Source organism: Phocoena phocoena, chromosome 5, assembly GCF_963924675.1.
Source record: "Phocoena phocoena chromosome 5, mPhoPho1.1, whole genome shotgun sequence".
Classification (NCBI taxonomy): domain Eukaryota; kingdom Metazoa; phylum Chordata; class Mammalia; order Artiodactyla; family Phocoenidae; genus Phocoena; species Phocoena phocoena.
This window is the reverse complement of record NC_089223.1, coordinates 75,444,867-75,589,045: the sequence shown is the minus strand read 5'-3', so window position 1 is coordinate 75,589,045 and position 144,179 is coordinate 75,444,867. Positions and strand designations below refer to the sequence as shown.

At 37.5% G+C, this 144,179-nt stretch overlaps 2 protein-coding genes across 3 annotated transcripts in view; one reads left to right on the top strand and one right to left on the bottom strand.

The window, feature by feature from the left end:
- The window catches only part of TMEM156 (transmembrane protein 156), a 49,436-nt gene extending 3,325 nt beyond the window's left edge, over positions 1 to 46,111 (bottom strand). Inside the window, exons 1-5 of the mRNA XM_065877249.1 lie at positions 46,024 to 46,111; positions 22,205 to 22,477; positions 20,980 to 21,240; positions 17,661 to 17,780; positions 15,395 to 15,478 (exon numbers count right to left, since the gene is read on the bottom strand). Of these exons, the coding sequence (XP_065733321.1) occupies positions 15,395 to 15,478; positions 17,661 to 17,780; positions 20,980 to 21,240; positions 22,205 to 22,477; positions 46,024 to 46,111 (826 nt within the window). The remainder of the gene's footprint in view (positions 1 to 15,394; positions 15,479 to 17,660; positions 17,781 to 20,979; positions 21,241 to 22,204; positions 22,478 to 46,023) is intronic.
- A 34,533-nt stretch (positions 46,112 to 80,644) lies between these two features.
- Positions 80,645 to 143,924, top strand: KLHL5 (kelch like family member 5). Of its 2 annotated transcripts, XM_065877342.1 has the most exons (11): positions 80,645 to 81,159; positions 101,386 to 101,565; positions 104,373 to 104,509; positions 105,050 to 105,246; positions 115,115 to 115,327; positions 124,340 to 124,526; positions 126,853 to 127,077; positions 131,542 to 131,704; positions 137,055 to 137,267; positions 138,783 to 138,954; positions 143,868 to 143,924. In XM_065877342.1, the coding sequence occupies exons 1-11, from the start codon at positions 80,777 to 80,779 to the stop codon at positions 143,922 to 143,924; spliced, it is 2,127 nt and encodes a 708-aa protein (XP_065733414.1). In that variant the 5' UTR covers positions 80,645 to 80,776. The 2 variants fall into 2 exon arrangements, with proteins under 2 accessions (XP_065733414.1, XP_065733415.1); XM_065877343.1 differs by lacking the exon at positions 101,386 to 101,565.
- Positions 143,925 to 144,179: the final 255 nt, after the last annotated feature.

The window sequence follows — 144,179 nt, the reverse complement described above, 5'->3', positions numbered from 1 at the left end:
TTTTATTGATTTGAGTCCTCTCCCTCCTTTTCTGGTTGAGTCTGGCTAAAGGTTTATCAATTTTGTTTATCTTCTTAAATAACCAACTTTTAGTTTTATTGATCTTTGCTATTTTCTTTGTTTCTATGTCATTTATTTCTGCTCTGATCTTTATGATTTCTTTACTTCTACTAACTTTGGGTTTTGTTTGTTCTTCTTTCTCTAGTTCCTTTAGGTTTAAAGTTAAATTGTTTACTTGAGATCTTTCTTGTTTCTTGAGGTAGGCTTGTATAGCTATAAACTTCCCTCTTAGAACTGCTTTTGCTGCATCCCATAGGTTTTGGATTGTCGTGTTTTCATTGTCATTTGTCTCTAGGTATTTTTTGATTTCCTCTTTGATTTCTTCAGTGATCTCTTGGTTATTTAGTAACGTATTGTTTAGCCTCCATGTGTTTGTGTTTTTTACATTTTTTTCCTTGTAATTCATTTCTAATCTCATAGTGTTGTGGTCAGAAAAGATGCTTGATATGATTTCAATTTTCTTAGATTTACTGAGGCTTGATTTGTGACCCAAGATGTGATCTATCCTGGAGAATGTTCTGTGCACACTTGAGAAGAAAGTGTAATCTGCTGTGTTTGGATGGAATGTCCTATAAATATCAATTAAACCTATCTGGTCTATTGTGTCATTGAGTATTGCTACTCCAGCTTTCTTTTGATTTCCATTGGCATGGAATATCTTTTCCCATCCCCTCACTTTCAGTCTGAATGTGTCCCTAGGTCTGAAGTGGGTCTCTTGTAGACAGCATATATATGGGTCTTGTTTTTGTATCCATGCAGCAAGCCTGTGTCTTTTGGTTGGAGCATTTAATCCATTCACTTTTAAGGTAATTATTGATATGTATGTTCCTATGACCATATTCTTAATTGTTTTGGGTTTGTTTTTGTAGGTCCTTTTCTTCTCTTGTGTTTCCCACTTAGAGAAGTTCCTTTAGCATTTCTTGTAGAGCTGGTTTGGTGATGCTGAATTCTCTTAGCTTTTGCTTATCTGTAAAGCTTTTGATTTCTCCATCGAATCTGAATGAGATCCTTACCAGGTAGAGTAATCTTGGTTGTAGGTTCTTCCCTTTCATCACTTTAAGTATATCATGCCACTCCCTTCTGGCTTGTAGAGTTTCTGCTGAGAAATCAGCTGTTAACCTTATGGGAGTTCCCTTGTATGTTATTTGTTGTTTTTCCCTTGCTGCTTTCAATAATTTTTCTTTGTCTTTAATTTTTGCCAGTTTGATTACTATGTGTCTCGGCGTGTTTCTCCTTGGGTTTATCCTGTATGGGACTCGCTGTGCTTCCTGGACTTGGGTGGCTATTTCGTTTCCCATGTTAGGGAAGTTTTCAACTATAATCACTTCAAATATTTTCTCTGGTCCTTTCTCTCTCTCTTCTCCTTCTGGGACCCCTATAATGTGAATGTTGTTATGTTTAATGTTTTCCCAGAGGTCTCTTAGGCTGTCTTCATTTCCTTTCATTCTTTTGTCTTTATTCTGTTCCGCAGCTGTGAATTCCACCATTCTGTCTTCCAGGTCACTTATCCATTCTTCTGCCTCAGTTATTCTGCTATTGATTCCTTCTAGTGTAATTTTCATTTCAGTTTTTGTATTGTTCATCTCTGTTTGTTTGTTCTTTAATTCTTCTAGGTCTTTGTTAAACATTTCTTGCATCTTCTCAATCTTTGCCTCCATTCTTTATGAGGTCCTGGATCATCTTCACTATCATTATTCTGAATTCTTTTTCTGGAAGGTTGCCTATCTCCACGTCATTTAGTTGTTTTTCTGGGGTTTTATCTAGTTCCTTCATCTGGTACATAGCCCTCTGCCTTTTCATCTTGTCTATCTTTCTGTGAATGTGGTTTTTGTTTCACAGGCTGCAGGACTGTAGTTCTTCTTGTTTCTGCTGTCTGCCCTCTCAACTCTGAAACTTTTGACCCATTTCTCTCAACTCTGTATCTATCCTTTAGTTGTTTTTCTGGGGTTTTATCTTGTTCCTTCATCTGGTACATAGCCCTCTGCCTTTTCATCTTGTCTATCTTTCTGTGAATGTGTTTTTTGTTTCACAGGCTGCAGGATTGTAGTTCTTCTTGCTTCTGCTGTCTGCCCTCTCAACTCTGAAACTTTTGACCCATTTCTTTCAACTCTGTATCTATCCTTTCAATTCCTCCTCTCCCATCTCCTTCTGAGCACAAGACCTGCAGTATAGTTAAGGTGGAGCAAAGTCAAGAAAAAATTTAATGTACAATGTCAAGTAGCGAGAAAAGAATTTTAGTTTGGAAAGTACAAACATTTCCTTCTTTGCATGTTGTTGAAATATGTCCCTAAGAATAATATTAATAAATAACATCTTTGATTTCAGGGACAATTTTACCAAAAAGCAAGATTACAAATTAGATGAACTCTAACCTGTCTTCCTTTGCTATGACTCTGTGACTTTATAAAACTCTTCTAATATTATCTTCAACTGACTTCAAATAGAAGGTAAAACTTGATGTCCATGGCTGAGTGGTATCTCTTTTATTCCACTGGGGTTCTGGGTCTTGCTTTTCTAGTCTTTATATTGAAACTTGAGTTCTACATAATACACGTGGTTTTTTGCTTCACAGATGTCTCTACTTTTTATACAAAGCCCTGAACATGGGTGGAAATGAGGTGACCTCTAATTTAAAGAGAAATTTGTGTAGTTGCTTCTTAAGAATAGATATCAGAAAGGAAGATTTAAGTATAATCAAGAATATGATGCTTTTTTTCCTAGAAGATTATTAAACACTGGTGTAGTTTACCAAAAGGGAAATCCTGTCAAAGCTTCTGTCAGAATGTTATTCCTTTAATTAGAAAAAAATGTTTGATAAGAAAAACTTATTTTTTGGATTTAATTTTCTGTATAAGGAATATTCACCTGATTAAAAAATTTTAAACTATGAAGGGATATTCAGTGAATATTCCTTTTTACCCCATCTCCCAGGCAATCACTTCCCACCATATCACATAGTTCTTTCCCTTCTAGATATTTAGATAGATAGATGATAAATTTATACTTTAATATATGTGTTATTAAAATGTTGTTTTTGTTCTTCTTTACACAATTGGTAGAATACCATACATATATATCATGAATGATATATCTTAGTGATCTTTCCACATAAGTGCTTCCTCTTTCCTTTTTACAACTTCCTGGTATTCCACAGTATGGATGTAACACCATGTCTTTGAACAGCCTCGATGGTGTCTGCTTAGATGGTGTCTAATCATTTTTGATCTTACAAATACACAAGCAATAAACATTGTATAGAGGCCATTTCTCTCCTATGTGAGTAAATCTATAGGATAAATTCCTAGAAATAGAATTGCTGGCTCAAAGGGCTTATACATTTGTAACTTTGATAGTTATTGCCAAATTACCTATCATGGAAGTTGCACCAATTTTGCCTCTCAGTTTACCTTAGTAAAGTATGAGAGTACCTGTTGCCCCTTGCCATAGAGTGTAATGTCAAACTTCTGGATTTTTGCCAATCTGATAGATGAAAGTGGCATCTCAGTGTAGCTTCAACTTGCTTTCCCACCTGAATGAAGCTCCATGAGAGCAGAAATCTTTATTTTGTTTGGTTCACTGCTGTGTCTCCTATACCCAAGTGACCAATATTATTGGCACATAGTAAACAACAACAAAAAAAAATTTTTTTAAGAATTTGGTCTGAGTGAGACCAAACAACCTTTCATGTATTTAAGAACTATTTGTATTTCCTTTTTCTGTAAACAGTCCATTCTTGTCCTTTACCCATTTGCCTACTAGGTTATGGTCTTTTCTTCATCAATTATTAGAAGCTCCTTATATACTAGGAAAGGTTGCTTATCTGTGATGAACTACAAATAACTTTCCCTCAATTGCTTTTGCTGTGTACATTCTTTTTCATAGGGTCAAATTTATTAGTGTTTTAGCTGAGTTTTGTGTCATGATTAGTCCTGCATTAGTTGTAAATGAATTCTACCATTGTTTCTTCTATTACTTTTGTGGTTTCATGTTTTCATTAAAATCACTGATCTGTATGGAATTTACTCCAGTATTAGTGTGGGCTCTGGATTAAGTAAATTTTTTTTCCTAGATGATTATTCAGTTGTTCCAACATCATTCATTCAGTATTTCTTTGTTTTCCTACTGATTTGATATGCCATTTTCATCATTTACTAAAGTCCTGAACTTTCTAATGTTTCATTGGATATTTTTATCTAGTCTGTACCAGTACCATAATGGAATGGATACTTCTGTTTATTCTTCTATGTCCATTTTTTTCCTGTCTACTATTGACAGTTTATTTTTCATTGGGATATGGAAACGAACTTGTTTATTTATTGATTTAGGGAAAATTGGCATCTTTTTATACTTACTTTCAAGAACATTATATACTATTCCTTTTCTTCAAGTCATTTTTATGTCTCTCAGGAGCATTTTTCTGAAGTTTTCTTCAGAAAGATCATGCACATTTCTTATGAAGTTTATTCCTAATTACTTTATTTTCTGCAGCTGTTTTAAATGCAGTATATCTTCTAACTGGTTGTTGTTTAAATATATAAATGTTGTTTGACTTTTTATATTAATTTTGTACCCTACCCCTTACTGAACTTTTCAAAGATGTTTTCAGGGAATTAGATTTTTTGGGTACATATCATCTGCAAAATAAGTGATCATTTTACTTATCCTTTCCAACTTGTGAACCTTGTGGTTTTGCCTCTTATCTAATTGTGTTGACTAGTACTTCTAGGATAACTGTAGATAAAGTGGCAATAGTGAACATTCTTGAACATTTCTGGCTTTAGCTAAGCATGCTTTCAGTATTTCCCTACTAAGCATGATTCTGAGTTTTTGTTTGAGACAGATATATTTTATCATATTATTTATCTTATTTTTATTAGGTGTTTTTATGAAGAATGGGTATTGTATTTTGTCAAATATATTTTTTTCATTTTTAACAACTTTATTGATATCTTTGACATATAAAAATAGTAATTATATAAGGTGTACGTACACCTTGATATTATGCTATATGCATACATTGTGAAAAGATCACCACGATAAAGCTAAATAACTTATCCATCACCTCCACATAGTTACCATTGTGTGTGTGTTGAGAAAATTTAATTTAAAATCTATCCTTTTAGCAGATTTCAAGTATACAATACAGATTAAATAACACTTACACAAAATACCCAATTGTTTATACTTAGCATTATATCTTCCTTACTTTGTCTAAATTTTACACATTTTGCTTTTTGTGTGTGGTTTATGGATTTTTAATTTAGATTTTACTATATGAATTATGCTTTCTGTAATTTAGTCTTAGGTGTTTTGATCGTTAGGTAAATTGTTTTTAATTTTACTAGTTTTACTAAAGGTTTACAAAATCCCTACAGCTATTGCTGTGAAATGACCTAAGCCAATCTAACCATGCACAACCCTTAGGTTCTTACCAGTAGATAAAATCAACCACCAAAAAGTTTGAGCATGGGTAGTCTCACCAGGAGAAATTTTTCCTCACATACGGGCATTTATTAGGTATTTGTTAGCCAGTAGAGAGAGGGCAAGGACACAGCTTGGGAACCCTGCTGTATAGGCTTAATGTGAGTCCATGCTCCCTGTCACTTGGGCTTCACAGCTCACGTGGGGAGGACAGGACAGGCTCCAGAGGTAGGACTTGGTTAGGCTTGCAGTTGGCATCATGCAGCCAGGGACCTGTGCAAGGAGTTGGATGATTCCTAAAGTAGAGGTTACAGTGTTGGCTGGGTTCTCATACCCCATTAGTGCAGCCATGGAGCATTTTTCTACAATATTTTATCCAGCTAACAAATCTTGAATGCCTCTAATTTCAACAATGAACATACAATTCGGACTTTGATTACCACTAATTTTACGAATGAAAACTCATTTCTAATATTCATCATTCTACTTAGCAAAGTCTCTGGTTGATAGCTCAGACCCTTGTGGTGTGCTTAATATTTAACTGTAACATCATATTATCTATGCTGAAATGTTTTAAATCAATTGAATATAGCATAACAGCTATATTTGTCTTTTAAAAATTAGAAGTAAATTTGTAGAATAAATAATGAGAAAAGTAGGTCTTCTAAGTCTTCTTCTTTTGTGCATATAATCAAATACATTTTTATCATCTATAGAAATGATCCAACAATCGTTCCCTTAGATCTGTTAATATGATGATTGATATTAATAGATCTCCTAATGCTGAACTGTTCTTGTATTCGTGGAATAAGCCCCACTTGATCATAGGAGTGTGTGTATGTATGTATACATATTTTTTTAAACTGTGCTACTGGATTCTTTTGCTAATATTTGTTGAGGATTTTTGCATAGATAGACATAAGTAAGATTGATACTTTCATTTTAGACAATCTTCCTTGGGCTTGAATATAAATGTTTATTTCATAAATAGACGTAGGAAACATCCTTTTTTTCTATGGTCTATAACAGTTAAAATACCACTGGAAATATCTGTTGTTTAGAAATTGTTAAAATTCCGCTGTGTACTGCTCTTCCTGTTATTTTTTGAGAGATAACCGACAAATTTTCTATTTCTTCTATGACAATGGTTTTGTTTAGATTTTCTGTTCTTCTGATGTGAGGTTTTGTAAGTTTTCTCAGAAAAGTATCCGTCTTAACTAGACATTTTAAAAATTAAGGTAGCAACTACTCTTTAAGGGAATTAGATGCCTTTTTGAGTCCATGTCCAGCAGACACAGAGGGCCCTTTCGTTCCTATAGAAATGCTAAAATCACCACCAAAGTCCACATTTTTTCCTATGGAGCCTTTAGCTGTAAAGAGTAAATGACAAAGCTTTCCTGACTGATTAGAGCAAAGGTGGGAAAACAAGACCAGTCTTTCCATTTTTATTTTATTGTCAGTAAGGACCAACAGCACCTATGAGACTAGATCTATCAGCCTTATCTGTGTCACACTGAAAGTTCCCAGGCGTCTGTGATTTTTGTCCTCTGAAATCTGTGCTTCTCAAGGGTGGCTGTAGCAAGCAGGATCTCAAACAGCCCCCAGATTCCCACCCCTGGTGTACATGGCCACCCTCGTGACTCCCTTCCCTTGAACATGGGCAGGGCGGTAAATAGCATCTCATTCCGGTGGCTAGGTTACACTAAGATGAAGAGCTGTTGCAGGCGTAATTAACATCCCAAATCCGTTGATTTTAAGAGAGACTATCCTGGGTTGGTCTGACTTAAAGAGGTGAAAGCTTTTAATAGAGAGACTGGGCCCTCCCTGGGGTCAGAGAGCATCCCTCCCTGGGCTCAGAAAGCATGCCGCCATGTCTGCATTGTCTATGGAAAGGGTCATGTAGCAGGGGTCTGCAGCTGGCCTCTAGGACCTGAGAGTGGCCTCTGACTGAGAGCCAGTTAAGAAACCAGGGCCTTCAGTCTACAGCCTTAAAGAAAGGAATTCTGCCAACAACCTGAACCAGCTTGGAAGGAGAGCCTCCAGATGAGAACACAGGCCAGCTCACATCTTGATTTCAAGCTTGTGAGTCCCTGAGATGCAGCAAAGTTGTTCCCAAATTTTTCACCCAAAGAAACTGTGAGATAATGAACATGTGTTGTTTTAAGCCCCTAAGGTTGTGGTAATTTGTTACACAACAATAGAAAATGAATAAAGTGATCAACAGAGCCTTGGCTTGAAAATCCCCAGAGGTAGTAATTTAAAATGCAGGTTCTAGGACCCTGCCCCAGATCTACTGAATTACAATCTCCTTTCATAAAGGCCCAGGAGCCTTTGATGGTTAATTCTGATGCACATTAAAGCTTCAGAATGAATTTACCATGCGAATAATTGTTTAGACATCCTTGACAAAGCATCTTTTTTTAAACTTTTTATCTTGTATTGGAGTATAGTTGATTAACAATGTTGTGTTAGTTTTGGGTGTACAGCAAAGTGATTCAGTTATACATATACATGTATCTATTCTTTTTCAAATTCTTTTCCCGTTTAGGTTATTACAGAATATTGAGCAGAGTTCCCCGTGCTATGCAGTAGGTCCTTGCTGGTTATCTATTTTAAATATAGCAGTGTGTACATGTCAATCCCAAACTCCCTAACTATCCCTTCCCACAACCCCTCCTCCCTGACAAAACATCTTATAACCTTCCAGAATTTGAGATTTGGAGATAATTCTTTTTAAAGGTTAAAATCTCAAAAGAGCCTATCCATGAAACCAAATAATTATCAAAGAAAATTAACAGAGCTCTTTTTGTTGGAAAGCCAAACTGCTCATCAGTTGCTTATTCATTAGGTTTGCTGATGTTCTATAGTATGGTATAACCCATAATTCAGAAAGCCATTATCTGTCAAAATGACAGCTAGTCCGAAGTAACTCTCTAGTGGTACGTTATCTTCTATTTCTCCTAGTATCCAAAGTCATGTAAGTTACATGCTAATAGTAAAACTTCTGAAAAATTGATAAAAAGGCAAAAAGGTGGGATATCCTGTCATTTTTATACCTTCTTTAGAATAGCTGAAACAGGTGGAATTTTTTTCTAGTTTTACACTGAGATATAGGGTTTCTTTCAAATCATATTAATTCAGCAACACTAGTTAAGTCAGCAGAAGCAGTCAGAAGTATTTTAAAACCTCACAGAAGTCTTTTCATGAATTTGTCAAATCTCTAAACCAAATATTTCTTTGACTTTTTCCAAGAGCCTTAGCAGAGCCTAAAAAATTAAAAAGAACCCCAGTCTGAGTTTTGACCTGGTTGAGTCTAGTGATCAAAATGGATTTCCAACAGTAGAAACTTTGATTAAAAATAAAACTCCATGCCTTAGGTTCTTGAATAAAGCCCCTATCATTCCATCCATGACAGTGTCCAAGCTGACCTCTGATATTTCTTTCTCTCCTTTTTAAAAAAGGTTATCACTTCTCAAAATGCTTTATATCTATGTCATCTGGTATCTAACCTCAATTCATCTTTCCAAAGTAATTCTTGATTCCCACTTAGTAATGGAAACTTATGAGGTATTTTCTTCACTTTGTTCCTGATGATTTTCATGTCAAAGACAAGGTACATCTCCCACACTGAAGACACACCTAAAACTTCCCCATCCTAGTCAGTCTGTCTTGGCTGCTAAGGGAATTTGCCCCATCAATGTTTGATATTCATTATCTCCAAAAATACTTGTTCAGCTAAATTTTACTTGGTTATTAAATTGGAAAGCCAATAAACAAAAGAAGAACAAAACAGATTTATGTATCCATACTATGACCCTCTGTGACCTCTACTTTCCCAATAGTGAATTTATCCAATTTTGCATAAATTTGCATAATTTATCCTTATTTGTCTGCCCACTTGTGTACAGAGATTGTATTTTTTTTTTCTTTTTTTTTTTTGTGGTACGCAGGCCTTTCACTGTTGTGGCCTCTCCCGTTGCGGAGCACAGGCTCCGGACGCGCAGGCTCAGCGGCCATGGCTCACGGGCCCAGCCGCTCCGCGGCATGTGGGATCCTCCCGGACCAGGGCACAAACCCGCGTCCCCTGCATCGGCAGGCGGACTCTCAAGCACTGCGCCACCAGGGAAGCCCCAGAGATTGTATTTTTATGCATGGTTTTACTCCCCAGAACCCACCTTGGAGCATGACACATAATAGGTACTCAATAAATACATGTTGAATGACTGAAAGAACGTTATTTAACTTCTTTGTGCCTCATGTTTCTTAATAAAATGGTGTGGGTTCAAGAAGAACAAAAAGTCAACTCTGGGGTACCACTCAGGAATTTGGAGATAAGGAAAATAAGAGTGCCCTGTGAGAAAGCACCACCAAGTGCAAAACAAAGTATTTTTACTGGCATCTTTTTAAGCCCACTGGAGGGCCCTGCTCAGAATTTAGTAGGACCTGTGTGTGAACTCAGCAGAGAAGGGCTATGGATAGCTAAACTCGGAAGCAATGACCTTGGGCGCTTCCTTCTCTCCTTCACACTTCAGCCATGACTCTTTGTGGAGACAATGACTGTGGAGATTCAGCCATGACTCTTTGTGGAGACAATGGCAATAAATGTCTAAACTGTTACCCACAAAGTACTTGGTTTCCTCATAAGAGCCTCTCCAAAAAGGAAGGAATTCAAGTTAATCGTCACAGATTTCTTCAGTCAAGACAGATGTGGACATTTTCAGATGGTTTGGTGATTCTTATTCAGTTCTCTAATCAGACTTCAAAAAAACTTTTGTCTTAATTATTTCTTCTTACTGTCATAGGAATGCAGAATTTCAATATTGCTATGCATCATTCCGACCTTTCCATCACATAAAAACACAGGCACTTTTGTGCAAGTCCAAGATAGCTAGTAGCCTTTTAGGGTTAATAGAACCAATTATGGTGGCTTAAAATAGATTTCCATTATTCAAGAGGCCAACTCCCTACTATGTTCAAAGATCCATCTGTTATTTTTAACAGTGATCCTAAAACTACTCAGCTATTCCAAATCTGGCCAGTGTGAAAATCAAATGAGGATGGAAAAATAAATGACTGCAGAATTATCTAGAAATAGCAATTAAAGAGGGAAAAAAACCCTCCTTGAACAGACAGCTGCCAATATTCTGAGCCATTGACTCAGTTTCCAATTCACTCACACTTCAGGTATCCTTAATACTCCAAGGAATAAAACTGATGAAGTGTTTAACCATTCTCCTTTTGTTATTTTGGGTAGGCATTATCAAAAGTTATACTCTGGGGGCGGTGGAAAGTATTTGAAAGGTCTTCGTAAGACAGCAGCAGTCATTCTTTCAACATAGACAGTGTAGAGTTGTATTTATTTAAGAAATATTTATTGGGTACCTATTATGAACTCATATGCACTGTGCCATGAGCTGGGGATGCAGTGATAAGTATTATCAGGTAGTGTCCCAGATCTCAAGGAGCTAACTGGCTCATTGGAGAGACATCAATCAAATAATAACAGAAATGTAAAAGAGCAACAGTGATAATTGCCACAAAGAGAGAAGTGTGATGTTATGAGGGTGTAATTTACCTGGTCCACCAGCTCTGAGACAACTTCCCTGAGGAAGTGTTAGTTAAGTCAAAATCAGAGGACAGGGTTGGACTTAACTAGATAAAGGCAGGGTGGGAAAAGGGGAGGATTGCAAGGGAGGTGGCAAGTGAGGCCAAATGGTTCAGGCAGGGGGAGTCTGTGCGAAGATGGAGAAGATGTTTATCTGCATGTTTTATCATCAGTTTTTTCAGACCTGGCACAAATGGCTGTCACATAAAGTCATTCAATGAATGAATAGAATAAATCATCCTATTTTGCCTATAGATTCTTCACACTTTATGAATTTCCTCCTGCATGTAGAGTCACCCTCTGAATCTTGATCTATTCTGTAACCAAGCAGATGGCTATAACCTTTACTGTTTTATGGACCCCAATCTCTATTTTGAGTCTTAAATATTATAGTTAAGCAAGTAAAAATTAAATTTTCATGTTATCTTGCTTGGTTGCTAGACATCTGGCACCAGTAATTTATCTTCTCTTTGGCAGAAAATTGAAACCTGCTTAGTCTTTATTATGTTGGTCTTAAACGTGTTGCAAATTATAATTTTCCATTTCCACTAGTTTTATTTTGGAGTGATATATATTACTGGGTCATCCACTTCCCTTTGGCATTTAGCAATTCTCTTTCACAATGAATTTCCATTTTCTTTGCTTTGTGGTCCCTAAGAGCCCACCCACATTAAGTGTCAATGCTGAAATGTTACTTTGAGGATGACTCACATTGTCTCACACAAGCTTCTGATACCTTACAGAGAAAATGTCTCATCTCAGTTCCCAGCACTAAATGTAAAGTAGCGAGAAAAGTTTTGATCTGTGGCTTGAACCAGCAGGAGTAAACTCCCCAGTTCATCTTGCCATTAAGTGATGTGCTGGAAAGTGCAGCCATTGGACAGAACTGAGTTTGAATCCTAACCCTGCTGGGATCTGGCAGTGGGTCAGTTACTTTAAACTCCCTTAGCTTCAGTTTTCTCACCAGGAAAAAAAGTGAGGCTCTTATGAAATGAAATCAAATGATGTGTGTGGAAGTACTGTGCACGTGGAAGGTGCTGAATGAGTTTGTATAGCTTAATTAGCTTCCCTTCTCCTAAGGAACTAGGAATTGAATCTCCTGAAGGGTGGTGTCAGCTCCATGGAGGCGGGGACTGCGCTGTGGTACAGCCACTGTATCGGCAATGCTTAGCACAATTTCTGGCCCATAGTCAGTGTTCAACAGATTTTGGTTGAATATTCGAAGGTGAAGAACTTCAAGTTTTAAAGATCTCACCATTTTTGATGGACAAAGTAGAGAGATGACAGGACTCCCTTGGCTGACCCATGCAGTGGAAGCTCGAATCCTAGGAACCTAGTGTCATGCTAATAGATATTTATTTGTTGGCTGACCAGCATGTGGACATCTCAGGGGTACTCTCAAGTACGCAGGAAGCCAGAGGGGCATATATCTCCTCTCCCTGCCTCCCGGTACCCAGAGTACCAATCTGTGGCCTGCATTCAGTCAACCAGATACCCCTCCTTAGGGCTTGCAATCCTGGACAGTGCTGCAAAGTTGCAAGGTGGTCAAAGGGAAGCTCTAGCAGCCCAGAGGGAGCATCCAGTGGTGGTGACACCAGCAGAGGCATTCTCACCAGACCATTCCTATGGGGCTGTATTTTTGGCTGCTTGGCCTCTCTTGCCTCCTGCATAAGCTCAGCTTGCCTAATGTTCCTGTTGCTTGCATGGGTTACCTACTGGTTTTCCAATAAATTTCCTTTCTGCCAAGTCAGCCAAGTTGGTTTCTATTGTCTGCATCCAATAATTCGAGTCTTAGTACACTGCTCCTGCCCCTGGCCTTGGTCTCCCAATGTGGTCAACTCATTAAGCACTGTTTCTAGGGATGCATTTCAAAGTTACTTTTGCATCGTTCTCAAAATCTCTTCTTCAAGACTTTTTTAAAGTATTCTTTGATATCCTTAGCAATTCTACAAAGTGAATTTTATGTTCTTCAATGAAATGGAATTATGTTCCCTCTGAACACTCTTTGTTTCTCCATTTGTTTTCACATTTCCCAGCCCCCAAGATTCATTTGTCGTTCATCTTCTCTTTTTACTCATTTCCCCTTAAGGTTTGTGCGATTTACTAAGCTTTTATTGTGCATGAACTACATGCCAGATATTATGCTAGGGACAGGGATCCAAAGATGATAAAAGCTTGGGATTTGATTCTGTATGATATCTCTTTCTACAGCGATGAGGCTCATTTACTCTATCGGTGTTTAACCTGCGCCAGTAAATGCCAAGCCCCGTGCAGTGCCAGGGTGTTGGTAATCTCTCCTTATTTCTCTCTTATCTTTTTGAGGGTGTGAGTTATCTATAGCTCTGTGTGTATGTGTGTCACAATACTTACTTTGCAATACATGAACAACTAGAGAGACATTCTGGAATGTACAGCCAGAGCTGACAGCAAGCTGCTCGGCTGAATGTGACTATATTCACTGCTCTCTTTGAAATACATTTTTTTTTTCGCTCGTGTTACTGCTTCTCCCGAGAACCACGCTGGCACATTTTTTTCCCTTAGATTCTCACTGCTGCCTATAATCCATCATTACAAAGAGAGGCCTTAAAAACAGCACTCGGGGGAGACATTGTTTCCTTCCCATTTCGCTCTCAGAAAGAGCAACTTATAACGGGAGGGGAAAATTGTATTTAGGTTAAAGGAATATATATAACAAGAAAGCATCTGCTTCTACCCCTCTTTAAGATGCTAAGCTTCAAAAGGCCTCTTGGTTTTAAAAAAGGCCATCACCTCTTGGCCTGCTCCAAACATTAATATTATATGCCTGGTAATAAAGCCAGAGGATTTTTTTGTGAGAGCCATTAAAGGGAAAGGATGGCCGAGACAGATTTCTCTGGTGAATGAAAATCACAGGCTCATAAATAGAACCTGTGAGGTTAGTCGTGTGGTTAGCTAGTACTTCAAATTTGCGATTCCCCCGATTATATTGGTTGATGGGAACTGCTGATCTTTTCTCAGACGAGGCTGTGATGCTCAAATTTATGACTTAAAAAGAGAAAGTACCAGAATTCCTAAGGCAACCAAAAGCCCAGCAGCACCAGGTTAAAACACGCCTGGTACATGAACATCAGAGTACTGATAAGAGGGGAGAACAGAGTAAATGCAATTTTCTCCCCATAAAAGTTAATTTTGCCATTTGAAACCGCCCTATGATATTTATGTCATTCATCAAACAAAATTATCACTGACCCCACAAAATGTTCATCAACTTTCTTCACATTTAGCTGGTGTCAAATGACTACTTAGCTAATGCTTATTATTAGCCATAGGTTAATAATTTTACTGCTAATTATGAGACTAGAAAGTCTAAGTTTTTTTCAATTGAGCTCTTTAGGTGCACCCAACCCAATTTTTCCTCACGCTAGGCGTGTGAGTATCTCCTAGTTTAAATAACTAAGGAAGGTCTCAGCACGGTTCCCAGTGAAATGCTGTGCAAATCTCCACATGGTTACAGATGTAGCTATGGTGGGCGCTCGGGGTTTGTTCGGTTTCCTTACATTTTTGAAAACCGTTTACATACCAGACTTGAAGCTCCTTATCTAACTTGTCACAGAGTACGAAGGCGCCCGCTCCCTGGCTGTGTGCAAGGAGCTGTGGTAACATTAGTCATAATTCTGTGGTTTTCAAAGAGTCAAGGACATTATTTCTCCCTGATGAAAAAGAGGCCTTTGCCCACATTGCATTCTCTCTCTCTTTCTTTTTAATGCGGTTTGACAACTTGAATTCAGAAGATTTCACAATTAGAAGAACGAGATCGAACCACAGCATCTGTGCTCACAGCCCCCTTAGCTGCTCTAATTAGGATTCCCTTATTCCATTTCTAGTTCTCAGGAGAGGACAGGGGACTTTTTAGTTGGGGCTATTAGACGTTCTCTTTGTACAATGACACCCTCTGCTAAGCGAAGGCTCCAGCGAAAGCCATGCCCACTCTGCAGTTATTTCTTGCAATTCCAAGGAATAATGGTATCTTGTCTCATTTAAAAATAAACCTGAGGCTTATTCCTTATTGCTTTCTCTCCTCTGCCTACTCACATGAATTTCTTCTTGCCAATTAAACCAACTTTCCATTATTTAAGGAGGTAGTTTTGATCATAACTGTCGCCTGATAATAAGACATATTAAACTAGATTTCATTTGCTCACAGCTCCTTTCTTCCAGCTACAAGACTAATTTAAATGAGCTCCGATCACTCGATCTTATGTTTACTCAATAGTGAGTGGTGAAGTGTTGGAATTTCATAAGTGGTACTCTGCATGTCGCAGAACTCACCTGAAATGACCTGCACGTTCAATGTTCGCAGTTTCTCAGAATCACTTCCCCTTAAGAGGACAGATGTAGGTTTGTATTTATGACCTATTCCAAGAAAACAAATTAAATATTTAGATGATAAGCAAGCACATTCTTAATATATATTCCCCATGTTGGTTCCAAGGATTACCAAGGAAAATGGGCCATTCACAGCAGAGCCTGGAGTAACAAGACATTAACAGCCTTTTCTTATTATTTTCCATTAACAAATAGGTACTTTCTAAAACCAGTGGCTTCTCCACTGCCATAAATGTCATTATGCATCTCTTCTTAAATGCAGAATATTATTTACATTATTACAAACAATAAATAAATACAGAATATTTGATGTATATTTAATAATATTTAATGTCATAAATGGCGTGGTATTTTTCACTACTTCATATGCTTGGATTTGCAAGGCAGCTTTTGAAAGCCAGTAAGCCTGTCATTTAGGTAGATGTTCATAAAAACTTAATGTCACTCCCCACTCTCGGTCTCTTTCTAGGCATTTTTTTCTATCTGGCTTCTATTCTCTCTTTCCTAATATGTAGTCATTTATAGAAAAACAGATCAAGAAACTCAAAACTATGCACTAATTGCAAATGATATACGTTTATTTAAAATAATATAATTTTCAAAACTAGAAAGACCCTGGGTCTTAATTCTGTCATTTTATTAGCTGTATTACTTTGGACAAAACACTTAATCTCTCTGAGGCTCAGGGGTTTTTTTCATCTATAAAAAATGAAAGGAATAGCACATACCCTGTTTATAAACTTTGAGAATCTAGTAAAAATCTCATGAAAATGTTTATTCTACAAATATACAATACTGATGATGTTATTAACCAGTGCATTTAGGACTGTATATACTAAGGTACCAATGACAAGACTTGATATGAAACTGCTCTCAGAAATATCTCCAACAAACACTTAGCCAAAAAAATTAATGAAACTTTCACTCAACCCTACAGGCAACCACTCTTTCTGCCTACTGAAAGGACTAACACAGCCTTGCCTGGTAAAGAACACAAGAGCCTTGGGAAATATTACACCAGCACAATGCTACTATCCTTTATTGAGAACTACTAGGCACAGGGCCCTGTGTTACACTTCTTATGTAATCTCTTTAGTTCAATCCTTACCTCAGCCCTGTGGGAATGGTGATTATTCTTGTTTTACAGAGGAGGAAAGGGACACTCAAATATGGCAAGTAACTTGCACAAAGTCACATAACTAGTAAGTGGTAGCACTAGGATTCTAACCTAAGTCCACCTGACTCCAAAGCCTAGTTTTTTGTTTGTTTGTTTGTTTGTTTGCGGTACGCGGGCCTCTCACTGTTGTGGCCTCTCCTGTTGCGGAGCACAGGTTCCAGACGCGCAGGATCAGCAACCAGGCTCACGGGCCCAGCCGCTCCGCGGCATGTGGGATCTTCCCGGACCGGGGCACGAACCTGTGTCCCCTGCTTCGGCAGGCAGACTCTCAACCACTGCGCCACCAGGGAAGTCCCAAAGCCTAGTCTTATAATGACACATTTTATCCTGTCTTTAAGAGACCAACTACTCATATTATAAACTGTCCATCAGATCTGATATTCAGCCAGTATGTACATGGGTGCACACCAGAAGGGTCATGTATACATGCTCACACACCAGTAGGGCCAGTATATACATGGGTACACACCATAAGACCACGATAGTAGTTGACAGTCAATGTCCATTCTGATAGGTGGATGCCCATGTTATACTAGTTAATTCTTTTTTAATATCATCCCTACTTCCTGATTTCCAACTACACATTTTAGTGCTTCACAGTCAAAAATCTACTGTCCCCCCACACTTATTAAAGATTGACTCCTGCTCATCACCTAGAGCCTAGAGCTCAAGACCTCCAACTCCGAAATTCTTTATCACCACTCCTTATTCTTCTTCCCCTCTTCTGCCTTCACTTCCACCAAGCTCTGCTCAACCTCCAGTCCACCAACTCCTTCCAGTTCACGCAGCCTTTCTTCCCCTTCTATTCACTTGTCTGGGCTGGAGAAAGACACATGAAAATCCCTGAGTGCTGACACTATGTCTTACTTATGCTTATGTTCCTTGGGTTACGTAGAATCACCACTTACACACAGTAGGTGCTCAGTTAGTGGTAAATTGAACTAGAAAAAGAAGTCGAACCTACAGATAAGACTAGGAGTACCTTGATACTAGATGAATTCTCCCAAGATGGATTTATTTTTCAATACTTACCCTGCCACTTCTGCACTCTCCTGTGGGCTTCAAGTATTTTGTGGATAATGAAGATGAGCAAAAATATAAAAACTAATAGAACCAGAACATACCAAGTGATCTTCATGGAACAAATAAAATCTGCAAAAAACAATGTACTATAAAAATACAGTAAAATGATGCAGCAGATAAGAGGCAATATGGTGATATAGCTGGCTTCTACTATATATTCTGCCCATAACTGAAAAGTTGAATATATAACCATCACTGTTACAATGTCACTTGCTTTCCTGAGTTCTTTCCTAACGTATTAAATGAAGAAACATGACCAAGTGGTTTCCAGGGATCCATTTAGTTTCAAAATTCTAGGATTAATTTCACTTCCAAGTTATATTGATGTTAGTTTTGCTATCATTGCTATCACTAGGTTAAGACCACAGCAAGCAGAGTGCCAGAATCAGAGCCATTTGTGATTAACAATTTGGCCCTGGACCAAGCAACCAAAAACTGTATCCTCAAATCAACAAAGATGCAGTGTGTAAGATGAGGATGGGGAAGAAAGGGAAAGGCAAAGAAAGAGGTTGGATTGAGGCATATAAGAGACCAGGGTAGATGATTAATCAGACCTTCTTTCCACAGGGGCTCACATGGCAATGATCAGATCAAGTGCATGCATTAGTGAAACATACAGTTACCCTCGCCTGAATTTAATAAGGATACAGGTAAAAAATCGCTCATTCAAATGACAGTGAGGCAATATGGAAGTAGAGTCACCATCAGCAATAGCTTAGCACGATATTCTTTCGTCCCATAAACACACACTGGCCAGCAGACCCAGGAATCAGTGACTTAAAGGAGGTTGACTTCATTATGTCCAAAACACAATTGTCTACTGATTTTCTAAGCCACCCTACGTACTCTCTTCCTTGTATGCAAAACACAGCTAGTACTTATTCAACTTAGCAGGATATATAATTTCTTAATACCCTTAGATGACTGCTGTTTGGGGGCTCATGATCTGGGTACCCCTTTTACAGGTCCCCCACTCCATAAGCAGATGTACATTAAATAGGCAGTGAACATTTATTTAGAGAAGACACTGAATGGAGAAGGTAGAGATTGACTGGAATGGCAGCACTCGGCCTTCCTAACATCATTCCATACTACTTAGACTTGCATACCTCACTCAGCAAAATAAAAGCATGCAGTTAACTGGCATAGAAAATGTGCAGTGCCAGCAAGAGTCAAGGTGGGCCCAATACCAAGGTATCATGGGGCACTGATCAAGCTATGAAAAAAGGACCATGCATTCACCAAATTTATATTACAATAGCAGAATGTACACAGTTCGGGCCAAGCCAGCCAGAACACCCACCAAAGCACCAGTGAGAACACAGATGAGTGTATCTCCCTACATCCTATGCTGTCCCCCTACTCCCCGTCCCTGTAGCTGTCTTGGAGAGGATCAAGGGGAAATGGACAGGAGTCTGAAAAAAATCTAAAGAGGTAGATTAAATTATTTTTTCTGAGTAAATTTACCAGACTGGACTAAATTTAGTCCCCGCCCCCCCGCTGCCCTCCAGTAGATAGGACTTTTAAGGGAGATCAAATTAGTCTTTGGACAGCAGAGTAAAATATGAATAAATTTTTAATCTTCTACACATGGCAAAATAGGTATACTTTTCCCCAAATATAAGACTATATATTTGCACTACTATGTATAAAATAGATAACTAATTAGAACCTACTGTATAGCACAGGGAACTCTACTCAGTGCTCTGTGGTAACGTAAATGGGAAGGAAATCCAAAAAAGAGGGGATATGTGTACATGTATAGCTGATTCACTTTGCTGTACAGCAGAAACTAGCACAACATTATAAAGCAACCATACTCCAATAAAAATTAGGTTAAAAAAGCTACATATTTGTACACCTCTCTTATCTTTCTGATTTATGGCCCCATAAAAGCTGTCAATTACTACTTCACTTTGGAATTTATGATTTTTTCCATTAACACAAAAATTAATTCTCAAAATAAGGAATATGGTAATGCTTATTTTTCCTTCATGTTTTAGAAAACATAAAAAGCAATTAGATAGATACATAAATGGACATTGAAACAAATATAAGTTTTAAATATCTATAATCCAAACCTCTTTACCTTTCAGATTTCATCATAGTCTCCTTCTCTATGTGGTCTTTTCAAAACCTCCAACCTCATTCCTGAGCCAGAGGGAATTAACCCCTCTGTTCAGCTTCTCAGATCCTCTCCCATACCCCCTACACATACACACACCTTGAAATACCCCCCTAACTGCAGAGACTGTAGGGCCTTGGGCAAACTAACTCACAGGAGAAATTTATTTCAAGTCTTATATTTCACTTTAAAAATGCATGCATATTATATATTTGCGTTTGCTTTAAAATAAATATAACATTTTAAAATAATTACCTCTAATAGAATTACAGCTTTAGAAACTCATTCTAAGGCAATCTGAAAGGCTTCCCTATGTCTGGAACCTCAGAAAACACAGCAAGTTACTCTGCCATAGCACCTGTCCCACTGATTGCACTGACTCCGTTGTTTTACATACATCTATCTCTGTGTCTCCAGTGCCTGGCACACTGATTGGCATACAGCAGGCACTCATTAAATGGTTATATCATAAAATGCTCTTCAAGAGTAGAGTTTATGGGTCAAGTGAGGGTACCCTGCTTAGTAGTGAGGATCAACTGTGTTAATTTAGAATAGGGTGACTAGAGTGTTAATCAACCTTAAGCAGAATTAAGATACATGTGAGTTTTATATTTCAGACTCCTACCTTTCCCTCAGAGTCATCCAGTGCCTCAAAATGCTTAATCTGTACCCCACCTAACTTCACAGCAATATATCAAAAATCCCTTTAATTCAGGTCTGTTTCTCAGCTCTAAGAGAGGACATGTTAAATCAATTCAAAATTTAATAGCACGTCACAATATATATGTATATTTACATTTAAAAAGAAATATCATCCTTTAATACACAAGTGTGATAGTGTTACCTCAAGCACAGCTAATAGGCATTCCCAGAAGTTATTCTGGGGCAGAGGGTCTTTCTAATGCCCCTCAGATCACAACCCATAGACGTCTCCTCCACCTCTGAGTACAGCTGGGTTCCACAAAAAGCACATTTTGAAAGAAAAATAAACAGATAAAGGGCTAACATTCTTTCCAGTGTTGCTATTTCATCAATAAAATTCTTCAACTATTCAACTTTCAATGCAGTTAATGTGATAGTCCTTACTTAACTTTGTGTCTATATTCCATTCTCCTTTTCCCTCCAATTTCCTTAAAAACTTACATTTTACATCCATTTCTAGGTGCAAAGAAATATTTATACAATTAGTCGGGTGTTCCATAATTCTACAAGTATGGTTTATATCTGTTTCCTTGGCTGGATCTTCCTCCTCGATTGCTGACCTTCTAGTGTGTGTTTTTAGATTACAGGTAATGTTACATTCCTCCAAGTGGTCAACCACAGGAGTTACAGTGAAGTTAAAATGTTGACAAGGTGAATGAAAGTCATTTGCCTTCACTTCCGTTGATCCTCTCATGATAAGAACTAGAAAGAGATTAAGAAAATGTTATTCACAAAAAATAGTAGTACATAGTAAGAAAACACATACAACTCAAAACTAAATCCCCTCCTTCCTATACAACAAAAAAGAGTAGAAAGAAGAAGTTACCAGCACTAAAAATAACAATTACAGTGCTTACATTTTTTAAGAGAGTGAAAACTAGGTGAGTTTGAAATAAAATTGGAGCATCTCAAAGAAAAAGCAAACATTTTCCTGATGACTTGTGGGACAGATTTTATTTTCCAAAAGGGCCACAACAATATTTCCCATCCCACATTATACTAGTTTGCTAGGGTTGTCATAACAAAGTACCACAAAATGGGTGGCTTAAACAACAGAAATTTATTGTCTCACGGTTCTGGAGGCTACACTTTCAAGATTAAGGTGTTGACAAGGTTCCTTCCTTCTGAGGGCTGTGAGGAACAATGTGTCCCATGCTTCCCTTCTAGCTTCTGGTGGTTTGCTGGCAGTCTTTAGTGTTCCTTGTCTTATAGAAGCATCACCCTGATCTCTGCTTTCATCTTCACATGGCATTCTCCCTATGTGTGCATGTCTATATCCAAATTTTTTTTATTTACAAGGATGCATCAAGGATTCAATGACTCCTTGGGGAATCAAGTGTGATTTTATATGAGAACCTGCAAGTTTACTTAGAATTTTTTCAGTACTTTTGAAGAGAGCTTGCTAAATAATACTTTAACCATTAAATGTACATGGATTAGTGGCATTTTGATGTATTTTAAGCACAGATATTTTGATAAAGTAAACCAAGAACAAGTTATTATCCTATCTCAAAGCCTGTAAGTAAGTCACTCATTAAGCACCACACGGCTGAGTGTTCCAGGGCCACTAGACTTAACATTGGGATGTATTATTAATACTTTTTTTTAACAGAATGAGGTTATTTATCCTTGATAATTTTAATTCTCACTTTTCTTTTGCATTTACCTTTCGATGTTTGTTCCTGAGAAATAAAATCCATGTTTCCTTTGGACTCACAAGCCAAACATGAGGAGCACATTTTAAATTCACTTGTGATGTCTTGGCAAATCCTGGTGAAGTTTTGAAAACTGGAGTGATTTAGAAAGATTCCCATAATAATAGTCTGAGTTTCTTTTATTGGTTGCAGAAAAGTCACGAAAGAAAAATTTAAAGAGGAGAATGAATAGGTGAAATTAGGTTGTAAACATACTTCCAGGCATGATAGCTCCAACGTGTTTCCTATAAAGGAAAAAACAAAACAAAACAAAACAAAAAACAACTTTCTTTACTGTAAAATTTTGAGTTTTTGGCATTCAAATGAATACACAATAAGCTCCCAGTTTTTCTTAGGCAGATTCAGTACATTTCAGTTTATCACTGACAAGACTTTGTCTTCACATGAATTAACAATATCTAGTCCATTTAAATATTTTTTTAAAAATTTGTCAACATTCCCTGTTAATTTTCAGAGAAGAGAAGTCCTGCTGAGAAGTTCTTTGAAACCCTAGCATTGTAACCATTCTCTTTTCTAGGAAAATTTTAATGGACAAACCTTAGTTTCCTCTGAATCCATCTGTTCCCAAATAGAGGTTCAAGTGAATTGCATGGAGTTGAACAGGGAATGGAAAACTTGGACAGTATCTCTGTATTAGTTTCTGAGGGCTGCTGTAACAAACTACTACAATCTTGGTGGCTTAAAATGAGAAATTTATTCTTTTACAGTCCTGAAGGCCAGAAGTTCAATGCCAGTGTTACTGGTCTGAAATCGAAGCATTCCCAAGACCACACTCCCTCTGAAGACCTTGCACCTCTTCCAAATTTTGGGGACTGTTGGCATTCCTTGGCTTGTGAGCACATCACTCCAATCCCTGCTTCCATGGTCACATTACTTTCTCCTCTGTATCTCCATCTTCTACTCTTCTGTCTGTGTCAAATCTCCCTCTGCCTCTCTCTTATAAGGACACTTGTGATTAGATTTAGGTCCCACTGGGATAAGGCTCAGGATAATCTCCCCATCTCAAGATTCTTAAATTAATCACGTGTATAGAGACCCTTTTTCCCTATAAGGTAACATTTATAGGTTCCCAGGGATTAACACCTGATATATTTGGGTGACCATTATTCAACCTACTTGAAATTTAATAGGATAACATCATAATTTTTATTTTGGTGTGAAGACAAGTATCAGATTTGGAAATAATGGCATAATAGAAGGAAGACTGAGTTCAAAGCAAAAGACAAAGACTTTAGTGCTAAAGCTGTTATTAGCCAAGATACCTGAATAATTTACTTTGTCTCCACAAGTCTCATTTTCTCATTAGCAAAATAGAGATAATAACAAGATCCTGCTAACCTTGTGGGGTTATAGTAGCATCAAGTGATATATATGAAAATATTTTTGAAAATTGTACAAATGTATATTATTAAAATGCAAACCCATATTCCAAAGTAAAAATTTTAAATTCATCCTTTATTTAAGATGAGATTATGTAAGATTTAATCTACATGAGTAATTAAAGCTCACTATATGAAAATTGGGAATCCCTATGTAGCAGTAATGATAAACTAAGGAATAGGTAACCTCTCTTTCAGATATTCTCAATTTGACAGTCATTTACTAGCATGAGAAAAAAGCTGACACGCTCAGTTCCACATTTATGTGGCTTTCTTTACCATTTCTCATAATCACATGGGGCAAAATATATTTTTAAAATTTTCTAAATAATGTGGAGCACAATGAAAGAATTTCTTCATTTTTAAGAATGATTACTCCTAGTCATACATCTTGATTCAAACGTAAAAGAAAATCAAGCTATTGATTTATATTAAAGCACATTTTTTACTTGTTGAATTTGTACTTTGATAGTAATTTCATAATTGTTTCGTTACTGATGATATTTTTATTACTTAACAAATTAAAGGTACATTTACCAGCCCTCTACATTTGAAATTGCTTCTGTAATAATTCACGTGTAATTTCCAGCTATAAATACATTTCATACTTGAGTTGCTATAAAAGTTTTGGGAGGTAGAGATTGTGTTTTAGTCAAATACACAATTTTGTAATGTCTCAATATATTTGTAAACAAAGTTGTAATCAAATTAAAACTATTTTTTAAAAAATTGTCTTCAATAATAATGTCTCAAAAAGAAGATAGGAATGTATCATTTGATAGAAATCTATAATCTGTAGATTTTTTGTATTACTAAACACCTGAAAAAATTATTTCTTGCCATCTTTCCATTTTCCTCACTGGCATTTTTCATCTTATGAAATTTTCAACTTCTTGAATTTATATTCTTATGTTATGACCTAGAAGGAAGATAGAGAAATTTTTACTGTCATAGAGAAATGTTTACTGTCAATATTGCAGTCTTCTTATCCAATAAGTGACAAACTTGGCTTTCTAGAATTGTTGAGATATATCCGTTGTATTTGGCTATGAGGTCATTTTATGATGGTTTTTAAATCTTAGTTTTAAATAATTCAATTAGGAAAGAAAGAAATACAGGACATATCCTTCCCCAGTATAATTTTAAGAAATAAATGAATTCTACTCAATCATTTTTGTTATCAGGTGGGCTGTATTCTCATCTTCATAAACAAGGATATATGAATTTAACTACTGCCATTAATATTGCTGAGAGTCAGACATCTAAATTCTCACTCCCAGAGATAGAAATGCATTCCAGAATTACTCCAGTACTAAGACTGCAATCTTTCAAGATAAGGATATAGAATACTAACTAGAATTAGGAAAATAAGTTACAGTATAGGACAAATGCCCAAGTCAATGATTTTTTCTTTTTAAAGAAAAGCAAAGAGTAAGGTTAAACTGTCTTTATTTTCTTTTTTAACTTTTATTGTAAACATATATCATATACAAGCCTATGTAAAATGTATTGTTCCAGTTAAAGAATAATAAAAATAAACGAACACCCATGTATCTATCACACAGGTTAAGAAATAGAATATTAGCAACATCTCTAAAGCACCCTATCCCTCCCTGCCCCTACATACTCCTTCTTTCACAGAGGTTAAGCACCACATTGAATTTTGTTGCATTAGCATACTGTATACATATATATGGACTATATTGTAGGTATTCATCTATGACTTGATTTTTTTGCAGAATATGTTTTAGTCGTGTTGCTACACATGGCTGTAGTTAATTATTTGCGGTACGTTTTGAATGAATATACTACAATTTATGTATCTATTCTTCTGACAGTGAGCATTTGGGTTGTTTCTATTTTTGCTGTTCTGGATAATATTGCTGTGTACCATAACTCTTATACATTGTTGGTAGGAATGTAAAATAGTACAACCACTTTGGAAAACATTTTTATTTTCTTTAAGTTAAACATGTACTTAGCACGTGACCCAACAATTCTACTCCTAGTAGTTTACAAAAGAGAAATAAAAACATATGTCCACACAAATACCTGTACATGAATTTTCATGGCACCTTTAAAATTTATAATAGCTAAGAACTGGAAACAATCCAGAAGTCCAACAACTAGTGGATATATAAACAACTCCTGACATATCCATAGAATGAAATACTACTCAGCAACAAAAAGGAAGAAAATGCTGATACAAACAACAACACGGATGAATCTCAAATGCATTATCCCAAAGGAAAGAAGCCAAACACAAGTGACTATATACTAATGTGATTCCATTCATATGAAGTTCTAGAAAATGGAAAAATTTATTGATAGTGGGAGAAGGGTTCTTCTGCAAAGGAGAAAGAGGGACATTTTGGAGGTATTGGAAAGTTGTATATCTTGATTGTGTTGATAGTTACATTGCTGTAAACATTTGTCAAACCTCAAACTTTATACTTAAAAATGGCAGCATTTTATTATATATAAATTATATCTCAATAAAGCTTATTTTAAAATAGCGCTACTATGAATATTCATGAACATGTCTCCTGGTACACAAATACAGAAGCTTCTCTAGCATACATATTGAATGAAATTGCTGGGTATTCAGTATGCACACCTTTGATTTTACTAGAAAATGCCAAATCATTGTACAAAGCAGTTGGACCAATTTAATCTCCCACCTGCAGTGTGTAAAGGTTTCCCATTGACGCATATCTTGGCCAGCACTTTTCAAGTTTTGACAATTCAGTGAATGTTAAATAGAACCTCATCATGGTTTAAAAGTGTATCTTCCTGGTTTTCCCTACTTTTTCTATTTTTCGATTTTTCTGGTAGGTTGTTTGTCTTTTTCTTATTAATGTTTAGGAGTTTTTAACTTTCCTTTTAAAAATTTTAAGGAGTTCTTTACATTTTCTATTAAGATATCTTCTCACAGTTTGTACCTTGTCCATTCATTTTCTTCATGATCTTTTAGTTAAAGGAAGCTCTTAACTTGAATGTATTGAATTTATCAATCATTTTCTTTACAATTTGTGCTTAGTGTCTTGTTTAAGAAATCCTTCTCCTGGACTTCCCTGGTGGCACAGTGGTTAGGAATCGCCTGCTAATGCAGGGGAGATGGGTTCAAGCCCTAGTCCGGGAAGATCCCACATGCCGCAGAGGAGCTAAGCCCATGTGCCACAACTATTGAGCCTGCACTCTAGCGCCCATGACCCACAGCTACTGAGCCTGCGTGCCACAACTACAGAAGCCCGCGCACCTAGAGCCCGTGCTCTGCAACTAGAGAAGCCACTGAGGTAAGAAGTCTGCACACCACAACAAAGAGTATCCCCCACTCGCCACAACTAGAGAAAAACCCGCGCGAAGCAACGAAGACCCAACGCAGCCAAAAATAAAATAAATAAGTAAATAAATTTATAAAAAAAAAGAATCCTTCTCCTTTAAAAAGATCTTCACCCACATGGTCTTCTAAAAGTTTTGAAGTGTTGCCTTTTATGTTTAAGTTCTTAATCTATCTGATACTGTGTACAGTATGAAGTAGGAAACCAGATTAATTTCTCCCACGTGTGATAATCAATTGTACTACCAATTATTAAGTAGTCTATCTTTTCCCCACTATCTGTAATGACATCTCTATAATCTATCAAAGTATCCATGTATGTATGACTGTGTTTCCGGGTTCTCAATTTTGTTCCATCAGTCCATTTTTCTATCTTGGCAAAGATATCTTACTGACTTAATTACTTTTGCTCTGTAAAGCTCTTATATCTGACAGGAAAAATCCCCTCACCTTGTTCATTTTCTTTAGGAACATCTTAGCGATTCTTGACCCTTTGCTCTTTCCAATACATTTTAGAATCAGCTTACTAAGTTCAGTGAAGAACCCAGTTGTGATTCTGACTTGAATCTCAAAATCAGTTGGAGAAAAAAGATATGCTACTGAGTTTCTCCTATCACTCCTTTCTTCCTTTTTTTCTCTCTATTTTTATAGGTATTCTTTGATATTTTTTAATAAAGCTTCCAAATTTTCACCATTATGGTCCCATATATCTTTTGTTAGATTTCCTCCTGGCTACCTTATTTTTTGTTGCTATTGCCAATAGTATCTTTCAAGAAATATGTTTTCTGTTTATTAGTGGTACATGGAAATACAGTTGACTCTTGGATATCAATTTTATTTTTTACCGCTTGTAAACTTCCTTATTAATTTTAATTTTTCCTATAAATCTTTTGAGTTTTCTATGCAGCTATGCATGTTGACTGCAGATAATGACACCTTTATATCTTGCTTTTCAATCCTTATACCTTTTATTTCTTTTGCTTGTCTTAAGGCACTGACTAGGACTTCCAGTACCATGATAAATAGAGGTGTTGAGAGCAGACATCTTTGCTTGCTCCTGCATGCTTATGATGTTCAACGCTGAGAGTGATGTAGAATCATTTTTAGATATCCCGTTTCACTTTAAGGAAGGTCTCTTCTATTCCTAGTTTGCTAAGAGTTTTTAATTATAAGGGCTGTTGAATATAATTGAATGCTCTTTCAACAACTATTGAGATGCTTATATAGTCTTTCTTCTTTAATCAGTTAATACAGTGAATTACATTATTAGATTTTCTAATGCTAACTCAATCTTGCATTCCAGGAATAAATCTAATTTGATCATTTTTGTACATTGCTGCAATCAGATTCTTAATGTTTTGTTTAAATGTTTTTTACCTATATTTATAAATGAGATTGGCCTGTAAAGTTTTCCTTTTTGTCTTTGTTGGGTTTGGATACTAAGATATACTAGCCTTAGAAATAAATTGGAGGGCTTCCCTGGTGGCGCAGTGGTTGAGAATCCGCCTGCCGATGCAGGGGACACGGGTTTGTGCCCCGGTCCAGGAAGGTCCCACATGCCGCGGAGCGGCTGGGCCCGTGAGCCATGGCCGCTGAGCCTGCGTGTCTGGAGCCTGTGCTCCTCAACGGGAGAGGCCACAACAGTGAGAGGCCCGCGTACCGCAAAAAAAAAAAAAAAAAAAAAAAAAAAAAAAAAAAAAATTGGAAAATGTTCCCCTTTTTCTATTTTCTAAAAAGGTTTATTATAAAATTGCATTTATGCATTGCACGGGGAGATCAGCTCAGTGCTTTGTGACCACCTAGAGGGGTGGGATAGGGACGGTGGGAGGGAGATGCAAGAGGGAGGGGATATATGTATACGTATAGCTGATTCACTTTGTTATACAGCAAAAGCTAACACAACAATGTAAAGCAATTATACTCCAATAAAGATGTTAAAATAAATAAATAAAAATAAAATTGCATTTATCTGTTCAATCCATTTCTTGAAAGTTTGACAGAACTTGCATATAAAACCATCTGAACCTAGTGCTTTTTCAGGAAAATTAAACCACTGGTTCAATTTTATTTATTGCTGTATGATTCTTGGGTTTTCCATTTCTTCCCAAGTAAGTTTTGGTAAGTTATATTTTTCTAGAAATGTGTCTTTATATTTTAACTTTATTGACTTAAAGTTATTCATAATAATCTCATTATATTTTAAATTTCTATGTCCCTTTTTCATTCCTAACATTTGTTACTTGTGCCTTCTCTCTTTTGATTATTCAGTTTTAGTAGGCAGAATAATGGCCTCCCTAAGATGTCCGTATCCTAATTCCCAGAACCTGTGAATATGTTATATTATATGGCAAAGAGGAATTAAAGCAAAAGATGGAATTCAAATTGCTAATGAACTGTTCTTAAAATAAGGAAATGATCCTGGATTATCTGGGTGGGCATAATGTAATCATACACGTGTCAGATGGGAGAAAAACTCAACAGGCTTTGAAGATGGAAGGAAGCCACAAGCCAAGGAAAGCAGGCAGCTTCCAGAAGCTGGAAAAGACAAGAAAATAAATGTATTCTTTCCTAGAGCCTCTGAAATGAATGTAACCCTACTAACACCTTGATTTTAGCTCAGTGAAAACTCTGTGGGACTTCTTACAGGCTGTAAGATAATATATTTGTGCTGTTTGAAGCTACTGTTTGCAGTCATTTTTACAGTGGCCATAAGAAACTAATACATCAGTCATTCCAGAAGTGTGTCCATTTAATTAGTCTTTCCAAAGAACCAACTTTTGACTTTATTGATCCTTTCTATTGTATCTTTTAATTTCATTGACTTTTGCTTTCGTCTTTATTATTTCCTGCCTTCTACTTTCCTTGGGTTTATCTCACTGTCTTTCTTCTGACATCTTACATATAAGTACTTAAAGCTATAAATTTTCATCTAAATATCTGCCATTTTTATAATATCCCACATTTTAATAGATATTATTTTATTATCATTAATTTTTACCATTTTCTAATTTTCATTATGATTTCTTCTCATCCATGGCTTATTTTTACATTTCCAAATACAGTGTTTGTTTTTAGTTTGCTTTTTGTTACTAGATTCTAGCTTAATTGCATTTAGTCAGATATATATTAAAGATTGTTTGAAATTTATTGAAGCTTACTTACTTTCATAACCTAGTATGTGGTGAATTTGTATTAATGTTTCATAAGTGTGCCAAAATAATATGTATTTCCAGATGTTGAGTTAAGTATTCTAAATATGTCATTAGATAAAACAAGTTATATAAATTATTTGAATCATCTGTATTCTTATTATCTGTCTGATTATATTTTATACTGGAGGATCATGTTTAAAATCTCCCACTCTAATAATGAATTTATAAATGTCTCTTTTAAGCTATCTCATTAGGGGCATACAAATTTAGAACTGATAGATATTTTTGTGAAGTGAACGCTTTTCCATACATACTGATCTTCTTTATTGCTAATAATGACTTTGATCTTAAAATCTTATATTAAGACAGTGATACATGCTTTCTTCAGTTACTATTTGTACCTTATATTTTTCTCATCCTTTTATTTTATTTTACTATTATTATTTTTTTTGCGATACATGGGCCTCTCACCGTTGTGGCCTCTCCCGTTGCAGAGCACAGGCTCCGGACGCGCAGGCTCAGCAGCCATGGCTCACGGGCCCAGTCACTCCGCAGCATGTGGGATCTTCCCGGACTGGGGCACGAACCCGTGTCCCTTGCATCAGCAAGCGGACTCTCAGCCACTGCGCCACCAGGGAAGCCTCATCCTTTTATTTTTATCTTTCTCATATTCTAATGCTTTAGATGCGTCTCGTTTAAATGTCATATTGCTGAAATTTTAAAAGTTTAACCTGATAATTTTTTGTGTCTTTACCTGGATAGATTTACCTACTTACATTTACTGAGATCATTGATATATTTGGATTTAACTCCGTCATATTATTTAGTGCTTTCTATTTTTACCACTTTCCCTATTACCTTTCTTGTTATCTATTGATTTAATGATTTTTTAAATTCCATTGTTTTTCCCTTTAGTTATTTGCAGGTTAGACACTATATTTCTATTATTTTAGTAATTTTTAACAGGCATCCTTAACAAGTCTAAAGCCAATCATTAATGTTACCCTCTTTCAAACAATATAAGGATCTTAGAATACTTTAACTCTGATCACATCCTTCCTGACTTAAATGCTATTTTTAAACAACATTTTAGTTCTACCTTGTTTTTTCATTAACACACAAATTAGTAGTTAATTTTGTTTTATACAGTAATATTTTCAAGATTTATTTGGATTTACTCATATGTTTATAATTGTTGTTGAGGGTTCTTTTCCTGCCACCTCTTCTTTCACCTCTGTCTTTTCTCTTGGGATTATATTCTTTCTCCTGAAATTAATTCTCTAGCAGTTCCTTTACTGAGGATCTGCTGATTATACACTCCCTGTTTTTGTTCATCTGAAGATATATATCTCACCAATTCTAGATTGACAATAATTTTCCCCAGCACTTAGCAGACATTATTCCATTGCCTTCTGATTTTCATTGTTGCTTTCAAGAAGTGAGTTCTCAGCCTAACTATTGTTCCTTTAAAGACAATCTGCCTTTATCTCTGGTTATTTTTAAGATCTCTTTAGGTTTCATGTTCTACAGAATTTCTTTTTATTTATTCTATCTAGAATTTATTGGGTTTCCTGAATTTGAGGATTTGAGTCCTTCATTGCTTCTGTAAAATTATCAGTCACATCTCTACAAACATTTTCCCCATTCTGTCTCTTCTCTCCTTTCATAGGTTTAATTAGAAACATCTCCCTTTGTTCTCCCATGGAGAGCTATTTCTAATTCAACTCTGTTTCACATTTTCTATTTCTTTGGTTCTCTGAAATGTGTTCTAAGTAATTTCCTTACATCTACAATCCACTTCATTAATTCATTATTCAGTTGCATCTAATCTATTTATTGCATTCCTTGTGTTTCTACTTCAAATTATTATATTTTCATAATTAGAATTTCTAGTAGGGTTCTTTTTCAAATCTGCCTGGTTATATTTAATAATCTTGTTTCTTAATCATACATTTTGATACCATTTTTAATGTATTGAAACAAATTACTTATTTTATATCTCATAATTCTGATATCTGAATTCTTTAAAGATCCAATTATATTTGTTGTTTCTGTTGACTCTTGTCAACTGGAGTCTTAATATATTTTATGATTTTTGATAGTAGCACACGTTCCTTAGAATTTTATTCAGGAATATCTGAGGTCTGGTTTGAAGGTATTTTCCTCCAGAGAGGATTGTGTTTGCCTCTACTTGATGTCTAATGACACCATTAATCCAAAATCACTTTAAATTAAATTTTTGGATTGGGCTTTTCACACCTCATAGACAATGACCCTCAGTATCCAAATTATGACCATCTTGTGTTCACAGACTCTCAAAGGGATTTTTTCCTTACAAAATTTACTTACAAACCAACAGATTATTTTCCTTGATTACTCTTTCATGGAGCATATCATCTTTTGAGTCCCAGACTTACATGTCCTGCCCATGCATGGCCCAATGAAACTGAGACTCTAGCCACCAGGAATTGGTAGATACTCCTGAGGTGACCAATTTCTTCACTCTTGCTTATCCACCTAGATTTGTAATTTCTAGTCATTTTCCATCTTTAAGGAGTTTTTTTATTTTCTTATCAGTTCAACTATGTATTTTTAAAGTTTTTAATATGTTTAATCTTGTATTTTTAGATATTTTGTGCCAGAAGTGTTTTTTAAAGTATGACTGCAAGAACAGAAGTCTCATCTATCTGTTGAACTTCAAAAGTAAGTGATAATTTATAATAAAATCTTCATTGTTTGGCCCACAACAGGAGCTCCAGAAACTACTTTATGTCATATTTTCCCAATGCCTAGGTTATTCCTCTGTTAATCAGTTGTCAGAGAACTCTAAGGAAGCATAGATTATTTCAGACAATATATATATATTCTAAGTATTATTGGTCCAATATATTAGATATAAACCAGAGAAGATAAATTTTACCATGAGTTATAGTGAGTACAACTCCTCTGGAGAAGCATTTGGTAATTTCTTATAAAATTAAATATACTCAGTTATTTCACTACTAGATGGTTATCCAATGAAATGAAAATATATATTTATTCAAAGATCTGTAGAAGAATGTTCATAACCGCATTTTTATAATAGCCAAAAACTGGAAACAACCCAGTGGTTGAAAGGACAATTGTAGTGTATTTGGACAATGGGCTACTTGGCAATAAACAGAAGGGAACTACTGATATACTCAATAACATGGATTAATCTCAGAAACATTATACTAAGCTGAAGAAGCCAGACCAAAAGTAGATACTTTGTGATTATTCCATTTATACAAAGTATAAGGGACTTCACTGGTGATCCAGTGGTTAAGACTCCATGCTCCCAGTGTAGGGGGCCTGGGTTCAATCCTCTGGTCAGGGCAGTAGATCCCGCATGCCACAACTAAGACCTGGTGCAGCCAAATAAATAAATAAATGTATTTTTTAAAAAATACGAAGTATAAGAAGGGACAAAACTAAACTATGGTGAGCTAGGCCAGAAAGTTGCCTTGGGGTTGGAAGGAGAGTTGGTCGGAAAGAGCAGAAGGAATCTTCCTGAGAGTGATGACAAGCTGTACCTTGTATGGGGTGATAGATAGGTGCATACAACTGTGAAACTTCATGAAACTGAACACTTAGGACCTTTCCATTTTATTATATGTAAATTATGTCTTTTAAAAAAAAAGTCAAACCGAACAAAATGTAGCCAATTGTTTCTAAAGATCTTTCATCATTACTGGATATTCTGTAGCTAAATTCAGCAATTTAAAAATATTAGCTGCCAGAGGTGTAGACAAGATGGCAGAGTAGGAAGATCTTGAGCTCACATCCTCCCATGGGCACACGAAAATAACAGATATTTATAGGTCAACTATCAATGAGAACAACCTGAAGACTAGCAGAAAAGATTTTTCACAACTAAAGATATAGAGAAGAAAGCACAATTAGATGGGAAGGAGGAGCAGAGACGTGGCACAGTCAAGACCATGCCTCCAGGTAGGTGGCCCACAAATGGGAGCATAATCACAACTGCAAAGGTTCTCTCCAAGGAGCAAGGGGTTTGAGCCCCACTTTGGGCTCCCTAGCCCAGGGGTTCTGCACCAGAAACATGAGCCCCCAGAACACTTGGTTTTGAAGGCCAGAGAGGTTTACATATGGGAGAGTCAGAGGGCTGTAGGAAACAGGGACTCCACTGAAAATTTCACACCCCCCAAGTCTCAGCATAGAAGTAGGCTTGAAAGAAGCCTGGGTCAGGCTGATCCTGGAGAGCCTCCCAGCGACGTGGGAAGCACCTGAGATTCTTGCTTGTGGACGTAGATGCTGGTGGCAGCCATTCTTGGGAGCTCATTCTACCACAAGAACATAGGTGCTGGAAAGTGCCATTTTGGAGTCCTCCCTCCAGCCTATTAGCATCAGGGGCTTACCCACCCACTAGCAGGCCAGCCACTAGCACCGGGCCCCCACAGGCCCCACAGCCAGCTGCACCAGGACCTGGCTCCACCAGCTGGCCAGCAGCCACCACACAAGCAGAGCCTGGCAGCCAACCAGCCAGGGGCCAGCCCCGCCTACCAGAGTGCAAACAATAGTTGGCCCCAAAACAACAGAAGGGCCCACACAGCCAAGTAGAAAGTACCCGTAGAGCATATCACTCCAGTGACCATGAAGGAGTGTTCTGTTGGGCCCCATGAGACTTCTCCTACATAAGGCCACTTCTCCAAGATTGGGAAATGTAAATGGCCTAACAAATACAACTAAATAAACACAGAGAACTGGGCAAAATCCGGAGACAGAGGAATATGTTCCAAACAAAGGAAAAAGACAAAATCCCAGAAGAACTAAGTGAAGTTGAGATAAGCAATCTACCCAATAAAGAATTCAGGGCAATGATCATAAAGATGCTCAATGAACTCAGATGAATAAATGAACACAGTGAGAGGTTTAACAAAGAGAAAATATAAAGAAGAACCTAAAAGCTAAAGAATACAATAACTGAAATAAAAAACACACTAGAAGGAATCAACAATAGATTAGATGATACGGAGAAAAAGATTAGCAAACTAGGAGACAAAGTAGTGGAAATCATCCAAGTTGAACAGAAAAAGGAATTTTTTTCAACTTCAAGCATACTAATATTTGCATTATAGGGATCCCAGGAGAAGAGAAAGAGAGAAATGTACAGATAATTTATTTGAAGACATAATAGCTAAAAAATTTCCTAACCTGGGAAAGGAAATAGACATCCAGGTTCAAGAAGTACAGAAAGTCCCAAATAAGATGAACCCAAAGTGGTCCACACCAAGACACATTATAATTAAAATGGTGAAAATTAAAGAGAATCTTAAAATCAGCAAGGCAAAAGCAACTAGTTACGTATAAGGAAACTCCCATAAAACTCTCAACTCAGCAGAAACTTTGCAGGCCAGAAGGGATATATTCAAAATGATGAAAGGAAAAAAACCTACAACCAAGAACACTCTATCCTGCAAGGCTATCATTCAGATTTGTAGGAAATATAAAGAGTTTTACAGATAAGCAGAAGCTAAGAGTTCAGAACCACTAAACTGGCTTTACAAGAAATATTAAATGGACTTCTCTAAGTGGAAAAAAAAGACCACAGCTAGAAATATGAAGTTACAAAGGGAAAAATCCCATTGGTGAAAGCAAACAGTAGATCAACCACTTATATTATGATGGTTAAAAAACAAAAGTAGTAAAATCATCTACATCTACAATAAGTAGTTAAGGGATACACAGAACAAAAAAATGTAAAATATGATGTCAAAGGCATTAAACATTTGGGGGATAGTAAAAATGCACGGTTATTATAATACATGTAAACATAAGAGATCATCAACTTAAAACAATTACATACATTATATTTGGTGTATATATATATATATATATATATATATATATATATATATTTGGTAACTACTAACCAAAAATCTATAATAGATTCTCATACAAAAAACAAAAAAGGAACCCAAACATAACACTAAAGATAATCATCAAATCACAAGAGAGCAAAAGAAGAGGAAAGGAACAAATAAGGACTGCAAAACAACCCCAAAACAATTAACAAAATGTCAGTAAGTACATACCTATCAATAATTACTTTAAATTTAAGTGGACTAAATACTCCAATCAAAAGATATAGCATGGGCTTCCCTGGTGGTGCAGTGGTTGAGAGTCTGCCTGCCGATGCAGGGGACACAAGTTCATGCCCCGGTCTGGGAAGATCCCACATGTTGCGGAGCGGCTAGGCCCATGAGCCATGGCCACTGAGCCTGCGTGTCCAGAGCCTGTGCTCCGCAACGGGAGAGGCCACAACAGTGAGAGGCCTGCGTACCGCAAAAAAAAAAAAAAAAAGATATAGCAGGGCTGAATGCATACAAAAACAAAACGCATATACATGCTGCCTACAAGAAACTCACTTCAGATCTACAGACACATGCAGACTGAAAGTGAGGGGATGGAAAAGAATGCTCCATGCGAATGAAAAAAAATACTGAGGTAGCAATAATTATATAAGACAAAATAGACTTCAAAACAAAGACTATAACAAGAGCCAAAGAAGAACATTATGTAATGATAATGGGATCAATCCAAGAAGGTAAAACAACTCTAAACATATATGCACCCAACATAAGAGCACCTAAGTACATAAAGCACATATTAACAAATGTAAAGAGAGAAATTGACAGTAACACAACAACAATGAGGGACTTTTAACACCGCACTTACATCAATGGACAGATCATACAGTCATAATATCAATAAGGAAACTGGCCAACAGATTAGAGCAGACAGACTTAATAGATATACATAAAACATTCCATAGAAAAGCAGCAGAATACACATTCTCTTCAAGTGAACATAAAATGTTCTCCAAGATAGATCTCATGCTACTCCACAACACAAGTCTCAGTAAATTTAAGAAGATTGAAATCTTATCAAGCACCTTTTCTGACTACAACAATATGAGACTAGAAATCAACTACAAGAAAAAAACTGGAAAAAACACAAACACATGGAGGCCAAACAATATGCTGCTAAGTGACCAATGGGCCACTGAAGAAATTAAAGAGGAAATCAAAAAATACCTGGACAAATGAAAATGGAAACACAACAATCCAAAATCTATGGGGTGCAGCAAAAGCAGTTCTAAAAGGAAAGTTTATAGCAATATAAGCTTACCTCAGGAAACAAGAAAAATAAGTAAACAATCTAACCTTACACCTAAAGGAACCAGAAAAGGAAGACAAAGTTAGCAGAAGGAAAAAACTCATAAAGATCAGAGCAGAAATAAATGAAATTGAGACTGAAAAAAAAAAAAAGAGAAGAAAAGATCAATGAAACTAAGAGCTGGTTCTTGGAAGAGATAAATAAAATTGATGACCCTTTCACCAGACTATCAAGAGAAAAGAAGGGCTTCCCTGGTGGCACAGTGGTTAAGAATCCGTCTGCCAATGCAGGAGACATGGGTTCGAGCCCTGGTCCGGGAAGATCCCACATGCCACAGAGCAGCTAAGCCCGTACGCCACAACTACTGAGACTGCGTGCCTAGAGCCCATGCTCTGTGACAAGAGAAGCCACCGCAATAAGAAGCCCTCACACTGCAACGAAAAGCAGCCCCTGCTCGCTGCAACTAGAGAAAGCCTGTACACAGCAACGAAGACCCAACGCAGCCATAAATTAAATAAATAAATAAATAAATAAAATTTTTAAAAGAGAGAGAGAGAAAAGGAGAGCCCAAATAAATAAAATCAGAATAGTTACAACCAACATCACAGTAATACAAAGGGATCATAAGAGATTAGTACAAACAATTATATACCAATAAAAAGGACAACCTAGAGAAATGGATAAATTCCTAGAAACGTTCAATCTCCCAGGACCAAATCAGGAAGAAATAGAAAGTATGAACAGACTGATTAGCAATAACGAAATTGAATCAATAATTTTAAAACTCCCAACAAACGATAGTCCAGGACCAGAGAGCTTTGCAGGTAAAGTCCACCCAACATTTAAAAAGAGTTAATACCTATCCTACTTAAACTATTTCAGATAATTTAAAGGGAAGGAATGCCTCCAAACTCATTTTACAAGGACGGCATCACTCTGATACCAAAACCAGATAAAGACACCACCAAAAACAAAAAGAAAATTATAGGCCAATATCAATGAAAATATTAGCAAACCAAAGTCAACAATACATTAAAAGGATCATACACCATGATCAAGTGGGATTTATCCCAGAGATGCAAGGATGGCATTTTTCACAGAACTAGAACAAATAATTCTAAAATTTGTATGGAACCACAAAGACCCCAGATAGTTTAAAAAAAAAAATCTTAAAAAAGAAAAGCTTGAGGTATCACACTCCCTGATTTCAAATTATACTACAAAGCTACAGTAATCAAAGAGTATTACTGGCACAAAACAGATACATAGATCAATGGAACAGAATAGAGAGCCCAGAAATAAACCCACACTTAAATGGTCAATTCATCTATGACAAAGGAGGCAAGAATATGCAGTGAGGAAAAGACAGCCTCTTCAATAAACAGTGTTGGAAAAACTGGACAGATACATGCAAAAGAATCGAACTGGAGTACTTTCTCACACCATATACAAAAATGAACTGAAAATGGATTAAAGACTTCAATGTAAGACTTAAAACCATAAATCTTCCAGAAGAAAACATAGGCAGTAAGTTCTTTGATATGGGTTTTATTAATATTTTTGGATATGTCTCCTCAGACAAGGGAAGCCAAAGCAAAAATAAACAAACAGGACTATGTCAAACTAAAAAGCTTTTGCACAGTGAAGGAAAGTACCAGCAAAATGAAAAGGCTGCCTACTGAATGAGTGAAGATACTTGCAAACAGTGTATCTGATAAGGGATTAATATCACAAAGAGCTCATACAATCCAACAGCAAAAAATCCAACAACTAAATTTAAAATGGGCCAAGGACCCAAATAACATTTTCCAAAGAAGACATACAGATGGCCAACAGTCACATGAAAAGATGCTCAACATCACTAATCATCAGGTAAGTGCAAATCAAAACCACAATAAGATACCACCTGTCAGAATGGCTGTTATAAAAATACAACAAATAAGTGTTGGCAAGAATGTGAAGAAAAGGATACCCTTGTGCACTACTGGTGGGAATGTAAACTGGTGCAGCCACTATGGAAAATAGTATGGAGGTTACTCAAAAAATCAAAACAGAACTACCATATGATCCAGCAATTCCATTTCTGGGTATTTTTCCAAAGAAAACAAAAATACTAATTTGAAAAGATATATGCATCCCTATATTCATTGCAGCATTATTCACAATAGCCAAGATATGGAATCAACCTAAGTATCCATTGACAGATGAATAGATGAACAATATGTGGTATACACAGTTGACCCTTGAACAACACAGGTTTGGAACTGCATGGGTCCAAACTTTACATAGATTTTTTTCAATAGTAAATACTACAGTACTACAAGATCCACAGTTGGTTGAATCTGCAGATGCAGAACAGTGGGTGGGTGTGGAGGAACTGCATGTTTGGAGGGCCAATTATAAGTTATGCATGGATTTTTTACTTTAAGGAGGGTCAGCACCCCTAACAACTGTGTTGTTTAAGGGTCAATTGTATATACAATGGAATATTGCTCAGCCATAGAAAATAACGAAATCTTGACAGTTGTGACAACATGGATGGACCTAGAGGGTATTATGTAAGTAAAATCAGTCAGACAGAGAAAGACAAATACTGTATTATTTCACTTATATGTGGAATCTAAAAACAAAATAAACATATCAAAACAGAAACAGACTCATACAGAGCAAACTGGTAGTTGTTAGAGGGGAGAGGGGTGAGGGGAAGAGTGAAATAGATGAGCGAGATTAACTCAGGGATGTAATGTCCAGCATAGGGAATATAATCAATAATATTGTAAAAATTTTGTATGGTAACTAGACTTATTGTGGCAATCATTTTGTAATATATAAAGATATCAAATCACTATGTTGTACACCTGAAACTAATATAATATGGTAAGTCAATTATACTTAAATTTAAAATTTTTAATTAAAAAATTCTTGTCTCTAACCACATAAACTGCATAAAAGATATGCCATGATAAATTTCTATTCCACAAGAATTAAGATATGCATATTGGTTGCCAGGTTAGAAGTTCATGGCTTTGCTGCCTAATTTACAAAGACGTTAGTTAATATATATTGCTTTCCTTTGGTCACAGGTCTGCTTCTTTAACAACTGGCATAGACTCAAAAGAGTATCAATTTCAATAGCAAAAACTCAATTATATTTCCATTTGAGTACAATAGTTGAAGCTTCTCTAGCAATATTGAGTGGGAAAGGGTGAAAAAATATCATGTTGTATATGTATATATGTAACTGATTCATTTTGTTGTGAAGCTGAAACTAACATATCATTGTAAAGCAATTATACTCCAATAAAGATGTTAAAATGAAAAAAATATATCATGTTGTGTATGGATGATACATCCATGGTGTTAACCAGATTAGGAAAAGGGCAGTCTAGAGAGAATATGGATTTATTCAGAGATCATTTGAGGAAGACAATATAAAATATTTCCTAGGAGGAAGGGGCAAGGTTTGGGATCACTTTTAACCTATGGTCGCAGTATATGAATGGCAGGTTTGGGACATAAGAAAGAGACTACTGGTTTTATTTGTCAAAACAAGGAAAGTAAATGCACACTGTGAAATTCTCCATTGGGGAAAAAAATGGTAGGTAAATGATTCAGGTAAAGTGATGCATATCTTTTAAGTAAGAGATTCTGTGAAATAAATTTCAGAGGCTGCACAACCTAAAAGTTCTAGGTTTGTGGTGAAATTTTATGTTTCAAAATGTAAGATGAGGATAATAATGCCTGGCCTACCTAAATTAAAAGATGGTTGTGAGGGTCTGATGGGAAATACTTCCTTCCAGAAAGCATTTTCTTTTTTATTTCCTTTATAATATTTTTAATTTCCTTTACAATATGACTCAGAAATTTCACCTAAGCACAAATTGACTGCCTTCTAATGCGGCGGGTACGTCCTAAGTGCTTGAAATATGAACAAAACAGACCAAAAAACCTCATTTTCATTGATCTTACATTCTATTTGGAGAAATCGGGCAACAAAAAATATAAACAATAAATAAGTAAATAATATAGGTGGTAAGTGCTATGGAGAAAAGAAACAGAGCAGTATAAGGGGAATATACATTACCATATTAATGTTTTAGAGAAAGCCATTTTTTCTATAAAAACAAAAAAGATATTCCGAGAGAACATTTATCTACCAATACAAATGAATGAGACATGTAGTGAGAAAGCTTCCCAAGCAAGGGTTATTGGTATTGTAACCTCGCCTATGAGAGAATAAGGCCAATTCTGCCAAAGCAGTGAAAAGCATTATTTTCAGCAGTATTTTTTTTTGCCAGTATGTATGTCTAAGATATATATGTAAAACTACCATGTCCAGGGTTTCCCTGGTGGCGCAGTGGTTGAGAGTCCGCCTGCTGATGCGGGGGACATGGGTTCGTGCCCCGGTCCGGGAGGATCCCACATGCCGCGGAGCGGCTGGGCCCATGAGCCATGGCTGCTGAGCCTGCGCGTCCGGAGCCTGTGCTCCGCAACGGGAGAGGCCACAACAGTGAGAGACCCGCGTACCGCAAAACAACAACAACAACAACAAAAAAAACCATGTCCATTAGTAGCCATTTTAAAACTATAATGATTCAGAAAAATCAGTAAGAAATAAAATCTTAAAAAAAGCAAATTTATCCATCTAGGCTTATTCCTTCTTCCTGTAGATTTTCAGAATAGTCTCCCTTGAGAATGATGCTTCACTATTAATGAGTTGAAATCTTTAATGAGTTAAAATGAGTTATTATATGTAAAAGTACTTGGTATATAATACCTGCAGATGTATGTATAAATATGTTAAATTTTTAAAAATCTTTTTTTAATAGTCATGACTATATCCCAAACCTGATTGGGGATTACTGATTAAATTATTAATGCATCAGCCAATAAGAAAATAAAGTGCCCATTTTTTGAGAACTAAGATAAGAATTTCTCAAATTAATTGCAGTTACCCTGATTACACTGGTCTTTATAATATAGACATAAGTAATATGTACAGACGCTCATATACTTCAGGGTTTATCCTATAGTTTGTATTTGAGGTTCCTTTATCCTTTGTTTTCTTCCATTTCACTGCTCACTATACAGCCATTTCCATCAGAAAGTGTGAAGTGGAAGGGAAATGAAAGCTGGTAAACATAGTGTATGTCAGTTTGGCTCTTAAAAGTAAGAGAGGTGGGCTTCCCTGGTGGCGCAGTGGTTGGGAGTCCGCCTGCCGATGCGGGGGACACAGGTTCGTGCCCCGGTCCGGGAGGATCCCACATGCCGTGGAGCGGCTGGACCCGTGAGCCATGGCCGCTGAGCCTGTGCGTCCGGAGCCTGCGCTGCGCAACGGGAGAGGCCACAGCAGTGAAAGGCCCGCGTACCACAAAAAAAAAAAAAAAAAGTAAGAGAGGAAGTCAAAACAGCTAGATGAAATTAGGTATGAGGTGTTTTCATCTGTGCTATTCCTGGTCCTCGTCACCACAGTCAGGAATATACTCACATAACTCACTAAAATTTCTGGCTTCAAGAATTTCTGAGATATAAATACGAATATATTTTATTTGAAAATCAATAACAATTGCTTCTTTTAGAAAGTGCTCCTGCAAGTAGCGAAGGAGAAATATTGGGTGATCATTAGAACTCTGACAGTTATTTCTCTTTGTGAATGAAAATGGAAGAAACATCCTCCCCCAGACAGGATTGGAAGCAACTTTTATGTTCCCATTGCATCTTTTTAGCGTTGCCATTTTCATGATTACAGTATTGTATTTAATTATTTACCAGTCAGTCCTCCCCTTGACTGAAAACTTTTTGAAGGAAGAATTGCCTTCATTTTTGTAGCCTTGGGTTCCTAGTACAGTTAGACACTATTCATAGTGAAAGAATAAATAAAGATCACTGAGATTTATATGAGTTAACCAGGTCTCTCTCTCTCTCTTAAACACTGTAAGTCCACCTAAAGCAGGTTGGTAAAACATCTTTTATTTGGAACAACCCAGCTCCCTTAATTTCAAGAACTCTAAATAAAAATATATCCATACCCTTTTATATCTCTATTATCTAATGCAATATAAGAGTATGAAACCGTTATATTAACTACTATGTCTTAGTATAAGCTGCCTTTCCAATAAACTGAAAACTAGAATAAGCTATCTTGCCAGTGCAAACCAACGCAAAGTCATTAGAAGTCCCAAACACCATTAAAGAAGTTCCCCATCTTTGCTAAAGTTAGACTAAATAGCTTATACTATGTAATTATAATAATTGAATATTCTGTGTAATGATTATTCAGATACCTTCTTGATGAAAAATGATCAAACACAGTGTTCTATTTTTAACTTAGGCCTTCAGAGGATTTATTATTTTGAAATCAAATCTATTAAACCTGGTGAATACATTATTCCTCATGAAGATTCCTTTTGAATTCATTCGACACATTAAAGACAGTGTATCAATAAATAATTTGCAAGTAAAAATCATTTTATAATATTTATCTTAGAAATTAAAGTGAATAGAATATAAGAATGGAAAAAAGACACAAGTAACTGATAGGAAGGGTAAGACTACATGGGAAACTCTCAAGGTTAATTTTAGCACTTCTGGAACTCTTTTATCTTATCATCTAAATAATCTTACTAGATATTTTATTTTATGAAATACATCAGTTAACAAGTCAACTCATTTCATAAGGCAACTTATTGTGATTAAAAATTATTTTAGGGCTTCCCTGGTGGCACAGTGGTTGAGAGTCCGCCTGCCAATGCAGGGGACACGGGTTCGTGCCCCGGTCAGGGAAGATCCCACGTGCCACGGAGCGGCTGGGCCCGTGAGCCATGGCCGCTGAGCCTGCGCGTCCGGAGCCTGTGCTCCACAACGGGAGAGGCCACAACAGTGAGAGGCCCGCATACCGCAAAAAAAAAAAAAATTAAAAAATATATATATATATAATTTTTTTAAAAGACAAAACAATTATGTGCCCTTAGTTTAATCAATATAGAACTCTATAAAATGAAGCTATATAAACTTGCTCCTGGTGATCCATAAACCATTATAAAATATAAAGCATTATTATTACACTATTGCATGTGTAAAACATTTTGCCTAAGAATCAACTTTTCATTTATGGCAGCTCTGTGCAAAACTCCTTCTACCACAAAATGATATTAGGACAAAATGGTGGTTTTCAAACAGTTTTGTTTGTTGGTTGCAAGGAGAGTTCCTTTGAAACAAAATTCTCAGATAAATCCATCACTCTAAAAAGAGTTGGAGGAAATATCTACGTTGCTCTTGGACAAGGAAAAGAGAAATGGGTATATTAACTTTTAGGAGGCAGTAAAGGTAGTATTGGAAGCTATTGTAATCAGTTAAGAAACTAAGAGTACAAAATCATTATCAATGATGGTTGATTATTGTCGAGACATCTGCCGCCAAAAGAAAAACTTTTAACATGCTCTTGTAGTCACCAGTTCTCACAAAACACTAACCAATACTTAGCAAATAGATCATTAAATCTTTTAGACTGATTACCTGGTTTTCATTAGATCCAATCTGATTTTCTTTGGAGTTGCTAGATACATCTATCTGACCTACCTTAAACACCTATTAAATGAGCTACCCCTCAGCCCACGATAGCTTAAAAATTGAAATAGGTTATCTCCATTCCAATTCTAACTATTCCTTTTATATTTTCACTCAGTGAAATCAAGAATTAAAATATATGCTATGATTGCTTAATCTAAGCAACATAATGCCAGAAAACCAAGAGTAATTTGAAAAATTCAATTATTCACAAAATGGACATTCATAGTGTTTATCAAAAAAAATTTTATCTGCTACTTCACATCATGTATATACAATATTAAATAATCATTGCAATATGTCACCAAATGTTATTAGCAAAAGTATTTTCATCTGGCCACTTAGTATTATGTATATGCAATAATAAATAATCATTGCAAAAAGTCATGAAATATAAGCTTTTGTCTGATTTTAATCAAATTCATATGATAACTTTTTACTGATAGAACACAACATTTTCTTTTTACTTCTTCTTCTTATAAAATGCTAGGGAGCACAATTACCATTCAAACAATCACACTAATATATTTTCAAATCTTTTACTGATACATAAACATAGTTTAAACTTACATCTATTTATTTTCCTACTCTAGGTTTCAGCAATATCACAATTTTCTGAAATATACACAAAGCTAATTTTGTTCCATTTTTCTCTAGTTGCAAATATGCACAGGCATACACCTGCTTAAATTTGCACCCATCTTATTTTGAAAAAAATCTAAATACATTTCCATAAAGTGACAGTAAGTGATGTGTGTGAAATAGTTGTGATAGAGAGAATTCAAGCATTTTAAACATAGTAAATGTTACTTTCTTTATAAAATAATTCCAGAATGTAAAAGCATAATTAAAACTCTTTTGAAGGAAACTTTCAAAGAGCAAAATCATATGATGAGATTATTGTAAACTCAATGTTTGAAAGCTAGACTACAGATTTCAAGTATTTTCATTTTTTCATTTCATTGTTGTATGTTACAATACTTAAGTACTGTAAGTACTGTACTATACTGTACTATATAACAGTCAACTAAAATTGCAATCTCATTTTATTAGCTTTTCAGGCATAGAACTTCAGCCCACACAACATGTACTCAAAAACAAAGGCCTTTCCTGTAACCATTAGCTGACATAAGTTTTAAAAAAGAAAAAATAGATTGTAATTAAATACTCACTGTTTGGTGTCTTGAAATATTCTGGCAAAATTAAAATGAACGTGATCACCATGGCCAAAAGTAATTTAAGGAGGGCTGTATTTGTCATGTCTCTTCACATGACACATGTGTTCTCATCAAGTACATTGATGGCATGTTTCTTCCTGGTTTAAGTTTCATCTCTGCGGTACTTTGTTTATACAGTTTACCTCATACTCACTTCCTTTTTTATAAAAAGGAGGCCTTGAACTGAGACTTCATTTTTGAGTCACTTTCCACTAAGAAAACTATCTTCTAACAAGCACTTTCAAACTATCTTCTGAACAAGAAAGAATAAAGGAATGATCTCAGGAAGTAAAGAGGTCTTGTTCTCATCTAAATTTGAAGCTATTTTCCTACACTTACTAATCTGTGTGAGTAAATATAAACCCACAATATACTCACCAAAAGTGAAATGATGAATGTCAGTTATGTCCAGGTTTTAAGAACGTCATTCATTCATTTACTTATTAAGTGATTATTGACCCACTTTTAAGTGCATTGTCCTGGATTCTGCTGTTCAGAAAACAATATGTCTAGAAGACAGTAAACAGTATAAAATGTAAAGATAAATTAAAAAGACACATGTAAAATTTTGGCTCTACTACATTGTATAAAAGCAATAGAATGGTACTTATTATCATTATACCTATAAATACAGTGATTATTGTTACAGAATCCACATTTTCAGTTCCCATTTCAAAAAATGATCTTTCATTACAATAATTCCAGTGAAACAAAATGCATCATCTTAGAATATAAATGAAGGGCAGGTAAAATTCATGGTGAATATAGAATATGTGCAAACAAATATTTTTATTCTATTGTTCTTGTTTTCTGGTTTTAAAAAAAAAATGGTATCAGATATGTCCAATCTTTTCTCCCTGCTCATTCCCTCTTGTACCCTCACCACCCATCCATTTCCATCTATCCTATTTCTTGTTCTTTACCCACCCAGCCCTGAGCTTTATGGAACAATGGGTGAGCTGGGGGTAGGAAGCAGGGAACAAAGGTCATCCTGTGAATATATTGTGAATATGAATTAACTGTCTTTTCTTCTGATTGGGTGCAACAATTTTTTGGACAAATGGGAATCATGGACCTTAGGACTTGAGTCTAAGAACAGTCAAAATGGGTGTATGACTTCAAATATAGGACTTATTTTATGACCAGCATCAAGAATCATTCAAAGGAAGAGAGGAATTGATGAGAGTTACGGCCTGTGCCAATTACTGGACTGAGATATATTGGATTACAGGTCAGGCAGTGTCTTCAGTAGAGATTCTGGTAAGGATGGATGGGAAACCCTGTTCCTTAATTCTTACAGGTATCACTAAGTGGTCAGTGGACTCTCTACTCCCCATTTTGACCCTGTTTTGATTCCCTCAGACATTCTAACTCTTATTTATGAACACAAACATTCCAACCATAACTTTACCAATGGCGATAAAATTGATCAAGAAAGTATTTACTTGACAGCACTATTAAGTCAGTTTAATTCCTGGATGAATTTTCTTGTAAGAGCAGTTAAACCACTTCTATATTTTTGCCCTTTAATTTTGATTTTACTGAAACTACTTTTTTTTTTTTTTTTTTTTTTGCGGTACGCGGGGCCTCTCACTGTTGTGGCCTCTCCCATTGCGGAGCACAGGCTCCGGACGCGCAGGCTCAGCGGCCATGGCTCATGGGACTAGCCGCTCCGCGGCATGTGGGGTCTTCTCAGACCGGGGCATGAACCCGTGTCCCCTGCATCGGCAGGCGGACTCTGAACCACTGCACCACCGGGGAAGCCCTGAAACTACTTTTGTTAGTACCTGTCCTTTTCTATGAACGACAGCGCTTTGGTTCATTTATTAATTTTTTTGTCCATATTAAATTTTATGGATTTGTGAGTTTTTTTGTTTGTGTAGTAGTATTTCTCATAGATCTGCTTCTTTCCTTGCTACTCCCTTCCCCGCAATATGAACTCAGGCTGATAAACTTATTCCTGAACACCTAGAAGATAAACTTCCCTAGCGGCATCATGGGTCCTTTGTCAATAATGGGCTGTTCCATGTTCTCTGCAGCTGGCTTCTCTGGTGCTGTACAGATGGTGGATGTTAGGAGACCAGTCTAGGGTCCCTTAGTCCCAGGCCACTGCCTGGCTGCTCTGAGGATGTAGGGGTTCAGTGTCTCATACCTGGCCTATAATCCATTTGCTGGATACCAGTGTGTCATCTCTGATTTAGCAAATCATGAGAAAATTGTGATATTCCTTCAGATATTTCAAGAATCTTTTATTGTCCTCGATTGTTCTATTATATTTTAATTTAATTTTCATAAATACTTTTGATCTTTCTGCTTACAGTTACTAATAGCTTAAAGTGTTAGCAGAACAATAGCCAACAAGAAGTTCCAAGTACCCCTTGGGTCAAATCCTCCAAGATTCAATAACAAGGGTGAAAAGAGCTGAAGTATCTTGCTTTTTCTGACTGCCATAATTCATCCACTAAAATGTTTTATTACTGACATGGCCACATAAAGTATGTCATTAAATATTTGCATTTTAAACACCACCAATCACTAAAATTTAAGAATTAGGCTGCAGTTTCTTGTAGGTAATCCAACTTAAAATGATAGTGCCTTAGAAATAAATAAATACGGGTTGTGCTAACTCTTGATTTTATTTAATTTTAATTTGAAGGTAGAACTGAAGCAGCAGAAAAGTAAGAAACAAATAAGTAGATAAGCATCTAGTGGTGTGTAAGAAACTTTGTTTAACAATGTTATTTGTGGCTTTGAAGGCCAGAGATGTAGTAAGCTCTAAACCTTTAAGTGTGTGACTCTGAGTTAACTGTTAGAATTTAATGTGAATATTTACCCTAAGGTACTGTGAGAAGCCCAGGAGACTCCCAGAGCCTGAGAGGTATGTAAGGGTAAAGGACACTCCTCTTTAGATGTCTCCCCTTGCATCTGTGCTCTCCTTTCTTTCATATTTCTGTACCATCACCTCTCTGTCAGCCAAACGTGAAAACTCTACAGAATAAGTTATTTCTAAAGACTATTTGATGTAAAATAGATAGCTAGTGGGAAGCAGCTGCAGAGCACAGGGAGATCAGCTCCGTGCTTTGTGACCACTTAGAGGGGTGAGGTAGGGAGGGTGGGAGGCAGACGCAAGAGGGAGGAGATATGGGGATGTATGTATATGTATAGCTGATTCACTTTGTTATACAGCAGAAATTAACACACCATTGTAAAGCAATTATACTCCAATAAAAATGTTAAAATAATAAAATAAATAAAATAAAAACTTTGATTTTCTAATGGTTCATAGATCGAAATTTATTTAAGCATACTCCATTTGTCATTAAAAATTTTTATATAGCACCACAATGTGAATAGTCACATGCATATATCTTTGTGCAAGTCTGATTATAGAGTAGAATTATGAAGACAAACAGCATAAAGATTTTTGAAGTTCTTAATTCATATAGATAACTGTCTCCCAGCAAAGTTGTGTCAACATATACTCTACCCACGGTGGATGGGGGTGCCCTTGTATCACCAAACTTCAACACTGGCCATTTTATTCTTCTAACCTTTGTCAATTTGAAAGGGAAAAAAAAAAACCAAAACTTGTTTTAATTTGTGTTTCTCTGATTGCTAGTAGGTCTGAACATATTCCATATTTACTGGCAATTTGAATTTCTTCTCTTTTGAATTGCCTCTTCATGTCTTTTATGGGAGCACTCATATCCTTGTTGTTGCTCTATGGGCCTCTTTTCTCTATTGGGAATATGTATTTTTTGCCATATATGTTGCAAACATTTTCCCCAGGTTGTCATGTTCCCTTTTATTTTGTATATGGTGGGGGTTTTCTCCCCCATTTTGTGACAATTTCCAAAGCACCTTCACAAACATCAGATTATAAAAAGAGGATGACTACAAATCTGCAAACTCACTGTGGGCTTCTCTCTACTATCTCAATGAAGGAATAAAACCTTAATAAATCTAAAACACAAGAGACTGTTGATACTGTACTAGTGTTTAACATTCCTAAGTTTATATTTCGTATTTGAGAGTTGGATTCTGGAAATACTTTAGTGTATCTATAATTCTAATTGAAAAAAGCCTTAATTAAATAATCGTACGTTGCGTGCTAGATACAACTTTTTAAAATGAGAGAATCCTTTATTTCAAGGAGCTGCTCTACCAGGAAAGCAAGAGCAACATAGTTTTAAGAAATAATAGTCTTAAAAATGATGGTTTGGATTTAAAGTCTGTGTAGTTATCTCTTATTATATGAAATATACACTTGTAATACTTTATATGAGCAATATTTTTTCTTTGTTGAAACTACCCCCAATCCCTTCACTATATTCTGTGGAAAGATCTTTTGAGGTCAACAAAAACAATAGCAATGATCAATGACATTTATTAAATGTTTACTATGTGCTATTACACATTGTTGACTTAAAACAAGTAGACTGCCAATTATTTCTCCAGGAAAAAAAAAGTGGGGGGTTGTTATTCAGGATCAGCAAAGAATTGCAATTCAGAGTCTGCAATCATGGCAAGCCACAAGCAAATCCCCAGCAAAAGTGAAGAGGAGTACTCTTTTATAGAAGGGGAAAGGAAATTAGGAGGACTATAGTAAACAAAGAGTCCATGGATTTTCATTGGCTGAGTTGTGACAGTCTCTCATTGGTTGAGCTCTTGCCAGGCAAGAAGAGGAGTCTTTCTTCTTCCTATTAGGTTCTCCTATTGTTGTAGGACATGGGAGCTCCGTGCTCTGGTCTCCCAACTCTATTTAATTGAGGTTTCTGTTGATTAATTTTTTACAACATTACTGAGTGTTTTATATAGATTATTTGAATCAATCCCCAGCAGCTTTCTGAGGGAGTTTCTATTGTTATTCCAATTTTATAGGCAAAGAATATGAGGCATAGAGAAGTCAAGTAATGTGCTTAAAATCCCATTGTTAATAAACAGTAAAGCTAAGCTTCAAACCCACAGAGTCTGACTGTAGATTTAATGCTGTCAGCCACTGTGCTATACCCCCAGTTACAGACTGTGTGAGAACATTTGTCTGTCAGAGAAGGATCACTTATAAAATAATAATAATAGCAAACACAAATACAGTAAGTCCCCTACATACGAACCTTCAAGTTGCAAACTTTCAAAAATGCGAACATGCGTTCACATGTCCAATCACGTAAGTTAGTTCTCATGCCTGGCGTTCACTGTCACATGCGTGCATCCTCTACAAGTGGTTGTGTTTTTTTTACTTTACTGTACAATACTGTACAGAGTACAGTAGTACAGTATCTTTATTTCAAGCCCAGGATGTCCGGAAGCAAGTGTAAAATCAGCAGTATATAGCCGATTGTGTTAGTTGGGTACCTAGGCTAACTTTGTTTGACTTAAGAACAAAACTGGCCTTATGAACGTGCTCTTGGAATGGAACCCATTCGTATGTAGGGGACTTACTGTATATCCCTTCCTGTGTGCCAGACATTGCTCTAGTCGAGGGTTTCTCACAGGTGGCACTACCAACGTTTGGGGCTGGATAAATCTTTGTAGGGGGCTACCCTGTGCATTGTAGGATGTTTAGCAGCAGAGGCCCGGTAGCAACCCTCCTCACCCCTGTTTGGACAACAACAACAACAAAATGTCTGCAGACAATCCCAGATGTCTCTGGGGTGGGCCAAATAGCTCCCAGTTGAGAACTACTGTGCTAAAAACTTCACTTACATTAAGTCATTTAATCCTAATAACAACCGTATGAAATAGTTACTGTCATTATTTCCATTTTACCCACTTCAGACCAGTTCTATTCTAGATAATCTAATCATCCAGAAAGTGAATTTAAAAGACAATTCATAATCTGGATCAGTCTAATTACATCTAAATGTATTACTTGCAGATAAACCATCTACTTTGGCAACACAGCAGTGCTTGGATTAACACATTTTGTGGGCGGAAATAATCTTTTATCAATGAGGTCTGCCTAAGTATAGAGAGGTTTTGGGGAAACTCCATTGTCCGCATTCATTTTGCAGTTCATTCAGCAGACATTTAGTGAACACCTACACAGTGTCAGGCAGTGTTCTGAACCCTGGAGATGAAGTGGGAAATGAAGCAAAGTCCTGGCACTCCCATTCTGGTGGGAGCGTACATTCCAGTGACAGAAAATAATCAAGAAAATAATGACAATAGTTCATTTTCAGATAATGTTAAGTATTCTGAAAAAAAATAAGAGTATGATGTGCTAACGGAGAGTTGGGCAAGGTACATGTTGGTTTAAATAAGGATGTTAAAGAAGGCTTTCCATGATTTCTTTTATATGACACCAGGGGAAAGCAGAAGTGCAGAGACAGAAAACAGGCCAGTTGTTGCCAGAGGCTGGAGGTAGAGGGAGGGGTTGACTACAAAGGCACATGAGGGAATTTTTAAGGTGATGGAAATATTATATATCTTGATTATATCTTGATGATGATGGCTATTATACAATTGTATGCAAAAACTCTAGAACTGTACACTGAAAAGGGTAGATTTTACTTTATGTAAATTTTAACTCAGTATACATAATTCTCTCTCTCTCTCCACATAGGCTTCTTACTGTTTTAGAAACAAAGATTATTGAGAAAGAGGCTGGGATGTTTTTCCTGAGGCTGGGAGTGTGGGCCAGAACTTGAACTTAATTGGAGAGAAATTCAGAGAAAGCCTCAGGTCAGGCTGACAGGAGACCACAGTGTTGCCCCTGCTTGCCTTGTTACCTTCAGTGGCTGTAGTGAGGCTGCTGCAAATAACTGAGGTCATGTGGGCACACAGGAGGTCACCTGTTAGCAGCCAGTTGAGCCGGGCCAACCTGGGATGTACACCTGGCCCCTCAGAGAACCAGAAAAGATGCTCAGACCACAGGCTACGGTTCACTGAGCTGCCTTTTCTTTGTTCACCTCCCCTCTGGGGAAGATCTGGTTTGCTCTGCCACAGCTGTGTTTAGAACTCTCAAGACTGGGCAGAGTTCACCCAAGGTCTTCACCCACAGGCCTCCTCAGAGGTGTCAGGCCTTCACGTGCCTGGCCCACACATGGCTACTTTCCCTAACCTGTCCCCACCCCATCACCTGTGGCAGGAAAAGCAGAATCTGTTTTCACTAACAAAACCCATTGAACTGAGATAGCAGCCTGTGCAGGAAGGAACCTGTCGGGACCACTTTCCTTAAAAGGAATAAGAGGCAGGCTTGTCTGCCCAGACAGTACAGTCAGAGAGGGGAGGCTAGACGGAAAGCCACCCTGGAATGGATTCCTTGGACCACTGCAGTATTTCAGCCTGTGGGAACAAAGTTTCTGGCAACTAATTTGACCTTGAAATGTATTATCATGTTAATGACATGTATCAAGAGACAGAAAAGTACAACCGAAACATTCTTCATGATGCTAGAATATAACAACCTTTGACTTTAGGAAATAGAGTAAAATCAATCGCTGAGCATCTGAAAGCTTAGGTCCAACAGGTCTATACTCAGATCAAAAGAACTGGCTGCAATAGGAGGGCTCTTCTAAATCTAAGCGACACTATTTCTTGATTTTCTTGGGAATGGAGGGGAGGAGAATGAAATGCATTCATAATTTGACATTGAAATGCCCTCTTGTTGCAGCAAGTTCTTTATATCTGAGACTGGACCTATTGCACCTAATACTTTCAGATGCTGAGCGATTGATTTTACTCTATTTCCTAAAGAGTCAAAGGTTGTTATATTCTAGCATCATGAAGAATGTTCTGATCGTGCTTCTCCATCTCTTGATACGTGTAATCTATAAGTAATACTATGTCTTGACTTTCTTAGGGACTGGGGAAGGAGAATGAGTTGTTTGTTTTCTTCCCTGTCTTGCTGAGACCATTGACTTTGTGACTGTCTTTGAATGTGTATAGAACATGCCACTTTCTAGTCACCCACTGTTTTTGTATCTCAGGTCAGCTGCTTATTACTCAACCTGAATCTTTCCTCAAGAATTCTGTGCTAAGTATAGATATTGAATATAGAATGCTGGTGTGAACAAAGAGGGATTTGTGCTTTTAAAAAAAGATGAGCAAAGTGGAGGAGGAAGAGGAAGCATAATGATTGATAAGAACTTTTCAGTTTACATCTCTGTCTGAATCATCTTTGTTTAATACTTTCCCCCATAACAAGTAGCATCGTGTCTTCTGTGCTGTAGGCCTCTTCATCACATCTGGTAAGTGTTGCTGTATGAATATTCGAAGAGCAAACCATCAGCACAGTGCCGAACCTAAATGCTTAACCCTGCATAGTGGTTATCAACTTTTGCTCTGAGACCATTGAGATGGGAGCCAGAGGAGTGGTTCCTGTCTGTTAGGCAGTGGACCCAGAAGTAATATATCAAATACGAAGATACATCAAGGAACATTTTTTAACTCATAAGAAATCAACATAAATTAGCAGTCTTGCAACTTTCATTTTTAAAAAGCACAACAAGGGCTTCCCTGGTGGCGCAGTGGTTGAGAGTCCGCCTGCCGATGCAGGGGACGCGGGTTCGTGCCCCGGTCCGGGAAGATCCCACATGCCGCGGAGCGGCTGGGCCCGTGAGCCATGGCTGCTGGGCCTGCGCGTCCGGAGCCTGTGCTCCGCGGCGGGAGAGGCCACAGCATTGAGAGGCCCGCGTAACGCAAAAAAAAAAAAAAAGCACAACAAGTATATTGAGATGCTGGAAGAATTTTTTTAATGCATGAAAATAAATACAAGTACTTTGTGCTCATTCTCTTGCCTTATAAGTTAATAGGATCCTAAATTAAGGACCTTCTAAAGTTTTATGAAACTGGTAGTGTAACACTATAAATTAGAGGAAAGTTTCCATTCATATATGTTATAATCCTAAGGGGTAGAAATGGCCATACCCTAATAAGTTGCTGTTTCTCAAGGCTTCATAGGCAAGGGTTTTTTTCATTCATTCATTCATTCATTCAACAAATATTTATGAGTGTCTGACATCATAGACTTCTCAGCTTGTCAGGGAGGCAGACAAGTAAACCAATGTTCATAGCCCATTAAGTACCTGTGACAATAGAGGAGTATGCAGGATATTATGGGAACACAGAGAAGGAACAAGGTCAGCCTGGAAGATTCAGGATAAAGATTGCCAGATGAGATGCCCCTTGAGTTGAGTCTCAAGGAACTCACGCAAGCAGAGATTGGAAAGGCAGGACATTCCAGATGGAGGAAACATATTTAAAAGTATAATTAAAGAAGAAATGATACATTCTGGACACTGCAAATCATTCAGAATGGACACAGGCCTGGAGAGGTAATAAAGGGGTAAGGTTATAAAGGATCTTACAACCATGCTAAGATGTTTGAACTTTACCCTGAAGGAAATGGAGTCACTAAAGCTTGCTAAGCAGGGTCCTGGGGGATGAACAGAATTAGGTTTGTGTTTTAGCAAGGTTAGGGAGACTGGCAGGAAGTGTTTAAATTTGTTTTACAAAAACCTTTTTTTCTGGTTAGAACACAGCCTGATTATAAAAGGCCTACTTACGAATGAGTGGATGGAAATATGTGCATGAGAGACGGCACATTGTTTCCCAATGTCCCCAGCAGGTCTGGGGGGTGGGGAGGCTTGGGTGTTTTTGTGGTTGTTGTTTACTTTTCTTAATTTTTGGTAAAAAGTTGGCTTTATTTGTTACTCTTTCACCTTATCTCAGTTATGCCATTTTGGCGACCACCGTGGCAACCCCCCGGGAGCTGGGGCTGGAACCCGCCCACCATGATCATTAACCACAGAGCGTGAACCTGAGCCTAGTAGGGCCCTGCTGAATGGTTACAAGCTTCAGGCAGGGCTGCAGGGCCCCCCCACGAGGCCCAGTGCCCTCCGACTCACAGCCCCTGAGCCTGAGGACTACTACCCTGCCTGCCAGAGGCCACAGTGTTCCCATGGGAAGGGGGTTGCTGAGCAGACCGTGTGTCGGTGGAGATGCCAGATCTCTGCTCAGGACCAGGTCTGATACAGCCATCTGTGATATGGTGGTATGTCCTGGACTGTGGGAGGACAGACCTGTTGGGCACATCCTGGTTCTGCTGCTGACTTGCTGGGCAGCTTTAGACAAGTCATTTCTTATCCCTCTGTCAGTCTGTTTCCTGATAGGCACTGCCAGTGATGTCTCCTAGGAGCCCCTCATGACTCAGACAGGTGCCAAGTTTGCCGCCTCTGCTGAATTATGACCATGGATTTGTGCTTTGAAGGCCACTGTGTGTCTGTTGCTGAGCATCTCTCACCATAGGGCTGCTCTTGCCCCTGGTGTTCCCTTCTTAGAACTGGGGTGCCCTCCAGCAAGAAACCCTCAGGCAGTCAGTGCCTGACTTTGTTGTCTCTGCTGCCCAGCACTGCCAGACTCCTGTCCCAAGAGGGGAGTCCTTAAATGTTCTAATTCCTAAGATCTAGGTCACCTGTTATTGTGAACAGAACTTATTTTAGACATAATTGTGAGCCTTTCTATTGTAGAGTAATTCTTATGTGAATGCTCTGGGGACAGAAAGGAGTAACCTGACAGTGGGCTTATAATGACCTTTCCTCCATAAAGAGAGTCTCACCTGAAGAAGGAACTCTCACATTGTGACAGTCCCAAAGTCCTGGCATTGGACTGGGACTATACCATAGCCCTCTGACCAGAAGTAAGCATTGAACAAGTAAGCATTGTACAAGCATTGTACAAGTCCAATAGTTGTGATTGGGACAAACCTGATGGCTCTCGTGTGAAAGACAGAAAAAATGACCCTACCATGTGGAGAAAGAAAGGAAGTCAAGAGGGAAGGAAACTAGGTAGATTGCCTGCAAATTTATACCTGCCCTTTGGGGATGGAAATTTGATCCTGGAAGAATGGAAACTGGAGAAGAGCAGCTGAACAAATGAATGGAGTTATGGGTGTTGCTTATATTTTCCATAATAATTTCATTTTTATTTTCCTTTAGAATTTAGTAAAGTTCATTTTGAAAATTCTAGATTGGCTTGGCTGTGGTAAAGAAAGCCAAGGAAACCTTTAATTTAATTTAATTTAATTTGGTATTTGAACCAAGTTAAAAAGGGAAATGAAATTACCCTGGGGAACCAAGAGAAACCAGAGTGAGAATCTGAAGTGAACTTCAAGGGGACACATTTTGGGTTGGGTTTCTTGGCCATGTATCTCTCCCAACCTGGAGATTCTCCTTCCAGGGGTATGATCTGCTTAGACCTTCTAAAGCTCTGTATTGTCATAGGAAACTGTTTCATGTCAAAACATGGATAGCAGCAATACTGTTAAAAGTAATCCTAAAGTCTCTAAAAAAGATCCCATTCCTGGGATTTTGAACATACTGTATATAATGATATTTAAGCCTTTAATTATCCCCACTCACACAACTGGTAATCAGAGCAGAAAATGAAAAGTCAAAACACCTCTTTACTAAGGGCATCTATACACTAGGATTAAGTTCTGTTTGCTATCTATCAGTGCTACATTTTAACCAGATTAAAACATTAATTGTTAACCTCATTATCATGATTATTACCAACTAAAATCATCTGAGCACTCACAAAGGACATTGTATTGGCACCATTTATCAAGTTATCAGTAGAGTAATCACATTTTAGGTTTAATTATTCTGATTCTGATTACTGCTATATTGTTTCATCTCAGGGAAAAATATTAAGACTTTGACAACATTTATTGATCTATCATTATTCTCTGATTCTATGGATCCATTTTGGGCCAAGTTGTAAGATCTCAGCATAAATTCTTAGCTGGGAATACTTCTTCAATTCCTGTTTCTTAGTGTATTGCCAGAATAAGACATTAAAACCTGCCATTTTCAAATTCTAATTTTAAGTAGGGTAAAACCAGGCTGTATTTTAGACCTTATAAATATGTCTAAGTCATATGACTCAGTTATAAGATAAATTTCATGAAAGCCCTTTGGCCGTTACAAAAAGGGATACAAGCTATGTGAAGTCATTCATTCATTTAAAACATATATGTATATGTATATATATATATTTGCTGAGTATCTACTATGTGACAGACAACAGTAAGTAATAAGACACTGGATATGGAACAGTGAACTAAACAGACAGGATTCTGCTCTCATGGAGCTTACATTCTCATGGGAGTAGAGAAACAAATATATGTCAGGTGGTGCTAAGTGTTGAGAAAAAGGAGATGGGGTGGGGTGGCGGTTTGCAGGTTTACATACATAGTCAGGAAAGGTGACATAAAAAAAAAGGGAGACAGTCATGTGTATGGCTAAGAGCCTTCCAAACAGACAGACATGCAAAGACTTCACTGGCAAATTCTTGGTTTGTTGGCAGGAGTGAAAGGAGTCCACTGTGTGGAACAGCCTGAGAGCAAGCATGGTGCGAGCTGAGACCAACAGCAGGATGCCAGATCACAAGGGATGTTTTATTTGATTTGTTTTCACTGGGGTGGAGGAGCAAATAAACTGAAAACAGATTAGTAAGTCAAAGAGAGTAGATTTCAGGACCAAACAAACAATATACTTAGTATGGGGGAAAAAAAAAAGAGAGAGAGAGGGAATTCCTATTTCTTTTTTACTGCAATTGTAATCTGATTTGATTGTAATGCGTTTTTAGCCTTTCTCACTATAAACCCAAATGAAAAAGACTGAATTAAATTTCCAAAACTGAACAAATAACTATGAGAGGAAACAAAACTATGAGAAGAATGTCATTTGCTGTCAATGTGCACAAATGTTAACACTGAAAAATCAAATGAGAGCTTAAAATTAGTACCAAATTCTATAAATTCAGGCTGTGGGTTTACACAGTTGTCTTGTGTACTTAAAGACAATGCTATTGAAGTAATTTTTATCTATGCATGGTAGGTGAGGTTGCAAAGAGGGAGTGGGGAGTCTCTTCCAGGTGGCTCTGATAAAAAATGTATCTTGAGCTTTGCCGTTGGAGCCCTCAGTGGTAGATTTTGTGAAGTATCTCTTCCTGATTTTAACAGTTTAAAATCAGGTCATCCACTTTGAACTAGCATATCAATGCTTCATTGTTTTACATTATGTTGCTTTTTCTAACCACTTCTCCAAGAGGGAGTGTACAAAATAGATCCCTATATAGATCTCCCAGGCACCCCAGGCTGTTGCCACAATTTGGCTATGCTGTTTTGCTGATGACTTGACCCATCAGTCTTCTGGACCATTTGCTTCCATTGGGTTTTCATTATGGACACGTACTGAAGACCTCGTTAGTAAGTCATTTTGGGACGACTGACCACATGCAGCCCTCACCGATAGGATAGATAGAGATGGCTCAGAGTACACTGACTGCAAATAATGAACATATGCATTACATTGAGATCAAAAAGCAGGTGGACATTTCCTTTACACATCAGTCTGAGACAAACTAAGGAAACCCCTTCCCTCCCTTATCCACCGTGAGCTCTGTGGGGGAAGGACCTTAACTGTTTTGCTTAAGACTGATTGAGTTAACATATATAAGGCGCTTTAGATTTGTGTTTGCCATATAGGCGCTGAATAAACTAGTCACTGACATTCTCAGCATCTATCACATATATACATTAACATACTAGAGAAATAAAGAATATAGCTCGCTAGAGAAATAAATAAGGAACCAACTTTTGCGGAATTCTTATTATCCCACCATTGGAAACCAATGATTATGGCCACAGAGTTGAGGATAATAATTGCTATGTCACAATACCCACAAACCCACTACCTGGAGCACAATAATTATCCGAGTGTTGCAAGGGGAAGGGTTGCAGGGGCTGGAGAAGAGAGGCAACTCTTGGTGAGTTCCCCCAAAGCTCTAGGACAATACAGTCCTGTTCTCCAAGGAATCAAAAAAACACAGGCCAGCTCTCTGATCGGCTTCCAGCCCTGCAGAAGGACCTCTTCCTAAACTTCCACCCCCAGGAATTCCCCCTTATCCCAGTTTCAAGGGGCGGGGAACAACCGGAATCTTTGTCAGGTCCTCCGCGCCCCGCCCCCTCCCCCCAGAGCCCCACCCAGCCTGACGTTCTCCTCCCCCACAAGCTCCCCTCCCCGCAGCCTGCGGCCTTGCCTCCCGTCTACTCCCCGCCCCTCCTCCTTCTCCTCTCCCTCCCCGGGCCCAGGCAGTCGGCGGGCACCACTCCCGGGGCAAGGGAAACCGCCAACCGGGTGGCGGCGGCGGTCTCCCGGGGCAGGCGGGCTAGCGAGGAGGGGGCGGAGCCTGGCTGGAGAGGGCGGAGCCTTGCTGGAGGGGGCGGGGCGGGCAGCCGCTCGCGCCGCGCCCGCACTGACTGGCGAACCGACCCCCGACCCCCACCCGCCAGCTCGCTCGCCCCCCTTCGGGGCTGCCAGACTAATTTCTCTCCCCACTGGCCTGGTGCGGCCTGACGGAGGCGGAGTGGCTGGCTCCGGGCCGGCCGGCGCCGGGGGTGAGGCTGCCGGGAAGGGGCTGGGGGCGCCCGAGGGGCCGAGCATCCCTCTCCTCGGCCCGCCGGCCCCCGTTCCCCGCCTTCCCTCCTTCTCCCGCCTGGCCGCCCCGCCCCGCCGTGACCACCGGGCGCCTCCAGAGCCCGACGCGGTAAGTGCGACTTTCTCCTCGGCGTCGGGGATGGGGCCGCAGAGGGCCGGCCGCGCGCCGAGGCCCGCTCCCCTCTCCGCGCGAGCTTCCCGCCCGGCCGCGGCTGCCCGACTCCGGACGGGCCCTCGGGGAGGCGGCCCCGGGGCGTCTCGGTCCGGAGGGGTGGGCTAGGCGGGGACTTCCCCGAGCCGCGCCCGGGGCTCGAACCCCGGCCGGGTCTCCCGCCGCGCAGCCGAGAGTCCTGAGCGGCGTCTGGGCTGCCCTCGAGTTGTGCAAAGTTCTGGACGCGGCGTTTGTGGCAGGCCTGCTGCGGCGTGGGCTGCTGTCCAGAATCAGTGCTTCCTCCCCGTCCTCTTCTACCAGTAAAACAAAGTGGAAACCATATCGAATTTTTTTTTCATTGTTACCCGCAGGCGATCATAATCTAAGTTTTTAAGTATATAATTGCCTCAGCCCCGGAGTGTGGAGAATCAGAAAGAGACTTGATTTCAATAAAAACCGGCGTGTCTGGTTGAAACTTTTTCATTTAGGCGTTTCAGTGCATACGCAGGGATCAAAAGCTGACGAAGAAAGTTTATTGAATCAAAGAGTAAAGCACTTCTGCCGTCTTTATTATCATTCCGTTTTTTAAAAAAATTTTTTTGAGTAATAGATTCCTAAAATTCAAACGGTACAAAAGAGATACACAGTCTCTCGCCCCACCCACCAATATTACCAGTTTCTTGTGCATCTTTCCAGGGATCACGTATAATGCCAATGCTCTTCTTTAAAACAATAAAGTGAAACTGTTGTGTGTTAAGTGCCTAGCAGTTACTGGTACCCAATAAATGGTAGTTGTCCTTACGTTTCCAAAAGAGTTTAATAAGTCTTTTTGGTATTAGACCGCTGAAAAACCAGTAGTAACTTTTCTTCTGGTTTAAGCATTGCGAGTTTGATTATATTGTGAATGTGTATGTTCTATTGGCTTGTCATAACTATGTGGATACTTTTACACAAAGGTGACACTGATATTTTGGGGTAATGGGACAGGGAGGGAGATATCAATATGAAATTGTAAGAAAATAGGACTTAGTATATACAATAGATACAAAAATGATTTGAAGCAACTTAGTGTCCATATGGTATTGTAGGGTAAAACAAAACTAAATGAGAAAAATTGAGGCAGAGCAGGGGAAAATATGACTACAAAGTCAAGGGTAAGATAATACCAAGTGCATAAGATTCTGTACTAGAGGTGAGTGACAGTTTTGGCTCTGGGCTTCCCTAGCAGCCAGGCAGAAAAAAGAGAGAGCGTGGAATAAAATAAGTTTCAGTGTGTTTCTAATTCCAAGATAAAAACAAACCAGTTCTCCTGCATAAGCACGACATTTTCTAGTAATGAGGCCTGAGAGGAACATTTTCTCATGGGCCCTAATAAAAAGGAAGATTGTTGTGATGCAGTTGACAACAGCTTTAAAATATCCCTACAGAAACTGATGAATTTTGGTTAACAGTGTTCTTCAGTATAGGACAATGGTAAGACTCTAAAGGTGAGTTCTCTGAGGGCTTAACTTTATGCATTCATAACGTTTAGAATTACATAGAACAGTATTTCCCGAACTGTGTTCTTAGGCATCAGAAATTAGTAGTTTATTTCTTAAAAGAAGATTCTGAGCTCAAATAAGTTTGAGATAACTGGGTTAGACAAATTTCAATAGTTTTTTTTCTCAATTTCTTGGCTAATGTTCAAGTTTACTGTCTTAAAGGGGGATGTATTGTGTGACCTTTTCCAAAATTATTTGACTATGGAACACAAATTGAGAACCACTGAACCTGTAGAAATGGGTGGATTGCCTATCCTTCAGGTGATTCTTTTTTTTTTTTAATTTATTTATTTTTGGCTGCGTTGGGTCTTCGTTGCTGCGCCCGGGTGTTCTCCAGTTGCGGCGAGCGGGGGCTACTCTTCGTTGTGGTGCGCGGGCTTCTCATTGTGGTGGCTTCTCGTTGCGGAACACTGGCTCTAGGTGCGTGAGCTTCAGTAGTTATGGCACATGGGCTCAGTAGTTGTGGCTCGTGACCTCTAGAGTGCAGGCTCAATAGTTGTGGCGCACGGGCTTAGTTGCTCCGCGGCATGTGGGATCTTCCCTGACCAGGGCTCGAAACCCTGTCACCTGCGTTGGCAGGCAGATTCTTAACCACTACGTCCCCAGGGAAGCCCCCTTCAGGTGATTCTTTGTGAATATTTCTTACAGCTGAGGTTTGATAAGAATTAGAGAGCAAAGGGTTTGAGGTTAGCCAGTTTATTAAGAGCCAAACTGAAGATAATCTAAAAGTCAGAATTTTTTTTTTTTTTGTCTGTGCTGCATATGGGATCTTAGTTCCCTGACCAGGGATCAAACCCTCGACTCCTGTGTTGGACGTGCAGAGTCTTGACCACTGGACCTCCAGGGAAGTCCTTAAAAGTCAGAATTTTAAAATACTATATATCTGGGGCTTCCCTGGTGGCGCAGTGGTTGAGAGTCCGCCTGTCGATGCAGGGGACACGGGTTCGTGCCCCGGTCCGGGAAGATCTCACATGCCGCGGAGCGGCTGGGCCCGTGGGCCATGGCCGCTGAGCCTGCGCGTCTGGAGCCTGTGCTCCACAACGGTAGAGGCCGCAACAGTGAGAGGCCCGCGTAACGCAAAAAAAAAAAAAAAAAATATATATATATATATATATATATATATATATATATATATATATATACTATATATCAAAGGAAAAGGCTGCTTTTCCCTGGAGTTCTTTTTATAGTTCCTCGTTGTTCTGCAAATTGCCAAATGATCTCGAGAACTTTTTCCTGGTCTGTGCTTCAGGGTACTCAGGGTCTTAAATTAAACTAGGTTTAGGCAAGTAGAACTCCTTAAAGGTTGACTTTTATTATTCTTGGATGTAAATATGTCATTAACATTTACTTTTTATCCTAAACACTGTTGGTACTATTACTATCAAATCCTAGAATTCTGTAGCTGTAAGAGATCTTCTTGGAAAGCATGGTACATAATGGAAAGGGGTTTGGAGCCAGAAAATCTGGGATTGTGTCACTAATGTGCAGGGTTGTTTCCAGTAAGTTTATGAACCTCTCTGAATCTGTTTCCTTATTTGTAAGATTAGAATGATGAGAGCACACAATTCATTCAATAGATGTTGAGAGTCTAGTAGATACTGGGTAGTAGAAAAACAGCTTTAAGGGCACAAATGAAATAATGTATCAGGAATCCTTTACTGTCCAAATTTTTTCTGTTCTTGAGTGTAGATGGCAAGAGTTTGAACAGCAAGGAATATCATCCTATTCCAATATATTTAGTCTCTGAGTTTCAGATAGCAAGTAGTGAGGGGTTGAGAGAATGAGGGATTAGTCCAAAAATTTATTTGACTCCATACAGTTGTGTTTGGATTTTGAGAGTTTGGATAATGAGTGATACTTCTATAAGAAAGTATTCTATAAATGATGCAGTGCTGTACAAAATGTTACCATTCTGAAGACAATGAGAGGGGTTTGCAGAGTATATCAGGTAGGATAAATAATGGTGTGGTAACAAAAGCCCTCACATCTTAGTGGTTTAAAACAACAAAGGTTTGTTGCTCAGTCAGGCTCAGTTAGGGTCAGCAGGAGAGCTCTGTTGCAGTAATCATTTAGAGCTCCAGGTTGTCAGAGGCTCCATCTCAACACCTGCTTCCACATTTGTTAGGGAGGGGAGAAGATGTGATAAATTGCACATTGGCTCTTAAGGCTCTACATGAAAGTGACACAGTAACTTCTACTGCCATTTCATTGGCCAAACAAGTCATATGACTGCAACCCAACTTCAAGGAGGTGGAGAACTGCAATTCTATCTCGTGCCCAGAAGGAGGAGAACGGGAATAGTCTTAAGAACAATCTAAGCAGACTTTATAGTACAAGTTAATACAAAATCTGAATAAATCAGATCCAGACTGTGTTTTTCAGTACTCTATTTAGAGAATAGAAAACAGCATTCCTTTGTGTATGTATATATATATAATCGTAGAATTATGCTAATGAGAATTTAAAGAACGTATTTTATTAATTGGAACTGAAATGCTTTTGAAAACTCCCAATTAGACAAACTGGCCAAGTGGATTTCATTATTTTTTAATTACATGTCCATTCAATAAACATTTGTTAAATGTGGTGTGTATGAGGCAGGATGTTAGATACCATGAGGATAAAAAGATGAATGGAAAGTTTATACCCCAACAGAAAATAACTATAATTGAGTTCTCTCTCTTTCCCTTTCTCTTTAAAACAACATTAAAAAAAAAATTAACAATCTTTCAATATGATAAAACCTGATTATGTATATATACATTGTTACACTTTGCCTCTAACCATCTTTTTTGGTCTTAGGGATTATTTGGTGACAAGTTATAGAAAATTAGTTAAACTAATTTAAGCAAAAAGAATGTTTTGTTAGAAAAGGGATATAGCTTTATGTCAAAGAATCCAAGGGCAAGAAGTACAGCTGAGTCTCAGAGGCAACTGGCATCAATAACAGAAAGTTAGGAGCTGGGCTGCTTGCCCTTCTCCGGGTCTATATGATTTCTTGCCAGTGTCTCTCTCTGCACGTATACTTAATTCCTCTTTTTCTCTGTTGACTGGTTTTCTCTATTCTGCTGTTAAATGGGTGTGTTTAACCTAAGAGTTCACACACTTAAAGGAAACTAACTAGAGCCTTTAGCAGTTCCAAAAGAACTACTTTTTTTCTAAGTGCCACATCTTGGTTAGTTCTTAAGTTAACCACTATCAGAATTTGAAAATAATAGAGTTGGCCCTAAAATATCAATATAACAAGTTAGGGTAATTGACAACTTTGTAATAAAGGAGGCAGTTCTAATAGCTTAGGATGAAAGAAACCTGTGATGCTGGTGAAAGTTCTACTACATAATTAACATCAGCTTGCAAATATCCTGGGACAGGCTGATTAGAATAATCAGGATAAGAGGGTAGAACTAGAGCTGACTTGTGGCAACAATATCCCCTCCCAGAACACTGGCAAATGCCATCTCCATTGTAATCCTTTTAGCCATCCCTTCTCCCTCTCCCAAGGTACAGACTACTGAATTGTCTAATTCTTATAAGTCACCTACTTTTGATGCTAATGCAGGGTTCCCTGGTTTCTTCGCATGGTTAATAATGCAGAAGGGAGCACTTAATAGACTGCTTTACGCTGTTCTTTTCTATCCTCCAAATTGGTCTAGACACTCTACTTGGCATTTTACCCTTTAACATGATCGCCATATTTCCCCACCAACTTAACCTATTTTTATTCTTGATAAATTTCCATTCTTTTTCTGTAAACTCTGTACTTAGCTTCTCTAGAAAAGTTCCCTTGCCATTCTTTACCTATGCAATATCTCCTTTAGTTTTGGTTGAAAAACGTCCGTAGCTTCACCTTAGCAGACGGCTGAAGGGATGGACTGTGGAGAGGTAGTATATGTTACCTGGAAGAGGGGATCCCCAGGAACAAATAACAACAGAGGAAGGCGAGTAAAAGCTGTGTAAGAGATCAGGTGGGATTTGACAGGGATACATGTTAGGCTAAAAAAAAAAAGAGGAAGGGGTTGGGTTCAGATTGTAGAACATCTGGAACGTCATTCTAAGACATTCTTATAGTCTTGTTGCTGTGCAAATGAATGGGTCTTCTTGGGTTCAGACTCATAAAACTACCACAGGCTTGTTTACTCAGAAGGCTATCAGACAGGAACCACAGCTTGCCAGCAAGGCAGCATCACATATTACTCATCAGTGGTTGTAATCCTCACAGCAGGCCACGTAAGCCGTTCATGTAGCCACCTGGGAGACATCTCTCCCCGTGAAAGCTTAGGTGCCAGGAGACAAAGCTCACAACAGGAAGATGCGAGAGCTGAGTTGGCTTAAAATCCTCGTGTCCCACAGGCGACAGTTCTCTCTTACAGGATTCCATAGACTTAGCTTCCAGGGTCCCCACAGGGAATGTGCCAATTACAAGAGCCACCACACTTAGGAAAGTCAAAGCTATGGCTTCTTAAGAGGTATTTATAGTTCATTTATCATTCCTCTGAATCCAGATGCAAATTTACTAATCGGGGGGATCATTTTTATTATAAGCAATGTTGCCAGGTAACATAGTCAAAATACATACTTCCATCAGATTGCCAGGGGAATAGAGCCAAGAGAGTTAGTTGAAGGTTAGTAGTAGAAGGGAAAAATTTTTTTTTTCAGTACGCGGCCTCTCACTGTTGTGGCCTCTCCCGTTGCGGAGCACAGGCTCCGGATGCGCAGGCTCAGCAGCCATGGCTCACAGGCCTAGCTGCTCTGCGGCATGTGGGATCTTCCTGGACCAGGGCACGAACCTGTGTCCCCTGCATCGGCAGGCGGACTCTCAACCACTGTGCCACCAGGGAAGCCCGGGAAAAAGATTTTACCCACACTTGTCATTATCCACAGTGTTTTCCATAGTCCTTTTCATTTGGGAAGTACTCAATAATCTTCATTTTGCTTATGTTAATGTAGTGTGTTTTAACTCTTCGCGACAGAAAGTGAAATAGAGAGCTTGAGAGAAAGGGAAGACTGGAAAGGTAGGCAAGGACTACTAGGTTGTCAAAAACACTGAACTCCATACTAAAGACCTGGGCTTTTATTTATCTTGTAGGTGATCAGGGAAAAAAAAAGTTTTAAGTAAGAGTGATGTCAAGAATTACACTTTGGAAGGTTAACTTTGGCTATAGTGTGAAGAGCAAATTAGAAGAGATTTAAATTTGAGGCTGTTTGGTTCATTTCTAGTAAATATTTGCCTTTCTTTGGGGAGATATTTCTCTTATAAGCAGAAAGAGGGAATATTCAGTTCTGTGCTCTGCAGTTTAGAATTGCTGGACAGCTTCAGCATGGTCCACTGGATGGAACCAGTTCATCTTTCTAAATTTATTCGCCATCCCCCCCAACCCCCAACTTGAAGACTGAGAGTTTGGGAGGACTGCTCTGAACTGCCTGAGAACATTGGATTAACACTAAGAAATAATCCTCGCCTCCACTGGTCTCCACTGATCGCCATTTGACTCACTAGCATGCCTTAGTTTGCTTTTTGCCAGAGTTAAATTATAGAACAGTCTTTTGGTGGCTTTTTCACTTCTTTTCTTTCTTTTTTTCTTTTCCCCTTTTTTTTGGGTTTGGTTTGGGTTTTTTAGGCCTGGTTGTAGGGCAAGCCAGGGAGTTTCTTTAATAGCTAACTGGTTTAACATTTGTAGTGATTAACCATTTCTAATTATGAGCAGTTGAGAAACCTAGTGCTTCATGTTTTTCTCCTCTCTATTGCTTACATTGCCATTTTTACCCTTTCCTTACCCAGCTTACACTGTTCCATCTAATATAAAATACAGTTCATAAAATCTGATTGATCCTACAGCAGAGTCAGGTTGATCTGTGATGGGCTCATTATGTTCCAAGAACTCAGGCAATTTTGCTCGATTCTATTTGTGTCTAGAGAGTACTGATTGATTACTTTTTTCCAACACCATAAAGCTACAAAGAAGACAAACACTTACTGGATTTAGTTCAGGTCAGTAAAAGACAACATTATGGTTATACAGATTATTACTTTTTATGGTACATAAGACAGCTATGTGCTCATGCCAAACGTAAAGTATCCAGCAGGAATTTAGCAGTGGTTTGCCATCAGATTTATGGTATGATTTTCATCCTTGTGCCGCAGCAAATACATACTTAAATTCACAAAATCTAAGGAGGTGGTGCTAAGGAAGTCTTTCGTTTTGACCTGTCATCAAGTCAAAGGGCTGTTTTCTTTTTGTTTGTTTGTTTTTTGTTTTTTTGCGGTACGCGGGCCTCTCACTGTTGTGGCCTCTCCCGTTGTGGAGCACAGGCTCCGGACGCGCAGGCTCAGCAGCCATGGCTCACGGGCCTAGCCGCTCCGCGGCATGTGGGATCCCCCCAGACCGGGGCACGAACCCGTGTCCCCTGCATCAGCAGGCGGACTCTCAACCACTGTGCCACCAGGGAAGCCCCAAAGGGCTGTTTTTTAAAGTCAATATTTTGTTATAATCATGCTATGGTCTTCAAAGTATCAATTGTGATAACTTTTATAGATGAGTTGGGGATTAAAAGGCCATATAATATTAGTTTAGCTGATTTTTAAAATGTAACTTGTTCTACTACAAGCTGTTAGTACCAATAGACAGTTGAGGGATGAAAAGGTACTTTTGATGTTAATGTGGGTCAGCACTTCACACTATAAGAAATAGTGACAGAAGTTGGGAGGGAGCCAAGTGGGGCAAAATCTGTGAGGCATTTGAACTTGGTGAATAAATGCCATATTGGCACTTAATTGCAATAATGATGAACTTAGTATTTTGTTATATTAGGAGTGATATGGTAAGTACTCTTTTTTTCTTGCTTATTGTCTTTTTGCTTTTAGTTTGGTCAGTCTTACTGATAAAGCATTTAAGTCTGCTCAATGGCTCTCTTCTAGATAGCTAACCTTGGTAACCTAGACTCAGCTACACTCTGAGTCTGCTTCCCAATTTGGACGATGAGAGTAAATACCTACTCTACCTTCTAACAAGGTAGCTGTGGGTTGCAAATGAGAATACTTTAAAAGCAAGAAGCAGTGTGATGTACTTGACAGTGTATGGTCTTTAGAGCCAGTCTTGGATTCAAATTGAACCCTGCTACTCACCAGACAGATACATGTAGCCTCACTTCACTTCAAGGTCCTCACCTTGTAAGGGGAAAGCGGAATGACCCCTATTTGCCCAAGTGTCTGTGACAACTGAATGCCCCATTCAATGTAAAGTATTCCGTGTTACCCTGCACATTTGCACACTGAGGAAGTGGTAGCTGGTTTTACAAATTCAGATTCTTACTCAGTTCTTCCATGTGCTACTTACTTAGTCCATTTATCTTAAGAGAAAACTGAAGATTGAGGAGGTAAAGTGATTTGTCCAAATTATACAGCTAGCTGGTGAGTGGCTCAATTATTGACTCAAGTTCTTTCTGCTCTACCACTTAGGCTACCACTAATAAGTGACCATGTGGGAAAATGACAGCAACTATCTGTGAACTGACTCATGGTTTTAACCTAACACACTCTTTTCCATCTGTAAAATGTACTTACTGATCCCAGGGGCCAAGTGATCACTCATGGCTGAGTAGGCTACTCCGTGGCAGACCTGCATGACTCTGTGCCTACCTGTTGAGTTGGGTACTTACCAAAAGTTGGTTGCTTTTATTCACAAACCTATTTTTAACAGTTATGCTTGTTATGGTAACTATAAAACATTGGTAAACATGTAAATTCATGAGAGTGTAAGAAAAAGAGAATTCATTCTTTGAAAATTAAGTTGACTGCTTTGGGACGTCATCTCAATGTAAATGAATTATTAACAAATTTGCTATCAAATTTGATGAAGGCTGGATAACTGTAGAAGACTAGGGGGAACATCATCAAAGCCTAAACCAGAGGCTGTTAAAGTGTTCAAGTCCATGGTCCAGCTAACTGGTCATTAGACTATTAGTGGCTCTCAAGGAAATGAGGAGCCCACACCAGAATGTAAATTAACTACATCATTAAGCACACTGTTTGGTTCAGCTGAGAGTTTTTTTTTGTGGTAAAACTTTCTCCTTGAAGGAAGCAGTGCATTAATTTACATTCTGGCGCAAGTTTTTTATCTCGTGGTGGATAGACCATTGGACTGATGGATTCTGTATTCATATTCTTTCAGAAGTGCTTTTAAGTTCTCCCTCCATTTATAGAAGCAATAAGTGGAAATCGTAGATGATGGGTCATTGTGAGCATGGCTTATGCAAGAAAGAGGACCCAAACTTGGTAGGAGGCCCACGTCAAATACATGGCATTAACCCTATATGAAAAGATTTATGAATGAATGTGCATTTATGTTTAAATTGAAATAAAAACTTTTAAGAATATGTAAATATAATTTTTATGCTTACTAACTTTTTCATTTAGTGGACCAGCTATGGGTTTCATCCAACAAGGGGGCTTTTATTATACTTAGAATTCCAGCTTAACTGGAAATATATCTTTGACCTCTGCAGCTATCTTAGCATCCTGTGCTTGCCCCTGTATATTTTTACCATGCTGTATTGCAGTTTTAAAATTGAATGTCAGTTCATGTATTGTAAGTGCTTCAAAAGCCATAGTCCTTTCTGTAATCTTCATAGAGTTTCCAGTCTAGGGAAGAAGGCAGACATTAAGTAAATAATTTCAGTGAGATTATTGAATTATCTGAGCAAGTAGTTTGGAATGCTATGTGACCATATAGCAAGGAGACATAATTTAGTTTAAAGGTTAAAATTTACCCCACTCATTTTTTTTCACCTTGATCTCATATAAGTATATATCACAATACTTTTAGGGTACACAAAGAAATAAAATCCTTGTATTAGATGGCTATTACCATGAAATTAGTCTTCAGTTTTCAGTGTATAGGAGAGTTCTCAACTGCTGTTTTCAGTCTACCGTGTAACTTACAAAGCTAAACTAAATCTCTTAGCTTGTTACAGCTGAATTTAAATTCAATACTTATTTTTAATTTTCATTTACTGTTTAATCAGAAATATTTCCCAAATATTTTTAACAGAGTGAAAGATTTAACATTGTGCTAGAAATTTAATTTTGGATTTCAGAGTGTGTTTCTAAGCTTGTTTTTATTACAAAAGAGATTTTGATGCCATGTGTTTGTAGTAAAGAGTGGAAAGAATGCAAAGATAACCAATGTTAACAGCCCAGGATTCATCTATCCACACTTTAAGTTTCTGATTTCTTAAATAGATTGTAGATTGATTTTTAACTATAAGCTAAATATGGCTCTAGACTCCATATTCCTAGCTATTTTGTTGCTAAGTAGATAATTAAAGCTAAATTTGTCTAAAGCTACACTCAGTCCCCCTGAAACTGTATCCTTCTTACTTCCTTATTTATGTTAATATTACCATTCTTGCAGCCACCCACATTTGAAAATGCTGTGGTCTTTGACTTCTTCCTGTCCATTTGCCACAGACATTTTATCAGGCCTGTTTTTGTCGTATCTTTAACAGCCACCCCCTTTTCAGATCTCATTGCTTCCTGCCAAGGTTACTATCCTCTCACCTCAAAGAGTTTTCTGATTTTCCTACCAATGGCATCTGCCCTCACAAATCCATTCTTCACTTAGCAAGTTAATTTTTTTGAGGTATACCTCAAAATTCTTAACTCAAGAACCTCATCCTCTCTCAAATAAAGGACACACCTACCTCTTGATAATTAGTAAGGGTTTCATTCAAAACCCTCTTCTGCTATATTTTAAGATCTTTCAAGGTCTGTGCCATTAATTTATTCATTTATTCTTTGGTTTAAATTCAGTAAAAGTTTGAATGTCGTGCACTATACAAGTTGTTACAGATATAGTGGCCCCTGCCCTGATGGATTTTACTGTCTATTTTCTCATCTTTGAGTTCTTTGTGCTTATAGCAAAATTTGTTGAGTTTATATAAATACAGGATTTTTTTTCCATTTATAATGTTTGCTTTTAATGAGTTTGGGGAAGAGGTACAGAATATCTGTTTCTGCAATTAAAGTTAAAATTAAATCTCAAATCTTTCCTAACCTGGGTAAATACTTGACTGACATTTTCTGCTGTCATACATTTTTTTGTTTTGCGGTACGCAGGCCTCTCACTGTTGTGGCCTCTCCCATTGCGGAGCACAAGCTCCGGGCACGCAGGCTCAGCGGCCGTGGCTCACGGGCCCAGCCGCTCCGTGGCATGTGGGAACTTCCGGACCGGGGCACGAACCTGTGTCCCCTGCATCGGCAGGCGGACTCTCAACCACTGCGCCACCAGGGAAGCCCTGCTACCATACATTTTTAAATGTTAGTGGAATTATATCAGTCTTCAAATTTTTAAAATAAGCCAAGTTCTCATAAAAGACCTAATTTGACAGAGCTTTAAAAGTGTCCTGGAATTATCAAACTTTAAAGGGTTCTTTGAAATCATGTGTTGTAACTTATTCTTTTTATAGTTGAGGGGAAAATTGGGGAGGTGAAGTGCTGCTAAGTTAGTACAGTAAAATTAGTTCTTGATGTGTTTTATGCAATATGTAGTAAACAAAACTATAGGAATAGATTCATTAAAATTGATTACTCATAAAACAAATACTGTTTTCTTAAAAACTCTATGTGAAGAGAGGTTTGTATAATAATGATTACGCATATAAACCAGTTACTAAATGGTTGTAATTTAAATTGTTGAGTTAAGCCATAGCTTTAAAAGCCATACTGTTGAAGTGAGCTCATCTGCAGTGTATCTTAATGACATCTCAGTGTTGCTATTGTCATATTGAATAATGTCATCTTTTAAATTCACAAACTAACATATGAGAAGTTTTGAAGCAGAAATTGCATGTGGATTCCTTAATTACTTTTAAAAAATGTATTCATAATTGACACTTACCTATTTTAAATACTGTGTGAGCTTTTGTATCTCAAATTTAAGTAAAGCAAAGTTATTAAAACAAGAAAGAGGTACAGAATATAATTTGATAATCAGTTTGAAGAAAGAAATGTCAGTCTGAAAAGATATCTGCTGTTTAGCCAGTAGATTTCAAAGTGATACAAATTTTATGCCTAAAGAATGAACTAGAAAAGAGAAATTCTTTGAGTAATATATTGTGATTTTTTTTCTTAAGTTGAAAAAATACTAAAAAGGTTTTGTCACCAGAGGTAAATGTTTTCTAATATTCTTTTAACATTTGGTTCTTAAGTTTATTTTTATTTTTTTTGCGGTACGTGGGCCTCTCATTGTTGTGGCCTCTCCCGTTGCGGAGCACAGGCTCCGGATGCACAGGCTCAGCAGCCATGGCTCACGGGCCTAGCCGCTCCGCGGCATGTGGGATCTTCCCGGACTGGGGCACGAACCCATGTCCCCTGCATCGGCAGGCAGACTCTCAACCACTGTGCCCCCAGGGAGGCCCCTTAAGTTTATTTTATAATTTCAAAAATGTACATAATAAATATATATCTTTTATTATTGCTCTTATAGTTATTGGATTCATTCATTAGAGAAATATTTATTCAGCACCTGTCTTTCAGGTACTGTTTTAAGTGCTAGGGCTACAGCAGTGAGTCAAACAAAGCTGTACTGCAGCTAACTTTGTGGTGAGGGTAAAGATAATAATAAGGGAATAGCATCTAATATGCTAGGGGGTGATAAGTGCTGTGAAAAAAATCAGGAGGGTCAAGGGGATAGAGAATGATGAGGGATCTAATTTATATAGAGTAGCCTGTGCAAACCATTTTGATAATTTAACAATGTAATGCCTTTTAGTATGTATTGCTCTTTCATAAATAATTACCCTAGGAAGGACTTCTCATCAGAAATGCATAAATTTTTGAGTGAAACAATATTATATTGTATAGTAAAAGTTGATGGGACAGAAGAAAAAGTGTTATTTAAATAAATGCTGAATTCCATGCCATGAAGACCTTAATGCTTAAGTTTACTACATATTTTTCATAAAGTATTTGGCCCAAGAATTCAGTTAAAGCTGGGAAATATTTCTGTAAACCCCTTTCTGTCAGTGGGTTATAACAAGCTACTTTATGAATAGATCATTTTTTAATGTACTTTGTTAGAGTAAAGATTTTTCCCCAAAATACCCATGCTTAGACAGGCTTAAGCTTAGGTGAAAATTGTTAGAGACCTAGCTATAAAGGATTTTGAGCAAATTCTGTCTTTGAGGAGTATTTTCTAACTTTGCTTACCTAAATTTTCTCCATTTGTCATCATTTCCATTATTCAATACGACATTTAAAATTTTTGTTGCAATAGTGATCTTTTATTTTTTAAGTCTTTTATTTAAATATTCTATTTTAATGGTCATGTTATCCTCGTTCTAAGTTCTAATTTGTTTTTTCTTTGATTGAACTTGCTAGGAGGTAAGAGAAGATACCAGCAAATTTTTTTTTTTTTTTTTGTGGCGTGTGAGCTCTAGAGCACACGGGCTCAGTGGTCAAGGTGTGCGGGCTTAGTTGCCCCACAGTATGTGGGATCTTAGCTCCCCGACCAGGGATCAAACCCATATCCCCTGCATTAGAAGGTGGATTTTTTTTTTTTTTTTATACAGAAGTTTCTCATTAGTTATCCATTTTATACATATTAGTGTATATATGTCAATCCCAATCTCCCCATTCATCAGTACCAGCACATTTTTAAAGAGCTAGATCTCTAATTCTGTCATTTCATTTCTTAATTCTTTAGTTTCTCCTCTAATCTTTATTATTTCATGACTCCTTTTAGAGGGTTTATTTGGTTTTCAACTTGAATAGACTGACTAGTGCATGTCTTTTCTTTCCTTTTTAAATAATCAATGCATTTAGAAAGTCATAAATCTTACAGTAGAGGAAATATCCCACCTACAATGATTATCCAAGCCATCCACTGTGCTTAGGTGCCATTCCATTTTCTTTTATCAAAGTCTTCACTTTTTTTGCTCCATTGCTTCCGCCTGCAATCATCAATCTCACCTTCCTGTTGGATCATTCTCATCATTCTAATATGTTCTGTGTTTTTTAAAATCAACAAATAAACAAGCAGGCAAAACAAATCCATTGCCTTGATTCCTCAACTCTTCCAGCTGTAATCTCATTCCACAGCCTCACTATTGAGCAGAATTTTCTGAAGGAGTTGTCTGTACATGCTCTCTCTTATTTCTCATCTTCCGTTAACTCTCAACCCACCGCAGTCTGGCTTTGGTCCTCAACCCTTTACTGAAACTGCTCCTATCTGATTTGGCAAAGTTTTTATATTGCCAATTCCAGTGGACATTTTTCTTTTCACGTGGTACCTGACCTCTCGTTTGACATTGTGACCATGGCTTTTGCGTTGAAACACCTTTATCCCTTGACTTGCCTAACACCATACGCTGCTGATTTTCCTCTACTTCATTGGTTGTTCCTTCTTAGTGTCCTTTGCCTTCATCTGTTAGAGTTCCTTGGAGCTTGGATCTGAGCTCCAGGAACATTTATCCAACTACCTGACATATCTACCTAGCTGTCTCAAAGTTGCCTCTAACTTATCAAGAAATAAACACTAATTTTAAAAATATCAAAGCTAATGAGAAAGTATGATAAAAGGACTGGATATAAGATAAATGTACTTAATACTTTTATTATAATGGCAATAACCATGTGGAAATGCTAGAAAAAATTTATTGCATTTACAACAGTGAAAAAAGAGAAAATAAAAGAACATGATAAAAATTTTAATAAGAAAGGCACAGGACCTATAGTTAAAAGATTTAAAAATCTTATTAATGAGCATAAGATCTGAACAAACTAAAAAACATGCTTGGATGTGAAGCCTTGATACCATAAAATGCCAACCATCTTAAAATTAATACACAAATTTAATGCAATTCCAATTAGAATCTCAATAGGGTTGGATTTTTAAAAAATATTTATTTATTTATTTATTTGGTTGTGCCAGTCATGTGCAGGATCTTTTAGTTGCAGCATGTGGGATCAAACCTGGGCCCCCTGCACTGGGAGCATGGAGTTTTAGCCACTGGACCACCAGGGAAGTCCCTAGGGTTGGAGATTTTCGTTGAGAGGATTGGGTAATATTATTTTAAAGTATATATAGAAGAGTACATATTCAAAATTAGTTTAAAATTTATTGTAAAAGAATATATGTGTAGATAGGAACTTGCTTTAACAAATAATAAACATATTGTAAATGTACTGTAATTAAAACACTAATATTGGCATAAAAATAGACAAATGGTACAACAGAATTAGCATCCTGAATTGTTAAAATTCATAACAAAAATAATACCTCAATTCAGTGGGAAAAGGGTGGTTTATATCAAAATGATGTTGATAATAGAGGGCTCATATTAGAAATATAAAGAATTATAATACTTATTGTTGACTGGTAGGTCTGTGAAAATGAATGAGGATACACTCACTTTACTTTTGAAAATATAAATTTCAGGAAAGTAAGCTATCTTTTCAAATTTAAAATGCACATACTTGCAACCCAGCAGTTCCACTCCTGTGAATAAATTCCAGAGACACAAAAGCCTCACAAGGATGTTTATTTCAACATTATCTTAATAGCATAAAACAAAAAAACCTGAAATCAATCTGCATGCCCACTAGCAAGGAGGTAGTTTAATAAATTGTGTTTTACAATCATGGAATATTATGCAACTATTAAAAAGATCATTATTAGTTTATATTTCCATGTATATAATTTTGGTGGGAAAAGCAAAATGCCAAAAGTATGTATACAGTATGGTCTCTTTTATAAAGCAATAACAAAAACTCCTATATATGTGTATATAAGTTTGGATATGAATTAAGAGAAAGGTGTGAAAGGCTATATACCAAGCTGTCAACATTGATTACCAGGAAGAAGGAGGAAGATTGACAAAATAAGTGTCTCAGTGAAAAAAGCATGCAGTATGAGTCCGCCGATACAAAAGGTTGGGGTGGTGGTGAGCTTTTGTATATACATGTGTATGTATGTATGTATGCATGTAACCAAACTCATGACTATTACAGCAGTGGTTAAAGGCTGCTACTTGGCCTTTGTCAACCCAAGATCCTAGTATCCCTTTAAAATCAGAAAGCCTATTTCAGTGGCTAATCTCCCATATGCATCTCTAGTCTACTCAGAAGAGCTACTACATTAAAGAGGTATTTATTTAATGTATATCTCACTATCTTGGTGAAGAGGGTCTTTGGCCCCTCTTGGGAGTGGAGGCATGGTTCAACATTTTAACGTTCACATCTTTGGATTTCTTCTCTATATCGCGAAATGTCTTGCCTATCAGTGGTCTTTTTTTTTTTTTTTTGTGGTAGGCGGGCCTCTCACTGCTGTGGCCTCTCCCGTTGCGGAGCACAGGCTCCGGACGCGCAGGCTCAGTGGCCATGGCTCATGGGCCCAGCTGCTCCGCGGCATGTGGGATCTTCCCGGACCGGGGCACGAACCCGCGTCCCCTGCATCGGCAGGCGGACTCTCAACCACTGCGCCACCAGGGAAGCCCCCAGTGGTCTTTTTTAATAAATTTTTAAAACTTTATTTATTTTTGGCTGCATTGGGTCTTCATTGCTGCACGTGGGCTTTCTCTAGTTGGGGCAAGCAGGGGCTACTTGTCGTTGTGGTACACGGGCTTCTCACTGCATTGGCTTCTCTTGTTGCGGAGCACAAGCTCTAGGCATGCGGACTTCAGTAGTTGTGGCACACAGGCTGTAGAGCGCAGGCTCAGTAGTTGTGGCGCACAGGCTTAGTTGCTCCGCAGCATGTGGGATCTTCCTAGACCAGGGCTCGAACCTGTGTCCCCTGCATTGGCAGGAGGATTCTTATGTACTGTGCTACCAGGGAAGCCCATCTCAGTGGTCTTTAATGAAGTCCACTCTTGTGTTCAGGCTCCAACCAATCAACCAAACAGCAAAACAATTAAAATTAGCTTTTGGAGCTGGCACAGTGTATATGGACTCTCTGGTAATTGCTCTCATGTTGACAGATTGAATTTGAAATTAGAAATTATATTTATATAAAACTATATATATCAAAATGTATTCTTTATTTGTAATGTTCGTTTAATTATCCTTTTCTCTACCAGAGTATAGCCCTCTTTAAAGAAAGATCTTTGTTATTTATTTTTCTACCTCTTGTGGTGCCTTAAACATGTAAATGCTTCGTAAATACTTATTTGCATGAAGACAGTGATGGCAAGATCATTATGAACTACTACAGTGGCATTTCTTCATTGTGTGGGTCTATACCATGCACTGCAAGATGTTTACCATCTCTGGCCCCTGCCCATTCAATGCCCATAGCCCTCTCTGGTCATTCCAACAACTAAAAATCCATGCCCCCTACTTCCAGAAGCCTTTCTGGGTTGTGGGAGCAGAGAGCTGTTGCTGCCTTTGTTGAGAACCACAAGGCTAGAGTAATTGGAGAAGCCTTTCTAAGGGCAGCAGTATCTGTGCTAAACCTTGAGGGATGAGTGGGATTTCAAAACCAGAGAAATTGGGACACAAACAGCATGTAAAACAGGAAGCACAGTAGACTGTGTCTTAACTGATGAAGCAGTGTGTCCATTTGGAAAATAGTTAGAAACAAAGTTGGATAGGTAGAGTGGAGTTAGAAGCGTGTTGATAAAAGGAGTCTGACAGAGGTGAGAGGAGAGGGAATGGTGTCATTTCACTCTCTAATGCATCCTGCATACTACTGACAAATTAATTTTCTAAAACATTGCCCCGTTCAACAGTCCACTTAACATTGCCTGCTAGCCTTTACACCTTTGATGTGTGTTCAGGGCATTTTATGTCATCTTATGCATCCAAATTTATCTCTTATTACTCCTTAATATTAATTAGGTATTTCTGGTTGGCTGATCAAACTGATATTCCCCCCTCTTTCTTTGTCAGTGTGCTCACTTCATGCTTTGTTAATATCTTTCTTCCTTTATAAAATCTTTCATCATTCTGGCTGTAAAACTTCTTACTATTCTTAGAAGCCTTCTCCCTAATGAAACTGGCCCATAGCACTCCACACCATCCTGATATCTCCTTTCTCTTTCTTATAGTATTTATGGTTTGTCCTACAGTATTTGGCAGAAAATTATATATGGCTTTTCATGCCTATTAGTCTTATTTCTCTGAATAATTTTTATTCTCCTAAAGAGCTGTGTAAGGTTAAGATATACCTCACAATATTTTTGTAAGCCTCCAAAGCAGCTTTTTTTTTGTCATTTTGATATAGCACTAGATATTCAGCACCCTGAAAACTCAAACTCTGTTTTTGTAGATGACAAAATGTTAATACTGCAGCATTATAATATTTCTTATACTTAAGTTATCAATTTTGTTGTTTCAGTAACTCGATTTAATTATTTTTGAGGGTAGGAACCAAGATGTATGTATCTGTTCCCCCATAATGCCTATAGAGTGTCTTGCTCACAATAATCATTCAATATTTTAAAATTTGATTGCATTTGATAGATTTTTATTTGCTTTATCAATTCTCCTTAGCTGTAATCATGTTCAGACCATTGCTTTGTTTTGCCAACAACAGAGGGCACCATCAGGGTACTTATACACCCAAGAAATAATCCTATCCCAGTCCTAGGTAGCTTTCTTGAGCCACACTTTCCTTTTCCTAAGTAGTGTCATAGAAATTTGGCTATTGTAGTAATTCAGAGTGGCTCAATCCTAATTATAGAGCAATATGGACTTCAGGTCATTTATTTGAGAAAGAATAAGTACTGTCGTATTTTGATCCTTTGTAGTTTTCAGACTTTTTCTTTCTTCTTAGTCTTCTCAATATTCTTTGCTCAGATGAAGTCTTACCCAGTTCTTACTGTATTAATGAAACACACTCCTTTCCTGAAGGGAGAAGATAGAAGTGGAGAGCAGTGAACGGGAACCCCACCTTTGTACTCCTCCTTCTTCCTGACCCCGCATCCAAAGAGCCAGCTTGAAAATCACTATAACTCATCTAATTTAAAAACTTTAAAACAACCTGTTGTTTTGTGATATCTCATTTAGGAACTTAGTATAAAAATAGATAGTATAAAAATAGAAACATTTTAGTTTTACAGTGATTTTTAAGTACAAAGGAAAATGCTGTGGCATACATTTCTTGTTTCAGCAATAAAAGAGTTAATATACTAAGCAGCAGACTGAGACACTGCAACTACGGGATAGTGCTTTCTGTCACTGTCGTTTGTGGTTTAAGAAAAGGGGGTGGTGTTCTGCGTTTAAAAGGACTTTACTGAATGCTGTCAGTGTTTGTGAGAGCTAATGGTCAGTAAGGGAAAGGAGAGTAGGGGACAGTGGTCTAGCTGTTTCAGGATAGGTGGATGAGAGTTTGCTCTGATTGAATGGAATGTTCCACCGTGTTTCATCTTTTTTTCATTGTCCTTTGTTCTCTATAATCTGATATATTGGTGTAAAAGTAAATGTAGATATATATGTGAATGTGATTTATTTTCCTTTCAATTTGTTTATTGTGTACAACAGGGCATACACTTCTCTTGTCTTGGTTGGATGCACAAATCTCTGTGCAGTGCTTTTTGCCCGTTGCCTAGACGATCACTTGGTTTCTCTGAGGATGTCTGGTTCTCGTAAAGAGTTTGATGTGAAGCAGATTTTGAAAATCAGATGGAGGTGGTTTAGCCATCAAGCATCATCTCCGAATTCTACAGTTGACAGCCAGCAGGGAGAATTTTGGAATCGAGGACAGACTGGAGCAAACGGTGGGAGAAAGTTTTTAGATCCGTGTAGCCTACAATTGCCTTTGGCTTCAATTGGTTACCGAAGGTCCAGCCAACTGGATTTTCAGAATTCACCTTCTTGGCCAATGGCATCCACCTCTGAAGTCCCTGCGTTTGAGTTTACAGCAGAAGATTGTGGCGGTGCACACTGGCTGGATAGACCAGAAGTGGATGATGGCACTAGTGAAGAAGAAAATGAATCTGATTCCAGTTCATGCAGGTTGATTATTTTCTTACTGATAGAAATGGGGTGTGGGGGTATATTCTATATACTGTTTAAAATAATTTAATATTATTATTTATAATCTATGATTTTATATATATATACCTCTACATATATACACATACGTAATATCTTGGTATGTATATGTGATACTTTTGCTGGGATTTTTTTAAATGTTCTAATATTGATTTTAATTCTGTAAAATTATAAAGACAGCAAATAGCTTTCATTTTGAAATATCTGTGTTCCCTATATAGATCTGGCTCTGCCCTGAAAATAATACATGGTAGCAATTTTATGCATCATTGCCTTGCATTTTGCTTCATTCGTTTATCTTCTATAGTCATAGCAAAACTATAGAAGACATTTCTATAGTATAAAAATTTTTATGACATTTTAGTTTGCAACAGATTATAGAGTCATTTTAAAATTTTTATGAAAATGAAAGATTTTATGAGGAGAGGCATATTGTAGTTGCCAGTAATTTTTGCACCCTTGTAGTTGTCAATAATATTTTTCTTATGGTTATTTCTCTTTGTCCTATGTTGCAGCCCTCCAGACTAATTCAGAGAATATAGTAACATGTCTCTTTCTAAGATGACAGCTACTAATTCCTGTTGCCTTCACTTCTCTGAAAATTGTGCTATTTAGGGAAATGAAGGACATTCCTTCAGGAGAGTGTAAGGGAACATAGAGGAGCTAGATGTGGTCAGCTGGTGAAAAGGGGGCAAAAAAAAGAGGAAATGAGTTTGAGGAGAGAAAATTAAAAATTGGTAATTTCATAATGACTTTATCCACCTTCACCCATGGAACCAGTCTTTACCTCTGAAATGAATTTTCTTCTTAATCAGTTTAAACTATCAATACTATAGCATATTATGTAACAAGTTAGGGCCTGAAAGTCATCTTTCTGATTCATCTTCATTCAAAAATATTTAAAGGCTTATTATTTTTCTAGATTAATTACTGGATCCTTTTTCTTTTAAAATTTCTTTACAGGTTTTGATAATACTTGTAATTTGTTTGTTGGTTATTATTAATATAGGCATCATAAGAGATGGAGACAAAATGAGTTTGTATATTCAGATATCTTTTACTTGGGGATATTTACCGCCTTCTCTTCTAATCTTCAGAATATGGAATTCTGAACTGTGATGCTGGAATAATAACAAATATAGAACAGTCCTCTATAATCATTTGTGTAATGGAGAGAGGGGAATATCTTTACATAGGTAACTAGTGTATTTAATTTTTAAAAATTTAATTAGTTTATGATTTAGCATTATTTTAAGGGAATAGGAGCCACAAATAATTTTGATTGGAGATTATTTGAATTAATATGGTTTCAGTGTTTTGTATTTTCTTTGGATACTTGTTGCCATAAAAAGAATAAAGTATATATTAAAAGGTTCAGGGTTTATCATTTTTGGGATAAAACCATTTCCATTTGGTGGGAAACCAAAGAGTAATCATCTTTTTATTTGAAACCAATGCAATATATCAAGAATATTCTAACAAAATTAGACAAAAAACAAAACATTCATTCATTTACCAGCATTAGTTATGAAAATCTTAACATGTATCTACTACCTGGAGAGATTATGCATATGTGAGTATAAAATTTACATACATGTATAACCTTAGAAAGGTTGTACACACATAGGTCACTATAATTTACTTCCTTCAACAGAAGTAGTTTGCATAGCTAATGATTACTGAAATTAAGTTAATCTATTCTTTAGTATCCATATTAAAGTGTCATCTTGGTGGGATATTCATTATGACAGAAAAAGACTGTTTTTTTTTTTACTGAGGTAGCTATGTGCATACTTCAAGAAAATACAATTGTCGATGGGAGTAAACAGTTCACATCTGCAGTGACCAAACTATTTCTAAAATATTATTTCAAAAATAAAATGTACTTAGAGAACATGTCTTTGATTTTTAGATATAAGGGGAAATCTGTCAAAGAAATTTAATATTCCTGGTGGTTTAAAATTTCTATCTCAACATCTTATTGCAAAAAAGTAAAAAGCATTCTAGATTTTAGAAACGTCATTTGTGTGTATACTTTTACTTTTCCATTTTTTCCCTAGATTTAAATATATCTAATTCTCACATCCTCCTTCAGTCCTCCAGCTCTGAGTCTTTGATCTTCATTATGAGGATAAATTTTTTTGCCCCCAGCTTTTTGATTAAGTAAGCAGTCTCTCTAGGTGTTTGCCCTTCTACTGTAAACAAATCAAAAACTATCAATGTCAAAAGAAGCTGCACTGACATTCATCAGATTCTGTATATAACTTGGAAATAGTTATTTTCATTATATAATATTTGCAAATAATAAAATATATAGTAAACATTTTATTTGAGTATACTATAGATTGATATCACATGATGGGGAAATACAATATACGAAGAATTTCTCATTTAAGCGGTCATAATACGGTCTCATTTAAGCGGTCATAATATACAATATACGAAGAATTTCTCATTTAAGCGGTCATAATACTTGCATAGACCTCAGAACTCAGATTGAAATTTTGAGTTATTAGAAGAAAGGGAAGACAACTTAGTGGTTTTACATACACAGAATCGTAACCCCTACAGTGGGTCCAGACAAGTTAAAGCAGAAGTTAAGAGGCAGCATATGTTGCTAATATGTATGATCAGTTGTATTCTAAGTAGGAAAAATGTCTGCCTGAGCCTTCGGCTTATGGTAATTTCTGCTGTCACACATCTAAGTGATTTGAAAGTTTCTTATCTTTTAACTTGGATCTTGGGTCTATAGCCTAGCCACTCTCTGTCTATGGAATCATCTCTAAGTCATTACTTTGTTTTTAAAATAAAATAAAAAACTTTGTTTTTTATACCATGAGGAATTTTAGACCCTAAGTAACAGTTGTGACCTATGTGAGCAGTAAGTTCCAATGACTTTAACTCAGGATGAATTTTCACCAGGGCCAGCCAGGTTTACATAGTGGCTCACCATGTGACCATAGCTTAAACACAGTTTACACTTTACTGGATTTGCCAATTTTGAAATTATGTAATATTGACATATTGGAGAAATTTTCATTATTTCAACCTTTGTTTATAAAGTTAGGGTTTAATATTTTATATATCAGACTATTTTTAGTCAATATGTATAAAATACTTCTATACAAATATCCAAAAATTATAATAGCTACTATTGATTGGATGCTTGCTATCTGTGAGACACTGTTCTAAGCATTTTAGTACTATATTACCTCATTTAGTCTTCACAAATTTCTGAGTTAGATTGCTATTATTATTCTAATTGTAGAGATGAGGCCAGTGAGGCACAGAAAGGGTAAGTAACTTGCTCAAGATTAGTAAGTAAAATGAAACTGCATTTAAAAAACTAAAGTTTATATTTTTACAATAGTTTTAGATTTACAGGAAAATTTCAAAGACAGTATAGTGAGTTCCTTATATCCCACACCCAGTTTTCCCTATTACTAATATATTAATATGGTGTATCTGTTACTGTATCTGTACTGTTACTAAAGCCCATACTTTATTCAGATTTCCTTAATTTCCTTTTTTCTGTTACAGAAAACGTCCTAACGTCCTTTTATCTGTTACAGTCCAGGATACCAGTTACATTTAATCATCATATCTCCTTAGGCTCCTCTGGGCTGTGACAGTTTCTCAAACTTTCCTTATTTTTGATGACCTTAGCAGTTTGGGGAGTAGTGGTCAGGTGTTTTGTAGAATGTCTTACTCAGTTGGGATTTGTCTGATATTTTTCTCATGTTTAGGTGGGGGTTAATGAGTTTTAAGGAGGAAGACCACAAAGGAAAAGTACCATTTTCAGCACATCATATCAAAGATACATATCATCAATCTAACTTATCATTGTTGATATTGACCTTGATCACTTGGAAATAGCTGCATTTTGAACCCAAACGATTAACATGTAGATTTCATGTACACATACCAGTAAGCAGTTCTCTGTGACTGTTCATTTAATCACTGAGTTCAACTTGGATCTGCATAACAGTTAATGATTCAGTCTATCCAGTTTCACTTTCTCTCCTCAACTAATTTTCTCAGGCTGGTTCTTGAAAAAGCCAACCCTGGCTGGCATACAGGTATAATCTCTTGACACACCCACAACCCTTTACCCACAGTCATCCGATCTGTCTTATCCATTGTTTGCTACTCTGTGTTTCAACTGCACATACCCTTGAACTCTTCTATACCTTGTCAGTTGATTTGCTATTCTTTGACTCATCTTGAAGGCATGTAGGTCCTTCTCCTCTCCCAACAAGGGGTTATCTTCATAATATACCATTTCTCAAGTGCTATCTCCTTTTTCTTGACCCTCTTTAGGTTGTCTCTATACCTCCTTGTTTGAACCATTCTATTAATTCTGGTTCACTTTAAAATTAAAATCTTTTTTTTTTTTTTTTTTTTTTTTTTTTTTTTTTTTTTTTTTTTTTTTAACATCTTTATTGGGGTATAATTGCTTTACAATGGTGTGTTAGTTTCTGATTTATAACAAAGTGAATCAGCTATACATATACATGTGCTCCCATGTGTCTTCCCTCCTGCATCTCCCTCCCTCCCACTCTCCCCCTCCCACCCCTCCAGGCTGTCCCAAAGCCCCGAGCTAATATCCCTGTGCCTTGCGGCTGCTTCCCTCCAGCGATCCACCCCACCACGTTTGTTAGTGTGTATATGTCCATGACTCTCTCTCGCCCTGTCAAAACTCACCCTTCCCCCTCCCCATATCCCCAAGTCCGCTCTCCAGTAGGTCTGCGCCTCCATTCCTGTCTTATCCCTAGGTTCTTCATGACATTTTTTCCCCTCAAATTCCATATATATGTGTTAGCATACGGTATCTGTCTTTGTCTTTCTGACTTACTTCACTCTGTATGACAGACTCTAGGTCTATCCATCTCATTACAAATATCTCAATTTCATTTCTTTTTAAGGCTGAGTAATATTCCATTGTGTATATGTGCCACATCTTCTTTATCCATTCGTCCGATGATGGGCGCTTAGGTTCTTTCCATCTCCGGGCTATTGTAAATAGAGCTGCAATGAACATTTTGGTACATGACTCCTTTTGAATTTTGGTTTTCTCAGGGTATATGCCCAGTAGTGGGATTGCTGGGTCATATGGTAATTCTATTTGTAGTTTTTTAAGGAACCTCCATACTGTTCTCCATAGTGGCTGAACCAATTCACATTCCCACCAGCAGTGCAAGAGTGTCCCCTTTTCTCCACACCCTCTCCAGCATTTATTGTTTCTAGATTTTTTGATGATGGCCATTCTGACTGGTGTGAGATGATATCTCATTGTAGTTTTGATTTGCATTTCTCTAATGATTAATGAGGTTGAGCATTCTTTCATGTGTTTGTTGGCATTCTGTATATCTTCTTTGGAGAAATGTCTGTTTAGGTCTTCTGCCCATTTTTGGATGGGGTTGTTTGTTTTTTTGTTATTGAGCTGCATGAGCTGCTTGTAAATTTTGGAGATTAATCCTTTGTCAGTTGCTTCATTTGCAAATGTTTTCTCCCATTCTGAGGGTTGTCTTTTGGTCTTGATTATGGTTTCCTTTGCTGTGCAAAAGCTTTGAAGTTTCATTAGGTCCCATTTGTTTATTTTTGTTTTTATTTCCATTACTCTAGGAGGTGGGTCAGAAAGGATCTTGCTGTGATTTATGTCATAGAGTGTTCTTCCTATGTTTTCCTCTAAGAGTTTGATAGTTTCTGGCCTTACATTTAGGTCTTTAATCCATTTTGAGCTTATTTTTGTGTATGGTGTTAGGGAGTGATCTAATCTCATACTTTTACATGTACCTGTCCAGTTTTCCCAGCACCATTTATTGAAGAGGCTGTCCTTTCTCCACTGTACATTCCTGCCTCCTTTATCAAAGATAAGGTGTCCATATGTGCATGGGTTTATCTCTGGGCTTTCTATCCTGTTCCACTGATCTATCTTTCTGTTTTTGTGCCAGTACCATACTGTCTTGATTACTGTTGCTTTGTAGTATAGTCTGAAGTCAGGGAGCCTGATTCCTCCAGCTCCTTTTTTCGTTCTCAAAATTGCTTTGGCTATTCGGGGTCTTTTGTGTTTCCATACAAATTGCGAAATTTTTTGTTCTAGTTCTGTGAAAAATGCCAGTGGTAGTTTAATAGGGATTGCATTGAATCTGTAGATTGCTTTGGGTAGTAGAGTCATTTTCACAATGTTGATTCTTCCCATCCAAGAACATGGTATATCTCTCCATCTATTTGTATCATCTTTAATTTCTTTCATCAGTGTCTTATAATTTTCTGCATACAGGTCTTTCGTATCCTTAGGTAGGTTTATTCCTAGATATTTTATTCGTTTTGTTGCAATGGTAAATGGGAGTGTTTTCTTGATTTCACTTTCAGATTTTTCATCATTAGTATATAGGAATGCCAGAGATTTCTGTGCATTAATTTTGTATCCTGCTACTTTACCAAATTCATTGATTAGCTCTAGTAGTTTTCTGGTAGCATCTTTAGGATTCTCTATGTATAGTATCATGTCATCTGCAAACAGTGACAGCTTTACTTCTTCTTTTCCGATGTGGATTCCTTTTATTTCCTTTTCTTCTCTGATTGCTGTGGCTAAAACTTCCAAAACTATGTTGAATAAGAGTGGTGAGAGTGGGCAACCTTGTCTTGTTCCTGATCTTAGTGGAAATGCTTTCAGTTTTTCACCATTAAGGATGATGTTTGCTGTGGGCTTGTCATATATGGCCTTTATTATGTTGAGGAAAGTTCCCTCTATGCCCACTTTCTGGAGGGTTTTTATCATAAATGGGTGTTGAATTTTGTCAAAAGCTTTCTCTGCATCTATTGAGATGATCATATGGTTTTTCTCCTTCAATTTGTTAATATGGTTTATCACATTGATAGATTTGCGTATATTGAAGAATCCTTGCATTCCTGGAATAAACCCCACTTGATCATGGTGTATGATCCTTTTAATGTGCTGTTGGATTCTGTTTGCTAGTATTTTGTTGAGGATTTTTGCATCTATGTTCATCAGTGATATTGGCCTGTAGTTTTCTTTCTTTGTGACATCCTTGTCTGGTTTTGGTATCAAGGTGATGGTGGCCTCGTAGAAGGAATTTGGGAGTGTTCCTCCCTCTGCTATATTTTGGAAGAGTTCGAGAAGGATAGGTGTTAGCTCTTCTCTAAACGTTTGATAGAATTCACCTGTGAAGCCATCTGGTCCTGGGCTTTTGTTTGTTGGAAGATTTTTAATCACACTTTCAATTTCAGTGCTTGTGATTGGTCTGTTCATATTTTCTATTTCTTCCTGATTCAGTCTTGGCAGGTTGTGCATTTCTAAGAATTTGTCCATTTCTTCCAGATTGTCCATTTTATTGGCATAGAGTTGCTTGTAGTAATCTCTCATGATTTTTTTTATTTCTGCAGTGTCAGTTGTTATTTCTCCTTTCTCATTTCTAATTCTATTGATTTGAGTCTTCTCCCTTTTTTTCTTGATGAGTCTAGCTAGTGGTTTATCTATTTTGTTTATCTTCTCAAAGAACCAGCTTTTAGTTTTATTGATCTTTGCTATCGTTTCCTTCATTTCTTTTTCATTTATTTCTGATCTGATTTTTATGATTTCTTTCCTTCTGCTAGCTTTGGGGCTTTTTTGTTCTTCTTTCTCTAATTGCTTGAGGTGCAAGGTTAGGTTGTTTATTCGAGATGTTTCCTGCTTCTTAAGGTGGGCTTGTATTGCTATAAACTTCCCCCTTAGAACTGCTTTTGCTGCATCCCATAGGTTTTGGGTCGTTGTGTCTCCATTGTCATTTGTTTCTAGGTATTTTTTTATTTCCTCTTTAATTTCTTCAGTGATCACTTCATTATTAAGTAGTGTATTGTTTAGCCTCCATGTGCTTGTATATTTTACAGATCTTTTCCTGTAATTGATATCTAGTCTCATGGCGTTGTGGTCAGAAAAGATACTTGATACAATTTCAATTTTCTTAAATTTACCAAGGCTTGATTTGTGACCCAAGATATGATCTATCCTGGAGAATGTTCCATGAGCACTTGAGAAAAATGTGTAATCTGTTGTTTTTGGATGGAGTGTCGTATAAATATCAATTAAGTCCATCTTGTTTAATGTATCATTTAAAGCTTGTGTTTCCTTATTTATTTTCATTTTGGATGATCTGTCCATGGGTGAAAGTGGGGTGTTAAAGTCCCCTACTATGAATGTGTTACTGTCTATTTCCCCTTTTATGGCTGTTAGTATTTGCCTTACGTATTGAGGTGCTCCTATGTTGGGTGCATAAATATTTACAATTGTTATATCTTCTTCTTGGATCGATCCCTTGATCATTATGTAGTGTCCTTCTTTATCCCTTTTAATAGTCCTTATTTTAAAGTCTATTTTGTCTGATATGAGAATTGCTACTCCAGCTTTCTTTTGGTTTCCATTTGCATGGAATATCTTTTTCCATCCCCTTACTTTCAGTCTGTATGTGTCTCTAGGTCTGAGGTGGGTCTCTTGTAGACAGCATATATAAGGGTCTTGTTTTTGTATCCATTCAGCCAATCTGTGTCTTTTGGTGGGAGCATTTAGTCCATTTACATTTAAGGTAATTATCGATATGTATGTTCCTATTCCCATTTTCTATATTGTTTTGGGTTCGTTATTATAGGTCGTTTCCTTCTTTTGCATTTCTTATCTAGAGGAGTTCCTTTAGCATTTGTTGTAAAGCTGGTTTGGTGGTGCTGAACTCTCTCAGCTTTTGCTTGTCTGTAAAGGTTTTAATTTCTCCATCAAATCTGAATGAGATCCTTGCTGGGTAGAGTAGTCTTGGTTGCAGGTTTTTCTCCTTCATCACTTTCAGTATGTCCTGCCACTCCCTTCTGGCTTGTAGGGTTTCTGCTGAGAGATCAGCTGTTAACCTTATGGGGATTCCCTTGTGTGTTATTTGTTGTTTTTCCCTTGCTGCTTTTAATATGCTTTCTTTGTATTTAATTTTTGATAGTTTGATTAATATGTGTCTTGGCGTATTTCTCCTTGTATTTATCCTGTATGGGACTCTCTGTGCTTCCTGGACTTGATTAACTATTTCCTTTCCCATATTAGGGAAGTTTTCAACTATAATCTCTTCAAATATTTTCTCAGTCCCTTTCTTTTTTTCTTCTTCTTCTGGAACCCCTATAATTCGAATGTTGGTGCGTTTAATGTTGTCCCAGAGCTCTCTGAGACTGTCCTCAGTTCTTTTCATTCTTTTTTCTTTATTCTGCTCTGCAGTAGTTATTTCCACTACTTTATCTTCCAGGTCACTTATCCGTTCTTCTGCCTCAGTTATTCTGCTATTGATCCTATCTAGAGTACTTTTAATTTCATTTATTGCGTTGTTCATCGTTGCTTGTTTCATCTTTATGTCTTCTAGGTCCTTGTTAACTGTTTCTTGCATTTTGTCTATTCTACTTCCAAGATTTCGGATCATCCTTACTATCATTATTCTGAATTCTTTTTCAGGTAGATTGCCTATTTCCTCTTCATTTGTTAGGTCTGGTGGGTTTTTATCTTGCTCCTTCATCTGCTGTGTGTTTTTCTGTCTTCTCATTTTGCTTATCTTACTGTGTTTGGGGTCTCCTTTTTGCAGGCTGCACGCTCGTAGTTCCCGTTGTTTTTGATGTCTGTCTCCAGTGGCTAAGGTTGTTTCAGCGGGTTGTGTAGGCTTCCTGGTGGAGGGGACTAGTGCCTGTGTTGTGCTGGATGAGGCTCGGTCTTGTCTCTCTAGTGGGCAGATTCACGTCTGGTGGTGTGTTTTGGGGTGTCTGTGGCCTTGTTATGATTTTAGGCAGCCTCTCTGCTAATGGGTGGGGTTGTGTTCCTGTTTTGCTAGTTGTTTGGCATAGGTTGTCCAGCACTGTGGCTTGCTGGTCGTTGAGTGAAGCTGGGTGCTGGTGTTAAGATGGAGGTCTCTGGGAGATGTCCACCGTTTAATATTATGTGGAGCTGGGAGGTCTCTTGTTGATCAGTTTCCTGAAGTTGGCTCTCCTACCTCAGAGGCAGAGCCCTGCCTCCTGGGCTGGAGCACCAAGAGCCTTTCGTCCACACGGCTCAGAATAAAAGGGAGGAAAAGTAGAGAGAATTATTAGAAGTATGAGGAAAGAAAGAAGGAAAGGAGGAAAGGAAGGAAGGAAGAAAGAAGCAAAGAAGGAAAGAAAGGAGGGAGGGAGGGAGGAAGGAAGGAAGGAAGGAGGGAAAGAAGGGGAAAATGTAGAGAGAATTATTAGAAGTTTGAGGAAAGAAAGAGGGAAAGGAGGAAAGGAAGGAAGGAAGAAAGAAGCAAAGAAGGAAAGAAAGGAGGGAGGGAGGGAGGGAGGAAGGAAGGAAAGAAGGAGGGAAAGAAGGAGAAAATGTAGAGAGAATTAGTAGAAGTTTGAGGAAAGAGAGAAGGAAAGGAGGAAAGGAAGGAAGGAAGAAAGAAGCAAAGAAGGAAAGAAAGGAGGGAGGGAGGGAGGAAGGAAGGAAGGTAGGAGGGAAAGAAGGAGAAAATGTAGAGAGAATTAGTAGAAGTTTGAGGAAAGAAAGAAGGAAAGGAGGAAAGGAGGAAAGGAAGGAAGGAAGAAAGAAGCAAAGAAGGAAAGAAAGGAGGGAGGGAGGGAGGAAGGGAGGAAGGAAGGAAGGAAAGAAGGAAAAAAGACAGAAAGAAAGAAGATACAGTAAAAATAAAATAAAGTATAATATAGTTATTGTACTAAAAAATATTTAGAACAAAAAAAAAAAAAAGAAAAAGAAAAAAAAAAAAAAAAAAAGAACAGATAGAACCCTAGGACAAATGCTGGAAACAAAGCTATACAGAGAAAATCTTACACAGAAGCATACACATACGTGTTCACAAAGAGAGGCAAAGTGGGAAAAATCATAAATCCTGCTCCCAGAGACCACCTCCTCAACCTGGGGTGATTCGCTGTCTAAAGGAGGGAAGGAAGGAAGGAAAGAAAGAAAGAACGAAGGTAAAGTACAATAAAGTTATTACAATTAAAATTAATTATTAAGAAAAAAAATTTTTTTTTTTTTTAAAAAAAAAAAAAACATGGACGGATAGAGCCCTAGGACAAATGTTGGAAGCAAAGCTATACAGAGAAAATCTTACACAGAAGCATACACATACACGTTCACAAAGAGAGGCAAAGGGGGAAAAATCCTAAATCCTGCTCCCAGAGACCACCTCCTCAACCTGGGGTGATTTGCTGTCTAAAGGAGGGAAGGAAGGAAGGAAAGAAAGAAAGAAAGAACGAAGGTAAAGTACAATAAAGTTATTGCAATTAAAATTAATTATTAAGAAAGAAAAAAAAAATTTTTTTTTTTTTTTAAAAAAAAACCATGGACGGATAGAGCCCTAGGACAAATGTTGGAAGCAAAGCTATACAGAGAAAATCTTACACAGAAGCATACACATACACGTTCACAAAGAGAGGCAAAGGGGGAAAAATCCTAAATCCTGCTCCCAGAGACCACCTCCTCAACCTGGGGTGATTTGCTGTCTAAAGGAGGGAAGGAAGGAAGGAAAGAAAGAAAGAAAGAACGAAGGTAAAGTACAATAAAGTTATTGCAATTAAAATTAATTATTAAGAAAGAAAAAAAATTTTTTTTTTTTTTAAAAAACCATGGAAGGATAGAGCCCTAGGACAACTATTGGGAGCAAAGCTATACAGAGAAAATCTTACACAGAAGCATACACCTACACGTTCACAAAGAGAGGCAAAGGGGGAAAAATCATAAATCCTGCTCCCAGAGACCACCTCCTCAATTTGGGGTGATTAGTTGTCTAAAGGAGGGAAGGAAGGAAGGAAAGAAAGAAAGAAAGAACGAAGGTAAAGTTCAATAAAGTTATTACAATTAAAATTAATTATTAAAAAAAAATTTTTTTTTTTTTTTTAAAAAAAAAAAAAACCCATGGACGGATAGAGCCCTAGGACAAATGGTGGAAACAAGAGTATACAGACAAAATCTCACACAGAAGCATACATGCCCACATTCACAAAAAGAGGAAAAGGGAAAAAAATCACCGATCTCGCTCCTAAATTCCCCCTCTTCAATTTGGGCTCACTCCCTGTCTATTCAGGTATTCCACAATGCAGGGCACATCAAGTTGATTGTGGAGCTTCAATCCGCCGCCTCCGCGGCTGCCGGGAGAGACCTCCCCCTCTCCTCCCTGCTCTCACAGCTCACAGGAGCTCAGCTTTGTACCCGGCCCTGCCCCTGCGCGCTGATCGCTGGAGGGCGTCTGTTTTTTTTGCTCAGATAGGACGGGGTTAAAGGAGCCGCTGATTCGGGAGCTCCGGCTCACTCAGGCCGGGGGTTGGGGGATGGGGGAAGGCGGGGCACTGCGTGCGGGGCGGGCCTGCGGCGGCAGAGGCGGCGTGACGCTGCGGCAGAGGCCGGCGTGACGCTGCACCAGCCTGAGACCCGCCGTGCGGGAAGCTGTCCCCAGATCCCGGGAACCCGGCAGTGGCGGCCTGCACAGGCTCCGCGGAAGAGGGGCGCGGAGAGTGACCTGTGTTCGCACACAGCCCCCCTGGTGGCGGCAGCAGCAGCCCCAGCGTCTCCCGCCCGTCTCTGGGCTCCGCAGTTTCAGCCGCGGCTCGCGCCCGTCTCTGGGGCTCGCGCTTCCCGCCGCGGCTCGCGCCCGTCTCGGGGGCTCGCGCTTCCCGCCGCGGCTCGCGCCCGTCTCGGGGGCTCGCGCCCTCAGCCGAGGCTCGCGCCCGTCTCTGGGGTTTGCGCTTTTTAGCCGCGGCTCGCGCCCTTCTCTGGAGTTCCTTTAAGCAGCGCTCTTAAACCCCTCTCCTCGCGCGCCAGGAAACAAAGAGGGAAGAAAAAGTCTCTTGCCTCTTCGGCCGGTGCAGGCTTTTCCCCGAACTCCCTCCCGGCTAGTCGTGGCGCACCAACCCCTCCAGGCTATGCTCAAGCCGCCAACCCCAGTCCTCTCCCCGCGCTCCGTCCAAAACCGAAACCCGAGCCTCAGCTCGCAGCCCCGCCCGCCCCGGCGGGTAAGCAGACAAGCCTCTCGGGTTGGTGAGTGCCGGTCGGCACCGATCGTCTGTGCAGGAATCCCCCCGCTTTGCCCTCCGCACCCGTCGCTGTGCTCCACTCCGCGGTCCCGAAGCTCCCCCCTCCGCCTCCCGCAGTCTCCGCCCGCGGAGGGGCTTCCTAGTGTGTGGAAACTTTTCCTCCTTTACAGCTCCCTCCCACTGGTGCAGGTGCCGTCCTTATTCTTTTGTCTCTGTTTTTTCTTTTTTCTTTTGCCCTACCCAGGTACGTGGGGAGTTTCTTGCCTTTTGGGAGCTCTGAGGTCTTCTGCCAGCCTTCAGTAGGTGTTCGGTAGGAGTTGTTCCACGTGTATATGTATTTCTGGTGTATCCGTGAGGAGGAAGGCGATCTCCACGTCTTACTCTTCCGCCATCTTCCCGCCCAGCCTCTAAAATTAAAATCTTATATGTTTCCACATGAAAAAAATTTTGCTTCCAGAGATGGCAAAGAAGTTCAACTATATTGTACTTGTATCTGGGAAGGATGTATTGCATTGTCCTCCCTCACACGTGTATGCCCAAGTCATATCATGGATTCCCTTGACATAAGCCATGGAACCTCTCCCCAGAAAACCGTCTGTATGTGTGTGTGCACATACATGTGCGTATGTGCACATATGTGTGTTAAATATTTCATATGGGGTTCAAGGAATTCATGAACCCTCTAAAACCTGTCTGTACACTCTATCAGCGTTCTTAGTTTTAAGCAACTGAAATTGGCTGGTTTAAACAGAATAGGAATTTATTGGAATCGTATTAGTTCCTAGAAAGAATCAGCTTAGGAAAAAGGTTGAGCATTACAGTTGCACAACTGGTCTTTATAAGTCCAGATTTTTAAGGCAAAAGAACCTTTTATGACACTTATTGCTTATATTTTTATTTTCATCTAGTTGGAACTGGATAGTGAAGTTTTACATTTTTAGAATTAGATATATTAGGCATGAAAACAATGATACACATGCACACACATACACACCCCACATAATCACTCATATGCACAGAGCCATATAATTTGGCCACTTAACTTTAGGGAATATATTAGTAGAGAATAGGCTAAGATAATATAACAAAGAGATTCAGAAATATAGTGGCTCAAATAAAATAGAAGTTTTTTTCTCTATCACTTAACAAATGGGGAAGTGGCCCAGGGCAGACAGGTAGCTCTGCTACACAGGTTCCCTCAGAGACCCAGATTCCTTCCATATTGTTTCTCCATCCTGTAGGGTGTTATTATTTCTTTATGGTCAAAGCTTCCTCGGCTCCCCCTCTGCATTCTAGCCTATGGGAAGGACCAAAGAAAGAAAAGGGAGGACATTAAGCAAATAACACAAGTTGTATATATCATTTCTGCTCACGTGCCATTGTTGAAAACCTAATCACATGGCCACAACTAGTAGCAAAGGAGGCGCAGCTGTGGTCTCTGCCTGGGTAGCCATGTGTCCAGCTAAAACTCATTACTGTGGTAGATGTGAAGAATGGTTTGGAGGTTATAATCAACAGGGTGCAAGAGGTGAGGACAGCTGGATAGAACTCTTCGGAATCTTTGGATCTAATTTTTTAATGAGTTTTTTCCCATATTATTTACTATTTTTACCACTGAGATGTGAGCAAATAGAGATAAGCAAAAATGGAAAAACAAAAATTACAAATTACCCTGCCACCCCAAAATAATAACCATTAACAATTTGAGGAAGTATCCTTCCAGTATATTTTAGGTAAGTATAGAATACAAATATGTTTTTAGAATAAAAATCTGAATCTTATTGTACATACTATTTTGTAACCTTTTTCACCCTAATGTAAACATAAAATTAAGACTCCTTTGGTCAAAAAAGGCAGAAGCCCCAACTCAAACTGACAAGCAAAAACTAGAACATTTTGATTCACATAAGTAAATAAAAACTCAAACAACTTTAGACATGATGAATCCAGATACTCAAATAACACCAGAAATCCTTTTTTTCCCCCTCTTTAGAATCTGTTTTCCTTTGTGATGGCGTTACCTTAGACGGGCTTTCTTTGTGGTAGCAAAAAGCCACTAGTAGCTCTAAGTTTACTTTTTATCAGCTTAACCTCCTCAATGGAAAGAGAGTGACTCTTTTCCAAGAGTACCAACAAACATCTTGAAATGGACTCTCATTGGTCTTGTTTGGATCTTATGTCCACCCAAATCAATCATTATAACCAGAAGATATGATACTCTTGTTGGCCAGGCCTCAGTCGCTTGCTTACCTCTGCCCAAGCCCTGTGAACTGAGGTAGGGTATGTGTGGTTTCCCAAAAGGTCGAGATGGGTCTGTTACCATAGAAAGAATCCTGGATAGGCAAAAGCAGTGTCCAGTAAAACAGCTTGCTATGTCATTAAATGTTCTCCTGTATCTTTGTGAATGGCTGCATCATTCTCCCTTGCACAGACATACCTTTTGGTTATTTAACCAATATTCGAATTTTTTTGGAATTTAGATTGTTTCCAATATTTTCTTGTTAGAAACAACCTGTGATAACCCCCTCCCCATAGTTAGATCTCTACATACAGATGACCATTTCCTCTGGATAAAGTCCCAAGGGTGTGCACGTTTTTAGGGTTTTTGATCTGTATTCTCAAAGTTATTTCAGGAACATTACGCCTCTTTTAATTCTCAGCAGCATTGTATGAGAGGGCCCACTGGCCCTTCTCCTTCACGCTGGTTATTGTTTAAGAAAATCTGATTCTTTTATAAACAACATTTGACTCTTTTCACCAAAGATATTCTGACTGCAGGACCAGCAGAGAACTCCTTAAATTCCAAAATGAAAAAGTGTTTCTCTTGAGAAGGGAAGAGGTGAAGGTATTCTTTTTCTTTGCCTCTTGCCATTTCTCTTTATGTACCTGCCTTGTCCTCTCCTTAAAAGAGAAAACCCCAACTTCTCTTCCTCCTTGCTCATCTAAACCTTAAGATGTATTTCAGATCTCACCTGCTGCTTGTTGCCTTTCCGAACACCAGCCCATACTGATCTTTCCTTTCTGTAAATTCTGATCGCAGTTACGTTCCAATTGGGGATGTACAAGATGATCTGTTGGAGAAATGGTAATTATATGTATATATATTAGAATGTTTATTTACATTTTATTTTTTAAATCTATTTTTTTCTGTTTTATCATGTAAATAATAATTGTACAATGATATATGTATATCTTTTATAAACTCATAAATATCCATATATTGGGGCACATGCTTAAAGTATACTGAAAAGGATATGCATAAAAATATTTTTAGAGACTGCTAGCCTATACTAAGCAATTTGCATTCTTATTTTACATTTGTGACTTTGAATATGTGTAAAAGATGTCAAAAGATTCATGATATAGTAATCTGCACTTTGGCAAAAGCATGAATTCTGAATGCCAGAAGCTATGAGGCAGCTTATCACTTACCTGGGGAGTGAGCCAAACATACCACTTAAGAGTTTCAATGCAGCTTTGTTTTCTACGCAAAATCATATACAGTATAATTCTTGTGAAGTGATTTTTAAAACTTCTTTTTGAAAAATTACTCCATTAAGAAAGCCTAATGCAAGTTCTGGTGATGATAGTGAGGAAATCTAAATAGTTTCTAATAAAAAGATAGTATTGGTGCATATTGTGTGCACACAGATGTGTGAAATCTGAAGAATTGCAAGTATTAGTGTTGCTGTTTACTTTTTTCCACTTTATAAAACTTAAGTCTTCAAATTCTAAGTCCCTTCACTGAAAGAAAAAAATCATACCTTCTTTGCATCCCCAGTTTCTAACAACTGGTGCAATAATGCATCTCAGGAGTTACTCTATAAATAGTTGGTGACTTGATTTGTTTGATACTTGCCTCTTTTCTATGTTTAGGCATTTTCTGACTTACAAATTCATAGCCTACTGCAGAGGGACAATAAGCTAAAAATTAAATGTTTCCCAGTAGCCTGGAAATATCCAGCAATGTAGAGTTCATTACAAAGAACGTCTGTTACAAAAGATTTGAATGATCTCATGATGCAATTCTTTGAAATATGACTTACCATCTTAGTAACATCAAAGAAATAAAACTAAGCAGAAATGTTAGATATATTTCCTCTGTTACCATGTAAAGATCTAGTAGGAATCACAGAGAAATATGTTTTAAATGCTCCATAAATGGCCTATTCCCAGATGTTTATATTGTGGGTTAGGATGTCTGCTGGGTTTGTTAAAGGCCATTTTAATTAGGAATCAGGAAATTTAGTTATAAAAATTGATAATGTTGGCGATCGTTTTTTAGGAAGACAACCAAACAAACAACATTGTACAAGACAAAAGACTGAGATTATGGGCCTTCCCATTGGCCTTTGAAAAGCAAGGATCTACTAATAGGAGTTTGTTTACCTTGATTGTGTACTTTTTCTGTGCTAGGGTTATGCATTCATTTAATAATCCTCCCATGAAGGATCCTCTAAAAGAAAGTACTATGTATTACTTATTCCTGTATTGCTATTGGAGGTAAGACTTAGAGAAGTTAAATAACTCATCCAGATACATAGTAACAGAGTTGAATCAGCACTATGCAATAGAACTTTATGCAATGATGGAAATGTTCTATATCTGCACCATCCAACCTGGCAGCCACTAGCCCCATGGGGCTACTTGAGCATTTGAAATATGACTAGTTCAACTAAAGAACTTTTTAATTTTATTTTATTTTAATTAAAATAGCCACATGGGGGGCTTCCCTGGTGGCGCAGTGGTTGAGAGTCCGCCTGCCGATGCAGGGGACATGGGTTCGTGCCCCGGTCCGGGAAGATCCCATATGCCGCGGAGCGGCTGGGCCCGTGAGCCATGGCCGCTGAGCCTGCGCGTCCGGAGCCTGTGCTCTGCAACGGGAGAGGCCACAACAGTGAGAGGCCCACGTACAGCAATTCAAGCTTCCAAACCAAAACACATAATAGGAAAAGAAATAGTAAGAAAGTAATGACATTATAAATTACACAGAGCCAGAGTATTAAAAACCTTTGATTAGCCAGAGATAGAGATGTTATCTCTGCCCCATGGAAAACTAAGAGACTCTTGCTGTCTTAACCCTAGCTAAGGGGCAGTAACAGAGCAGTAGACTTTTGTCTAAGATCCTGAATTCTCATGTCTTTTGTTGTTGTTGTTGTTATTGTTAGATTATCCTCATTCATATTGTACTATCATTTTCCCTTCATACCCTTGGTCCTTGCACTCACTGATGCCTTAAGGTAAAGGTAAGCAAAAATTTCCATTCCTTTGTGAGTGATTTGACCAACATTCTGAATGCCTCCTGATCCCTGGTTTTGTATCCAGCTACCTATATGTCCTTGGCTGATCACTTTGAGCCATTTGGGGCCTCAAAATTTTCTCATCTGCAAAATAAAGGAGTTGAATTAAATGACTACATAGGTTCCTTCTAGATGTAAAAATTCTGTGTATAATGGTTCTGATACCTAGGTTCTACAGTTGTCTGGATATGCAGCAAATTCTTTTTTTAAGTAAATTCTTCCATTATTAAAATTGTATGTGCGAGGTCCCAAATTTCTTAAAACAGAACAAGAAACGCTAGAAAGCTGTGCAGCTCTTTAAGCCTGAGTAGCTTTGTTCCTACCTCTTTCATGTTCCTTTTGTGAATGGACAGCTTTGCTTTTCCACAGACTACAAATCAGAAGCCTGCACTTCTTTTGATCCTTCATTTGGAGCAGTGGGAGTGATTGCTATACCCAAAAATCTCTGAATTAATTGTCACATTGAAATAACATGTTTATTTAACATGTGATAGCAACTGAAGCCTTGAAAGCAAATCAAGAAGTTCGAAATGTTCAGCAGAGAGTGTAAATAGGAGTAGAAAATTTGAATTCCTAGGAGCCAGAGAGCTAATACAAATCAGCAAAGAGGGTAGGGTTGGTGGTCAAGAGGACAGCTGGTCCCTGGTAAGATATTAGATATTTATATTAAGAAAATTCTTTTAAGATATAGTGAGGCTTAATTCAACAAAGCATTTATCAGAATCATTATATCCTTAAAAGTAGATCTGATGAGAAATGATAACTAAGTTATGGCATAGTCGGTGGTTTTGTAGTTAATTGTATAACCAAGGGATGTTGATTACTTGATTCAAGTGATCTTGGAGAAGGGATCTAGGGGAGAGGGGTGGGTTTAGAATTTCATTCTTAGTCTCAATCTTTTCACTTTTTCACCATTTCCATCAATGAATCATGATGAAAATATAGAACTCATACTCTTCAAATTATAATTTGGAAATTTCAAATAATTTTTAGATACCTGGGTTAGGCCATCAAATTCTTTTAAGCTATAATCTAAGTTATAGGTTACCTGGGCTATTGAAGACTAGTCAGAGAATCAGATGATTTATTTATAATTTATAATGATTTATTTATAATGATCTATTAATAATTATTATTTATAATTATTTATAATTCATTTATAATTTTATGATAATATGTTTTGTATTCTAAACAGTTATAAATGAACTGTGAACATAACCCATTTTTAAATAAAGGATGGCTTGGGTTTATATCTCCAAAAGAGTTTAATTCCCTTTCTGCCTTCAAAAAATGATCTCTTGGGCTTCCCTGGTGGCACAGTGGTTGAGAGTCCACCTGCCGATGCAGGGGACACAGGTTCATGCCCCGGTCCGGGAAGATCCCACATGCCGCGGAGCGGCTAGGCCCGTGAGCCATGGCTGCTGAGCCTGCGCGTCCGGAGCCTGCGCTCCGCAACGGGAGAGGCCACAACAGTGAGAGTCCCGCGTACCGAAAAAAAAAAAAAAAAAAAAAGATCTCTTATGCCCTTAAATATAATGTTGGAGCTATGGCTATCAATATGAATATAGTTTGGCTCTTTTTCAGCAGAGACGTCGTATTCACCAGAGAAGAGACCTCAGGAACAGGCAAAGAATATATGTAGCTATTAACTAGAAGGTATCACATTCACAGTGTTTGCAAGACACACATATGATTTGAGCCATCATTTGATTTTCAAAGGCAAAAATGATGAATGATTGTTCATTAATATAGACTGATAGCATTGCTTCTATTACATTTGAAGGATTTAAAAGGACTTAATAGGAAAGATATTTTTAATGTGTTCGCAACTTTTCAAAATGTGTGTTTTCTTTCTTTTCAGGACTTCCAATAGCAGTCAGACATCATCCTGCCATACTATGGAGCCATGTTCATCAGATGAATTCTTCCAAGCCCTTAATCATGCTGAACAAACATTCAAAAAGATGGAAAACTATTTGAGACACAAACAGTTATGCGATGTAATTCTAGTTGCTGGTGATCGCAGAATTCCAGCTCACAGGTAATTGTTTTCTAAATTTCTGTATGTGTGAAATATTTCCTTGATCATTTAATTATGTATATTGAGGTAACTTGTTCTAATTGATTATGCAATGGACTCTTTTGGTAAAGTAGTATATTTCATGGAGTTTCTGCAAAGAAGACAGTGCATATGAAATTATTACACATTAAATGACCCCAAAAGGATCACTTTCCCTCTGTAGAAGCATAAAAACAAAACATACCAGCCTGAAATCAGTATTGTTTGGTATAGATTTCAGCTACTATGAGCAGCACTCCACCTAATTCTACCTATTAAATAACTTTCAGTAAGCTCAGTAGAAATTAGAGCTTTGAGTATTTAGAAACAAAAAGACTGGTGGAATGGAGTGGCAAAACTGTTGAGTTTTTAAATAGCCACATCTATTCCAACTTGTTTGCCTGCCTCCAAGAAATATGAAAAGCAGTGGTGCTAGGGAATAAAAGCCTTTAACAGAAATGAAGTGTTACTTCTTGATGTAAGAAAAGGAAATAGAAGCTGTTAAATAAATAACGATTCATTATTTTTCTCCTAATAATTACATATTTAATTGTTCAGTGTTAATCACCATTATGATCCCAAAGGTTTTTTTTATAATACCTTTCAAAACTAATTAATACTGTGTCCCAAAAGTTTTGTTAAACCCTCCAAAGCGAAAGTAAAATTAGAAAAAATGGTCTTGGTCTTAAAGGTTTCAGTTACTCAGTTCAGCGTATATTTATTGAGATGCTACTATATATTGTGACAGAAAGTCCATGTTGTGAGCATGGGTTTATTAGAAAGATATTCCAACCTAAATTTCATACAGGTATCTCAAATTCCCTGTTTACAAAACAAAACGCATTACCTTACCTGCAATGCTTGTGAAAGCCATTACCATCTCACCTGGATTACCAGTGCAAGAAACTCCTAACTAGTCTCCCTGTTTGCACTTTTTCTTCCTACATTCCCTTTTCTACACAGCTCCCTGAGTGATCCTTTAAAATGGAACTTAGATCTGGTTGCTTCTCTGATCAAACTTTCCAGTGCCTCCTCATGTCACAGTGTGAAAGCCCATTTCCTCACAGTGGCTTATGTGACCCAGCCTGCCATTACCTCTTTACCGTTCTGCCCTCCTTTCTCACTCTGCTTGAACCACACTGACCCCCTTGTGGTCTCTTGCATGTGGCAGGCATGCCGCTTCTGCCTTTCGATTTTTGCACTGGCTGCTACTCTGCCTGAATGCTGTTCCCAAATACCTGTGTGACTAATTCCTGTACCTCCTTCAAGTCTTTTCTCAAGTGTCACCTTCCCATGAGACCACCTATTTAAACCCACTCCCCATTTGCCCTTACCCTGCTTTTTTCCCCATGGCACTTACTACTTTTTGATGTACTATAGAATTTACTTCTGCTGGGTATTGTTTGTCTCCCTGTAGAATGTAAGACTCCATAAGAGAAGGTATTAATACATCTCAAGTATTTAGAACAGTGCCCAGTATTTATTAGGTGTGCATTATTATTTGTTCAATGAATAACTGAATGAATGGGCAGTTCTCAGAAGAAGAAACCTGAATGGCCAAAAAACATTTGAAAACACCTTCAACCTCACTAACAATCAGGTGAATGAAAATTAAAACAACAATGAGATACCATTTAACACCTTTTAGGTGGCCAAAATTTTGACATCGACAATATTGTGGGGAAAGGTTAACTCTTATGCAGTGCTGGTGCTAGACTAAACTGGCACAGCTCTTTGGAGAGCAGTTTGGCAAACCTCTCTCCTGGGGAGAGAGGTAAAGGGAATTAGAGAGGAGCATAGAGAGAGCTTCAACTATTACCTGTATCATAATTTCTACTTCTTTAACAAATGAATAAAGTAAATCTGTGTAAGTGTGCTGATATGGAAAATATCCTCAAGACATATTATCAAATGAAAAATGCACGTTTCAAATACATATATTTATAACCTATTTTTGCTTAATATGTGACTATCAATAATTTGGACAGAGACATACCTAATATGTAATAATGTATTATAACAAAATACAAAGTATAGTTTTGTATTGTGATAATGATATAATTTTATAACAAAATACAAGCATTATAATATACTATAATAATTTAAAAATCATGAAGTTTAAAAATAACCTGCTAGGGACTTCCCTGGTGGTCCAGTGGCTGAGACTCGTGCTCCCAATGCAGGGGGCCCAGGTTTGATCCCTGGTCAGGGAACTGGATCCCACATGCTGCAACTAAGAGTTTGCATGACAACAACTAAAAGATCCCACATGCTGCAACGAAGATCCCACGTGTGGCAATGAAGACCTGGCACAGCCAAATACATAAATAACTATTTTTTAAAAATAACCTAAAACCAGTCTCAAATGTCTTCCATATATTGACTACCTCTACAATTAAAACAAAACTTAGATTATTTTCAAAAGTGATAAAAAGAAGAACCTTTACATTCTTCCCCCCATTTTTTTTACCATCAGTTTAATGCTGTGAGCTTGTAGCTTTTTTTTCAGGATGTTAAAAAGGGATATTTAAGTAGTGAATGAGTAAATCATTTATGTCAGCAGAAAATTTTCAGTAATGGTAATTTGTTACTCAAAGGAAGGAGCTAGAGCATAAAGCAATTTGTCAAACTTAAAATGCATTTCTCAGTACCAAGCACTTTCTATGGGTAACAAAATTTTTTTAAAAAGGAAAAGAAAAATAAGGAAAAAGAAAGCAGCCGCATTTACTAATGAACATCAGCTTTGATGTTGTCACTGATTTGTTGCTTTTCTTCTAATATGTTCTTAGATTGGTGCTCTCTTCTGTCTCAGATTATTTTGCTGCCATGTTTACTAATGATGTCAGGGAAGCAAGGCAAGAAGAAATAAAAATGGAAGGTGTAGAACCAAATTCACTATGGTCCTTGATTCAGTATGCATATACAGGTAATAAATCTGAGAATATGAATTTAAAACTTCTTAAATGTAAATTGTATTATATGATTTCAGATTTCTGCTTTTAATAAAGCCTGCCTTAGGTAACAGTTAATTCTGCTGTTATATAATCACCACCCCTGGTGGTATGTATATAGGTTAAAACCTCTATATTAGAACCTTTAAAATGGTTATCATAATTAAGCTATTGAATGATATTTTTAAATATTAATGTAATAATTTGATGAGTTATGTTTTTAATTATTGCATTTAAAATTTTAGTTATATGTAATAGATATATTACTAATTAAATCATTCTTTAAAAATTCTGGAAACAAGCTATTAATTTTTAAATTTTAGTAGAAGTCGCAAAGTGCTAATCGTTTTTTTTCATGTTTAGTACTTTTTTTCTTTTTGGAATGTCTTAAATCATCTATGTCTGGAATGCATGTAATGAGCTCTTGTTTAGAATTATTACTGTTCACACCAATTACCTTATAAACTAAAGTTAATATAATTCCATAGTTAATGGAATTTCTTTTTATCATTAAGGCCGCCTTGAATTAAAAGAAGATAATATTGAGTGCCTGTTATCTACAGCTTGCCTTCTTCAGCTTTCACAGGTTGTGGAAGCATGCTGTAAGTTTTTAATGAAACAGCTTCACCCATCCAACTGTCTTGGAATCCGTTCTTTTGCTGATGCTCAAGGTTGTACAGATTTGCATAAAGTGGCTCACAATTATACTATGGTATGTATTTTTTGAAAAGCAGGAAGGTATATGCTCTTTGCTTTATTCCTTATTGTTGCAGGCTTATCTACATGTTGCTGTCTTCCCATGGCTCTGCATATGTCTTGAGGTTCAGGCTCACTGTGTAGTTTGTCATATTTTCATTGAGTTAAGAGGAAAAAACATCAAGTAATATTTCTCCTGGACTTATGAGTCAAGCCTTAAGTTATTATAGCCACTAAGAAGCAGAGCGGTAGCCTAGGACTATTCCATTCAAGATTTTCAGATCTGCTGCTTTTTAAAGCAGGATTTCCCCCCCAGACAGTTTATTTTGTAGTACATGGATGAATTTCAGAATTGTCCACATACTGTTGGAAGTTGGTGATAGTGATTGTAGTGTATTGGTGCAGTATTAGTACAGAAGATAGGAGGATGAAAGGGAGACTTTTTATTAAGGATAAATCTGACTATATGTTAGAAGTGTCTTTAGCTACATAGAAAAATGTTCTTATTAATTGTAGCAAATTATGTGCTCAAAGTAAAACACAGGGGGTTCTGATTCAGAAGCCTGGAGGATAATGGATATAGATTGATCTAGGACAGCAAGAAAATAGGGGCATGTTGAGGGCATACTGTTGGGACCAGCCTCCACCATCTTAATAGTAGAGGGATTTGGGGAACGGAGGTGTGTTGATTTTTAAGGAATGACCATCTTGCTACACATGGGTCTTCACACTTGGGCAGTGATTGAAATTTTTGCTTTAAATGCTTCATTTAGGGCAATACGGCTTCTGAGAGAAGAAAGAATGTGAACATTCACATACACATATATCATTATCCATGTTACTGATTTAGTCAACGTTTAAGGGATATTTTTTTGTCTTTCCTCTCTTCCATCCCCCTTCCTTCCATTGAATTGGTTTGTAGGTGAAGGGATTGAACAGTACTTTAGGAATCTTCTACTAGAGAAATAGAGATTTGGAAAAAATTATAAGAATAGATATTTGTAACTATGAGGAAGATTAATTCTGCTTACTTCATGAGCTTAATGTGAGGATTAAATGAGTTAATAGAAGTTTAGCACTTAAAACAGTAGTTGATACATAGTATACCCAGTCAATAAATGATATCATCATCATCATCATCATTTAGATTTACTCTGTTCAACACAGTAGTGATCTATGTGAGTGAGCAAAAGCACTCAGGCAAAAGCAGAACCTTTATTCTCCCCGTGGTGTAATCGCTTCTTAGAAATGTTTCTTATTTATGATGTCAAAGTGTTTCAAGTGAAAAAATAGAGATTGTGTAGACAGGGCAGTACTGTACAGACCTAGCATCGTATTAGCTTAACATCTTTTAAATTAAGTCCTTTGAAATATTTCCCCCTCAAGCCTTTCTTTTTTTTTTTTTTTTTTTAAGGAGACTGGTACCCTCTTTAAATTTTTGTTTGTTTGTTTGTTGTTTTCTGAATTTTTTTATACAGCAGGTTCTTATTACTTAATCTATTTTATACATATTAGTGTATATATGTCAATCCCAATCTCCTAATTCATCCTACCTACCACCACCCGCTTTCCCTCCCTGGTGTCCATATTTTTGTTCTCTACATCTCTGTCTCTGCCTTGCAAACCAGTTCATCTGTACCATTTTTCTAGATTCCACATATGTGTTACTATATGATATTTGTTTTTCTCTTTCTGACTTCACTCTGTATGACAGTCTCTAGGTCCATCCACGTCTCCACAAATGACCCAATTTCGTTCCTTTTTATGGCTGAGTAATATTCCATTGTATATATGTACCATTTCTTCTTTATCCATTCGTCTGTCGATGGGCATTTAAGTTGCTTCCATGACCTGGCTATTGTAAATAGTGCTGCAATGAACATTGGTGTGTATGTGTCTTTTTTTTTGCGGTATGCGGGCCTCTCACTGTTGTGGCCTCTCCCGTTGCGGAGCACAGGCTCCGGACGCGCAGGCTCAGCGGCCATGGCTCACAGGCCTAGCCGCTCCACGGCATATGGGATCTTCCCAGACTGGGGCGTGAACCCGTGTCCCCTGCGTTGGCAGGCGGACTCTCAACCACTGCGCCACCAGGGAAGCCCACATGTGTCTTTTTGAATTATGGTTTTTCTCAGGGTGTATGCCCGGTAGTGGGATAACTTGGTCATATGGTAATTCTTTTTTTAGTTTTTTAAGGAATCTCCATACTGTTCTCCATAGTGGCTGTATCAGTTTACATTCCCACCAAAATTTCAAGTGCAAGAGGGTTCCCTTTTCTCCACACCCTCTCCAGCATTTGTTGTTTGTAGATTTTCTGATGACTCCCATTCTAACCGGTGTGAGGTGATACCTCATTGTAGTTTTGATTTGCATTTCTCTAATAATTAGTGATGTTGAGCAGCTTTTCATGTGCCTCTCGGCCATCTGTATGTCTTCATTGGAGAAATGTCTATTTAGGTCTTCTGCCCATTTTTGGATTGGGTTGTTTGTTTTTTTTAATATTGAGATGCATGAGCTGTTTATATATTTTGGAGATTAATCCATTGACTGTTGATTCGTTTGCAAATATTTTCTCCCATTCTGAGGGTTGTCTTTTCGTCTTGTTTATAGTTTCCTTTGCCGTGCAAAAGCTTTTAAGTTTCATTCGGTCCCATTTGTTTATTTTTGTTTTTATTTCAACTTCTCTAGAAGGTGGGTCAAAAAAGATCTTGCTGTAAATTATGTCAAAGAGTGTTCTTCCTATGTTTTCCTCTAAGAGTTTTATAGTGTCCAGTCTTACATTTAGGTCTTTAATCCATTTTGAGTTTATTTTTGTGTATGGTGTTAGGGAGTGTTCTAATTTCATTCTTTTGCATGTAGCTGTCCAGTTTTCCCAGCACCACTTATTGAAGAGGCGGTCTTTTCTCCATTGTATATCCTTGCCTTCTTTGTCACAGATTAGTTGACCATAGGTGCATGGGTTTATCTCTGGGCTTTCTATCCTGTTCCATTGATCTATGTTTCTGTTTTTGTGCCAGTACCGTATTGTCTTGATTATTATAGCTTTGTAGTGTAGTCTGAAGTCAGGGAGTCTGATTCCTCCAGCTCCATTTTTTTCCCTCAAGATTGCTTTGGCTATTTGGGGTCTTTTGTGTCTCCATACAGGTTTTAAAATTTTTTTGTTCTAGTTCTGTAAAAAATTCCATTGGTAATTTGATAGGGATTGGATTGAATCTGTAGATTGCTTTGGGTAGTAGAGTCATTTTCACAATATTGATTCTTCCAAACAAAGAACATGGTGTATCTCTCCATCTGTTTGTGTCATCTTTGATTTCTTTCATCAGTGTCTTGTAATTTTCTGAGTACAGGTCTTTCACTTCCTTAGATAGGTTAATTCCTAGGTATTTTATTCTTTTGTTGCAATAGTGAATGAGATTGTTTCCTTAATTTCTCTTTCTGATCTTTCATTGTTAGTGTATAGGAATGCAAGAGATTTCTGTGCATTAGTTTCATATCCTGCAACTTTACCAAATTCATTGATTAGCTCTAGTAGTTTTCTGGTGGCATCTTTAGGATCATCTATGTATAGTATCATGTCATGTGCAGTGACAGTTTTACTTCGTTTCCGATTAGGATTCCTTTTATTTCTTTTTCTTCTCTGATTGCCGTGGCTAAAACTACCAAAAGTATGTTGAATAATAGTGGTGAGAGTGGGCAACCTTTTCTTGTTCCTGATCTTAGAAGAAATGGTTTCAGTTTTTCACCACTGAGAACGATGTTGCCTGTGGTTTCGTCATATACAGCCTTTATTGTGTTGAGGTAGGTTCCCTCTATGCCCACTTTCTGGAGAGTTTTTATCATAAATCGGTGTTGAATTTTGTCAGAAGCTTTTTCTGCATCTATTGAGATGATCATATGGTTTTTATTCTTCAACTTGTTAATATGGTGTATCACACTGATTGATTTGCATATATTGAGGAATGCTTGCATCCCTGGGATAAATCCCACTTGATCGTGGTGTATGATCCTTTTAATATGTTGTTGGATTGTTTGCTAGTATTTTGTTGAGGATTTTTGCATCTATATTCATTAGTGATATTTGTAATTTTCTTTTTTTGTAGTATCTTTGTCTGGTTTGGTATCAGGGTGATAGTGGCCTCGTAGAATGAGTTTGGGAGTGTTCCTTCCTCTGCAGTTTTTTGGAAGAGTTTGAGAAGGATAGATGTTAGCTCTTCTCTAAATGTTTGATAGAATTCACCTGTGAAGCCATCTGGTCCTGGACTTTTGTTTGTTGGAAGATTTTTAATCACAGTTTCAATCTCAGTGCTTGTGATTGGTCTGTTCATATTTTCTATTTCTTCCTGATTCAGTCTTGGCAGGTTGTGCATTTCTAAGAATTTGTCCATTTCTTCCAGGTTGTCCATTTTATTGGCATAGAGTTGCATGTAGTAATCTCTTAAGATGCTTTGTATTTCTGTGGTGTCGGTTGTAACCTCTCCTTTTTCACTTCTAATTTTGTTGATTTGAGTCCCCTCTCTTTCTTGATGAGTCTGGCTAAAGGTTTATCAATTTTGTTTATCTTAAAGAACCAGCTTTTAGTTTTATTGATCTTTGCTCTTGTTTTGTTTCTATTTTATTTCTGCTCTGATCTTTATGATTTCTTTCCTTCTACTAACTTTGGGTTTGTTTGTTCTTCTTTCTCTAGTTCCTTTAGGTGTAAGGTTAGATTGTTTATTTGAAATTCTTGTTCTTTTGAGGTAGGATTGTGTTGCTGTAAACTTCTGTCTTAGAACTGCTTTTGCTGCATCCCATAGGTTTGGGTTTGTCATGTTTTCTTTGTCATTTGTCTCTAGGTATTTTTTGACTTTGTCTTTGATTTCTTCAGTGATTTCTTGGTTATTTAGTAACGTATTGTTTAGCTTCCATGTGTTTGTGCTTTTTACGTTTTTTTCCTGGTGATTTGTTTTTAATCTCCTAGCGTTCTGGTTGGAAAAGATGCTTGATATGATTTTAGTTTTTTTAAATTTACCGAAGCTTGTTTAGTGACCCAAGATGTGATCTATCCTGGAGAATGTTCCGTGTGCACTTGAGAAGAAAGTGTAATCTGCTGTTTTTGGATGGAATGTCCTACAAGTACCTTATCTATCTGGTCTGTTGTGTCATTTAAAGCTTTTGTTTCCTTATTAGTTTTCTGTCTGGATGATCTGTCCATTGGTGTAAGTGACGTGTTAAAGTCCCCCAGTATTATTGTGTTACTGTCTATTTCCTCTTTTATAGCTGTTGGCAGTTGCGTTATGTATTGAGGTGCTCCTATGTTGGGTGCATATATATTTATAATTGTTATATCTTCTTCTTGAATTGATCCCTTGATCATTATGTAGGTCCTTCCTTGTCTCTTGTCACATTCTTTATTTTAAAGTCTATTTTATCTGATATGAGTATTGCTACTCCAGCTTTCTTTTGATTTCCATTTGCATAGAATATCTTTTTCCATCCCCTCACTTTCAGTCTGTATGTGTCTGAAGTGGGTCTCTTGTAGACAGCATATATATGGGTCTCTTTTTGTATCCAATCAGCAAGCCTGTGTCTTTTGGTTGGAGCATTTAATCCATTCACATTTAAGGTAATTATCTGTATGTGTGTTCCTATGACCATTTTCTTGTTTGGGGTTTGTTTTTGTAGGTCCTTTTCTTCTCTTGTGTTTCCCACTTAGAGAAGTTCCTCTAGCATTTGTTGTAGAGCTGGTTTGGTGGTGCTGAATTCTCTTAGCTTTTTTTTTTTTTTTGCGGTACATGGGCCTCTCACTGTTGTGGCCTATCCTGTTGCGGAGCACAGGCTCCGGACGTGCATGCTCAATGGCCATGGCTCACGGGCCCAGCCGCTCCACGGCATGTGGGATCTTCCCGGACCAGGGCACAAACCCATGTCCCCTGCATCGGCAGGCAGACTCTCAACCACTGCACCACCAGTGAAGCCCTCTCTTAGCTTTTGCTTGTCTGTAAGGTTTTGATTTCTTTGTTGATTCTGAATGAGATACTTGCTGCGTAGAGTAATCTTGGTTGTAGTTACTTCCCTTTCATCACTTGAAGTATATCATGCCACTCCCTTCTAGCTTGTAGAGTTTCTGCTGAGAAATCAGCTGTTAACCTTATGGGAGTTCCCTTGTATGTTATTTGTCGTTTTTCCCTTGCTGCTTTCAATAATTTTTCTTTGTCTTTAATTTCTGTCAGTTTGGTTACTGTGTGTCTCGGCGTGTTTCCTCTTGGGTTTATCCTGCCTGGGACTCTCTGCACTTCCTGGACTTGGGTGGCTATTTCCTTTCCCATGTTAGGGAAGTTTTCGACTAGTAATCTCTTCAGATATTTTCTCTGGTCCTTTCTCTCTCTCTTCTCCTTCTGGGACCCCTATAATGCAAATGTTGGTGTATTTAATGTTGTCCCAGAGGTCTCTTGGGCTGTCTTCATTTCTTTTCATTCTTTTCTCTTTATTCAGTTCTGCGGCAGTAAATTCCACCATTCTGTGTTCCAGGTCACTTATCTGTTCTTCTGCCTCAGTTATTCTGCTATTGGTTCCTTCTAGTGTATTTTTCATGTCAGTTATTGTGTTGTTCATCTCTGTTTGTTTGTTCTTTAATTCTTCTAGGTGTTTGTTCTTTAATTCTTCTAGGTCTTTGTTAAACATTTCTTGCATCTTCTCCATCTTTGCCTCCATTCTTTTTCCGAGGTCCTGGATCATCGTCCCTATCATTATTCTGAATTCTTTTTCTGGAAGGTTGCCTATCTTCACTTCTTTTAGTTGTTTTACTGGGTTTTTTTCTTGTTCCTTCATCTGGTACATAGTCCTCTGCCTTTTCATTTTGTCTGTTTTTCTGTGAATGTTGTTTTCGTTCCACAGGCTGCAAGATTGGAGTTCTTCTTGCTTCTGCTGTCTGCCCTCTGGTGGTTGAAGTTATCGTCCCCCCCAGTCTTTATTCTTCCCTGTAAATTTCTTAGTTTAACTTTTATAGCTCAGGTTCAAATTTTTTTCGAATAAGATAAATATAAATAAAATAAAGGTGGATTTTTTTTCCTTTGTAATCATTACATAATTTACGTAATATTTCTTACCTAAGAAGGAGTTTTATTCACATGCAAACATTTGTATGCATTTAGGTCATTGCTGTTCTTTACAGTAGAGGCACAGTTGCTCCTTTAAGGCTTAGATATAAATTAAATTTAAATTAGCTCGATGTTTATAATGCTATTTTCATAGCCAGTTAGTTGTGGTAGTTTTTTTCTCCCCAAGACCATTATTTAACATTATTCAGTTTCAGCAGAGACATGAAATTGAATTCTAATAACAGTAAGTAATTTAGAGGCAGGTTGTGTGATTTGAGTTGTTGCTGTGGGAACTGAATCAAAATGTATAGCAAAATTCAGTCTTCAATTTAAATAAATCCCTCAGTAATTTCATGTGCTTGAAAACTATTCCAAAGGAGGAAAGAGCATAATGCTAGCAAGTGTTTGGTAGCATGATAGCTGTTTGTATCGTAAAATGGATTTAAAATATGAAGTAAGCACAGTGCCACAGAGTGAAATCAACTGTCACAATTAGCAAATAGTGCACATACTTGGGATGTTCACTCATCCTGCACGAATACAAATAGAAAAGGATGAAAAGTTCCTTCTTGTAATCCTGAAATCTGGAAACTTTTGTTCTTGTTCTGACTGCCACTGAACGTGACCTGGAAGACATCATGTAACCTCTACAAAAAAAAATCTTATGACTGGTTATGTCATTACAAATATTGAATGTCATTGTGGATTGATAAAATAAATACAAACATTTGATTTTACAATTTTAAATTTTGTTTCTTGTTCTAGAAAACCTGTAAAAAAACATTGAATTTTGCTAAAGTACTTGCTTCAAAACCAAATTAATACTTTTGAAAAGCACTTTATGTTTAACCTTGAGTTCAGTAGTATTTCTGTAAGGTATTGAAAAACTCCATTTTCACTTAATACAAATTATACCAGAATGGAATGGGCATTGTTCTGAAGTAGATATATCAACAAATAAACTATTAATTAAATGAATATTTATAACCTTTTTCTCATTGATAAAATGAAATTAATTCCATTTGAATGTATGGCAAGTGTTGTATAACTGCTGACAGTGCTATACACTATACTTTTGAACAATTAGAAATGTATATTATTTTGATTTCTTCAGAATCTCATCTAACATTATATAATAAATATCTTTCCATTTATCTATTTGGTCTTTGTCCCTAAAATTGTTAATGCCTGAAAAATAGCCAATTGAGTTACAACCCCCTAGAGCTGGACATTTAAGCTATTTCCCATTTTTTTACTATTATAAATAATAATACAAAGAAGCACCATTAGAGAAGCATCAGCTTTTTCTTCCCCCTCTTGTGAATTATTTACTAAGGATTAAACTACTTGTGGTATAACTACGAGTTGAGAGCTTCAACATTTTTATAGCTCTTGCTGTGTGTTACCAAATCATTTTATAATGTCGCTATACAATTGAGTAGTACAATTTGCTTGAAGCCATTCCAGCCCTGAGGTTTTGTTAAAATATATTTCTGAAAAATGATAATCAGTCATATTAAAATAGATTCATTTGGGCATCTTTAACAAATCATGATGAATTGAGGCAATTGAATGTAGTTAATTATTCATGTATGGTTTTCCTCTTAAGAATTTCTTGGAAAGGAGTGAAATGTCAACCCAAGATATATCTTAGATCAGTACCTAACTTGGGTTACTGGATGCTATATGGAAAATACAATTCTCATCTTAATATAGAAGATAATTGTTGATAGTCCTTATCTCTAGCTCTAATTTAAATATCTTGAGCTATTTTTAAATAGCTCTGATTTAAACAGCCTTAGCATTTTTTATTAAAACTGTATGCTGAGACAGCCATAGTACGTTAAGAAGCATAAGAAAAACATTAAGGGGCAATACTTATAGCATTTGCGTTTGTATTATAACTGTGTAAGCAGCCCATGCATTAAGACTTGTAACCTTTTACAACAGAAGACTATTTCTTTTCTCTTTAGATTGTTTAGCATAATAGTCTAGTAAAAGTTATCTAAGGGCATTTTTATCTTCCATTTCAAATTATAAAGAGGCTGATTCTAGAATGTAGCCAGAACTGAGTCATCTTCGGTCTAAGGCCCTGGAGTCCCAGTGTACTGTAGGTCAACATTTTTGTTTTGGCTGTTTTTCCTATGAGACCAAAGAACTTTGTACATAAATCAGGTAAGAAGAGATTAAAGTTTTCAAATCAGACCTAAAATCCTTGGTGGTCTTATAAATAATATTAAAATACTTTTAAAGGCCAGTTTGGCTCATGGATAGCTCTAAGGACACATTCTCTTCCCAGGCAGTCTGAGAAGACTTCCGTGGTTCAGAATGGTCTTGGGAAATTTAGCCACCCTAGAGGCCATTTCTGGGTAAGAGAAATAACTTCATTCTCACCCAGGTATATCGCTCCCCTCTTGGCCAAAATCTTCTGCACCACAAATCTAAACTCACTTTTGATGTTAATCATACAAAGTGTCTATGTCATTTTTTTCTATCTTCCTTTGAAAGACTTGCCAAAACTATTCCCTAACTTGAGCAAAGCAATGCCTAAAAGTCCCAAATTTATTTTTTAATTGTAATAAATGATACAAAGCTTTAATTCTACTTACATAGAAATAAGAATTTCAGCAACATAATTACATTTTAAATGTTATTTTCTTCTGTGTTTTTTCCCTTGCACGCAATAATACATTGTAAGGAAGGGCTGAAGTATAAACTGTGTTTTGGCATCTAATTAAAAAATGTTTAGTTTCTTTTAAACTGTGATGGACAGAAGAAACAATATCAATTATATGCTCTTTTTCCCTCTAGGAACATTTCATGGAAGTAATTCGAAACCAGGAATTTGTGTTATTACCGGCCAGTGAAATTGCAAAGCTCTTGGCCAGTGATGACATGAACATTCCTAGTGAGGAGACAATATTGAATGCACTTCTTACTTGGGTCCGTCATGATTTGGAAGAGAGACGGAAAGATCTCAGTAAACTTTTGGCTTATATTAGGCTACCTCTCCTTGCGCCACAGGTAAACTATTTTTGATTATTTAAAATCAATGTCATAATTTCAACCAACAGTAGTTGCTGCAACTTTGAGTAGTCAGCCTTCCACATCTGTGGGCTCCACATCTCAATTTCAGCGAAGTGTAGATTGAAAATATTTTTTTTAAAATTCCAGAAAATTCCAAAATGCAAAACTTGAAGCTGTCCTGTACCAGCAACTATTACATAACATTTACGTTGCATTTACAACTATTTACATAGCATTTGCATTGTATTTGGTATTGTAGGTAATCCAGAGATGATTTAAAGTATACAGGAGACTGTGTAGATGTTATCTGCAAATACTACATATTTGAGGTGAAATGTTGTATCCACACAAATCCTAGAACCAACCCCTTGTCCCCAGAATACTGAGGGACTACTGTATTCACTTTATGCTAATTACATTAATATGAGCTTATCTATTAATTACATTAACATGAGCTTATTTATTCTATTCAATATGGTTATTTTATATATATCCCTATGAAATGTTAAGGTGAAAAGATAGCAAAAATAAAATTCTGTTTGTTTTCAACCCAGAAGGTCTATCTAAATTGCATCCATTAAGTAACATTGTTGCTTTGAGGTTAGTAATTTTATTTGACTCAGCTGCAGACCTATCCTAGCAACTGAAGAATTAATAAAGCTGCTAATGAAAGAAACACTGGACTCTAGGAACCAGAAAATTTAGATTAATTCATTTGCCACACATTTATTAAGTATCCACTAAATGCTGGATTCTGATGGTATATAAATTAATAACATGTTAATAGTTCTGGCTCTGACATCCTAAAACTCTGTGACTTGGCAAATTCACTTACATCGGTTTCTTCATCTGTCAAGTGGAGATAACATCCTTTCTATCTCACAGGATTTTTATGAGGATCAGAAAAGTGCTCTGTGAAATAAAATGTGTTATAAATAATATTAGTATAATTATTACCATTATTTTAGAATTGAGATATCTAGTTGGTATATTCAAAGCAATCAGTAATGTATTTACCTGCATAGTTTCCCCTTTTTACAGTTTCAGCTGGAATATACAAAAATTTCCTCTGCATACTTTGCTACTTATTTTGAGGCCTTAAATAGAGTCCTTGAAAGTAAAGAAAGAATGAGTTGTTACTGCTTGAGATCAGATTTTTTGTTATTGTTTAAAGTGCCATGAGTTTAATTTTATTTGTATTTATCTTGAGCATTATATATTATTTCCATCTGTTGTGAGCAAAAGTTACTGTTTGTTCTCTACCTTATAGAAACAAAAATCAGTGCTGCTGCTTTATAAGAAAGACCTCTCTTCACAGATAGAATATTGTTTGAATTCATAGGAGTGAAACTACACGAACTGGTGACAATTCAGGAACAATAACATCATAAAACATTTCTCTTAAAATCAGATTTAAAGATGAGAGGACTATTTTTGCTGATATACAACAGAATTTTTTTCTTATTCTTTTCTAAATGAAAGAAAATAAAATCTGAAAAATCCTAGTGGACTTTGAAAAGAATCTGTGCAATTAAGTAACCTGACAATTTACTTCAGTCCTGTAGCTTCAAATGTTTATGATACTATATTTGCATGACTCTGAGAGATCTTTAAAATTTCTTTTATCCAGGATACTGCTGATAATCATAGCCATAAGATCTTAGAGTTGAAAGGCACTTTGGAGGACATTTAGTCTAACACCTATTGTACAAATGAAGTAACAGACCAAAAAAGTAAAACCATACGCGCAAAATCGCAAAGTGATTGCATAAATCCCTTCTGCGTTGTAGTTTTCTTTGGCTTTGTTACTTGGCTAACATATATTAGAGTTATGAGACAGAGGTAGGACTTGAACCCAAATAAAGTTCTATGCCTTTTCCACTGAACTATTCTGCCTTTTGAATGTACTTTGTGTAAATTTGCAAGGTGGGGGGAGGGACATCAGGTGGAGGAAGAAATAGATTAAAAAATAAATCAGGGCTTCTCTGGTGGTGCAGTGGTTCAGAGTCCGCCTGCCAATGCAGGGGACACGGGTTAGTGCCCCGGTCCGGGAAGATCCCACATGCCGCGGAGCGGCTGGGCCCGTGAGCCATGGCCGCTGAGCCTGCGCGTCCGGAGCCTGTGCTTCGCAACGGGAGAGGCCACAACAGTGAGAGGCCTGCGTACCACAAAAAATAAATAAATAAATAAATAAAAAATAAATCAGTAATTACAATATAATGAGATGAAGGCTGTGATCTATACGTAAACACGGTATTATGAAAATAATTGGAGTGGCCCACCCAGACCGATGGTGGGGAAGCTAGGAGAACCTCTGAAGTGTCAGTCAGTTTGCAGGCTGAGTTCGCCACCCAAAAGAATGGGCATGATAGCCCAAGGAAGAAGGGGTTCTAGTTATAGAGCCATGAGCACATATATCGTGTTCTGGAATTTGAAGATAGCTTGCATGGCTAGAGTACAGAAATAAAAGGGCAATGTTGAGAGATGAGTCTGGAGAGGTAAACAGACCGGATCGTGAAGGAACTCAGTCATGGCAAAGTGTTTGAATTTTATCCTAAAAGCAGTGAGGAAGCACTAAAGGGTTTTAAGTAGGGAATGGCATAATTATCCTTTTAGTTTAGAAAGATCCTATAACTGCATTGCAGAGAATGGATTGGAGGAGTCAAAGTAGAAATACACTAGGAAGGCTATTGGATTCAGACCAGTGAATTAATCACTTTCTGGAAGTGGAGGTAGAGAAATTAATTACCAGAGTCAAGAGCTATTTAGAAGGTAGAATTGATGCAACTTAATGACCAACTGAATGGTGTGGGGTAAAAAAGAAAAAAAAAGAAGGGTCCAGAATAATTCTGATTTGTGCAACTAGGTTGATGAAGGTGCTGTTGATTAAGACAGAATACAGGATGAAGAGCTGATTTTGAAGGTGGGGAAGAGAGTAGAAGAACCATGTTCCCAGAGCTTCTCGACACCTTGGATCCTCTTAGAGTCTAAGAAGTTTTGAAAACTATTTATTTATGTTGTTGAAGCCAAGGGGAAGAGAGTGACACTGATCAAAGAGAACATGAGGGTACTAGGGGTGGAACCCTAAGAATTACTAATATTTAGTGGTAGTCCCAAAGCTGCCTAAATACCTGTAGTTCCATTAAAAAGAGATTGCAAGTTCTAGAAGGAGGAAATTTTTTTTGCAGGGGGGCTGCATTGGGTCTCCTTTGCCACGTGGGCTTTCTTTCGTTGCGGCGAGAGGGGGCTACTTTTCGTTGCAGTGCATGGGCTTCTCATTGCGGTGGCTTCTGTTGTTGCAGAGCACAGGCTCTAGGCCCGCAGGCTTCAGTAGTTGTGGCTCGCGGGCTCTAGAGCACAGGCTCAGTAGTTGTGACGCACGGGCTTAGTTGCTCCGTGGCATGTGGGATTTTCCCAGACCAGGGATCGAACCCATGTCCCCTGCATTGACAGGCGGATTCTTAACCACTGCACCACCAGGGAAGGAGGAAATTTTAACATGATCAGATGCTACAGAGAAGACAGATAAGGATGGAAAAACCACTGGATTAGCCCAATGATTCTCAAAGTGTGATCCCCAACTATAGGATCAGCACCACATGGGTAATTGTTTAAAATGAAAATTATTAGGCCCCCAGTCTACACCTACTGAATCTGAAACTCTGGGGGTGGTTATTAAAACACAAGCCAGCTGTGTTTTAATAAGCCCTCAGGTGCATCTGATGCCCACTCAAGTTTGAGAACCACTGTCTTAGCTTGATGAGTAGCTGTGATGGAAGCCACATTGCTCTGTATAATTTAAACAAGTTAATAACACCTCTTGGAGCACTGTTTTTCTTTTCTGCAGTGGTAATACTCTGTTGCACCATTATGGCATTTAGTAAACATACTAGCAGGGTTTTGTTTTCTCCCTTGCTAAAAGTAAAGGGCAAGTTTGCAGACTTAGAGTTGTCAAGTGATGAAGTATTGAAGTAGACTCTGAAATCATCAAGAAAATGTTGGATTGTATTCTGTTTTATTTTAAAAGATAGGAAAAGGATGAAGTTGCTAAGATCTTAAAAGTTCTCATCACACACCAAAAAATTCTAACTCTGTGGGGGTGGATGTTAACTAGATTTATTGTGGTGATCATTTTCATATATATATATATATATATCTCAAATCATTATGTTGTACACGTGAAACTAATATGTTCTCTGTCAATTATATTTCAATAAAAAACAAAAGTGAAAAATGAAAACAAAAGAAGTCTAGTGCCTATCAAGTAAATGACTAATTTTTTTAATTGACATTAGATCCAGTTACCTAATGAATTTACTTTTGTGAAATAATTCCTTTTTCAATGAGGTTTTACCCTACTCCGTTGATAAGAAACATTCTATTTACCCTAACTAGAAAGAGTTCAACTGACATAGTAATTTTATTGTAGTGTCTCCTTAAAATGATATAGGAAATCATATATATCATTGTAATCCTCATCCAAATGATCATTTTAGTGTGGCTTTTTTTTTTAAACTCTGAATAATCCAGAAGACAAGTGTGTGTGTAGTTTTATTTTACCTTCGAAAGCATTTCAGACTTTTCTGTTTGATCCCATTTTAAATAATGTGTATAGAAATACAGTTGGCCCTCGAACAGCATGGGGATTAATCTGTGTATAACGTATAACCTCCATATCTGAGGTTCCTCTATATCTGTGGATTCAACCAGTGGACTGTGTAATACCGTGGTATTTACTACTGAAAAATATCTGTGTATAAGTGGACCTGTGTGTTTTGTATCCACGTTGTTCAAGGGTCAACTGCATTAGGACATTATTTTAAAGATTTTGGCACCTAAATTCTTAATGTTCCCAATGGTTACCCTGTATTACAAGTGTCTTGGTCTCCACTATTCTGTTCTCAATTCTCATTATTGTTTTTTACTAAAATTCAGAAATATAAAACGAGTCAGTATTTATATTTAGTATTTTATTTTACAGGTTTTGTAAAAACTTTTTTTGCAAGTTTGTAAAAAAAAACTTTTAAAGGCTGTAGAGTTCATAAATCATTCACATTCTGTTTTTCACTCTTAGTAGTAGTTGAAGGGACAGTTTTAGTGAAATAGTCATATAGTGAACAAGTATGTGAGTGAAGATAAAAATTTACAAATGGAAAATGTTTCTTCTATTTTCTAAATGTTTCCATTTTAATAATTTGCCATTCTTTTATGGCAGAGAAGGTACATAGTATTCACCTAAAATGAAGAGTATATGAGAGTCTGTATTTTGTAGTGCTTTATCAGTGCCTTCTGAATGATTTTCCAAATGATATCTGGTACCTTCTATTTGATTAATCTGGTACTTAGATTAATGGATTCATATTTTCTTCCATTATTTTCATCTCTCTACTTAAATATAATTAATTCCATATGTTCAAAAATTATAGATAATGTCAGCATGCTAAGAAATATATTTTGCTTCATATTGCAGTAACTTTTGAGTCTTACAAGACTTTACTTTCTATAATTTTTTCACATTTATTTTTTTTTCAAAGGACTAAAGCAATTATATATAACCAAAGTAATATAAACACTAAGATGAATCTAAATGAACCAACTCAATGCATATTCATTAATGGCTTCTCTAGCAAGTATAACTGTATTTTGTGTGCAGAGAATAATATAGAATAATTAATACCAGAATTTATACTCTGGCTTAGGTCCTGAGACTTAGGTCTTAATTTGGCTTTTTTGCCTTTAGCATGCCGTTCTCAGTTTCCAAATGCCACAAACTATTTTACAGTGACTTTTGTTAGAGACTCTTCCTTCTCCTCCATTATCAAAATATGAACATACTCTCAACATCATTAGCCATTAAGGCGATGCAAAGTAAAACTGCATTTCGCACCCACTCGAGTGGCTAAAAAGAGAAGATAGTAATAATTGTTGGTGAGAATGTGGAGAAACAGGAACCCTCATAGATTGCTGGTGTGAATATAAATAGTGCAGCCACCTTGGAAAACAGTTTGACACTTTCTTAAAAAGTTAACATAAGTTTATGACATGACCCAGCAATTCTACTCCTAGGTATATACCCAAGAGAAATGAAAACATATATCCACGTAAAGACTTGCACACAAATGTTCTTAGCAGCTTTATTCCAAATAGCCCAAAACTGGAAACAATATAAGTGTCCATCAACTGGTGAATGGATAGACAAAATGTGATGTAGCCATACAATGAATTATTATTCAACAGTAAAAAGAAATGAAGTAGTGATACATGCTACACATTGATTAACCTCAAAAACATGCTAAATGAAAAAAGCAAGATACAAGAGACCACATATTGTATGATTCTCTTTATACGAAACATCTAAGGGCAAATCTACAGAGACAGATTAGTGCTTGGAAGAGGAGATAGGAACAGAGATTAACAGTAAACAGACATGCGGGATCTAATCAGGGTAATGAAAATGTTCCAAAACTGTTTTATGATAATGGTTGCGCAACTTGGTAAATTTACTGAAAATCATTGAATTGTATACTTGAAACGGTGAATTATAAAATATATAAAGTATACCTTATATTATCAAATACAATCCTACAGTGTATCAAAAGGATGATACACTATGACCAGGAAGGTCTTTTTCTAGGAATACAAGAATGGTTGAGTATTAGGAAATCTGTCAAGGTAATTATATCAGTAACTTCAAGGAGAAAAAGCCATATGATAATACTAATAGATGTATAAAAGATACTGGAAAAAATTAGCAACCATTCTTAATTTTAAAACTCTAAAGTAAAATAGGGAGAGAAGAAAACAACCTATCTATAATAAAGATGGATTACTAAATGCTATAGTAACTATTATCTTAAATAGTGAAACACTAAAAACATATCAATTTAAATGAGAAAAATGGATACTCTATATCACCATAATTATTTAACATTGCTTTGAAGGTTTTAGCAACTACCATAATAAAATAAAAATGAAATAATTGGCATACATATTAGAAAAAGATGTATCTATCCCTATTTGGTGATTATTATGATTACATGCCTAATAGCTAGAGTTTGATAAGGGAATGTGGTAAAGTTGTAGGTTATGATACAAGTATACAATGACAAAAGATATGTAAAGTGGAAATTCAAAATCTATTTCCAATAGCAATAAACAATTTTAAAATATATTTAATATATTATTTAATATAAAATTAGCATATTTAATTTAAAAAGGCATAATAGTACCTATATAAAGAAAGCTATAAACAGTGGAAAGACATCTTGAACAAAAAGACTTAGCATCATAAAAATGTAAATTCTCCCAAAATTAATAAATTGAATGCAGTTCATATTAGAATGCCAACAGGATCAAGATGGCAAAGGGGAATTAGATAAATCTGTCTTAAGTTTATATGGAAAGTAAAGACTCAAGAACAGTCAAGGGCTTCCCTGGTGGCGCAGTGATTGAGAGTCCGCCTGCCGATGCAGGGGACACGGGTTCGTGCCCCGGTCCGGGAAGATCCCACATGCCACAGAGCGGCTGGGCCTGTGAGCCATGGCCGCTGAACCTGCGCGTCCGGAACCTGTGCTCCGCAACGGGAGAGGCCACAACAGTGAGAGGCCTGCGTACCGCAAAAAAAAAAAAAAAAAAAGCCAAGAAAACTGTGAAAATGAACAGTGAGGGTAGATTTATATCATATAAGCAGGAAATGCCATAAAGATATTGTAATAAAATATAGTATTAGAAAAGGAATAGACAAATAGATTAGAGGATTAAAGAGCAGATCTCATATATCCTGAGACTATTTATGACCAAAGTTCAATTCAGTTGGAAATGGAGGGAATTATTTAGTAAGTGGTGCCAGTACACAACTAGCTATTCATTTGGAAGAAAAAATATTTCTCAACTCATCTTCTGTTTAAAAATTAATTTCATATGGCTCAATATCCTAAATGAAAGAAATAAGGCAATAAAGGGGCAGGGAGGGGGATGGAGAACCAAGTACACAAAGGAAAAAAATATTTTTTTAAAAGGCAGGGTATGACCATATTTATGCATTTACATAAAATTACATAGGTAAAAAAATAGGATTCAGTGAAGTACAAGGAATTTTAATTCATTTAGAATAAATCACCATTTGGAGTTAAAGAACTCCAAATAAAATGAACTCCAAAAAAAAATAACTCCAAACACCATTTGGAGTTAAAGAACTCCAACCCCTTAAAAAAATTGGAAAGTTTTGTTTTTGCTGTTGGTTGCTGGTTGAACATTCTTTAGAGAGGTCAGTTAAATGCAGTCTAGTTAGTCAACTCCTACTTATTATTCTTCAGTTAAAACTATTTCTAACTTAAAGAGTAAAATGATTTATTTTAGACAATCTGGAAAATATAGAAACATACAAAGAAAGATTATTTAAAACACCAGTTTCCCCACTACCCAGAGATAAGTACTATTAAGATTTTAAAGCATACCACTTCTCCTCAGTTTCTGTTTTTCAATGAAATGTAAAATGTAAATTTTGTAAATGTTGAATATTTTAGTTAAAAATAGATGTCCAGACTTGGATTCTTTTTTAACTTTTCGCTTTATCTTTTTTTTTAATTTTTATTTATTTATTTTAATTTTTTTGGCTGTATTGGGTCTTAGTTGTGGCTCACAGGATCTTCGTTGAGGCATGCAGGATCTTTCCTTGTGGTGAGCAGGCTTCTCTCTAGTTGTGTCACGTGGGCTCCAGGGTACGTGGGCTCTGTAGTTTGCGGCATGCAGGCTCTCTAGTTGAGGCTCACGCAAGCTCAGTAGTTGTGGCACGTGGGCTTAGTTGCCCCATGGCATATGGGATCTTAGTTCCCTGACCAGGAATTGAACCCATGTTCCCTACATTGGAAGGCAGATTCTTTACCACTGGACCACCAGGAAAGTCCCTTGGAATTTTTTTTTAATGAGATCATTTCCATTTGTGAACTAGTTTATTCTTTCAACCTTACTATTTTCTTGGTCATTCAATACACATACTATTTCTTCTAGTTCCTAGCAGACATGGAAAATAATGCACTTTTTCGAGATGATATACAATGTCAGAAACTAATTATGGAAGCAATGAAGTATCACCTACTACCAGAGAGACGGCCCATGTTACAGAGTCCTCGGACAAAACCTAGGAAGTCAACTGTTGGTACATTATTTGCAGTTGGAGGAATGGATTCAACAAAAGGTATTAAGTAATCTTTTATTTGAAGGAATGGAAAAATGAATATTTAAAAAATTTTTATTGAAGTATAGTTGATTTACAATGTTATGTTAGTTTCAGGTATACAGCAGAGTGATTCCTCTATACATATACATATATCCACTCTTTTTATAGATTCTTTTCCCATATAGAGAAAAGAGTAATACTCATTACAGAGTATTGAGTAGAGTTCCCTGTGCTATACAGTAGGTCCTTATTAGTTATCTATTTTATATATAGTAGTGTGTATATATCAATCCCAATCTCCCAATTTATCCCTTTTCACCCTGTTAACCATAAGATTGTTTTCTACATCTGTAACTCTGTTTCTGTTTTGTAAGTAAGTTCATTTGTACCATTTTTGAAGATTCCACATATAAGTGATGTCATACAATATTTGTCTTTCTCTGTCTGACTTACTTTACTCAGTATGACAATCTCTAGGTCCATCCATGTTGCTGCAGATGGCACTATTTCGTTCTTTTTTATGGCTGAGTAGTATTCCATTGTATATATGTACCACATCATCTTTTTTTTTTTTTTTTTTGGTGGTACATGGGCATCTCACTGTTGTGGCCTTTCCCGTTGCAGAGCACAGGCTCTGGAAGTATAGGCTCAGGGCCATGGCTCACGGGCCCAGCCGCTCCGCAGCATGTGGGATCTTCCCAGACCGGGGCACGAACCTGTGTCCCCCACATCGGCAGGTGGACTCTCAACCACTGTGCCACCAGGGAAGCCCACGGTGGCTTCTCTTGTTGCGGAGCATGGGTTCTAGGCACACGGGCTTCAGTAGTTGCAGCACACAGGCTCAGTAGTTGTGTCTCATGGGCTCTAGAGCGCAGGCTCTGTAGTTGTGGCACGCAGGCTTAGTTGCTCCACGACATGTGGGATCTTCCCGGACCAGGGCTCGAACCCATGTCCCCTGCATTGGCAGGTGGATTCTTAACCACTGCACCACCACGGAAGTCCTCAAAAATATTTTTGAACAGCTACTGTATACAGTGGAGTCTATTATATGCCACTGAGAAGGCAAAGATGGAAAGAAACTTGGTATTTATTGCAAATAACTTAAAATTTTTGTAAAGTAAATAAAAAAACTCAAATATATAAGAAAAATATATTTTATATATACACACACACATATATATAAACCTTCAAAGGTTTCTTGCCATATATGTATATGGCAAAACTGTTTCTAAATTTTAGGAGATATCAATAGCGTCTGTGCTCTGGTGACCTAATTGTAGCAAATACTTTAGAATAAATGTTTGTCTTGATTGTAATTTTATAAGAATAGCACTGATAACATGTTGTATTAGAAGCTTAGAAGACAGAAGTAAAGTAGATACTAATTGAGCTCTTCATACCTGGGGGTTGGGTGTTTGTTTGTTTTAGAGGAGTGGGTCTTTTTTTTTCTTAATTCCACTCTTCTTACCTCATAAAGAGAACAAAAGAGTTGCTTGGCTCTTCTAATTCTTAAAAAAATGTAGACACTGTCCAGCAGTTATTCCCTAAACTTTCCACTCTCATAGCTCCCAAAGCACTTGATGTACACTTATGCTCTTGTCTTTCCTGGTTGCAGTGGAGTGTGTCCCTCTCCCTCCTCCTATCAAAGCCCCTCCCCTGTGCCCTGATACTGCCCTTTCCTGCCTCTTCAGGAACCTCCCACCATTAATGAGGATCCTTTCATCTCCTGTATTTTCAGCTTTCTTCCCCACAACTAGATCCTTCCCATTGACTCAAGTTTTTCCACTTTTAAAAGCAAAACAAAATGAAACCTCCCTCCACTGAGTAATTCTTATCTCTCTCTTCCTTTTTGTAGCCAAACTTCTTAGAGGAATCGTCTGTGCTCACTGTCTCCATTTCCTCACCTCTCAATCATGTCTCAACTGCTCAAACAAGGGACCGTGCCTGAAGTCATCAGTGACCTCCATGCAGCTAAATCCAGTCATACTTTTTAGTCTTCATCTTACTTGATACTCTCAGCAGCTATACACTTTTTTACTTTGGCTTCCACAGTGCTAAACTACCCTGCTTTCCTCCCACTTCTGGCTGTTGCTACTCAGCCCCCTTTTACAGATAATCCTTTCTCATTTGACCTCTTAGTACCAGAGCCAGGTGTCCTCTGGTACTAGAGAATAGTAGATGAGGACAGAGATACAAGCAAGGATGAGCTCATGCAGGGGCTTATTGTAATTTATTAAATGTATTACTGTCACTGCTAATAATATACTTTTATATGTCTAATTTCATAAAACACTCAAGCATGGTGAGCTTTTTATTTGCCTAACTTCTATTTATCACTATTAAGGAGCAACAAGCATTGAAAAATATGATCTCCGTACAAATATGTGGACTCCTGTAGCCAATATGAATGGGAGGAGGCTGCAGTTCGGCGTTGCGGTGTTAGATGACAAACTGTATGTGGTTGGAGGAAGAGATGGACTGAAGACTTTGAATACTGTAGAATGCTACAACCCCAAAACAAAAACTTGGAGTGTGATGCCTCCTATGTCTACACATAGGCATGGCCTTGGTAAGCATAACTGCAGATTCATTCATAAGGTCATACCCTAGGCTTGCATGGCATTTTCACATTCTTTACCAGGCAGAAGAGCAGTGTGGCAGCTGCTGGGCCAACAGCAGTCACCAAGCATTCCTGCACATGCTCCCTGTCATCTGAGAAGCAGAAGCAGAGAAAACAAGCCTGTACATAAATGTATATTGTGCAGCCAGCACAAGTGAAAACATGAATATTTAAGAATTGTGGTGTACCACGATGGACTGACAAGCCACCTTTTGACATGTGGGTTCTATGTTGACAATTAGTGTCATCTAACCTAATTGAAAGGCATACTTATTTAAAAACCTTTAGCATTATTGGTTTTCATCTATATCCCTTAGTTTTTAAGCAGAAATGAGTACGACGCAGAAAAATTTTGAGGTGGCACGGAGAATGTAATGATAGAGGCTTTTTTTTCCTTTAATTCAGTAATTCACTGAGCAGATATTGATTAGTGTGTGCTATATGCCATGCTCTGTGTTCTGTAGGTATACAAAGATGAGAAAGATGAGGCTTGCAATGTATGTGTATCGTCCAGATTTTGCTGCATAACAAGCCACTTCAAAACTGGAGGCTTGGGCTTCCCTGGTGGCACAGTGGTTGAGAGTCCATTTGCCGTCGCAGGGGGCACGGGTTCGTGCCCCGGTCCGGGAGGATCCCACATGCCGCAGAGCGGCTGGGCCCGTGAGCCATGGCCGCTGAGCCTGCGCCTCCGGAGCCTGTGCTCCTTAACAGGAGAGGCCTGCGTACCAAAAAAAAAAAAAAAAAACAAAAAACAAAAAACTAGGAGGCTTAAACCAAGAACCATTTATTTAGCTCATGGATCTGTGTATCAGCTGGGCAGTTCTTCTGGTCTGGACTGTCTTAGAAGATTTCTGCTGGGTTTTCTCATGAATCTAGGTTGGGCAGGCAGGCTGGTTGGCTGGTTGATCTAGAATGGCCTCACTCACGTGGGTACTGGTAGACAGGCTGTCAGCCTGGGCAGCAGAGGCAACTGGGCCATATGATGCTAATCATTCAGGCTAGACCAGGCTTCTGCAAATGGTGGCAGTCACAGGGTTTCAAAAGTAGGAAGAGAAGCCATGCTCCAATACACAAACACTTTTCAAGCTTCTGCTTGCCTCATGTTTGCTAACATCCCATTGGCCAAAACAAGTCACATGGCCAAGCCCAGATTCAAAGGATAGAGAAATAGACTCCTCCTCTTGATGGGAGGACCTACAAGAATCACATTGAAAATAAGCATGTATTCTGGGAAAGGAAGAATATGTGACCTTATCGTCAATTTATCACAATTTGGAAAATGTTTAAAATAGTTGCAATAAAGAATTTGATAGGTTATCATAAAAGATGAGTTAAAAGATGAATGAGTAGCAGTGAAAGGATAGTTGAGCTTGGATAGCATAGGTTTCTACTATACTCAATTTATTAATACTGAGCACCACAGTAGAGGTTGCCCAAAAGGCCGATGAAAAATATCTAGGTATGAAGATTGGTATGGTAGTGGATACAGCAAAAAATCAAAAAGACAAGTGTTTCTACCAGTTGCATTTAGGTTTCAATGAAAGATGATCTTAAATTCCAAGTTAGGTAAGTGAGTAAAACCAGACAGCTGGGGCTAAGGTACTGAGAGAAGAGCTTAAAATTAACTATATGAAATTTAACAAAGAAAACCATAACACATTACTCTTGAGTCCATAAAATCAACTATTACGTAGACACGAACAGGAAGATATATCTTAAAAGCAACATGAACAGGACTTACAAATTTGTGTTGACCATAAAATCCAGGGTCAAAAGTGTGATTCAATTGCAAACTTTCCCCTACTATGGGGAAAAGAAAATCAATTCTAACTTAAGATAAATCTTATATATATAGTATTACATAGAATGAGAATGCCCATGATCCAGCTATGTCTTGTGCAGATGAGATTGTGCATGGAATACTATCATTAGTTCTAGGTACCATACAAAAGACTTTATTGAACTGCAGCAAGTTCAGAGAAGAATGATCATATCACTCACAGTGTCTTCTTTAAACCTTTATTTCCATTTTTGTGTCATTCAAAACAGCTTTGTTGTAACTATTTACCTTGTAATATTATTTACCTTATAATAAATAATGTTTTAAATTTGAACTTATAAAAGAAATCTTTATTAAGTAAATTTTAAATTACTTAATTACACTCACACACACATATATAATTGAATATGTATTATATATAATTGGAGATAGATTAGATAGATAGATAGATAGATCTCCTATAGCCAGTATTGGCAGGACACAAATGAGTGGAATGATAAGTTGGTTTTGGTCATACATGAATGGTGAGTATGTCATCTGGCCATGATTTCACAAAAGTAAATGTCTTCGTATCACAATATTTGTGTTTTGGCCTTCAGGTGATACATATTTATATCTCACCTGACTATGGTCATATCAACCTCTTCTCAAAACCCTCTGCTGGCTTTCCATCTCATTTAGAATAAAATCCAAAGTCCTTACAATAGTCCCGACCACCATGTGACTCGACTCCACCCTTCCTCTCATCTCCTACGCTGTCCCCCTTACCCTCCACAGCCAACTGGGCTCCTTGCTGTATGTACCACAGATGCACTAAGCATGCCTCAGGACCTTTGTACATAGTGTTCTCTTTATCTCACCTTCTTCTCCCCCAGATACATTCATGTCTGGTTTCCTAACTTCATTCACATTTTTGTTCAAATGTCACTTTATCTGAGAGGTCTCCCTTGATCCTCTCTACTCTTTTACTTTGCTCCTTTTTTTTTTTTTTTGGAGGTACGCAGGCCTCTCACTGCTGTGGCCTCTCCCGCTGCGGAGCACAGGCTCCGGATGCGCAGGCTCAGCGGCCATGGCTCACGGGCCCAGTCGCTCCGCGGCATATGGGATCCTCCCGGACTGGGGCATGAACCCGCATCTCCTGCATCAGCAGGCGGACTCTCAACCACTGCACCACCAGGGAAGCCCTAAATTTTTTTTTAAGATATATTTATTTATTTATTTTTGTCTGTTGGGTCTTTGTTGCTGCACGAGGGCTTTCTCGAGGCGTGGCAAGCGGAGGCTACTCTTCGTTGCGGTAAGCGGGCTTCCCATTACGGTGGCTTCTCCTGTTGCAGAGCACGGGCTCTAGGCGCTCGGACTTCGGTTGTTGCCACACACGGGCTCAGTAGTTGTGGCACGCGGGCTCTAGAGCACAGGCTCAGTAGTTGTGGCTCACGGGCTTAGTTGCTCCTTGGCATGTGGGATCTCCCCAGACCAGGGATCGAACCCGTGTCCCCTGCACTGGCAGGCGGATTCTTATCCACTGCGCCACCAGGTAAGTCACACTACTTTTTTTTCTTGTTAGCACTTATCAACGCCTGAAATATACTTTGTATCTGTTTCCTAACTAAAATGTTAGGTCGAGGCTTCCCTGGTGGCGCAGTGGTTAAGAATCTGCCTGCCAATGTAGGGGATACGGGTTCGAGCCCTGGCCCAGGAAGAACCCACATGCCACGGAACAACTAGGCCTGTGCGCCACAGCTGCTGAGCCTGTGCTCTGCAGCAAGAGAGGCCACCACAGTGAGAGGCCCGCGCACTGCAATGAGGAGTGGCCCCCGCTCTCCGCAACTAGAGAAAGCCTGCGTGTAGCAACGAAGACCCAAAGCAGCCAAAAATAAATAAATAAATGATTAAAATAAAATAAAATATTAGGTCCATCAGGGCAGAGGCCTTATCTATTACGTTCTACTAAGTGCCTGACACTTAGTAGAAACTCAATAGCTATTTGTTGAATAAATGAAATTTGTCTTGGTTCCCTCACGATGAAACACGCCAATAGATTGTGGTATCTAATCTACAGCAAAATCTCATGAATTTGAATTAAAGGGAGAAAAGAATAAAATTGCTGTTTTCTAATATGTTACAAGTCCAAATTATTGGAAAATGTTTTAAGTATGGCAATGTGTGCATCTTGTATTTTTTTAAAATACCTTTCCCCTGTTGGACCTCAAAATACTGCCTCTAAAACTTCTTTTTTTTTTTTCGCGGTACACGGGCCTCTTGCTGCCGTGGCCTCTCCCGCTGCAGAGCACAGGCTCCAGACGTGCAGGCTCAGCGGCCATGGCTCACGGGCCCAGCCGCTCCGCGGCATGTGGGATCTTCCCGGACCAGGGCACAAACCCGTGTCCCCTGCATCGGCAGATGGACTCTCAACCACTGCGCCACTGGGGAAGGCCTGCCTCTAAAACTTTTAAGAGCTACAGTGCTGTTGCTCCTCCTCACCCACCCACGTATCTACCAAGAAGAGCTATGAGGAAGCCAGATATCTTTATCATAAATTTTTGCCTAGTTAAATTTGCATGTTAAAGGTTCATTGTACTTACATTTCAGTTAAAAGATTTTTAAGTCATTGCTTCTTTCCTGTCTCCTTGTAGGTGTGGCTGTATTGGAAGGTCCTATGTATGCAGTAGGAGGGCATGATGGTTGGAGCTATCTGAATACAGTGGAAAGATGGGACCCTCAGGCTCGCCAGTGGAATTTTGTTGCCACTATGTCCACTCCCAGAAGCACAGTAGGTGTGGCAGTACTAAGCGGAAAGTAAGGAAATATTTAAGGTTCCACTTATAACACAATAAATTAAATGTATTAAGCTATATCTTGTCCAACTTAAAGATATATAGAAATCATGAGAGAAATAACTCTTGAGTGATGTAAACAACCTTTTTAAATAGTCTCTTTTTATAATAGCTCTACATATAAATAGCTCAACATTGTTAGTCTTTTATTCTAATGTGCAGATATTATAAATTTCTAGTTATCATTTTGAGTGAATAAATTTTATATGAATATTCAATGTCGTCAAAATCTGGTGGTTCATATAACTTTAAAAGTATATGGTCTTTTAAAACTTGTATGGTCTCTCTCATGTTTCCCTAAATAATTCTTTCCATTTCTTCTACTGATTTTTCCTTACTTTTACTTCCTTCTTATCTTGGTAAACTGCTGAAAACTAGAATGCATTTAGAAAGAGGTGCTTTCTTGCTTCTTATCTGCTCTAAATAGAGTAAACAAATTTGGATAGAGCCACCACTCAAATACTAAACACATAGTATCTTTTTCAGGCCTTTCTTCCATAAAATGAAGCCCTTATGGTTATTAAATAAAAGTTGTTTGTTGCATACCTTTACTCACTTAAAATGTTTTATCATTATTTCCAGGAAGAGGAAAGAACCAAGGTTAAAACATAGAGACTTAAAATTATTCGTTGGATTGTTACTGATTATCAAAAAAATGAGAAAATGTTAGTAATATTTTTATATTTTATGACCTAAGGTCTTGTTTCCTCAGGACCTGTTAGTTGCATCCTTTTTTTGGTTAATTTTTAGCACGATTACAAGTAATAAGATATAGAAACCCATTTTTTAAATATATCTGATCTCAATACAGCTCCCCTCATTTGTTTTAGCTAAAGAAATGGCTTCAAATTTTATCACTACATTTCTCTCCTAGTTCTTTGGTAGAAGAGTCAGCCACCAAAGAGTATAGAAAGTGAAAAAAAAGAAATTACTATTTCTGGCTAGAAATATTTATTTCTAATAGAAGACATAAGAATAAATGCCTTCTCTAAAACCTGATTTCCAAACCTACAGTATCGTGGACTTCTAGGCATAGAGGTATCTTACTTTCTTACCTTTTCTTGCTCTCTAATGAGAAATAAATATTTCTGTATTTAACCTACCTGAAGCACAATTTATTGAGTATAATTCTGAGAGTACCTAATAATATCAGAAGCTAAGGACTTCTTATCTACTAAGTAGTAAGACAGTTGATTTTGAAAGTATCGTATATCTACGTTGTGATTTTAACTGGTCTATTGGGGTAGACTGGTCACTTTGTCCCTAACCTTAACTCTCTTCCTTTCATTCTTCATTTTAGAGACTCACCTAATGTTCTGCCTAAAACACAAATAGGACCATGTCACTTTCCTACTTAAAACCTTTCAGTAGCTTATCTGACCAAGCCTCCTTTTTGATCTTGCCTCTGTCCACCTCTCTAGCCTCTTCTCTCTCCTCTACCCATGCATAATACACTCCAGCAAAACTAATCCATTTGTGAAAAATACATTTTGTTTCACATTCCTATTATCTGTTAACCGACACCATCTTTCTTAGAATATTGTTTCCCCCACTTTCCTTCCTGGCAAACTCAGCATCCTTGAAACTTGCTTAAAAATCACCTCCAGGAAACCTCCAATCCCCACTCTCATCTCTTCATTCCCCCTGCACTGATTGTCCATTCCATCCTCAGCAATTTTACTGTATATAATTTGTATATAATTGTATTGCAGCATGTACCACTCTATTATTGTAGTTATTGACTGGTCCGTCTCCTATAGCAGATCATGGTCTTGAATGACCTGATCTGACTTCTTGTTTCTTACACCTAGCACAGTATCCAGCACATAAAGCTGAAGTGTGCAACCTTAGTGAAGAATATCCTGGTACCAGTTATATGCAGTAGTGCTTTAATCACCCCAAGAAGAGGATGTGTTAATCCATCAACCACCATTTTTCTCAGCTTGCACTAAAATAAAGTAGCAATGTTTTAAAATATTTTGTTAGTTTCCATTTTGGGGTACAAATCCAGAACCTGGAAAAAATAGAAATTATGTTGTTAATATTTTAAATATGCAGTTGATTGAAAAAATTAATTATGTATCTTCTCTCTACCAGTCCTTTGTGATTTAAAACAAATCATTTCTGTGTGCCTCAATTTTTTTAATTTATAAAATGAAAAGCCCAGTTAAATACTGTTTTTGTTATTTTAAATTATTTTACAATGCTTCCTGATGCAAAATATAGTTCGTTTCTTTAGGGAAGAACTGTTTTAATGTTTTATGAGTTACACTCTGTATCTTAAAATTTTGAAAGTGTTAAAATTTTTATTTCTGCCATGTTTGACAGAAAGAAGCTTTGTCTAAACTTCCAGTTGCTCAGGCTACTTTTAAGCCATTGGCTGGCAAATACTTTTGGCAATAGAATCTTTCTTTCAAGTGAAATCTTACAAAAACCTCGATACTTAAGGCAAATGGAGGTTCAAGTTTATAATACACTTATTTTAAATTTATTATAAGTTTGAGTTTATAATACTTACTGTAAAAATCAATGTAGAAGCATAAGTCTGTTTTAAAGAACACAGATTATTTCTGTTTTATTTTGGTTGTCCAGTATGAAGAAAATCCTGATTCGCAGATAAGAAGCTGAAATTGGTAATAGTTATTTTAACTACTAGAGCAATTTATTGGAATCACAGGAAATTCTTCAGTTAAATTGCTCAAGTAGTTTGAAAGTAGTAGACATTTTTTTTCTCAGCTGAATCTCAAACAATATCTACCAGCCACTTGTATTCTTGATCATAATTTTAGAAGTCAGGTGAGACCTAAATCTTATTTTTAGATATGTAGTACAATACAATTGCAATTTGACATAATATTTATCTTTTTGTTGTAATAGATATTGTCATGGGGAAGAAAGATGAGTTCTGAATTTTGCATGACGTTTAATTGAGCCAGGTGATGTTTTTGAAAATTAAAACTACTTTTTAATCTTTAATTTTAAATGAACCATTTTGGGGGCCCCCTAACATCCTCCACAGAGTCCTGGTCTTAGAATACAGTTTGAAAACCATTGTGTGAGATATGATTCTTCAGAAAGTGTTACATTTTAGCCCTTAATATTATCTCAGTATGAATGTTGTTTGTACATTTAACATCTCCTAAAATACCGTTTTCTAAAAGAATGCAAATAGAGACAGAATTTATTTTTCCCCTTTAACACATACCATGTTTACCATGTGCCAGGCAATATTCAAAGTACTTTAAATTTGATCACCAATAATCCTGTGAGGCAGGGCTTCTAGATTTTATGGATGATGAAGTTCAGGCAGACAGAGATTAAATAACTTGTCCACAGTCACAGCTAGTAAGTGATAAGTGGTAGAACCAGGATACAAACCCAGAGAGTCTGGCTCCAGAGTTCATGCTCTAAATCACTGTACTACACCACTTTTCACAAGAAGACCCATGAGTTCACTGTGAAGAGGGTAGGGTGCTGGAAGCCTATGATACTATATGTGAGTGTGTACATATATTTTTAGTTATTGACATTTTCTAGTTGATTCCTTCTAATATTCTATGATCCATATTTAGGTAATTATTCTTCCAAGTATTAGTTAAAGATGAGGACAGCTTAATATTAAGAACAGTAGCACAAAAAATAGTTTTTAACAGATAAAATTTTTAACAGATTAAAGTTTCAAATAAATTTCAAATTCCATACTATTAATATATTTTAAGTTTAGAACAAGACACTGCTACAAACATGCTTTGCTCTTTAAGATATGGTCGTCTTATTATTTAAGAACCAGTTTGAGTGGCATAGGTACTTTAAATTATGAATTAAAATTATGAAATCTGTCTTTAAAATATGTATATTTATCCAAATATAAATACTTAGAGTTTTAATGGGCCGAAATTTGATATAGTTCAAATATTATTTCTCAAGAATTAAAAATAGCTAAATATTAACTAAGGCATCCATAAATTCAAAATGTGTGAGCTTTTGAACAAGCAGTGAACTGAATTTATTTTTTTTTTTTAAATGATAGAAAAAATATCTACAAAGAGCTTCCTATGTGAATAGTAAGTGTAAGAAGATTTTGTGCTTAATAAAGAATATTCAAATGTTTAAATATTTAAAATATTTTATATATATTTTAAGTTCAGAGTAAAAAGACTTTTAAATTAATGCAGTATATTGATTGATAATAAATTGGTTTACTAGGCAATGTTTAGGAGTTAACATACCAATAAATATAAATATGGTATGTTAATGTCCTAAACGTTGCCTAGTAAATCTATATATTTGAATCTATAGTTTTATTCTCATATTTCACTATTACAAGTACATACCAGATGACTCTTGACTGTCCAACTGCTCATTAATATAACTATTGTCCTGGTTCTGCTTCTTCCTGGGTGACCATGTACAAGTCTCTTAATCTCCATGAACCCCAGTTTCTTCACCTGTGCAACAGGGATACAAATGGTTTGTCATAGCATCATTATAGTGATTAAATTAATACATGTAAAGTGCCTCACCTGTGGTAGGTGCTCAGAGAAGGTTAGTTTCTTTCATTTATCACCAAGTCCTATCTTAGCTATTTAAGAAATGTCATGGTATATTTATACACAATATTTTATCTATTTTAAGACATACTTTAACATCTCTAAAATTGTGCGTTTTACACTCAATAATAACTTGTCAAACAGATGGCAGCTGTGAAAATGTTGTCATTGTTTTCATGTGAGTTTATGTTTTCTTTTTTATATATGTACAGAATAATATATGATATATATGTGCCATTTAATTGGTAGCACATCTTTCTCTTTTTTATAAATTTATTTATTTATTTATTTTTGGCTGAATTGGGTCTTCGTTGCTGCACGCGGGCTTTCTCTAGTTGCGGCTACTGGGGGCTACTCTTTGTTGCGGTGCTCGGACTTCTCATTGCAGTGGCTTCTTTTGTTGCAGAGCATGGGCTCTAGGCACGTGGGCTTCAGTAGTTGTGGCACACTGGCTCAGTAGCTCTGGCTCGCGGGCTCTAGAGCACAGGCTCAGTAGTTGTGGCACACCAGCTTAGTTGCTCCGCGGCATGTGGGATCTTCCTGGAAGGGATCGAACCCATATCCCCTGCATTGGCAGGCAGATTCTTAACCACTGCACCCCCAGGGAAGTCCCGTCTTCTTTCTTAATGGCACATAAATTGACAGTATTTCTTATCGTTGATAGGCACCTTGAATTCAATGAAATACCATAAGAATAACCTCTGTCTTATGCATAATAATAGCACCATCTCTTATTTATCATCCCATTTGTTGTTTTTACAGACTTTATGCAGTTGGTGGTCGTGATGGCAGTTCTTGTCTCAAGTCAGTAGAATGTTTTGACCCTCATACTAATAAATGGACACTCTGTGCACAAATGTCAAAAAGGAGAGGGGGAGTAGGAGTCACTACCTGGAATGGATTGCTGTATGCCATTGGGGGCCACGATGCACCTGCATCCAACTTGACTTCCAGACTCTCAGACTGTGTGGAGAGGTAATTTCCTGTGAAGGAAAACTAGGAATAAAAAATCAAACCTAAGCCTCTGACACTTCCACACGAATTGGTAACTCTTTATTGAGCATCCACCATGTGCAAGGCAGTTCCTTAGGAGCTCTGTAAGCACTGGGCGGTCTGCTCAGGCCATCTCTCAGTCTGTCACCAAGAGCCTACTCAGTCTTCTCTCAATCTGACCTTAGAATTGATTATACAGTTTATTAATTGAATCATATGACAAACATTTATTGTGTACCTATTTTGTACTGGACATTGTACCTAATAAGAAAAGGGGTTTGACAAATTTCACAGAGAATTAATTACAGGCTGGAGGCCAAATAAGCAAAAAGGAGAGGGACATTCCTGACATATTTTGATATAAAATGAAGTAGTATGAAATACTAAAAGAAAATAAAGGGCTAGTAAGGCTTGAAATCTTGATCAAGTCATCCTTGTTCAAAACTCAAATATGGGCCTAGGTAAAGAGCCCGACGTCAGTGGAAGCTCTGGACAGTGGCTTAGGCTCCCATCTGCTATGGTCAGTGGAATGGGGAGAATTGAAGGGCTTTAGGAGGTAGAGTCAATAGGAGATTGTATGAACACTCCAAAGCAGGAAGGAATATGTTTCATTCAGAAAACTGGAAGGTGGCCACTGTCATTGGAGAAAAAAGAATGATGGAGAGAGTGGCAGGAAGGAGTGGGGGGACATTGGGGCAGATCATGCAGAGTCTTGAGGCCTTATTAAAAACTTTGGATTTTAAAGAGCAATGGGAAGTTAATGAATGTGTGTGTATATATTATTCAATACATTATGAATGACTAGAAGAAGAATAAAAAGTGAAATGAAGGTTTGTTGATGACAAGTGCTTTCTATGAAATAATAAGCAGAGTTGGTTGGTGTTTTTTGAGAGAGCATGATAGTTACACCTGCATTTCACCTGTATTGGGGAGAAAATAATTCAGACTATGCTTGTTACATGTTATAATCCAGGAAAGGGATATAGAAGTCTTTATATACTTTGCCCCATAAATTACAGGCCCACTACAGGACTGCACCCAGTGAAAAATTGTTCATTGATACAAGTATTGGAAGCAGTATAAGTCATCTTAGCATGATGTATCTGCTCTCAGATAGACAATTTGGGGCAGTTCTAATTAACATACTTCATGAAAGGAACAAAGAGCTCCAAAAATGGACAGTTAGCAATGATTGAGGCTGTAAGTCATCTTACATAGAGCTTCATGAATTGATTTCCTCAAATTTTCAGTAGGCAACCTGAAACCTTAAAGCAGTTTCAACATTTACATTAGCTCTTTTGACTAGTTTAAGTGTTATGCATCTGCAGAATAGCTCTATTATGTTGTAAGTTAAAAGTTTTCAGGAAAATATTGATATTTTTCTCTAAAATATGTTCAAATGTACTTTATATAGCAGATAAGATTAAAGGACAAAACTATTTTTATGTAAAATATTGTGAGAACAATATCAGCTCCAGTTCTAAAATTTTCTTTCAGATATGACCCTAAAACGGATATGTGGACTGCAGTGGCATCTATGAGCATCAGCAGAGATGCCGTGGGCGTCTGTTTACTTGGTGATAAATTATATGCTGTCGGAGGGTATGATGGACAGACTTACCTTAATACAGTGGAGGCTTATGATCCCCAGACAAATGAGTGGACCCAGGTATGGCATTTCATTTTTCATTATTACACTTACTCTGTTTTTGTTACAAACAATTGTTTTGGTAAAACAAATCCTCTCAATTATGTCCAATATCAAAATATATAGCATAAACATGATAAAGTCATCTTTTAACTAAATATAAGAAAACAGAGAATGTTTAATTTTATAGTATAGTTAAAATCCAAAATTACCTTTAAAATATAAGTTAGTACTCAAAGAAATTCTTATTAGTTGGTTATTATTATTATTAGCTGCCACCATTTACTTGCTGAGAATTGATGAGATGTTCTAGCATAGATAGAGCTGATAGGACCACAAGAGGGCTGTAATAAAGGGAGGGAGATTGTGGAAAATTAAAAACAAAGATAGTAGTCAGGAACAAATGAACCACTTACCCATACATGAGCAATAATTTTTAAATACTCAAGCCACAGATATTTGGGAGCAGATCAAATGTCTGGTTATAACCTAGTAAAGATGGCAATCCTAAATTACATTAACAAGTAAGAAACCTGACCTGACAAACTTAACAGAAAAAATTCCCTCTTTGTCTATTTCTGAGAGGGCCTAGCACTTCTAAGAATGATCTTTTGAGATCTTTGTTTCCATCATCACCCAGAACAGAACCAGGAATTTTCTGCCTCTGGCATCCAATTCAGTATATGGTACATAAAAGGCACTCAGATGTTTAATTGAGCCAAGGTTTTCCTACATACAAGGACCAGTGGTAAGTACTGTCAAGAAAACAATACCTGTGAGAATCCCTGCTGTCACAGAGCTTAACTACTTAGGTAGGTGAGATCTGCTCATGTAAAGGGAGGATCCACAGTGTGGAGCAGTTGGTATGAAGTGTCCCATGGTATAGGCAGTGAGTGGCCTAGGAAATCAAAGAGAAGAGAGAAAATGGCTGTTGAGAGGGCTTCGGTAAGGAAGAAGTGGGATTTAATCTAAGCCTTAATGAATTGATCCAATTCAAAAAGATAGAAGGAAGGGGCTTCCCTGGTGGTCCAATGGTTAAGACTCCTTGTTTCCACTGCTGGGGGCGAGTGTTCGCTCCCTAGTCAGGGAACTAAGATCCCACATGCCGCGCAGCGTGGCCAAAAAATAAAAGGTAGGAGGAAAAAGGAAATTGTGTGAGAAAACATGAAAGAAATGTCACTAAAGCAGAAATATGCAGGCTCTATTAAGGAAGTATGGCGGGTTATAAGGCTTCATGCTTGAGAAGAGTAGGAGTTCTTTATTTTTTTTTTTTTTTTTTTTTTTTTTATTTATTTATTTTTGGCTGTGTTGGGTCTTCGCCTCTGTGCGAGGGCTTTCTCTAGTTGCGGCGAGCGGGGGCCACTCTTCATTGCGGTGCGTGGGCCTCCCACTGTCGCGGCCTCCCCTGTTGCGGAGCACAGGCTCCAGACGCGCAGGCTCAGCAGTTGTGGCTCACGGGCCCAGTTGCTCCGCGGCATGTGGGATCCTCCCGGACCAAGGCTCGAACCCGTGTCCCCTGCATTGGCAGGCGGACTCTCAACCGCTGCGCCACCAGGGAAGCCCCAGGAGTTCTTATTGGACAGGAAGGTTGGGGTCAGGATGGAGGTCTGCAATGGTCAACCTAAAGAGTTTGGTAATGAGAAACCAGTGGAGACTTTTAACCAAGAGAGCAATGCAGTAATAGAAAGTCCACATGTCAGCAGGTGGGGACAGGGTGAGTTGGGTTAGGGGCAGGGTAAGTGAAGCCTTATAAAACATTTATAAACATTTATAAAGTTACTTATAAACATTTATAAAGTTACTTCAGTTATAAGGCTTGAAGTGTTAAATATACAGATGGATCCAAGAGATATTACCAAGTCCTGTTTATTTTTAATTTATACACTTACTAGGTTGTATAGAGAGGTGCAGCTTCTGAAGGAAACAGCAAAGGAATGATCAGAGAGTGTCTTAGTAGATAATGAAATAGAACATTAAAAGAAAGGCGGGGGGAAAAAAAAAAAAGAAAGAAAGAAAGGCGGGGCCAGGGGGCTTCCCTGGCAGTCCAGTGGTTAAGATTCTGCACTCCCAACGCAGGGAGCACAGGTTCAATCCCTGGTGGAGGAACTAAGATCCCACATGCTGCATAGCACAGCCAAAAAAAATGTTTAAAAAAAAAAAAAAAAAAGGAGAGGGGAATTTCAACAGCATAAGGAAGAATGAAGAAGATTTGTCATTCAAGAAGTTGTCAGGACCTTTGAGAATATGATACAAGCAGAAGCCACCACACAGTGTAAAAAGTAAAGAGAAGAGTAAAAGTAAATGTGGGAGTTAGAGGGGCATACAATTTTAAAATAATGATGATGATAGAAAGTTAATACTTACTGAGTACATTTTATGTACCCGACTCTGGTCTAAGTACTTTACATTAAAGAATCTTCCCAACAACACTATAAGGAAAGTACTATTATTTCCTCACTATGTTGGATGAAGGAGTCTGAGACAGAGAGGTTAAATAGGTGACCCAACATCACACAGCAGATAAATGGTGGAGTTAGAATTTGAGCCTAGGATCTTTTTCACAATAGAGATGAAGACAAGAGAGTTGAACAGGGTTCCAGATGCTAGAAGGAGAAAGCAAAATTGAAGGGCACTTTTCTGAAAGAAGGACAGGAACAGAATTGAGAGCAAAGGCGGGTCCTCCTTAGACTGTAGGAAAGATCTTATCCTCCAAAGCTGGAGGGAAAAATGAGAATATCAGTGTAGAAAGATACAAAGTGTTTTCAAGTGAAGAGAAGGATAGAAAAAGAGACTTAGATTGTTATGACCTTGATCTTGTTTCTTAAGTAAGTGAGATCACTTGGTGAAGGCGAGAAGGCATAATTTGAGAGCTTGAGTTAGAGCTACGGGATTTCATAGAAATTATGAGATTACCTACCATCAGCCTCCTACCGTGGCAGAAGTAATTGTGAATGATAACCAAGGAATCCAAGAAGAGATAGAAGAATCTCTTTTCCTGAGATGTATTTTATTTAAGCCCTTAGGCCAGTTATAAGGAAACCTATTAGCCAGTATTTCAGACTTGTTGTTACAGCTAATTAATACCTTATGCTGAATCACCCTGTATCAAAATTAATAATCTGTGACCACATAGCTCTTTGGTTTACATGCCATCTCCATTACTTTTTAAAAAATTTTTTTATTGAAGTACAGTCAATGTACAATATTATAAGTTACAGGTATACAATATAGTGATTCACGATTTTAAAGGTTATGCTCCATTTATAGATATTATAAAATATTGACTATATTCCCTGTGTTGTACAATATATCTTTGTAGCTTATTTTACACATAATAGTTTGTACCTCTTAATCCCCTAGCCCTATTTTGCCCCTCCCCCTTCCCTCTCCCCACTGGTAACCAATAATTTGTTCTCTATATCTGTGAATCTGTTTCTTTTTTGTTATATTTGCTAGTTTGTTGTATTTTTTAGATTCTACATATAAATGATTTTAAAGCTCCTAAATGTGAATTTACAACCATAGTATCTGAAAAATAAATGTTTTCCATTCAGTGTTTCTACAAATGGACAAGAGGACATTTATTTGTACAGGGAGTGAAATGCGATTACTAAGTCTTAAGCCATCACCCACCCCACTACCAGCCTTGACCCAAAGCAGGAGGTGACTGCATTGTATTTAATAAATTCTCTAAGCTAAACTTTCTAGCTGGTGTCGTGACGACATCAGCTGTTCACAGTGTAGAGGCTTAGTGTCTTGAGTGTTTTGAGAAAAGCTGCTGATTACAGACGTTTTGATTTAAATGACATAGAGGTTACTTCTAGAATAGTGTAAGTAGATATGGTTTTAAAATAGGTTATTTGTTCAAAAAGATATAACAGTGATCAAAACAACTGATTCAGATGGAGAACAACCAAGAATTCTCTTAAAATTGAAGTCAGATGTATTCTTAAAATCCACTCATTGGTCTGGGGAGGAGGAGTCAAAATGACTAGAAAGTCACTTTGATATCATGTATTTGACAAAAGTACTTTATGACATACACCCACATACATAAGTACAAAACAAACTTTCTTAGTACTTTATATTAGTCACCCCTTCCCAAATGCTAATGTCTTAATTCTGTTAGCTCAAATGCATAGATTCTTACTGGGCTCCAAGTAGTCCTTCTTTTAAAACTATCCTTGTCCACACTTATCTCTGCTATGAATTGCCCAGTGTCTAGAGTACTTTAAAAAAAAAGACAAGAAGTGAAAGATTTAAGAATTGTTCCTAATGCATAAGTCAAGATTATACTTTTCCCGTAGTACCTCATACTTCTATCTCACTGTCATGGAGTTTATTCACCAGGTTTGTTTCCACTCCTAAGGAGTTCAATCGGTAGTATTTATTATTTATTCACTCTGGTTAAAAAGCAGTAGAATGGGTTTAGACCCTTCATCCACGCTGAGGTCATCAGTGAATGTGAAGTTAGCGGTTCCTCTGGAGTCGACAGACCCAGGGCATGTGGTATATTCTGTGTACTGTCTCTGAGACAGCACTTCCGTTGCATGGCCTCTCAGGATAATACTTGGTATTTTCTCCATATTAGTCACAAAGTTGCTCTAAGTGTTCAGCATTTCCTCACATCCATATTGTGCATCATGTTGGCCAAAATCGTGTTTCATGTAGAACAATTCCTGTGCTATCTTTAAAAATTACCTTTAAAGAGAAGTAAATACTACATAATTATGTTATATACCCAAAACAATTTAGTCTATGAAGCTTTGGCATCAGGAGGAAGAGTCTTGTTTAAGACCTGGGCCAGCTTAGAGTTCAGGCAGCAGCTCTTTGCCAACAAGTACGAACTATTTCAGTATTTCACCGACTGGTGTGGTATTATCGATATTTTTACCCACAAACCCAACACGTGTCTTTTTTTTTTTTTTTTTTAGGTTGCTCCACTGTGCCTAGGAAGAGCTGGGGCTTGCGTTGTGACTGTAAAGTTATAATTTAGTGCTTTGTTTTCTAAATGAAGATATTCACTTCCTTTATGAATTTAGTATAATTGTTCTACTATCAATGGATACGTTTTTAGTAAATTTGCAAGGCCACATTCCAGAGCACGAAGTGCCTGGTCTCTAAGGGAAGATGTTAAAACAAGGAAGAACCAGGATTAAATACTTTTATTTCTTAGCAAATCAAAACTGCAGCTGGTGGATTGTGAACGTATGTTCCTGATATAAAATATGAGGACAAATGCACTG

Bases quoted from the DNA above. Each gene is read 5' to 3' on its own strand.
- KLHL5 (XM_065877342.1), top strand. From the start codon at position 80,777: ATGTCTGGTTCTCGTAAAGAGTTTGATGTGAAGCAGATTTTGAAAATC. The intron at 101,566-104,372 runs GTAATTGTTTTC...ATATGTTCTTAG, and splicing joins CGCAGAATTCCAGCTCACAG to ATTGGTGCTCTCTTCTGTCT. The intron at 105,247-115,114 runs GTATGTATTTTT...TTTTCCCTCTAG, and splicing joins TGGCTCACAATTATACTATG to GAACATTTCATGGAAGTAAT.